We start from the raw sequence: 131,743 nt of genomic DNA on the forward strand, positions 1-131,743 counted from the left end.
TCAGAGCCCCGCTAATATGCACGTCTCTAATTGGTAGAAAGATGCTGCTTTCTACCAATAGGATCTTTGGGTAGGTGTGGACCACTCATTGTGGTGACCCACTTCAATGTATCCATTGGTGTGCCTTACACCAAGGTGAGGAAGTATCTAGAACTTTTAACAGATATTTTATTATGCTTTGCAATGCGTTTGTCGTTTTCACCTACTGTTTTGCCCGAGTTATAATATCTGGCGCCCGATATAAAAACAGATGGCCATTAAATCCTCCAAGTTATAATCGCAAGCCTCGATATCGATATCGATTTACGCTATCTGTGGTCGAATTGCCGATCCAAAAACGAAATTCGGGCCGATTTAATTTAAATCGCGATGTCTGTGTACGGATGATAATGCCGCGCTTTATATATATAAAATATGCAATTGGACACGTACATCTGGACACTTGACGAGTGGTCGGCAGATCGCGCTGCTGATCTGTCGAAGCACCGCAGTTTCCGAAAACCTTCACCTTGCACAAGTGCAGCATGTACTCTCTCAACTACCGTTGGCGAGCCGTTTTTCTTATGCATGTGTATGGAATATGTATGCAGTATGTTAGTGATATATTTGGGCCTAACGTGCGAACACTGCAACGTCGGTACAAGTTGTTTTTGACCGATGGTGTGGTTGATGAAGGAGATCGAACTAACCGCTCGTCGCGTTGGCCGAACGACGTGGTAACCCGTGTTCGAAAGTACGTGAAAACCCACCCTACATTTTATTTAGAGGAGCTACAGCAGTTCATACGAAACGCTTTTCCTAAAGTAAAATGGTAGCGTACTATCAACATGTGGTTTACATGGCGGAGTGCAGCTTGCGCGACAGACAAGCGGAAAGCCCAGCGATACAGGAGCCGCTAGTGCACTCACAAACGAAGCTAACGAGCTATCAAACACGTTCAACAGATTAGTATTAGAGTCGCAAGGGCCGGAGACACACTAAGTTTCACTATGGTAGCGTAGTATCGACATGCGGTCTTACATGGCGGAGTGCAGCTTGCGCGACAGACAAGCGGAAAGCCCAGCGATACAGGAGACGCTAGTGCACTCACAGACGAAGCTAACGAGCCGTTAAACACGTCCAACAGAGCCGTATCGGAGTAGCAGTGGCCGGCGACGTTACCTCGGTGTCCTGAGAACCAACGATGCGCCGGTTATATTTAGTAGGAAGAGGTGGTGCGACTTACCTACACCTGGAGGTCGATTTACTACCATGTCGCATGTTTATGTCTTCGAATTATTTTATCTCAGAGATTGATCTAAGCCCTAAATCAGAGCGACAAAATATCTGCAAACCACAATATCTGTTAAATTCACAAGTGGCTACAAGCCACTTGTCGTGTAACCCCGCGACCCATGGTGGAACTTTAGTTGCAATGCATATGCTGGTACCGAGCGTAACCAGCACAGCGTTCGGCGATTAAATCGCGCTGAATGACGGGCATTAGCTGGTCGTTAGGAATCTTAGAACTAAATGACCTCACTTCAAAACGAACGAAAATCAACATACTCCACGTTTTCTCAGACCAGTGCCAAGGTGTTGGTTGTATTCTGAGGGGAAATATAGCTTTTAAACGTGGACTAAAAGGTCCACGTTTACCTCTACCGGTGGAGCTGCTCTGGCAGTATACGCGAGACACAATGTGTGTGTACCGACTCGTGTAAATTGCGAAATGGTCGAACGCGATGGTAGTATTCCTCAAATAGTAGTATGTTTTAAAGATTTAACTGAATCCATAAAACATATACTTACTTCGAATGTAATTAATGTACTAAGGGAATCTGCCACTTTAGTGCACTAGAAGCATATTAGTGCACTAATAGAAACGACCAATCACGCCAAAACCCTACGAGCTCTGGTATATTACTGGATGAAATATTTGAAACCGTAAAACCTGCCATTATGTATACAGCTCCTGTTGGCTAACTCTCGACCACCCGATTTGTCTCGTCTGCTTTTGCAGTTAGTACTAGTGGCATAAGCTTAACTATTTGACTATCACTACCAAATTGACCTCGCCCCGAGAATCATGACCAAGAAGCGCGGAGACTACACCAAAAGCAAGCTAAACTCTACCGCAAGCTAATTAAGTGGGTAGGCAAGCGCAAGAAAGACGAATCGATGGAGTCTCAGTGACGTGGCCCTCAACCACGCCTGACAGCTGAGGCAGAGCAAAACCTTTGTGAGTGGATAATGGGGCGACAGCTTATCGGGAAGCCGGCCAAACGTGGGGAAATCATTGCCAAGGCCAGCACGATAGCTGAGATGACTACGGGCACTGGCGTTGGTAGCAGCTGGTACAGGCGCTTTATGAAGCGGCGCCGGCGTCGATTAAGCAAGCCGCTTGGCTTCACGTGAAGAAAACCGTCCAACAACAGCTTCTCGTCCTCCCACCACCACGTACGAAAGGCAGGAAGCGGAAGACAGCGAGAGTTGGTGGGCGATTGCTAACCCGTGAACTACTAGAGAACCTACAAGCAAAACCTCGAAAGGCACGGCAAAAAGGTTCCCGACTGACACCGGTTCATACGGAGGTTGAAAATGCTCCAGGCGCACCCGAGCAATCGCTGTTTGAAGTTTAGTCAAGAGATAAGACAGACAGGCAAATCAATGTTAGTTACTGTAAGTCAATTGCACACACAGATGAGCAGATAATCATACCTTTATAACAGTGCGGAGAATTAACGTGTCCGAGGGGACTCGAACCCGCGACAACCATGCTCCCCGTAGGGCCCTCATTAAGCCAGCGGCGTTAACCGACTGAGCTGTCAGCACTGTCGAAATGACAAATTATTTCCAAGATACATATCCTTTCAATACTGATGTGATTGCGTTTTTATCGAGTATTATAGGTTACCTAACCACTGAACGAAAGAAACACTGTCCCAGTTTGAGAAATGCTGGTTCATACAAATACTAAGATAAAAAGGAGCACTAAACTGGCAATCAGCAGGAAATAGGCCATTCACTACAGTCCATCCAAACTACCCAATAAGAGCCTCTCCATACCAGCATTAATCTGTGAAAGAGAGTAAACAAACACCTGTCTGGGCATGCATATTGCACACTGAAACTCACAGTAGACTTTCGGCTATCGCGCCTTGACTGATGCCCTTTGAAAAGTGCACTAAATTGGCAAATTCCCTTATGCTATGTACTTAGCTCTGAAATTTATACAGCAATCGATCGCATGTGAGTAGTAACTACGAAATAGTAATAAAATACTTCGAGTAGTAATTTTGTCTTCAATACATGATATATTATAAAAAATATTCGCTCGACTTCATTTGTGAGACATTAATATTGTAGTAGTTTCATTAGTATCATACTACACGCAGAAGCGTCAGCTTTACACGGCACCGTAATCGTCGTCAAGCCGCTGGCGCAGCAGCAGCCGCTTGGTGAGCTTCTCCCAGCGCTTGAGCACCAGCTTGCGGTTGTGCTGGATCGCCTTCTCGATGGTCTGCTGCTGCCGCTCGGCGTGGGCGTCCAGCAGCGCGGCCTCGCAGCTCTGCGCCACCATGATGCCCGCCACTTTGGGCATGGTGCGGCCGTTGCACACCTCGAAGCCCACGACGGCCGGCGCGAAGTCGATGCCCAAGGCCTCGGCGATCGCGTCGATGCGGGGCAGGCGCAAATGTACCGCTCCGCGAGGGACGTGGGCCGGACTCCAGATCTCGATGTTGCCGTACTGGTTCTTCGGCACGCGGCCGTCCACCAAGGGCGGAGGCTCGAACGAGGTCGTCTGCCACAAGCCGAAGAGCGCCAACGATGCGCCGCCAGGCTTGCCGTCGCCGTTGTTACTGGCATCGCTTGCCCCGGCCTGTATAGATCCCGCATCACTGCCTCGCGACTGCCATTTGGCGGGTTTCTCACGCTCGCTCTCCTTCACTACGCGGCCAAGCCGACGCCACTTAAAGGCGGACTGAAGCGGCTGCACGTGCTCGCGCAGAAATACAGGCTGGCCGTTGAACAACCCCACCACCTTCCGAGGGTGAAGGCACTCGAGCTGGCCGAGATGGCGCTCTAGGCAGTACAGGTGGTGCTTTCGAAACCCTTCCACGCTCGTGGGCATGCCCTCGGCAAGTTTCAGCGTCTCGAGCGACTTCTTTTCATCCTCGAGAGCCTTTTCCAGATCTTCGGGTTTCAGCAGCGAGGCAGACGCTTTCTCTGCGGAGACACCACGCCTCTCCATTGCGTCTTCATTGAACCGCTCGATCACTTGCTTCAGCCACGAATCCGCAAGACGCAGCTCTATGCTTTTGCTCCACTGCATAGTGTATCGGGATGTTACATCAACCAGTAGCTCATCGTCCTGGATACTGACCACGTACGAGAAGCGGGCCGCTTTGCCTCGTAGCAGTTCGACTTCTTGAGGCCGTCCAACAAGCCGACGTACAACATCAACATGGACCCAGCTCTTGGTCTTCTCATCCAGCACCTCGCACCACAGCCAGAACACTCGGTCGGCAGTCGCTGCACCCTCCGGATCCAACTCCTCCTCGACTTCTTGTTTCTCCTCTTCATCACCACCATCCGACCAGGTCTTCTTCTTCAGCAGCGAGTCTGCGACCTTCCGAGTCCGTCGTCGCTTGCTAGGTCTCTGCTTGAACGAGGACTCGAACACCTTCCCTTTCTGAACCAGCAGCGGGTCCAGCGCACAAGTTAAACGATACCGCAGCTGCAGAGCTCCACATAACGCAGCAAACAGCATCACCAACTCATAGTCTCGCCCTTCTCGAGTGAAGAAGACGTCCATGAGACTGGACTCCGTCATCAAATCTGCCTCCGAAGCGTCCGCTTGCACCTCATCTGCCTCTTGAAACTCGCGGTTGAACCACCGGACCAGCAGCTCCAAAGAGTAGGAAAGTGGCTGCTGCTTCATCTCTGCGAAGAAATCCACATCGCTACTGGCGGTCAGAGACAGCAACAGGCCTCGCAGCAGTTGCGAGCGGCTGAGCTCGCTCCATTTGATGCGGGCGGCCAGTAGAACCAGCAGGTGCGTCTGGTGCAGCGCCATCTCTCGCTGTTTCTCGTCCTTCGTGAGGCGGATGGGCGGCCGCCGCCTCTTGCGAGCGACTGAGGCCACGTCCTGCTCGGCCAGCGAGCGGTTCACCTGCTCCCAGTCAATTTGCTGCAGATTCGGCGCCGACTCGAAGGTGTCGGGGGCGTCATCTGCGACGGGATCGTCGGCTGTTGAAGCGGTCTCGTGGGTCTCAGGAGGCGAGTTGGGGGCCTCTGGCTGGGAGGTGGGAGGGTCCGAGGCGGGCTGCGATGTCTGGACGTCCTCCCAGTCCACGTCCTCCTCCTCGTCCAGCTCACCTGCAGAGTAGGCGAATTCCTCGTCGTCCTCGTCCATTTCGCCTATCGATGTATTGAATGCAACTGTACTGAGTCAGTACATTTTTGGTGTCAGAACTACTGAAACCCTGTCAAACTCGGTAGGTACGTCAGCAGCATGCTTGTCATCCTTGAACTTGCTCGGTCTCCACTACGTACGTCATGCACGACTCGACCTCCACTGCTGCCGCCTTTTGCTCGGGTCTGGTGGGCGGTGCTGCTCTGCTGGCCGCTTTCCAGCACCTCGCTCGTCGCCGTGCGCTGGAGTCCACCCGCCCGCTGGACGTGCAGGACCCCGAGGCCATTCGCCACCCGGCGGCGGCGCTCACGGAGCTGCTGGTGCGTTACCACGAGAACCTGCAGCGGCGGGACCCCCAACGCGGCGAGGCCGGCAGCTCCTCGTACCCAGTCCGCTCGCAGGTGAAGCCCGGGCAGCTGGTGGCCCAGCTGCCGTCCGAGTGCCCCGAGGACCCGCAGAGCTACGCCGACATCTTCCGCGACGTCGAGCAGCTCATCTTCCCGGCTCTCACGCACTGGGCGTCGCCCAGCTTCCACGCGTACTTCAAGATCTGCGGCAGTGACCCCAGTGTGCTGGCTGACTACCTGTGCTCGTCGCTGGACGTCGTCGGATTCTCGTGGGTCGCGGCCCCGGCAGCCACGGAACTCGAGCAGGTGGTCTGCGACTGGATGGCCAAGCTGCTCGGATTGCCCGAGAGCTTCCTCACGAGCTCTCCCGGCGGTGGCGTCATTCAAGGCTCAGCAAGTGAAGCAGCGTTGTGTGCGCTCATTGCGGCGCGCAACCAAGCTCTGGCGGGGTTGGAAGGTATCGCCCGAGAGGAGAAGGCGGACAGGCTCGTGCTGTACGTCTCGGACCAGACGCACGCTATCGCCGAGAAGGGCTGCATGGTGCTGGACCTCCCGCACCTGCGAGTGGTGCCCACGGTTCGAGGCAAGGCCGACACGGACAACTACGGACTCGCGCCTGATGATGTTGCTCGTGCCATGGCGGAAGACAGAGCGAAGGGCTTAGTGCCGTTCTGCTTGATGCCCACGCTGGGCACGACGTCCACGACGGCAATTGACCCTTGCGGAAGCTGGTTGCTGTCGCGCGTGAGCAGCCTGAGCATGTGTGGGTGCACCTGGATGGAGCCTACGGAGGTGCCGCCGCTGTGTGCCCTGAATACCAGCACTGGTTGGATGGCGCGGAAGGCTGCGACTCCATTTGCGTCAACACGCACAAGTGGCTGCTCGTGAGCTTCGACGCGAGTTTGCTGTGGGTGAAGGACCGTCGTCCTCTTGTCCAGGCACTAGCCCTCGACCCGGAGTACCTGAAGAACGACTTCATGCAGTCGGCTCCTAACTACAAGGACTGGCAGGTACCGCTCGGCCGCCGCTTCCGAGCGCTCAAGCTCTGGTTCACGTTCCGTCGCTTTGGAGCTACTGGTCTCCGCGAGCACATTCGCCACTCGGTCGCGCTGGCGAAGCAGGCCGAAGAGCTTTTGACGAAGGACAGGCGCTTCAAGCTCTTTGTGAAGGCGCGAATGGGTCTCGTGTGCTTCTACGTGGCGTTCGGAGGCCGTGAAATCAACGAAGCTCTGCTTCGTCGCGTGAACGAGTCGGGCAAGGCGTTCCTCATCCACTCCGTTGTGGACGGAGTGCACTTCTTGCGTCTGGCTATCGGTGGCCTCGAGGTGGATACTTGGCACATTGAGAATGTGGTGAGTTTGCTCTCGAAGGCGCTCACGGAGGTCATCGACGAAAACCCGAAGTGGCATGAACTTCAGCGCGCAACACTGCGGTGAGTTTTTAACGACAGATACTCGTTCAGTACAGCATCCATGTACTATGAAAACTGTAAAAACCAACACGACACGCAGTCTTCTTTTTTCCTCCCCCTCTTTTTGTTGTTGTTGTTATCTGCTGTTTCTGGGTATGATATTTTTCTGCTGTTTCTAGTTTATCGTTTTCTCAATGTAGAAGTGCCCTGGAACGGGTCCTTTGACGTCTTCACCGGCTTTTGTTGTTTGCCAAACCGGCAGAATGTGGTCGGTCAGACCGCTTTATCGAGCTCCGTGCAGCTCCATGTCCACATACATCTGTTGCAGATGCTCGCTGAGCTGTTCCAGCACTGGGGTTTCGCCTTCGTCGCCCAGTTTGCGCTGGCACATCTTCATGGATCTTCCCATACAACGCGTGATCTGGCGGGTGGCATCTCGTCCGAGGGACTCGTTGTCACGCCTCGCGGCGGACAGGTAGTCCGTAAAGGTTTTGCTACGATGGCCCGTAAGCGAGTCGTCAAGAAAATGCCAGACCGCACTGCCCTTGATGCGGTTCGTGTTCGAGCGCGTAAGTGCCAAGTTATCAAGCTCGTGCACAACGTTCTCCCGAAGGACCTCCGTGGCCATAGCCAAATCTTCATCCCCTTGGCGAAGCCCCATCTGGGAAAACATGAACGGGAAGCACTGCTTCTCGACGATATGGTCGAGATGAAGTGCAAATGGCGTTTCCAAATCCAGCCACTCGCGGTTGTAGACGTCTGTACCACCATAGCGAGCAACGACGTCAGCTTGCACTCGGACGCGCAGCCCAGGCGTGATCGGGTCGAGCTCGTGAGATCGAATGAGTCCGATCGCCGGATCATGAGAAGCACAGCAATACGCGTAGCCGGTCTTGGCGTGGTTTTTACACCGTGTCTGGTTGTCGACAGAGAAGCCTTGGCACACGGGGCGGGCCTGCCAGTCGTGATGGAAGCAGTAGCCCTGATCATTAAGCCCCCACTTAATTTTGCAACGGGTTCCGTCAGGCTTATATCCCGCGCAGTTTATTCGAGCCATGGCACCCTCTCTTATCTCTGGGACTCCCAGTGGGAGATCGGAGAATGAGTGCTGGAGAACTCGAGAGAACGAATCCCCAGCCATCGATCTCGTCAACCAAAGGTCGCCCCCCCCCCCAAACTTCAACGTGTACCCCTTCTGTACCCCTTCGAAACCAGTTTGTACCCATTCGGTACAATTCTGAACATCACCACGATGACCTGCCGCGGCGTGACCAAGCGGGGCGAGCCGTGCCGCATCTCGTTCGGCCTCGACGCCGGCGGCTTCTGCAAGTACCACGTGCCCGACGCGGCGCAGTGCCTAGGCACGTGCCGCACCTCTGGCCAGCGCTGCCGCGTCAAGTGGGGCCTCGACGCCTGCGGCTACTGCGAGCATCACCGGTCTCAAGCGCCGCTGCCCCCGGTCTCCGCCGCCCCGGGCGCCTGTCGGGGCGTGACGAAGCGCGGATCGCCGTGCTCCGTCACGTGGGCGCTGGATGCCGACGGCTTCTGCAAGTACCACGCGCCCAACGCCGCCCAGTGCAGGGGCATCGCGCGCGCCTCCGGCCGCCGCTGCAAGATCAAATGGGGACTCGACGCCCGCGGCTACTGCCAGTTCCACCGGCGCGTGGACGCCCCCGCCACGCAGCAGTGTGAAGCTGTGCTGCCTGCGACAGGACGACGCTGTCCGCAGACGGTGGGGATCGATGCCGACGGGTTCTGCACGGCTCATCGCGCCGTCAATACGGAGCTGCCGCGGTGTTTGGGTGTGCTGCCAGGCTCGGACAAGCGCTGCAGGAGCAATGCGAAGACGGGGTACGACTACTGCTGCGCGGCGCACGACCCCAAGTTCGCGGCGACGTTTGTGCCTCCGAGTCTGTTCAACGACCCGGGACTCAGGAGCAGCGTGGAGGCGGAGATTGTCAGGCGCTTCAAGGGGCGAGATCTCTACCATGGCGACAAGCTGGACCTGAACACGGTGGGAGCTGTGGAGCTGGACCACATTTTAGAGAAGCAGTGCTTTGCGTACGCCTTCCAGCGCGTGGAGTTTCGAGACGGAGAGGAGGAGGCGCAGGATGTGGCGTTCATGCTGCGGGAGGAGATCGTCAACGAGCTGCCGAACTTGTGTTTGACGCGCGCGACTACAAACAAGATGAAGGGAGCTGCTGTTTCGAGATTCCTGGACGACTCGTTGACGGGCCACCGAGGGGAGAAGACGTTCACAGACTACATGTTGGCCGAGAAGCGCGACGACACAAGACTAGCACGAGATGTGACTCGAACGATTCGAAGTGAAATGGGAACCGCACTCCGGAGGTGCCAATGGAAACTGGTTGATGCGGGAGAAACGCCTGCATTGGATGCGCTTAGTGCTGAATTGCAGCAGTTGTATGTGGATATGGGTCTCCATACTTCACATAGTGGCAAGACAAAACCAAGGGCGACGGTGACTACGGCGTCCAAGGCTCCTGAGGAAAATAAAGACGATGAGTACGTGCTGGTAGAGCCATCGACGCCAGACACCTGGACGGTTGTAGACGTCAAGCGATCCGTTAAAGTTGAGCCCAAGTTGAGCGCAGATGCAAAGCCATTCGTACCTGGTGCGACTCAATCGGCAACGGACGCAAAAGTGGCTCATGTGGCAGTCGACCGCATCAAACGGGAGCTGGACGAGGTTGAGAACAAAATTAGTGGTTGCAATGCGAATGTTGCCTCGACAGTAGATACAGCGGACTGCGTGAAGAAAGAGGAATCGGCAAGAACGCTGAAAGGTGGACCAGAGGACAAACAGCTAGCATCCGAACCGTCTTTCGAAGGTGAATTGAAGAAAGAAAAACCAACCCCGAAACGTGCATCACGTAGGTGAAGATGTCAAATTAACCGTGCACATTGGTTCTCTGTCACTTTGCAAATTGAAACGACAGTGATACACTTTTTTTTGCCAGCTCTCACGAGCTGATCTTTTTATTTGGTTTTCTTCTTATCTTGTTTTTCTAGGTCTTGCTTTCTTCTCTAATGCAGTGGCCCGCGCGCGGGCCTTGACGATACCGGCTTCTGTTCAATGTCAAGCCGACGGACAAGATCGGTGAGATCTCTGTACGGCGCTTTAACGAGTTCCATGCACTCATAAAAGTTTTCGTGGCTGCCCACATGGCAGCAACATCCAAGACGACCTTGTGGTCGCACATTTCTCCCTACCCGAGGAAATTAGCACGCGTGTGGCACGCTGCAGATGGAAAGTAGTTTGGAGATTTTATCGAAAGTTGGACGATCACCAGGGCGTTGACTCCAGCAACGCTCAATGATCCACTTCAGTTCAGGCGTAACTTTCTTGTCGCGGATCTGCGGCCGGTTCCCCTCCTTCGCGAACAGAACTGCAGCAAACGGACCCTTGCCCACGAACTGGCGAAGGTTTTGTTGGTACGGCTCCTCTTCGTGAAGAACCTCGTTCATCAGCACGCCGAACGAGTACACGTCTGTCTTCTCGTTGGCGATTGTGCTCGAGCTGAGTAACTCTGGTGCCATGTACGCTGCTGTTCCTCCAGCGATGCCCTCGAAGTCGACGTCCTCGTCGCCGTCGACGGTGGAACCGCCAAGCATGTGGGACGACGTGGTGCTTGCCGCCTTGGCACGGAACGTAGCGAGACCGAAGTCCGCGATTTTTGCGTGGAAGTCGTCGGTAATCAGGACATTCTGCGGCTTCAGGTCGCCGTGCGTCACGTTGCACTCGTGCAGCTGTGCCATGCCGTAGGCGATGCCCAGCAGGATGTTCAGTTTGACTCGACCGTCCGTCATCTTGGCCTCGGTTTTAGGGTCCTCGCAGTAGTGCAGCAGGTAGCTGAGACTGCCCTTCGGCACGTACTCCATGACGAGGCTGACGGGGTTGAGCGTGTAGCCGTGCAGCTGCACAATGTTGGGGTGGTCGCCGAGCATACCGAGAATAAGCGTCTCGCGGATGAACATCTTGCGCTCCTTCTTGGTGAGTTTGGCGGCGTGCAGCTTCTTGATGGCCACTTCCTTCCTGTCCCACTTGCCCTTGTACACGGTGCCGAACCCGCCGTGGCCTAGTGGTTCCGCATCCTCATCGATGGCCAAATCGTTGTCAAAGTCGAGCTGCGTAACGCTGCTCTTGGGCATGAAGCTGTCGTCTGCCGCGTCGTCGTCCACGTTGGCAAATGCCTCCCGCAGCTTTGCAGTGGCACGGACTGGTTCCGGCTCCGGTACCATATAGACTGGCATCTCTCGCTGCTGCTGCATAAGGCGCTCGAAGAGTCGATCCTTGAGGCACTTGTTCTTGTAGTAGTCGTCTCGTTTGTCCTCATGAACCAAGGCGGGGGATCCACCGATGAAGTGGCGTGCGACGGCTTTGGTCATGTCCGGAGACCCGTCCTTGAGGCATGGGACCCACGCGGGGAGGTCGTCCGCTGGGTGCCAGCGTCGAGCTTGGCTCTGGACCCAGTCCTTGGCTTTGGTTGTGCGCAGGTCTGGCGTGCCCGCCTTCGTCACCGGCAAGTCATACGGAACCCCCGCGAGTCGTTTCTGGGGCTTCGCAGCCTTCTTGCTGTTGCTCTTCCCCAGGCCGTTGTTGTTCGAGTTCAGGCCCATCTTCTCCATCCTCTGGACAACCTCGCGCGACGATTTGTAGCGCATGTCGAGCGCCCCACTCTTCGTGTAGTGCAGATCACCACTCGATGGCGCCGGGGGAGGCCCCGCCGCCTCCTTGTGGAGCTGCTGAGCGACTACTTGCGAGCTCTTGGATCTCATGTCGAGCGCCCCTGACTTGGTGTAGTGCAAGTTGCTGTCCGACGGCCTCGCGGACGGAGCCGCAGCCGCCTGCGCGACGACCGCGTGCGAGCTGGAGTAGCGCATGTCCAAGTTGCCGCTCTTGGTGTAGTGCAGCTCCGACCTGGGCGAGCGACTGCTGCTCGAAGGGGAGGAGGACGCGCCGCCCGCGTAGTAGCCAGAGGCCACCGCGTCGCGCGAGCTGCTGTAGCGCATGTCTAGGGCGCCGCTCTTGGTGTAGTGGAGGCCTGAGGAGGAGGAGGAGGACGACGACGAGGATCGGCTGCTGCGGCCGCCTCCGCCTCCTCCGTAGCTCGAGTAGCCGCCCCCTCCGCCGCCGGAGTATCCGGAGGAGACGGCGGCGCGGGAGCTGCTGTAGCGCATGTCCAACGCCCCACTCTTGGTGTAGTGGAGGCTCATGCTGGCGCGCGAGTGGCGGCGAGTCGTGGGCTCCACTTCGGCGCAGATAGGAGAATGAATGGGGCTGCAGAGACGAACGGAAATGCAAGGGATTTGTGTAGCCATGTGTCGACCACTTCAACATGCGAATCAGATCTTGCTGATCTGCAAGGCAAGGGCCTTGATCAATTCATCATACAGACACCGCACCCATTTCCGACACATCGGCACACAAACAAATTTCTAAAGTGACATGTAGTATTGGTGGAAATAAGATTAGACGATCCTATACTGCCAATGTTTGACAGGCGAAGGATGACTTTGTCCGTTAGTACGTCATCTCAATAGCTGGTACCCACAGTATCATCTGGTACATCCATGGGACCCGAAAAGCAAACGCCGGAATGGTATGTGCTTGTACCAAACAACCCCGCGTCCGTAGCTACGCAAGCTCCACTGTCTCCTCATTCACTGCATATATCCATTGAGCGCTTGTCAAGTGGTTGCGTAACGCGCTCGGGATCCCAAGCATAGGTCATCCTCCAATACTTGGCGGTACTGCATGCAACACACTCATAGAAGCTCAACTCGGTAGCATTGATTTAAAACTCCAACGTCAACTCCCATGTTCACTATCCGGTTGATAGCGTGCATGGTGAGGTTCCCGATTATGTTATGCAACAACTTCATCGGGTTCTCCGCCATCTTATCATCGGCGACAGCTATGACCTTGTGGTAGTCGGGCTTCTTCACATACAGGGAATAGATCTTGTCAACGCGTTCAAATCGAGGCGTAGTGTCGCCCTTAGTCAGTCAGGCGATTCACCACCGTGGACAAGAGTGTGACAAAGAGAAGCAAAATTCTTGCATGTACCCCTGGCTAAGAATATCGACGGGTGACTTCTCCGAGTAGATCACTTCATCGAGCAGTCTGTCCTCAATGCAACCCGTTCCATGGTTCGTTGAGCGAAAGAGCACCGAACCGTGCACATTCAGTATCTCGCGAGAGCTGTTGGTGAAAAGTAGTTGCGGTCGGTTCGTTGCTTCCAGAAAGTCAACATCAAGCTCTAAGGTCACCCAGACATTTACTTGAGAGTCGGAGGCTAAGATCCATTCGATTTTAGCAGTAGGAACATCACCAGCATTCTACCGGCAAAGGCGCTGCGATAGCCAGGACTACATTTTTCCCGGTGTCGAGTAGGGCGAGAAGCATTCCATTCCCACTCATATTTCCCTCGGCGCTCGTTGTTCTGGGCGCCGCTCGCGTCGGCTATCTGCAAATGCCATTTGATAGCCATACCCATATAGGGTTCCACGAAACTGGTCGCCAGAAAACCGCGGAGGTACATTCCGACCGGTATCGCTATTGCCAAATCCAGGTTCATCTCCATCACGAGTGCCAAGTCTGTTGAATGCGGGCGTTGGTCAGCTACCGAACGGTGCCTCAAAACGTCGGGGTACTTGCCCTGGCACAACCGATAAAGGCGGAGAGATGGGCGACCACGATCCGTCAGCATTCTTCTTATAGGTTCCATTGGCCTCGACAGCCACCTTGACAAACACCTTTTTCACCATCGCAGGACTCATAGTTTCCCAGTCATGGCGACTCACTGAGTACATGTCCACCAGATTTAGACCATCAGCTGACATAACTTCTGCATGTGTTACAGTATCGTCCGGTTGTACTGCGCACACCGACCTTGATGACTGCAGTAGTGTCATCATCGCCGTACTGGAGCACTCAGCAGCTGCAGCAGCACTCGCCTCAGGATGCTTCAACACACTCGTAGCACGTTGGGATTCTTCCACCAGCTCCACTTGTCGTCCGCGTGTAGGTGCCGCTGCCGCAACAGCAGCCAGGCTCCCCTTCTACCACTGGCAACGGATCAATCGCACGAGTAGAAGCGATCGACGCAGTGATAGACCCAACAGTAGGAGTAGCAATATTTTCTTCTGTCGAGTCTGTCGTGGTTAACTCTGGTTGGTCGTTCATCAACACAATCCCCGCAAAAGTGCGCACGTTCTACACAGCACTGTGCTTTTGGTTGCGTTTAGCGAACGACGCAGCTTGCTTAGCGTTCATCGTAATCGGGCACTCTGGGTCATACCAGTGACCCTTTGCCTTGCCGTTCGCACAGGTAGACTCAGCCTTTTGTTGTTTAATTGCCTTGTGCACTTTATCGTTGATCTTTCTCTTCTGGATACTTACTCGCTTGCCCGGACCATTCATGCCTACGCCATGCACTTGGAGTGTAGGTAGACCGCGCGATCCATCACTAGCGCTTGCACTTCCTTGCTGACGAAGCAACTGGTGATTCTGCTCAGCGGTCACCAGGTTTTATGCAGCGGTCGGGAGGCTGCGCTCACGAGGGTGGAGTTCGCCCAGCCACATCGTGTGGTTCATCGCCAACCGCGGGACCACCAGCAGTGCGTTTGAAAGCAAAAGGTCGGTTAGCACCCAGGCTTCCACCACTCCGCCACTGTTCAACAGAACACGACGCCTACGCTCCATATTTTCCTCAAACTTGTTTACAGTCTCAGAGATCTAGTGTCCACGGTTGTACGTCTGTGCCTTTAGATACGTAGAGTAGATCCCTTTTCCCTGCTTAAAATGGGAACGAATCTCAACCCAGAGCTGCGAGGGAGCATCCGTAAACGGCTCGAATCACACTATACCCAAGGTACACCGCAACTGTTTGCTGAGCCACAGTGCCAGCGTCGCGAATGCCTTGCAGCAGTGCTCCACCAACGTCGATAGGAACTGCGAAGGCCACGGTGGCGCGGGCCTTGCTGAAGCACTCCGAGCCGAAAAGGCATCCATTCTACGAAGTTCATCGTGTAATCAAGCGGCACGTCCTTTTCCCTGTCCATATAGCCCCTGCGTTGTGATAGGTTCATCAACAGGATGTCCGTATGCACGCTAGGACACTGACACCCCCCCCCCCCCCCCGCGCGCGCTTGGCTCCAAGTGGTTGACCGAGGGTGGACGCAGGATCGCCGTTTCGACCAATGGTAAGGGAGCAGGCAGCTGATCGGATAACGACCGTGGTATTACGATCACCTTCTCTAGTCGCCTGAGCTTCTAATGAAGACGTTCAGTGTCTAGCTGCGTTGCTCTGACTATGGTAATGACAAATCTACTTGGTGACACAGTACTTGGTGCGTTCGACCCGGTAACGGAATACTCGAGGATGTACCCCGACGAAGACAAGGCCCCCGTCAAATGGGAATGTGTCCGACAAATCTACAAGTGGCTAGATGAAGAGCGAGACCGTCCTGTTGACACTGAGATACCATCACACCAATGAGTCGGGTCTTTAATTTTACAAGGAATGGCATGGTACTGGCGTGAACTTCTGTACGTGATTACAGCCACTACGGAAGGGGCCATCGAAATCTGCCGATACATGAATGAAATTATCTGGCTGATAGCCTGGTAATCCCTCGATGTGTATGAAATTGGGGTTTTGCGCTTAATAGACACACGCAAAGAACAGCACGCGTTACCAAGATTCACAGTGTTGCACCATGGAGGTAAAACAGGTCACTTCAATTGAGTATACCTAGGTTCCACCTTCCACGACTGGACAATGGAAGTAGAGCAGCAAAACTTTAGACCACGATTGGAACGAGCATGTGGAGTAGCGCCCTCACACAAAACCGTAATTCACTGTAAGTTCGTCCTCGCACAAACCCTGCACGTCCAATCTGGATCGTGTCGGGCTATTTCCCGGTCCTTTGAGTAGCGTATCTTCGGGGGGGGAGGCACTTGTAGACCTTGTCGGCAACCACCTGAGTTGGGGGGTTCCGGGTGACACCTTGCTCGGACGCAGGCGTGTCGAGTCCCTTGGGCGTGCGGCGTTATCGGGCCTACGTGTCTTGTGCACGACGGTTATCAGACCAGTGCGGTCCTTCGTCTTGGGCGGCGCGCTATCGGGCGTGCCGTAGACGGTATAGTTTAACGTGTCCTCCTTTTAGGCAAGGGGTTGACGGGGGGTGAGACCCCAGCCAGTGAGCGTCGGGGGACCACGTGTTCCTGGTGACTCGACTTGCCGGCGCTTGGTGGTTCCCCTGAACGTAGAAGATGGGAGGTCTTTGTGGTTCAGAGAATTTTCGGGACTGAGCCTTACCCTATCCTATGTCCTGGCTACTGGCTACAAGCTGTCTAACCCCTCATTCTATACCTAACCCTACTTCTGGCGTGCTTCCCGCAGCTGATCTTCAACCTAATTCGTGGTCCGTAATCAAGGGTCCCGTATGACGGGGTCCGTGTGACGGGGTCCAAGTGACGGGGTCTCGAGTGACGGGTTTTGAGTGACAGGATTTGAGTGACGGGGTCTTGAGTGACGGGATTGTACATAGCCGGGCGCCGAGACCAGCCCTGATACCGTGGGGGAATCATCCTCAGGCGTTACGTCGCATCCCCGCCCCGTCGATCTTCTCGTCGGAGTCGCCCGTGTCACACTCCATCCATCGTGTCGCCTTGCCTCATCGGCGGCAACCTCTGCGTTTCCCCGGGGCACTCTTCCACAACCGTCCCGCTGCCACGCGCGCGCACACCACAGGTGGGTGCGCTGTCGATTTGGCCGCGATATTTCCTACGATTACATACAAAGTGCCATCTACGGTCTACGTTTCACCGACAATCACACATTTTGGCCAAGTCGAGGTCTTAAACCGGGAATAAGATAGGCGAGACTAGGTGTAGGGTAGGATTTGCTATGACCTTTGCTAAAAGTTAAACTCAGATTAGAGGCAAGTTAGTAGTCCTTTGAGGACGAGAACTTCCGAATGCCGCCAATCACCTGGCCATTCGGGGTTTTCTCGCTTGCAATGACTTACTCCGAAGACCTAAGATGGAGGCCTGTTACTTTGCTGTATGCGTACGACACTCCGGTTCATATGGTATATCTCGTGCTTGACATTGCAGAGCGCACTGTTCGGCGGTGGCTACTGCGTTTTGCTTGATTGGAACTTGCAACAGGCTGGTATAGTTTTTGGGGGGCATTGCTGCTTGGTTTCCAAAACACTATCGTAGTTGAAAATCGATCTCGCTCGTGGTGCTCCGACGAATATCACCCAAGGTTGAACGCTTCCTATCCCCGCACCAAAGCGGATTCAGGCCCTGTCGCAGTACTGCGGACGCAGTATGGGCCCACAGATGGATTGCAGCACGCGCAATGAGATACAAAGAGCGATTCCATATCCTTGGAATCGACCTCTCCCGTGCTTTTGACACCGTCAACCGCGACAAACTCCTATCCGTGCTGGAAGACATTGTCGACAACGATGAACTCCGCCTGATCCGACTCCTGCTCCAAGATACAAGCCTCGCTCTACGTTTCGGCAACACACTGCTCTCACCATTTGAGAGCAACACAGGTACTCCCCAAGGCGACTCACTTTCCCCTGTTCTTTTCGTTGTATATCTTGAAGCAGCTCTCCGCGACCTAGCCAGCAAAATCGGCGTCCCCCATGATCTCCTCGCAGACATGATCGTATACGCCGACGACGCCGACTTTATCTGCCAGCACGCTGACATCGCCAAGCTGATCGAAGACCAAGCTCCGGCCGTCCTAGCAAATTGGTCCATCCAGATGAACACCTCCAAGACAGAACACACGATCGTCAATAGAAGCCCGACGGCCTGCTCCACAAGGATCGCTCGCAAGACTCACGAAGACTGGCGCAACACGCGCAAACTCGGAAGTCTCCTCGGAGACGCAGAAGATCTATCACGACGAAAGACCCTCGCCACAGCTGCCCTACATCGCATGTGGAAGGTTTGGCTCCGGCCATCGAAAACCTCCGAAGCAACTCGAGTACGCCTGTACAATTGCTACATCCTCCCGATTCTCCTGTACAACTGCGGCACATGGGCGCTCACCAAAGCAGAGCTCCATGGCCTCGAAAGTTTTCATCGGCAGCAACTCCGCAAAGTGATCGGTATTCGCTACCCCGACTGGATATCCACCGACAAACTCTACCTCCGAACCAAGACTGAACCGCTCCGATACACGTTACTACGCAGCCGCTGGAGGCTTTTTGGCCACATCCTACGCCGCCCCGCCAACATACCGGCGTACCGCTTCATGCACGCATACTTCAGGCTAAGCACAGCCGGCAAATGGCTCGGACGACGATTTCTCACGCTTCCTATGGTACTTGATGCCGACCTCCAAACGCTTTCCATCGGACACAGACTGCAACGAACACCAGACCTCTACCTACTTCGGCTATGCGCGCAAGATCGCAAGGGCTGGAAACACCTCGTCGAGGGACTACTAGCGCACGCTCCGACGGACGGACATTGACTGAGAGAGACGGAGAAGTAGAAGAGAGAGATAACCCGACGCATGCGGAAGTTGAACCACCCCGGTGGCTAGACGGCTCGCGAAACGCGTTTCCAATACAATATCGTAGTTGAGTCATGCGGCTTCCATATAGCTGACTCGAACTTGGTTGCTGCCTTCGCGCGCAAAACATCAAGCACATCACCGACTGTGAAATCAAACCTCGCCTTACGTCCCTTGTCTCGGTATCTACTCAGTGCTTCACCATGGTGATTATACTCAAAGTCCGATTAAGAAGCCCTGCTTGGGTGGCAAAATTAGTGAAAGCGGCAATAATGGATTCATGAAAATGACTGCCTTGACACGACATGAGTTCACTTGACTTGAATGACTAGGCCGGTCACTTGTTTGATGGATGGACAGGTTGATACTAGCTATCAGAGCTGAAACCGGACGGAAGCGTCCTCCATTCCCCCTTCTGCGAGCAGAAGGAAACCATCCAAGTCTAGACACTCGCCCTCGCGATATACTACATCGCCGGAATGAACGTGAGTCGCTGGTTTACCCGCGTATTCAGTGACTGCCTGAAGTGGAGAAAGCGCGAAACCGAACCGTACAAGGAGTGGGTAACCTGCGCGAGCAAGGAAGATTCTAGTGGAGTCATCCTTACACCAGTGCCTTTGGTCGACATTTCGTCCGTTCACCTGCTGCCTTGCGCTTCTGTGATCGACAACACCCTGGACGCAGCGCTTTGGACTGAGTCCAATCGGTTGGTCAACGCAGCGGCAGCCTGGCAGATTCGCCGTGTGATGCCTAATGAGGCTACTGCAATGGATGAGGCCGCATTGGCCAAGATGACCTCACCGGAGCTTGCTCAGCGCTTCAAGGCGCTCCCGATCCTCCTAGTGCTGCGTGGGGACAACGAGATGCTACGGCGGCTGCCACTTGAACTGTTGTCCGCCGAAGCCTTTGCGGGGCTTACGCTTCTTGAAAGACGTGCCATCCACAACGTGCTTGCAGACCGGCCGAAGGGGTGGACCGACGCTCAACTCTCGCTTTACGCTGAGCGAGAATGTGAGCTGGTTGTTGCCGCCCACGAGACCTCAAATGAGAAGGCCCACGATATGCTTTATTCGACGCATCTGTCTTTTACGTACTCGTCGTATGCCCAAGAACCGCGTGGGTGGATTGAGTAGTTCATCGTGAACACTTTCGTAGGCCTCAACGGTGGCACTAACAAAATCCAAAAATCATATTCTTCGTCCTCCTAACTGTGGAGTGTTTGTTATCCCGTCCTCCGCGTCAAGATGTGGACATTCGAGATAAGATGGTGGGGGACGTAAGCATGTACATGTATGCCCATGACGAAGCGGCATGACCGGACAAGACGCGAAGATGTATAACCGAGCAACGAATCTCATGAACTGGGTCACTTCTCACTTTCCTACCCAACCAACAACTAAAGTTAACAACTAAAAGCGCGGGTGCTTGAGCCTCTCCAAGGCCCCCCGCGAAAATGAGCGATCTACACTACACCAAGAGTGGCGCACTTGATATGAGGTACAGCAGTTCACGTGCCGCCGTGGCCTCGGGATATTCATCCTCCTACTCAACTCCGAGCTACGGCAGCTCATCGTCGTCGGGCCTGCACTACACGAAAAGCGGCGCGTTGGACATGCGCTACAACAGTTCACGTGCCGCCGTGGCCGCCGGCTACTACGTGGATAGTGCGTCCTCACCAACTTCCTACACGAAACCTACGAGAAGCAGTCGTTCGACCGCTTCAGATCTGCACTATACGAAGTCGGGGGCGCTGGACATGAGGTACAATTCCTCACGCGAAGTCGTCGCTCAAGCAGCTGCAGCCCTGTACGCGAAAACATCGGACAGCAACTTGCACTACACGAAGTCGGGCGCGTTGGACATGAGGTACAATTCCTCACGCGAAGTCGTCGCGATAATGGAGAATCTTGCGTTGAACACGAAACGCGGAGTCAAAGCCAACAACGCAGCAAAAGCTCCAGCACGTATGCAGGGTGTCCCCAGCAATGTCCCCGTCACGAAAGCTGGCGCACCCGACTTGCGCACAACCAAAGCCAAGGACTGGGTCCAGAGCCAAGCTCGACGCTGGCACCCAGCGGACGACCTCCCCGCGTGGATCCCATGCCTCAAGGACGGGTCTCCGGACATGACCAAAGCCGTCGCACGCCACTTCATCGGTGGATCCCCCGCCTTGGCCCACGAGGACAAGCGGGACGACTACTACAAGAACAAGTGCCTCGAGGATCGACTCTTCGAGCGCCTTATGCAGCAGCAGCGAGAGATGCCGGTCGAAATGATCTCCGAGCCGGAACCAGTCCGTGCCACTGCAAAGCTGCGGGAGGCATTTGCCACCGTGAACGACGACGCGGCAGACGACAGCTTCATGCCCAAGAGCAGCGTTACGCAGCTCGACTTTGACAACGATTTGGCCATCGATGAGGATGCGGAACCACTAGGCCACGGCGGGTTCGGCACCGTGTACAAGGGCAAGTGGGACAGCAAGGAAGTGGCCATCAAGAAGCTGCACGCCGCCAAACTCACCAAGAAGGAGCGCAAGATGTTCATCCGCGAGACGCTCATTCTCGGCATGCTCGGCGACCACCCCAACATTGTGCAGCTGCACGGCTACACGCTCAACCCCGTCAGCCTCGTCATGGAGTACGTGCCGAAGGGCAGTCTCAGCTACCTGCTGCACTACTGCGAGGACCCCAAAACCGAGGCCAAGATGACGGACGGTCGAGTCAAACTCAACATCCTGCTGGGCATCGCCTACGGCATGGCACAGCTGCACGAGTGCAACGTGACGCACGGCGACCTGAAGCCGCAGAATGTCCTGATTACCGACGACTTCCACGCAAAAATCGCGGACTTCGGTCTCGCTACGTTCCGTGCCAAGGCGGCAAGCACCACGTCGTCCCACATGCTTGGCGGTTCCACCGTCGACGGCGACGAGGACGTCGACTTCGAGGGCATCGCTGGAGGAACAGCAGCGTACATGGCACCAGAGTTACTCAGCTCGAGCACAATCGCCAACGAGAAGACAGACGTGTACTCGTTCGGCGTGCTGATGAACGAGGTTCTTCACGAAGAGGAGCCGTACCAACAAAACCTTCGCCAGTTCGTGGGCAAGGGTCCGTTTGCTGCAGTTCTGTTCGCGAAGGAGGGGAACCGGCCGCAGATCCGCGACAAGAAGGTCACGCCTGAATTGAAGGGAATCATTGAGCAGTGCTGGAGCCAGCGAGCTGGTGATCGACCAACTTTCACCAAGGTCGCCAAGTTACTCAGTGAGTGCCAGGTCCTGCACGCTTGTTAAGAACCGAGGAAGCCGCCAGGAATGTTGTGCACGACCTCTGCCTTCGTCATTGCGACATGCCTTCGCTGTCTTGAGAGTAACTTGGCGTGAAATGCCGAACGAAATGTCATAACTTCTTTAGATTTGAGCAGTGATCCATTCTCCATGGTACTCGGATCCAAATGGCGACTTTGCTGTCTTTAGTGCCGGACTCGCGATACTTTTGTCCGTCATGATGATGGGGAAACTAGTACCTTTCGAAGACGGAAGGTTGTGGGGGCCACGCGCAAGGCGGCTCAATGTCCAAGTCCCTTCGCTTATCGGCCACATCCGCGCTGGGCTCATATGCAGCTCTGCTTGCTCGTGTTGAATTCGATTCAGCTAGTGCACTGTGCCCCTCGATGGTCGCCTGAATGTCGTGCATCTGACTTTCTAGGCGACCGAGGCGGGTTTCCACGCTTGACATCTTGGCCATCAGCGCGCTGGACATCTCGCTGATCTGGCGCGTAAGTTCACCAACTGCCTTCGCGAACTTCTCATTATCTTGCTGGCAACTGCACGTCTTCACTTGTCTGCCATCAGCCTGCACCTCGACATTTCCAGGGTCGTTCTCTCCGTTCAAGCTCCGTCCCTTATCGCTTGCAAACCTCACGCCGACCTGCACAGCACAGCAGAGAAGAAGAGTCCGTCAGATCAGATCAGCCCCTTTATCCTCCTTCACACCGTCATCAACGTACATGAGGAGCGCTGTCCTCGTCTTTTTGAACTGCAAAGGTCGGCGGCGGCGGTGGCACCACCGCCTCCAGACCACGAGCAGCCTCATCCACCTGTGTCGGCGTATCACTTGACGCCCGTCGAGCTGGTCGACGAGCCTGTCCGCCCTCGGGCTGCTGCAGCTTCAGGTGCTGCAGTATGCTGGCCGCGTGGTTGGCCACTGCGCTGGGCAGCACGTGGTTCTCCACCGTCGGCTTGAGCTCGCGTCGGGCCCTGCTGCTGCCCTGCTGGGGCTGGGACCACACCGCCTCCTGCGCGCGCTTCTGGCGCTGCAGCTCCTGCCGCTTGAGCGCCACGGCCGCCGCCGCGTCCGCCACGATGGCGAGTCGGCGCGCCACGAACTGCTTGGACAGGAACTGCGGCGCGCTCAGCGACGGGAAGCAGCGGAACTCGTCGCGCAGCAGGCGGAAGGCGCTCTCCACGAAGCGCGCGTCGGTCTTGCCATACAGATCGTAGCCCCGGTCCGCCAGGAACTGCGCCACGACGCGCGACGAGTCCAGCAGCACGAAGTGCAGCACGCGCAGCAGGTCCGACACGTCGCCGTCCTCGAGCCGCAGCGCGCTCAGCTGCGGGTACTGGGCGGCGCGCAGCAGCTTGCGCAGACGCTCGGCGGCGTTGCGCACCTCCTCGCCCATGTTGATATACTGTACTGACGGTTGGGCTGCGTTGGGCAGCGATACACTGAGATAAGTGAGGTGGACGGACAGCTGATGTGGACGACTGAGGACATAACATGGATACTGGTATTGAAGTTGGAAAGGGAATCAATCGACAGTCTATCGCCTTCGGCGTCCTTCGCTACGTGTATTGTGCTGCTGGGGGCGTTGTCTTTAGCCGAGCTTGGTCGCCGCGCCGCCGGTGGTGGACACGCGACGGCGAACGTGCAGCGAGTTGTACATGAACGAGTCCACGAAGCCCGCGATCTGTGCGCATGACGCAGAATATAGTGGTGAGTGGGGGTGTAAGCTGGAGCGAGTGGTAGGAGGTCTGGACGAACCGAGATGACGCCGCCCACGATGGCGCAGATCTTGGTCAGGAAGTGGGTGAACGGCATGCGATCGTTCTCCACCTTCACCATGAACGGGGACAGATCGAACACGAAGAAGGTGCCTACAGAGCGTGCAAAGAGAGAAGCGTGTGGGTCAGATGCGGAATGAGAGAGAGAGAGAGAGAGAGAGAGAAGTACTCGTTCGTACCAGGGAGCGAAGTCATCTGACCGCGGGGGTTCAAGTAGTTGCTCTGCTGGGTGACCGAAAACTGAAACAAAACGCGAAAAGTTAGCCTCACACGTTTCTAGCAAGCCGTGATCATAGCAGGCACGTCGACACACCTGATACGAGTGAATCGCGTTCTCGTCGATGTCGCTGTAAATCGTAGGCACGATCTTGATGTAGTACTGGAACACGCCGCCAGCTGACATACGAAACACGCACATAACGTTAGCTCATCGTAAACACAACCAACCTGCCACCGCCACGCCAGGTTCACTCACACTGCACCGCGACCTTGGAGACGCCGTCGAGCGGCCCAGTAACGCCGGGCATGGGCTCGCCGAACGACAAGTTGTGGATGACGTGGCTCGAGTTGTACGTGTGCTCCTGTCCGGGGCGGAACTGGTGCACGAGTCTGCCCTGGCGGTGGAAGGTGCGTCCGAGCGCGACGTGGAAGTTGCCGGCCACGCGGTTGACGAACATCTTGCCCGTGAAGCGGCAGCCCTCTCCGTCCTGCGCGAGCTTCTCAGCGTCCATGACCTCGCGCACGCACTGGTCCTTCTGCTCGGCATCCTCGAGCGTTAGGTCGCTGTGGATGAAGGCCTCCTTCACCTCCTCGCACGTGTTGCAGCAGCTCTTGCCCGCCGGGTGCTGCGCGCCGTAGCAGCTGCCGCAGTAGCCGTCGGGCAGCGCCGTCCGAGCCTGCTCCTCGGCGTCCTCGTCCGTGACCATGGACGTGGGGCGGCCGATGGCGTCGCCGGCCGCGTCCAGACGCGTCTTGACCACCGTCTGGTGCATGTTGACCTGCAGCTCGCCGGCCACGTCCATGGCGTTGATGTGCGCGTCGCGGCAGTTGACGGCCAGGAAGCTCACGTCCAGGTTTACCTGCAGCTTCTCGCCCAGCGACGAGTCCACCACCATGTGCTCGTGCGTGTTGAGGCTCCAGTACGCGCTCAGCTCGGACAGGAACAGCACGGCCATGACGAGGCCGGCCACCACGGACACCGTGGCGCCGAACTCCGTCTGCACCTTGAACTCGCGGTGCATCTTCGGGTACACGTCCACCTTCTTCAGCACGCGACGGGCCGAGCGGGTCACGGCGCTCTCGTCGCCCAGGCCGCCGTCGTCCACGTCGCTCTTGACCGCGCGCTGCCGCATCATCTTGCCACCTGCAACGACAATGACAGTAATGAATGACCCTTTGCGGCCGCGTGGCTCGGATTTTGTATGGGATCCGCTGGCGCGACACTCGCGCGACACGCCACGAGTCAGAGGTGCGGCGTGGTGTGCGCCACACCGCCATTGCGCGTTCGTGCAACACGCACGGTGTTTCACGGCAGCTCACTATGCATGGGGCGCAATTGCCAAGCGGCCGCCGACGACGGAAGTGACGGAAGTGGCGACGAGAGCGACTCGGGGAACTGACCGACATGGCGTCGTGCATGGCGTCGAGAGACGAAGAGGAAGACGACGACGCGTGGGCGCTCGAGCTCGAGGAGGAACTGGACCTCGCAGGTATTACTTAACACAGTATCGATGTCATGTCCAGCTCTTCGGGACGATGTCCGCTGATCAACGGGTGCTGCTGCCTGTGTGTCTGTGTATTGCAGGCACCAAGAGTCCTAGTCCTGCAGCAGCGGTGGGTGGGTCGCAGCTGCAGCTGGAGGAGAAGCAAAGTGCTTCGTCCTCACCAGAGCAGAAGACGGAGGAGGAGGAGAAGACGTTGGCTCGGCCGTCGGTGGCGGCCTCGCTGCCGCAGGAGGTGCTGGCTCTGATCATCAGCTTCGGCCAGGTGGGGCGCGTGTGCAAGTCGTGGAGTCTCGCGAGTGTCTCGGTCGCTCGCCGCCGCTTCTCGTCCAGACTCTCGGAGATCCTGCGCCCCTTGGACCCGAACGCCGTGGCGGTGGCGCTGGACGTGGAGGCGGAGCTGTATGACGCCTATGGGCAGAGGTGCGTAGAGTGTAATTGCAGCTAATAGCTTGGAGTTGTGGGGGGAAAAAATGCTGATGGAGTATTGTGACGCCGTGGTCAACTGCAGCTACTCGCTGACGAAAGCCTACGCCCACAAGGCGAGGACGCTACTATTTAATCTCAAAGACTCGCGCAACGTTAACCTGCGCACCCGACTCGTGTCGGGCGAGCTGCCGTCGCACAGCCTGGTGCGCATGAGCGGCCCCGACATGGCCAACCCGCAGCTGGTGCGCCAGCGCAAGGAGTGGATCCGGAAGCGCACGCACGAGGTGATGCGGGACGGCCGCGAGGCCGAGGGCTTCGAGTCGGACCTGTTCGAGTGCCGCAACTGCGGCAGCTCGCGCACGCGCTACCGCCAGTGGCGCCGCAAGGCCGTGGTGGACCGCACGCGGATCATCGTCATATGCTTGAGCTGCCCGAACCAGTGGGAGCTCTAACTGTAAGGCTACTTGTAGAATAAATGCACAGTGACCGAGGAGCGGAGAGAGGGTGGAGTTGAGTGGCAGCGCTGCAGCTCGAGGAGAGCGTCCGATGTTGAAGTCGTTGAAGGCGCTGACTCGTGAGCTGGCACTAAACCGACGTTGCACAGTACGGACAGATGGCTACATCCCAGCCCCCACTTGTCAAACCTGATGGCCATGAGCAGCTCCGATGAGGACTACGAGGACTTCTTCAGCACGGACCTGTTCGTGAACCGCGAGTGCGTACTGTATCGGTTGTCTGTGTTGCTCTGCAAGCCTCGTTCTCCCAGCTGACCCCGTACCGCGCAGCTACGAGACGCAGGAGTTCGACTTCGGCGTGGTGAAGCAGCAGCTCCTGTGCTCGCACGCGGCGTCGACAGACCACGACCTCACGGGCCAAGTGGTGTGGCCGGTCTCGGCCTTCCTGGCCTGGTACCTCGTGGCTCACCGCGAGGAGATCGCCGGCAAGACGGTGGTGGAGCTCGGCGCCGGCGCGGGGCTCAGCGGACTTGTGGCCTCTCAGTTCGCGTGCGTCTGTGCTCTTGTCCAATGCGTTGGGGTGGATGCCCTGCTCGTGGGGGGTAGTTGACGTGTTTTGCGGCAATTTGTAGGGCCCACACCGCACTGACGGACGGCAACGACATCGTGCTGGAGCTGCTGGAGGAGAACGCTGAAGCCAACGCCGACTCCAGCAAGGTGCAGGCGCTGCCGCTGCTCTGGGGAGACCACGAGAGTGTGGAGGCCTTTGAGCAAGTGTTCCCGCACCCCGTGGACGTGCTCATCGGCGCCGACGTTGTCTGCTGGCCCATGCTCGTCAAACCCATCCTTCAGACCATCAAGTACCTGCTGCTGCGCTCGCGGAACCCGCTGGAGACCAAGTTCTGCTGCGGATTCGTGTGTCGCGCGCAGTCCACCGAGGACCTGTTCTTCAAGGAGGCTGTGGCATTTGGCTTCCGTCTCGAACGCGTCCAAGGCGACGAGTTCCTCCCCACGCCTCGGCCTGCAGACGTAACCTCAGACCGCGAGCTGCAACTGATCGTGCTAACGCTCGACCCGCAGTCGCCCAACTGGAACGAATCCGTGCGCTTTGCCGACGCGGAGCTCGCGAACCTGCAGACTGCATGCTAGTACATGTACGGTAGAGCTAGTTAGCTAGATATGGATATGATGCTCATACACTTTCAATGCGCAGATGGAAGCTTGGTGGATAAATTATAGGGCTGGCTCAGTAGCTCCCGTTAAATAGTGGCAGCAGGCAGCACGAGTGATCTAGCTGAGTTGTGCCACATGCGCCGCCTGCCACCGCTCACATCTACAAACGCTCACTTTCGCGTCTTCAAACCACCTCTTCGTCCGACAACTGCTCGTCGCAAGAGCTCTCGTCTTCGCTCACGTTGCCATCACGGATTCGCTGCTGCCGCTTCGCCTGCCACACACGCTCCTGGTACACGGCGGTGGCGATCAAGCGCTTCGCTGACTCGTTGTCCACGCTGTTGTCACTGTACGAGATCTGGGAGAGAACGGGGCACACCAGCTTGCCGACGGTGCGGCCCAACATCTCCATACTGGTCGCCGTGAGGTAGTTCATCTCGATACCCAGGAAGCGCAGGTTCCGCAACTGTCCGCTCTCCATCGCGTACAGCACGTGGTGGAAACTCGAGTCGGTGATCGTATTTCCGCCCAAGCAAAGCTCCGTGAGGTTGGGCGCGCAGCCGTCAGCTAGAGCGTGGCACAAACTGCGAATGCCGTCCTCGCCAATGAAGTTGCGGCGCAGATCCAACCTTGTGAGCTTGGGGCACACCTGCGACCGCAGCATCTGTGCCACCTTCGTGGCTCCGTAGTCGCCGAAGCTGTTTCCAGGAAGACACAGCTCCTCTATCCGCGGGCAGCAGCCTAGCAACAAGGTGTTGACCAGGACGTCAGCCTCTCCGTCCGCCTCCTCGTTGGTGAACAAGCACGTGATACTCAAGCGGGTGAGCCCCGGGAACGTGTTCAAGCGCATCTGCTCCGCCATGGACAGCACGATCTGCTCGTGGTCGTCGTGCGTCACGACGAACCGCTGCGGGCAGTTCATCGCGCGCATGGACAGCTTCCCGAACGTCATCCCGGCGGACAGCGACACGATCTCTAAGTGGCGCAGGTGGATACACTCGCGAAGAATCGACGGCTCGCCTCCAGCGCGCGCGGCGAGCGCCTTCTGAACGGCGTTGCAGCTCAGCTGCAGCGACGTCACAAAGAGCGGCGCCAGCGCGCAGGCGACGCGGCACACGCCGCGCGAGCGCATGATCTGCACGCCGTCCACGTAGCTCCAGATGATCTTGCTGAGCTCCTCGTAGCCTCGGAAGAGCAGGACGCCGAGTTCGCTCGGTCTGCGCTTCTCCTCCAGCTCAGCCTCGGGCTCCTGCTCGGGCATGAGCGAGATGCGCATGCGTTTCCGTGCAGCAGCGTCGTCCACGCGGCGCTCGCTCTCCGCCTCGTCCAGGCTGCGCTTGTGGATCAAGTGCGAGATGCGCGGCAGCGACTGCCCGCTCTCGTCTCTGGCTGACGAGCTGAACGCTCGCCCAGCCACCTGCGCCGTCTGCGTCGGGTGCACGGCCGGCGACACCGTCGGGGGGCAGCGCACGCGGGCGCCAGCGTTCGCCTCCGCCGCGTTGTCGGCTCCGGACTCGCTGGCGGGCGGCGTGGAGGCCGTCGTGGCCCTGCGGATCTTCTTGTTCACGATGCCGGCGGTCAGCGCCTGCACGCGACGCGCCAGGCTGTCCATGTTGGCGTACTCGAGCAGCGAGGCCGAGTGGATGAACATGAGCACCTCGAGCTTGCGCGCGAGCACCCACGTCTTGCTCAGGTCGGTCTGCTGCTGCTGCTGCTGCTGCTGCTGGGCGAGCACGAGCTGCGCGTTGCGCGCCAGCAGCTGCCCGATGCGCGTGAGGATCGTGCGGCGGTGCATCAGGTGCTCGCGGCGCTGCCACGTGAGCGGCCGCGGCAGGCTGCGCGCCGCGAAGACGGCGTTGTTGGGCTGGATGTCCTGCGGCGGCAGGAAGGCGGGGGCGACGTCCGCCATGCTGCTGCGTGTCTGTGCTGTGCTGTGCCGTGTGCTGAGAGGCCGAAGGGACTGACGAACTGCCTGCGCGCCGGGTCGGCGAGGCGGGAGGAAGGCGCTGCGCTGCGCTCGATGGCCCCGGTCAAGATGTGGGCGACGGCGCGAGACTGGCTTGTGGCTCGGCCCATAGTCAAACCAAGTGCGGAGGTGTTTAGACACGCGCACCGCCTGGTCTCACCCGCTCGTGACATCCGTCCCCGGCGCTGATCACCGGCATGCTGACTCGAGGCTTACATGCATTATACCAGTACAGTAGTATGTATTACCGAATGCTTACGCAGGTAGGACTGCCTACCGACTGCGTCTCCATGCTGCCACCACGGCCGGGCCTGCTCGAAAGCTACAGGTCGGTGGTGGCCGAGAGCAAGTGCTCGAGCAGCTCTCCTAGCTCATGAGAAAAGTTAAAAAAGCGGCCGTTACTGGCGCGACGAAATCGTTTTGGCCCGCGCTGTATGCTGCTCGACCTTCCGAGCTATCATACTGATCGCTGCTGCCTGAAGAGATGCAAGCGGCGAGGTGCTCGGGTCAGGCAGAGCAGAGCAGCCTTTGCAGCCTCAGGCAAGGCCCGCAGCATTTCGGCCGGCGGTTTGGTTCAACGGACCCACCACGGCAACATGCGCGACACGTCCGTGAGGCGACTGTAGGCCTTTTCCAAATCCAGCACCACCGCGACTATTTCCACTGGCCCCTTCCCTTAAATTAATCTGTGTTCTCCTCCTCTCCCAGCAATACCCTTGAACTTTACCTATCATGCGTAAAGTTACCGCGTGGGGCACACTTGAATCTGCCGCTTCAAGCCCGAGAAGAATGACACACGCGCGCATGAGCATGCGGGTCCGTGTCCGTCTCCTGCGTCTGCTGCTGCTGCTGCAGTCGCTCGCCGTTGCCGCCGCCAGCGTGTGGGAGTTCTCGTTCCCAGCAGACCAGCTGCCGTCCAGCTACAACGAGAGCACGGCCGAGTACCTGGCGCACGTGACGTCCGTCTCGTACTGCCAGGAGCAGCACATCGTGCACTGGAACTGCCAGCCGTGCGCGCTCGTGCCGCCGCTGGAGGGCGTCACGGTAGTGGAGGACGCCAAGGACAACTTCCAGGGCCTCGTGGGCTACTCGCGGCTCTACGACGCGCTGGTCGTGGCCTTCCGGGGCAGCATGGACGTCACCAACTGGCTGGACAACCTCACCTTCCTCAAGAGACGCGCCTACGCGCAGTTCCCCGGCGTCATGGTGCACGAAGGTTTCTACTGGGCCTACCGCTCCGTGGCGCCGCAGGTGCTGTCCACGCTCCACGAGCTGCGCCAGAAGCACCCAAAGGCGGCGCTGATGGTGGCGGGCCACTCGCTCGGGGGCGCGGTCGCAGCCATCTGCGCCTTCGAGCTCGAGTACATTGAGAAGATGCCGGTCAAGGCGCTCTACACCTTCGGGAAGCCCCGCGTGGGCAACACCAACTTCAGCGCAAGGCTGCGCAACGCCAGCATGGATGTGTACCGCGTCACGCACTTCCAGGACGCGGTGCCGCACCTCCCGCCGACGTGGACCGGGTTCGAGCACACGACGGAAGAGGTGCGTACGCTGCTTCGGTAGCGAGTTGATAACACCTCTGAAGCTGCTAAGTTGTTGTGCTTGTTGTGTGTTGTGTCTGTAGATCTTCTACGACGAGTTCTCCGCCAACTACCGCAGCTGCAGCCAGACGGACGGCGAGGACCCGACCTGCTCCAACACGTGCTCGCCCTTCAGCTGTACCAGCATCGTCGACCACCTCACCTACTTGAACATTACGATGAGCCATCTTATCTGCTAAAATCAACGAAACCCGCACTGGTTGACTGCTCTCAATAGCCATGTGCATGGTTCATGCTGTAAGTTCCGCCGCACGGTCCTGAGGAACCATATTCCTGGAAGCGGTAAGTGCGGCGTCTATTTTTTGATCCTGGAAAATGCTGGTTCCATTCGCCGGCGAGGCTTACAACGAGACCTGCCACGGCAGACACACACAGCCAACTTTCATCCCGTACTTCTCTCGAACAGCGAAAGCCAATCCAGCACTTTCTGCCGGACCACAATGTCGATGAGAAAGTCTCCAGGGCTTCGGCTGCAGACCTCAATTGTGCAAGACAATATTCCCGTGGAAATCGCTGCGGGTTTGTTCGTGGGGTCTATTCACGCCGCCTTCAACGTCGAAGCGCTCAAGTCCAACAAGATATCGCACGTGCTCAATCTCGCGGGCAGCTACGCGACGTTCCCGGAGGACTTCACGTACCTGAGCCTCAGTATTCGTGACAAGGAATACGCTAGTCTACTGAGCTGCCTCCCCATCGCTGCCGTGTTTATCGACGCTGGACTGAAGCAAGGTGGTGTTCTCGTTCATTGTGCCGGAGGACGCTCAAGATCTCCTGCGGTCGCGATGGCATTTCTGATGATGAAGCAACAAATGTCGTACTCGGCAATTTCAGCCCACGTGAAAGCGTTGCGGCCTGTTGTCAGCCTGAACGTTGGTTTTGATGCTCAGCTGAAGTGCCTAGAGACCGCGTGCGGAGATGTTTTTATTGCAAACCAGCATCTTCTCAAGGCACGCTTAGCACGTCTAGCCCAGCAACACCAGGACGGCGAGCTTAATAGTGAGGTAGCTCGAAAGCGCCGCCAGTCTCAGCAAGCGTCGGACCCACCCCCGCTGTTGAAAAAGCAGTCTTCAATTGAGATGCTGGCCTCTGGATGTGATAATCGCGGAATGCTTGGCGAACGAGTGCCCTGTGGATTCTGTCTTTCACTGCCTCCGGGCATGAATTGTGCCAAAACGGCCCCAGAAAAGCCTTCCTCATCGTTTATTCCAGCGTTACGCTCAATGGGAACCATGTTTGGCTGCCAGTGTTGTGGAGAAAGTCTGTTTTGTGCGGGTGCCATTGTTCACCACCACGACATATCAAAAATCACCGCCCAGGTAGGAATTTCTCGTTCGGATAGTGGTGGGTCGTGCTTTTTGGGTGCTTTACGGGGCCAAGTAGATGGCAATGGTAAGGGTGATGCACCAAGAAGTACCTCGATAGAGGAGGGGCACATTGTCGTCACTACGCGAGAAGCCGTCACGAAGAAGCCATTGCTTGCCAAGTTGCGATTAAGGCCTCACAGCCCCAACGTAACGGTGGGGAACGGTACTTGTGCTGGAGTCTCCACTGATACGTCTTCCAGCAGGAGAAAGAGTGCATCCCCCGTGCTCACGAAGCCAAACCTTGATCCCGAGCGTGAAGGAGAGGGAAATTTATCTCAGCCGCTGCAAATTCTACAACCTGCACGACGTCCAGCTACTGAAGAAAGTAAGCGTACAGGTTCAGCTACTTTGTCTCCCAACAAATCGAATGGGGAACCCAAAAAGAAGCCGGGGGCTGGTTTGTGGCGCTCTCTTACTTCTTTCAAGCCCTCCAAACGCACTGCTAAGGATCCGCACGACGAAAAGAGTCGCCAAAATCACACCGGAATACCCGAGCTGCAAAAGCCTAGTTTACCCTCTTTTGTATCCGACGACACGGGATCATCGGGGGTTCAAACCCCTGCTCATTTGGTATTTCTGAAGCGCAACGCCGCGGACTGGCATAGGAATATCCAGCAACTTGTGGACATCAATCATAGCACAGTATCACATTCTACTGGTGCGCCAACTGTGGAACAAATGGCAAGATTGGTTCATGAAGATTCGACAGTGATAGTGGCCTTGAATGACTGCAAGCAGTGGTTTGTGGATCCTCAGTCATGGACGATTGATCAAGCGGCAGCGCATCCAGAGGGGGCAATTCGTTGTCCGAGAGAAGCATGCGGGGCTATTGTTGGGGAGTGGCGATGGGAAGGTTTAAGGTACAAGACGGCATTATTTGTTGCGAGTGAGAAGTTCCCAAGCTAACATTAACTGCCATTTATGATACCGCAGATTTGCGTGTGGTGGCAGCGTTGCTCCAGCTTTTGTGATGAAGCGAGATGCTGTCTGCGTTTTGGGAAACATGACGTCACAATCGTCGGAGCTCATGGCCATAGCCAGTAGCGCGGTTCATCGAGAAGCCTAATACTGCCACTACAGCTAAAACAATACTCCTACGACGATTCGCTTTTCGTTAACCTTGAATTTGATTGAGAATTGATCACATGTATCACGCAGGCTTTCAGTCAGAATCCTGGGTCTGTAAAGCGCATCATCTCACTGTGATTCTCTAAAACTTCTTCATCTTCCACTGTGGAACCAGTGTCAAACACTTGCATTGGCGAGTTGGCTTGTAGCTTCAAGATATTCTTGGACTGGTTGAATTTTGTCGATGGGATTGTCGTCTCAATTGGTAGCAACACGCTCTCACCTTGCAACCCGTCAACACTTGACCTGTACAAACCATCATTGGTCCATTGATAAGTGTGGGTGGATGGTGGTTTAGGCACTGCGCTGCACATACTTCATCTTTTTTTGGGACACTGCAGCATTCTCAACCTGGTTGTCTTCGTGTGGTGCCTGATAGCATTTGCAAACATCTGTGAGAACAGTTACTCCACTCTTTTTGCCCCAAAACTAACCTTGTCTGGGCTGAGCTTTACTGGTGAGCGTAACGAGGTAGACGAAAAAGCAGGCGGTGGTGAAATCTCCTCCGGATGAACGAAATCTGGTTTATTGTAGCTGTTCTGCTTTGACAGCAGCACATTAAATAACAATACCAACAAACAGAGTGTTTAGGAATACCAACCTGGCCTGTGCCGTGCCTTTGCTTCGCCACTGAGTCCAGCTGCTCAATAGATTCGTAGATTCACACACAGACATCATCGTTGTTATGATGCGATTTGCAGCTGAAAGGTGGTATGCATCCGCAAACCTCGGCTGTAAGTTGATGCAGTGTTGCCAAGTCCTCGTAAAAAGCGATGGACCGCGCACCAATCCCGGGCTCCCGGAGCAGAGTCTCGAAAATGGATGGCGACGAGCTGAAAGTGGACACACAGGATTCGGATCCACCGGAGTAACTTGCAGGAGAGAACGCAGGGATGTCTTGCACTGGTTCCGTTGCAGCTACACTAACTCCCGCAGAGATTGTTTTCGACGGTGACGTGAGGTGGTGCATTCCCTGATGAGGGGGATCCGCCACCGACACAAATCCAGTACGTTGATGAGATTGGTCGAGTGGCGGGGGCTCTGGTGTTACTTGCTCTGGCTGTGGATGGTGATTCCTGTTCGCTGCTGCTTGTTGGCGCTCCTTGAAGTGAAGATTGTAATCAGTTGTAATAGGTAAGTATTAGCTACGGAGTGATCGACTTCCTCACCAGCATTTCCAGCTCCTCTCGCTGCTCCTGCTGTTTGCGTGCTTTCTCCTGCTCCTGCTTAGCTTGTTTCTGCAGAACCTGTAGACGGAGGGTTATTACCCGCTCTGTATCCTCGCATCCCTTGCAGTATCACACCTGCTGCTGGAGCTGCGCTGCATAGTCCCTTTGCTGATTCGCCTTTTCCTCGCGCTCCCACGCCGAAGCTCCGTGAAGTACATTGCGACGCGCCATCACCGCCGATGTGAGGCGGCTCCCTAAACTGGATCCAATATAGGAATATGTCTTCGTGTACGTGAAGGAAGTCACGATTTTTTGGACTGGTTGCTACTTGCACCCCTTCCACCGCCCGTCAAGACGGGCAGCTTCGATAGCACCACCGGCCGAGGGGCTCGAATACCTGACGGGGCAACGGGTTGACGAGGGACTGTCGACTTAACGCAAATTCTCGGAAGGAAGGAGCTACTCCCTGCGTCGTTGCTCCGTGGTGGCAAAGGGAATCTTGCGTTCGTTTTGGCCCATTCGCAAGCTTACTAGCTGGTCAGTGGAGTCCTCCAGCATGGCAGTCTGCTTGCGCACAACCGTTTGAAGCCGCGCGACCATGCGTTGAAGTTCCTCCATTTTGGCGTCGTGATCACGTAGCGTCTCGCCAAGCTGCTGCTGAACCAGCGACTTGATCAACTCAACGGCCTCCTTTTTCATCACCTTGCGGCGGGGTTTGTCTGGCGAACGGACTTGTGGGCTCGGAGACGGTACTGCAGGATCAATGTCACGCTGATCACCCTCGTACTCTTGTTCTGCCACCTCAGCAAAACGACGCTGCACTTCTTCCTCCGCTGCTTTCAGTTGCAGTTGCTGCCGTTGCTCTCTCTCGTCTTCCACATCACGCTGTTGCGATATCCTACCTTGTTCTTGTTGCTCTTCAGCTTCCGCGCTATCCTGAACAGCTTCTTCCTCAACCCGCTGACTGTGGTTTTCGTCTTCGTCTACCTGTCGTTGCTTGTCATTTTCTTGCTGCTCGCGCTGTGGGTTTTGCTGCACTCCCATTGCAGTTCTCTTCTCGCGCTCAATTTGTACGCGTCTCCGCCAAAAGCACGCCCACCGCAAGCGAATCCACTTCTGAATATCAATCGCCGCTTGGTTTTCTCGTTCCCAACGCCGGCGTGCAGTGCTTTGCTCGAGCTCGCGTTGTCGACGCTTCCGTTGTCTAGAATACGCGTGTGTCGCCCACCGCTGGATGCAAACGGCAGCGATCTCGCTCAATTTTTGCTGTTCATCTCTCCTCTCCCTGGCATACTTCTCCTGAATGACGACATTGTGACGACGATAATTCCTCGCAATTAATGTAGCAGCGGCGTTCTCTGCTTCGAACGTAGTGTTAGGTTGCTCCACTTCAGCGTCTGTGTGCGTGTTATTTTCCTCCTCTTCCCGGGCCTCCTCGTCCTCAGTAGTTTTCTCAAGGTCAACTTCTTCGGCTCCCTCTTCTGCACGTTCATGCATGTGGCCTTGTTGCTGCGGATACGCAGACTCGTCGTCATCGTCCTCGGTATCTTCTTCATTTTCAAGATATTTGACTTCTTCTTGTTGGCGTCGTCTGCTGTAGTATTGATCACCTTGTCCTTCCTCGTCCATTTCATCATCGTCCCGTTCCCTCCAGCTTTTTGAGTGTCGTAACCTATCTCGCTCTGCCTGCACACATAAACATTAATTATTGAGCACTACTTCGTCGAACTCCTATCTGCCACAACGAACCTGCCGTCGAGCGTCTCGAACTGCGTGGGTTGCTCGCTCCGCTTCCTCTAGATTTTTCCTCAGCTGGAGAACAGTTCCGATGTGTCCACGAAATTCACTACGGAGCTCTGGCACCATGTCATCGTCTTCATCCTCGAGTTCAGGTGTGTCGGGTGTTTGCCGAGGCTGCTGCTGAATCCGTTGCCTTGCACTCGCAGGGGGCCTAGGCGTCGTGACTGCATCCACAAGCATTTTGGTGCTTTGTTGTCGCACGACACCCCGCTGTGCCTGAACGTAGTTGGACGGGAAGACACCGACAACACCGGGGATTTCCACGTTGTACCCGGACCACCACCCGTCATCTTGTACTCGCAGCACTCTCAGTACGTCACCTTCACGAAAGCCCAACTCATCCGATTCTGTAAGTCCACGGTTCCACCACATTCGTCGTCAGTCAAGAGTATGCGCAGTCAGCTACATTTAATTATTCGCCCTGCTATAGCATTTCCTACGTTCAGGCTCGTAGTCGTAAAGAGCGATGACCTGCATGCTCCAGTTGCGCTCTCGAGATCGACGCTCCTCCATGGAGACAATGTCGCCACGTGATCGAGAATAACTATGCAGACTCGGATTTCTGACTGAAATAGCCTGATCCGCCTGTAGTTGAAGGTCAAGAGTCTACTCTACACGGTCACGCTGCCGACGCAAAACTCTCACGCTGAAGCTGCTGCCACTTCGGGTTTTCGTCGATGACCTCCGTGAGCACCTTCGAGAGCAAACTCACCACATTCTCAATGTGCCAAGTGTCCACCTCGAGGCCACCGATGGCCAGACGCAAGAAGTGCACTCCGTCCACAACGGAGTGGATGAGGAACGCTTTGCCCGACTCGTTCACGCGACGGAGAAGAGCTTCGTTGATTTCACGTCCTCCGAACGCCACGTAGAAGCACACGAGACCCATTCGCGCCTTCACAAAGAGCTTGAAGCGCCTGTCCTTCGTCAAAAGCTCTTCGGCCTGCTTCGCCAGCGCGACCGAGTGGCGAATGTGCTCGCGGAGACCAGTAGCTCCAAAGCGACGGAACGTGAACCAGAGCTTGAGCGCTCGGAAGCGGCGGCCGAGCGGTACCTGCCAGTCCTTGTAGTTAGGAGCCGACTGCATGAAGTCGTTCTTCAGGTACTCCGGGTCGAGGGCTAGTGCCTGGACAAGAGGACGACGGTCCTTCACCCACAGCAAACTCGCGTCGAAGCTCACGAGCAGCCACTTGTGCGTGTTGACGCAAATGGAGTCGCAGCCTTCCGCGCCATCCAACCAGTGCTGGTATTCAGGGCACACAGCAGCGGCACCTCCGTAGGCTCCATCCAGGTGCACCCACACGTGCTCAGGCTGCTCGCGCGCGACAGCAACCAGCTTCCGCAAGGGGTCAATTGCCGTCGTGGACGTCGTGCCCAGCGTGGGCATCAAGCAGAACGGCACCAAGCCCTTCGCCCGGTCTTCCGCCATAGCACGAGCAACATCATCAGGCGCCAGCCCGTAGTTGTCCGTGTCAGCCTTGCCTCGAACCGTGGGCACCACTCGCAGGTGCGGGAGGTCCAGCACCATGCAGCCCTTCTCGGCGATAGCGTGCGTCTGGTCCGAGACGTACAGCACGAGTTTGGCCGCCTTCTCCTCGCGAGCTGCACCCTCCAACCCCTCCAGAGCTGCGTTGCGCGCCGCAATGAGCGCGCACAATGCTGCTTCACTCGCTGAGCCTTGAATGACGCCACCGCCGGGAGAGCTCGTGAGGAAGCACTCGGGCAGTCCGAGCAGCTTGGCCATCCAGTCGCAGACCACCTGCTCGAGTTCCGTGGCTGCCGGGGCCGCGACCCACGAGAACCCGACGACGTCCAGCGACGAGCACAGGTAGTCAGCCAGCACGCTGGGGTCACTGCCGCAGATCTTGAAGTACGCGTGGAAGCTGGGCGACGCCCAGTGCGTGAGAGCCGGGAAGATGAGCTGCTCGACGTCGCGGAAGATGTCGGCGTAGCTCTGCGGGTCCTCGGGGCACTCGGACGGCAGCTGGGCCACCAGCTGCCCGGGCTTCACCTGCGAGCGGACTGGGTACGAGGAGCTGCCGGCCTCGCCGCGTTGGGGGTCCCGCCGCTGCAGGTTCTCGTGGTAACGCACCAGCAGCTCCGTGAGCGCCGCCGCCGGGTGGCGAATGGCCTCGGGGTCCTGCACGTCCAGCGGGCGGGTGGACTCCAGCGCGCGGCGACGGGCGAGGTGCTGGAAAGCGGCCAGCAGAGCAGCACCGCCCACCAGACCCGAGCAAAAGGCGGCAGCAGTGGAGGTTGAGTCGTGCATGACGTAGCGGAGACCGAGCAAGTTCAAGAATGAAGGGAGAGTGGTTGATTTGACAAGCAAACGAGTTTGAAAGGGATTGTGCCATCTCATCGATTGTGCCATCTCATCGGGTGTACAGTATGTTGAAGTGGTTACTGCGAGCTGGAGCTTATGTGCAGTTGGCGCTCGGCCTCGTAGGCGGCCACGAGTTCTATGAATTCACGCCACTCTGAGCCCGTTCATGCAGCAAACCCGTCAGCCACTGCACGAATGAGGCGGAGCAGATCGCGCAGACAGACAACACGCACCTGGTTCCTCCGGGCTTTCGAGCGCCAACGCCTTGACCTCGTTCTGCCAAGAAACAGGTACACATAGAGTCAAGACGCCGTTAGGCACTTGTCGACGCGAGCAGACGTACGTTTTCCTCCATGGAGTTGGGCTCTGCTGGCTGCACTTGAGCGGCCTTACCGCTGCCAGTCGAGGTCTTCTTCGCGAACTTCTCCATCTCGCACGCGTGGACTTTTTGCATGGCCTGAATCTGCTGCTGGGCGTGCTTCAGCTTGACATCTGTCTTGCCTTTGGCCAGAGTGAGCCTCGCCACCTCGCGCTCCAGCTCGGAAACCTGCTTCCTCTTTGTCTGCAGGTCCGTCGTGAGCCCCTGCCGCACGGCCAGTGTGATCTCCAAATGCTCCTTCTGTTCCTGAAACTTGGCTTTCAGCGTCGCGTGCTTCTTCTCCAGCACGCGCGTTGACTTGGCGAGCGTCGACTCAAGTTGGTTGATAGTCTGCCGGTCATTCTTCAGTTGGGTTTCGAGCTGGAGGATGCGGCCCTTCCTCGACATCAGCGCCACGTCGCGGTCGCTTTGGTGGACAGCGAACTCACTCGCTTGCTGCTGAATGCTCTCCAGCGAGTCCTTCGTCTTCTTAAACTCGTTATTAAGACGTTCGCGCGCGTCGGTAACTGATGCTTGGAGCACGTGATGAAGCCCGCGAACTTCCTTGACAAACCGAAGGAGCTTGGCCTTCTCTGCTTCATGTTGCTGGTGGCAAGACTGACGTTCACGCTCCCATCGGGCGGCCTGGCCGTCTCGTTCCAAGAGTAGACTGTCCGCCCGGTTTTCCAGTTGCTGGCGTTGGAGCTCATACTGACAAAGGTCACTGTGCATTTTCGCGCGGAGCTCCAGTATCTCGATTTGAGCTCGTTCGAAGCGCTCCTGTTCTTGCCCAAGCATTTGCAGCTCTTCAGAAGTGCGATCGAGCTCGGCTTTGAGCGTACGGTTCTTCGCCTCTGCAAAGCCCCGCTGCAGGACCTCGTTGTTCAGCTCTCCGTTGAGTCGGTCATTCTCATTCTCCAGCTCGAGTTTCACCTTGGTCAGAGCCGCAATCTCGTGCTTCCACAGCTCTGCCTCTGTATTGAACCGAGCCTGTTGGTGCTGCAATTGCGTCTCCTTATCCTTCGCTAGTGTCATTTTCTCCAGCGATATCTCTTCCTCGCGAGCCATAACCTTTGCCTGGAAGCTCTCCTTCACGTTATCGAGTTGCTGAGCAAACAGATCACTGGACTGTTCCGAAGCAGCCAGCTTTTGCTCCAGGTTTTGGATCGTTGCGCGCGTCGTGACAGCTTCAGTTTCCATTTGTGCCTTCTCGCTCGTGAGTAGCTCAACCTGAGCCTGCAAGGATGCGAGGGCAGCGACAAGAGCATTGGAGTTTCCAAGAGGAGCTACGCCGCCGCTTCCTGTTCGGCTTCCGCTGCTCTCAACCACTTTCGACTTCAGCGTTTTAGTGCTCGATACGACGGGGATTTCCGCAGTTTGCTCAGAGCCAAAACTTTTGGCACGTCCTTCGCTTGTGTCGGCGATTGTTGCCGCCGTTGTCGCCAGCTCGAAGAGCGAATCACTATCCGAGTCCTTTGAAGAAGCTGAAGTTTGAAGCATATTTTCCGCCGAGTCCGCTCGTTTTTGAGAGAAGAGCTTCGACGCCGGTGAGCTAATCGCCAATGAGGACGGCCGCTTCGCTATTCGCTTTCTGCTCCGTCACACCACCAGGTTAATTCACGCACAAGCCAAAAGACCAACCAACAGAAGGACGTACTTTGACGCAAAAGAAGGCGAACGGGGCTTGGTAGTGGCAACGCTTTTACGAGCAACCTGCACACACACAACAACAACGGCGGCTGGATCAATAGTTGGTACCTCGCCTTCGTAACCTTGGTCGATGTCACGAACGGGTTTGTTCGGGGCTACTGCTGGCATCGGAGGAGGTGGTGCTCGCGACGCACTGATCCTCGACGAAAAGTCGAGACGAAAGTCTGCACTCGGACTACCAGGACAGAAGCGCAACAAGAGTTAGAGCGATTATCCCGACGCCAACCAAGACACACACCAATCTACCTTCTGGACCGGCTGCTGGAGGAGGCCGAGCGCGATTCATCGTCATCTTCGAGAAAGCCGAACACCTGCTGATCGTCCAGGTCGTCGAAGTTCACGTCGCTGCTGCTCGAGAACGACGACCCGGATCCTCGGCGGCTCATTGCTTCCTGCTCCCTCGACAAGCGAACGAAAACTGCCGCCGTTTCAAGCCTGATCACTATCGGCTAGCTTTGAATGCACTTTATTACGATTTTTTTTTCTTTCACTTTCTGGAGCGCTTCAGTGACGTGGACGGCTGACTCGACCTCTTCGCCCGGTGGCGACGGAACTTTTGCGGACCGTCACCAACCATGTCGCTGACAAGAGTCTTCCGTTCGATCGCTGAGTCATCCCAAGACGAGCCGAATTGGGCCTTCCGATTCACTCGCAGCGCGCCTGCAGCCATGTCCACGCTCGGTGTGTTTTTGGCTGTGCCATCGGTACTGCTTTCATGGTTTTCCATGCGCCAGAACCACTCCCGAAGATCAGCGCGCTCCTTGCACTTCAATACGCAGCGAAACAACAGCCGAAGCAGGTAGAAGAGGATGATGAATCCCGACAGGACAATGGCACAAAGGATGCCTGCCTTCATAGTTGTGATTACTTCGCGCACGATGAGAATTTCATTCTGTAAAACAACAACCATCGACAGAAGGCGCGATGAGCACGAAGACTATATGCCCAAATGGTCATATAAAATACTGTACCCACCCAGAGAGCAATGTTATCTCGCCGGACATCATCCAGCAGTCGACCATAGCTTAGCAGCGTCTGCTCGTTTGCAGCCAACTCTTTGGCTACGTGCTCCTTCTGCAAAAGAACAACGAACCATCAATACACTCCCACAGAGCCCAAAGTAAATATCAGGGCTTTCCGGCGTACCAGATCAACGATCATAGAGCGGATTTCCTTGAGTTGTTCATTCAACGTCTCTTGGTTCGCCTGCGATAGGAATCCCACGAGTGAATGAGCAATTTGGCCCAGCACATCGCATCTCCTCAAAGACCTACCTGTAGCATTTTAATGGCGGCCCACTGGTGTGTGTGAAATTCCTCGAGTTGTCGTCCCATGACGCTTTGGTTTGCTTCTAATGCTTGGACTGCACCCACAATAAAGTCAGACACTCGAACGTCAATCGATAAGCCAAGCTCTTTTGGTGGTGCTTACTCTTCTTGGTAATCCGCACGAAAATGCTCTCCAGTCGCCCAAGACCTTGTGTTGAAGTCGCTGCAACGTTATGAGCTGCTGACAGCAATGAGGCTGGGGTTGCTGCAGCACTGCTCGGTGCAGTTGCGTTAGCACTGGAGCCGTTAGTTGATGCACTAGCATTAGTGCTCGATGCGCCATTGGGCACCGCGCCGGGCGTTAGCACTGCGTTGTCAACAACGTCCACATCAATCGGATCGGTCGCTGCCATAGCTGTGTGCTCATTTACGATCGAGTTTGCAGCGACCTCTGCCTCGATCTTCTCCGGCGTATAGTCGACCAGACAGCACATTCCATGGCTCCGATAATGCTCGACTCGTTGAGACTCATTGTAAAACACAGCCACGACCGTGTTATTTTTCTCCATCAGGCATTGACTCATGAGCTCCGTCGGGTCTGGGATGCGGGGCACAGAGACCTCGGCACTGTCGGGCAAAGCGGACAGCTGCGGGGCTGGGATCGCAACCTGCGCATCGAGGGCCTCCACTTCTGCGTCGATGCTTTTCTCCAGCTGCGAAATGACTTGCGTGAACGTCCGACCAAACACCCTGCAGCAGAACGCAACACACGAATGAGATCACGATATCGCAACAGCAGCGTCGACGTCAAAAACAACCCACCGCAGTTGACTCAGCGTGCAGTAGTACTCCGATCCATAGTGCGACAGGAACCGGAACTTGATGTAGCGCACGTGCTGCTGCGCGTCCAGCTGGAACGTCTGCTCGCCGTTGGCGTGCGCGGCCGTGAAGTTGCCCAGCACGAGCCACGTGTCGGTGGGATAGTTGACGCTGCCCAGCACGATGAAGTCCTTGACGGGCGACGAGAACTTCTCGTAGTTGGCGATGGCGATGGCGTCCGCGTGCACCTGGCAGAGCAGCAACCACGTCAGGCGCGTCAGTGCAGACCTTCTCCTCTCTATCTCTCTGGCACACCACTCACGTCTTCCGAGAGGCTGATGACGACCCACTTGCGCGGGTTGGAGCACGGCGTGAGCATGTACCGGTCCTTGTCGGGCACCAGCAGGTTCGTGGGGCTCTTGGTGTCCGGCGCGGCGTCCAGGATCGTGGCGCCGGCGTCCAGCGACGCGTAGTTCTGGCGCTTGCGGTTGTCCACGCTGTCGGCGTCCACCACCTCGAAGAGGCCGCTGGGCACGTCCAGCAGCGGGTCCACGTCCTCGTCCGCCAGCTCCGTGTCGGCGCTGGGCTCGTCCGGCTCGGAGATGCGCCGCGGACTGGAGGCGGCGTCGGAGTCGCCCGTTGGCGGCTCGTCCTGCGTCGGTTCTGCGTCCTGGGAGACGCCCGAGTCGCCGCTAGGAGCGTCCGCAGTTGAGCTGGGCGAGGGGTCGGACGGCGCGTCGGGAGTGACGATGGCGCGCGCGCTGCTGAGCGCCAGAAGCAGCAGCAGCAGCAGCGCCGCCATGCGCAGCTTGGGGCGCATGGTCGCAGCAAGGAGGAGTTATGGGATGAGCGGTGATTGGGTGAAATAGAGGGGTTGTTTTGATCAATCAGATGGAAGCTGCAGACATTAAATGAGGACAAATTTTGTCCTCGAGGACATCGGCGGTCTCACCGCGACTAACTCTGAAACAGCCTTTTCCGCAGCTGGAAAAGGCAGTTGCCGAGTGTTAAAAGCGCGGTTGCCCCCATCTCACAGGTCGTGCCGCGTGCTGCGCGTCTGTGTTGCTGCTGCAGCTTGGTGTGCGATGACGACCCATTCGCCCCGGTCTGCTGCTGACTGCGGCCAGGTCAGGCCGGAATGAGTGGGCGCCGTCAGCGCTTCATCCGCATCTCGGTGAGGCAGGAGGAGGGATGCGCGACAGCTCTCGGGAAAGTCTCCACCGCCCCGCACAGCGATCTTTTTGGGCTGCAACCGGTGAGGGCGACTCGGCGCGGGTCTCGGTGAGGCCGGGCGGCACTGGTGAAACGCAAGCGAGTGCGGGGATAAACGGCTTGTTTAGATGCCGGCCTTGCCCGTCTTGGCGCCTGAGAAATTGCGCTGGAACCCAGCAAGCCTCGATGCAAGCGCCGACGGCCTCGCCTGATCGCGCTGCAGCAGATCGTGCTGCCGCCGCTGCAGGCAGCTTGCAGCTGCGGGCGGCACCGCGCCGCGGTCCACGCGGCAAGACGTTGACGTTGCGCCGCGTAGCAATCCTCGTGAAGGGCCCGTCAAATCGGCAAGATTAACACGCGCTGTACACACTTTAATACGTGTACAGTTGCAGACCAGTACATGTACGACAGCGAGTTTCTGTTGCTGCTGTCACGGCGGAAGTGCCGGCCGTCTCCACCGCCTGAGCCCAGCCTGTTGCAGCACAGAGCGCAGGCAAGCAAGGAGCCAGGCGCATATCCCGAGAGGGTTTCTCGCATCAGTCGATTCGTCTCCCTGTCAGAGAGTCCCTGACTCATTTTGATGGTGTACGCTCCGCGGTGACGACGGCGAAAGAGGCGGTGTCCCCCTGTGACACATGCTCCGCTGCGTTGAGCGCGCCCGATTTGCTGCTGTTAACGAACGGTTGGTGAGCAGCACGGCTGCCCGCGGCGCGCACCGCAAAGACAAGAGCTCTTTGTTTACACGGCTGCCCGAGAAGCTCGCCATCGCCGCGAGCACCACGCAGGCACCCAAGGCCCGCGCAATTCAGCGCCAGGCCAAGCGGGGCTCGCGACATTCACCTTCGTCCCACTTTTTCCTGCCTTGAACACGAGCTGCAGCTTGCGGGCTTGGCTGATGCCGACTACATACAGTACGTACTGTACTGTAGCGCCTGATTGTCGCCTCAAGAAGCAAACGCCCAGTTTGCTCCGGAAGGAATCCTTGAACGCAACATTGGGTGGTGATGTTAGACGGGAATCTCTTGTGGGGGTGTACAGTACACGTGTACACCGTGTACACGTGAACATCCGACCACGGTGCCGACCAGCGGGGCGATCCGCTTGCGCGAGCTTGAAGCAGACCAACTGCAACAACTGCTGCAACTTGCAGCCTGCAAGTCGTGCTCCTGCTGTGGACGGCTAACGCTCGCGGGGGATGCTCCGTCTCGACAATGCGCGCAACTTCGACTTGCGGACCAATCGCAGCGACTCGTCCAGCGAGACGCCGTCCGGCTCGATGCGGACGCGCATTGTACTCGGGGCGGAGGATCGGGCCCGGGATTGGCAGCCCGCGCTCACGGCAATCGCTCGCTGAGTCTTCGGTGTGCCTTAGGCTGTATCGCCACCCGAAGGTGGCGCCTTCCGTGCGTGAACACGTACACTGTACCTCTTGGACCTCGAGCCACAAGGAGGATGCTTGAACAGCGGTGGCGACGGAGATGATGCCACCGGCTGCGGCTGGAGCGCGTAGCGAACGGAGACTTTGCCCGCTGCGACACCGAAAGCACCGCTGCTCATCAAGGCTCTGCTGCGCGGCGGCGCGCCGCTGGGCCACGGCCGATTGGAGCTCGGCGCCGGCAGGGAGAAGGCAGCCGGAACCTGTTATTTGCATAGCTCCGGCCAACACGCCGCGTTCGTCTCGCTGGCGGCATGACGTGACTGCGCGCAGGGGCTCTTGCCGCGCGCCTAGTGCTGTCCAACAGACACTCGCGTGTCAACAAACGGCGGTGTTGGCGCCCAAACGGGGCGCTGCTGGCGCAATGCGGAGAGACTCGGCGCTCGCTGACGAGGAGGGCGAGGCTACGCGTACAAAAGCACTGTGCCAACTCAAACCGAACATGTACAGACTGCTGGGGTGCACCGATATGCTCAAAAGGAACAAGGGGCTGAACAGCGACGAAGGTCGTTGTGTGTGGGCAGGCGTCTTTGGTATGTCGAATGTGTCTGGCGTTTTGATACATGTAGATGAAAAGCAATGCATGTTCTCCAGACAATTGCGTCGAGTCGAGTGTGTAAGTTACAACTCGCCCATAGTCAAACTAGTATGTACTTACCGTGTTGGGTTCCTTACAGCAGTACAACTGGTACATGCGTTCGGTGCGTCTAGTCCACATATGTCGGCGAGGACGCCCCCTGGAGGACACTCGTCTCGTCTGGGCCGATCGAGGTCGTCGTGCAAAGGTGCGTGAGTAACCCGCGGCGTCGCCCCGCCCAGCGAGCCTGCGCCTTCGCTCCGTCTTGGGGCGGGTCCGCTCTCTGTGGCGCCCCGTTTGGATTGCAGAGACGTCCTGATGCCTTATGCGGGCCTGCGCCTGCATTGCGAGCCTCGCAGCAAGTTGAAAAGAGATCCGGAGCAGGCGCGCGAGCACTCATCCGTTGTCGCTGTCAACCTCTTTCAGCATGTCGGCGCGGCGCCGAGCGCCTGGCAGTTGGGCTTTTGCCAAGTGTAGCACAAGCGTCGACCTCCGTAGAGAGAAGAGAACCAAGGAAGAGAATGCTGACCGCCTCTAGCCCGCGTCCGTCCTCCTCCCAGTGGGTGGCGCCGCCCGTCGCGTCCTGGACGAGCGAGGAGATCGACATGATCCAGGAGATGTTCCTCTCGGACGAGAAGGCCATCCAGATCCGAGATATCTCCATCAGCGGCGGCAAGCTGCCCGTGGCCGAGGACCCGCTCGCCGTCTCCGTGGAGCAGGGCGCCGACGCCACCAGCATGCTGCTGTCCCCCATCGGCGCCGACGACGACTTCCTGCAGCAGTTCATGGTGGACGAGAAGGACGCCATGGCCGCCTTCTTCCTCGAGGCCATCGACCCCTTCCAGAACGTGCCCGCGGCCAACGTCGTCGACGCCAACGCCGTCAACGCCCAGCAGCCTGTCGCTGCCAGTGCCGCCGTGCCTGGCCCCAGCGACGGCCGCCCGGTCGAGCACGTGCTGGCCAAGCTTCGGGCCAAGGTGGACGGACTCAGCCGCCTCTACTACTCGCGCTGCATGAACATGTCCGGCGCCGACGACTCGAGCATCAACAAGGTCAAGCTCGTGCTCGCCATCGAGCGGCTGCAGCGCGTCATCCAGGGCCTGTCCCACGAGAACGCTCAGCTCAAGAAGGACACGACGAGCAGCTCGCAGCGTGGTGAGCTGCTGCTTCAGGGCAGCAGCGACTGCACGGCAGAGCTGGAGCGACTGAGCCAGACAATCGGCGAGTCGGAGTGTGCTGCGGCCGTCGAGGAAGGCATGCACCTGGCGATGAACTGCTCCATGGACGGCGAGGTGCTCAAGGACCACCAGGACGAGCACGGCTGGGGCTACAAGAGCGTGGTGTCCCAGGACGGCGTGTTCACCTACAGCCTCAAGAAGGAGTTCCCGAAGGGGGTGAACATGCACGACGTGATGCAGAAGACCTGGGAAAGCGTGAGCAGCTCCGACAGCTTCTCGTGCATCTACTACGGGTCCGTCAAGGCGCAGCTCGTGAAGCAGGTCGGCAAGGAGACTGTTATCATGTACGATATGACCAACCACGACGCCACGCGCGTGGACCGCGTGCTCGCCGTGCTGTTCCGGAAGAAGCTGCCCAACGGATACATCCTGGGCGCGCGCTCGATCAACGTGAACCCGGCTGGCATGTCCGAGCAGACCAACCTGCGCTGGATGGACTGCACGACGTGGCAGCGGTACGAGTGCAACGAGAGCGGCGGGTTCTCCGTCACCTCCGGCGGCCAGCTGTCGTACCCATCGCGTGCTGACGTCGACTTCATGGCGGTGGAGATCCTGTGTCTTCACTTGAGGTGGGAGAACCGCGCGGTGGGGGCGCAGTTGACGATGTGAATACCCAGCGGCACTTCACCGGCCGCCAGCCCTCGCCAGCAAGAGGCGGCGAGGAACATGTGTGTGTGCAATAAGTGTGTGCGATGTGAAGATGGAGGCGAACGGAAGGCGTTCGACGTGTGCAGCCACTGCAAAACCTAGCAGCAACAGAAACAACACCCACCCCGACGAAAACTTGCGGTGCGGTACAGCTAATTTATTAACGACAAATACACAAACGAGCACTTTGTCCTGCACTTAGGTACTTACTTCTTGCTTCCTGCCTACATACATGTGCATCACGAACGCGCTGCCGGGCAACTTGCAAAATTGGCTGGTCCCTGCGCCGTCATGCTACGCAGCCTGCCTGGGCTATGGCGGTCATGGTGGGTGGCTATCGATTGCGCAAAGGAGACAAGTTACAGCGAGGCGAGACGGTGGCCTCGTGGAGAAATGGAAAGCGGAGAGAGAGCTTGCCTGATCGAGCCTTGACAAACGAGGATCCGAATTGAACCAGATCCCTTCCAGGCTGGAAGTTCCAGCGACGACGTTGCTTGGCAATCAGTCGTCCCAGCGCTGCTGAATGTGCGTTGGCCGTGTGCATGCACATACTTGGAGCTACAGACTGTAGCCTACAGTACACTTACAACAAACAAGAGCTGCAACTGGGCAATGCACCACGCACGTCAGAAGCCAGGACCGTTGCATGTTCCAAGAGCGCTTGCCGCGAGTCCGCATGCTCCGCTCTATACTGTTTTCGGCCCCCTTTCTCGAGTGGTCCCCTCTGTCCCCAAGCTCTGCAAACACGTACATGTCCTCGTATATCAAACGACGTCCATCGACCTTGGCCTGTGTCACTGAGGCACCAGCTGTAGCGGCGGTCGTACCCAGGCCAGTACTACGAAGTTGTTCGTGATCCTTCACAACGTGTACTGCCAACCACGACTATTCATAGCCTTCGGGGCGCTCAACGTATACACACATCTTGCAATATAACTGAGCACTAGCTCGAGCAGCTTGCGGTCCAGGCTGTTTCAGCACATCGACCTGTAGCCACAGAGGTCTTGCACCTGAATATCCATGTGACAGTCGCAAATGTGCTTTCGGCCATGATATTTGGTGGTCGTCATCTCCTCTCTCTAGTTGCAATCTTTCACGCACGCTACACAGCCGCTCCAGTATCGGTGGAACTGAATCCCACGCGCAAAGAAGAACACGGCATAATGGAGCTCCTCGACCTGACGGGCGACGACCTGGAGGAGGTGCTGGCGGCCGCCGACCAGCGCACCAAGAGCCGCCTGCGCGCCAAGCGCCTCTACTACAAGAAGCGGGTGCGTCGCGCGCCATCCACCGCCGCTGCAACCGCCGCTCGCTGACGCCTGTGTCCCCTGTTACAGAACCTGCTGGACGATCTCCAGCGCGACGTGGACGCGCTCGAGGCCGAGTACGAGCGTCTCATGGCCGCGCACCACCAGCGAGACGCGTGCCCCACGCCCGACGGCCCCACGCCCGACGGCCCCGCGCCGGCCGATGACGCCGGTGCCGGCGCTGTCCACCGCGCGTACGTGCAGCTGGCGCAGGTGAAGCGCGCGCTGGCCAAGGAGAACGCGGAGCTCAAGCGCCTGCACGCCGGCTACGTGGAGATGGAGCGGCAGGTGAAGCAGCTGGCCGCGGCGCAGAAGAAGGCGCTGCTGCAGGCCGAGCAGGAGCAGGAGCACAAGAGGCGCAACCCCGTGCTCAAGGTGAACCCGCTGACCCAGGACCAGTGCGCCGAGATCGCGCGGACGTCGTACCGGGAGATCAAGGCCTTCCGCGAGAGCGACACGGGCTTCTCCACGGGCACGAGCGTGCTCGGCTGGCGAGACCGCCACGTGCTGCGCCAGAACAAGCTCATGTTCTCCCTGGAGAAGACGTTCCACGGCCGCGCGACGGACATGATGGCGCGGAATATATGGGAGATCCTCTCGCTGCCGGAGCCCATTGTGATCATGCGTCCGCGCGACGCGAAGGTGCACTTCCACGTCGTGCAGCGGCTGAATGAGGACGCCGTCGTGTACTACTACACGCTGGAGCGCGAGCACACGGACGTGCGGGTCCGTGCGTTCATCTTGGCCATGCGAGTCGACCTCGGGCCGGACGGATGCATGGTGATCCTCCGCAACCTCGACCCCAAGACGTACCTCCAGCACGACGGAGACTGCACAGCGCCTGTTCGACGTGGACGACGGAAGGTCGAGCCGCACAAAGAGAACTTCTGGCTGGACGTGTTCGTTTGGAGCTTCTACGAGTATGCGGGCGACCACCTTGACGACTGTAAGCAGACTTTCGGTGGAGAAATTGAAGGCACAACGCTCGCAAGCACAGGGTGGTGGTCGATTGAGATACTCGAGATGGCGCTGCGCATGGAGAGCCGGGGGATTGGCTCGCGAGGGCTGCTGCGGTGGTAGCGCTGGCAGACAGCGAGCATTTCAAAGCAAGGCGCCCCGTCAAAAGCATAGCACCTGTCAACGTCGTGCTGGACGGGGAGAACCTTCGTGTGTGGAGCCAAGGGCATTTGTGATGTATTTCAAGAAGACTATCGGGGGAAGTGAGTGTGCGAAGCGGGCCGAAGTGTACGATGCGAGCCCGAGCGGCCGAGCAGCGCTGTGTTTCTCGACTAACTATCTGCTCAATGGAACACTGTCATATTACCGGAGACGACCTTGTCGTTGTGGTTTTTGTTTGCCGGCAGGTCGAGGACACTAGAGGCATGGCAAGCAGCGATGGGTGTGCGGCCAACCACCACGGCGATCCGCCCGCGTCTGCCTTCCCAGGGGCAATTGCATCAAGAGGAGGAAGCAGGCACATCCTGGTGACGTCGACTGCAATCCCTTCGAGGCCAGTTTCAAGCGTGCGCCGACAGTAGCCCGCGGTGTTCATATGGATGGGTGAGTCAGCGCCAACTTCGAGTGCAGCGTGATCATGACTCTTGATTCAAGAGGGGCTCCTTTTCACAGGCCGGCACGCACGTGCTCGAGGGCGTGCTCGGTAGCGTTGACAACGGCAGCGGAAGGCGTGGAAAGCTCTTCCTGGAGCATCGACATTGTGAATGACAGCCCTGGCCGGAGGCATTGCTCGCTGTGTACATTTACACGATCACGAACGACGGCAACTAGGTGTATATCATCATTGATGATCAAGCTGAGCCCCATCTACCGCGGTCCTGCATGACCGAGGCCGGCCTGAAACTGCTTGACAGCCGGACTAAACGCGTTGAAGCTGGATGTCACGACGTGCATAGGTGCTCGTCACGCCTGCAACTCGACTCGCACCGACCGCACCTCTGCTTTCCACACGAGATTCTCGCATCTAGCAATGCCAATTCGCATGCATTTTTCCCGCTTACGCCGCTGCCGGCCTTACTTGCGAGCGCCTCATGACGCCCCGCTCCAAAACTACTACTAACTAGGCTAGACTACTTACTACTAACGCGCGTTAGTCGCGACTGTATCCGCTGCCCACTCCAGGCCCGCGGATGAACTACTTACTACTACCTTGTCGTTAAATATGCTCGAGCGCTCGAGCGTTCAGAGCAGCCAGTGCTTGCTCTGGCCGACGGCCTCCTGCCAGCGCACAACACCGGCGACGAAGTCCGTGGCCAACCGCTGCAGCACACGCTCCGACTTGTGCTGCGTCGAGGCGCCCACTATGACCTCGCACACGGGCTGGGCGTACTCGTCGTACTTGTCGAGCAGCATGAACCACGCCAGCACGGGCAGGTAGTTATCCTCGCCGGCGGCGAAGGCCTTCTGGCCCGCCGACAGCGGAACGGAGCGCATGCTCACGAGGTACCCGCCGTCGATCTGGCCGCGGGCCAGCACCACGATGCTGTGCACCACGGGGGCGTCACAGCTCGGGGCGATGCCCACGCGGACGACCACGCAGTCGTCGTTGATGGTCTGCAGCACGGCCAGGTCCTTGGCGAGCGGGAAGAGCTTCTGGAAAGCCTCCAGTACGGTCAGGAGGTTCCACGTGTTGAACACGATCTCGCCCGACACGATGCCCGGGAAGTCCTGGGTCATCATGAGCTCGATCGAGCTCTCGTCGTCACACTTGGTCACCTCGCGCTTGTCCTCGCGCCAGCCCAGCACCGAGGCAGCGGCGGAGTCCCCGGGCTTCTGCTGGGCCTTGAGAGCCATGATGTCGCCGTAGCTGTCCTTGACCCAGTTGAAGGCCGCGTCGCTGGTCATGGGCTCGGGGAAGAGCACCTTGAGGTACGACGGCACGGCCTCCGTCTCGAGGCAGTAGCCGCCGGCGGGGGTGTCCATCGCCTCCAGGGCCGCGCGTTTGCTGTCCGAGGATGCGTCCAGCGCCTCGTCGCTCTCCGCGCGCTTGCGCTTGAGGCTCTTCTTGGACCCCGCGGCGGCCAGGGACGCCGCGGCATCGATGACCAGCTCCGCCTGCACGGCCTGCAGGGCGCTGTTCTGCGAGTCCAGCTGGTCGAGCTGCTCCTCAAGATACCGTTTCTCGTCGCGCAGTTCGTCCACAGACTTGACCAGGTCCAGGTACGAGGAACTGCCCGGGATGCTATAGCCCAGCTCGTCGTTGACACGCTCGCGGGGCACCACGTCCGCCACGGGTCTCCGGTGCGGCAGCACCTCGTTGGCGGCGGCGTTGGCGTCGCGCTGGGCGCTGAGCTCACCACGCTGGCGCTCCAGAGCCGCGACCATGTCGCGCATGTCGCGCACACGGTCCTTGGCGGCGTTCGTCCGTCGTCGCTCGTTGGCGTTGTGGCGCTCGCGGCGCTGCTTGGCCGAGAACTGAGACGTGCGCCCGCCGCGCTGCGCGACTAGAGAAGGCGTGACGCTGCTCAGTGGGACGGCGGCGGTCGAGCGCGAGGCCGAGATGGTGGTGTTGGTGAAGACGGCGGCGGGGAAGGCCGCCACCTCCTCGAGCACCTCCGGGTCTTGGCTCTGCTTCATCTTGGCCACATCTTGGTCCAGCAGGTCGTCCCGGCCATTGGGCAGCGGGAAGATCTGCTGCTGCGCGCCTGCGGGGGTGTCGTGGCCATTGCTCACGTCCAGCACGCTCTCGAGCTCGCACTTGAGCAGCGCGTCCGGGCTGGGGTCGCCCGACGCGAGCGGGAACTCGAGCAGGTCCAGGAACAGCGAGTTGGCTCGGCTGGGGCGCGGCTCGGCCGAAGCGCCCGACTGCAGCGCCGTCGTGTAGCTGGCGGGCGAGCAGGGCTGCTGCGGAGCCACGTCCTTGTCTTTGGAGGGCGTGGCCGGCATGTTCAGGTCCACATAGATGGGCGGGATGTAGCGGTGCGGGTAGCTCATTCGGCCGGCCTGTCAGTCAAAACCTGTGTCCGCGCAGTGGTGGGAGTGTGGGGAAGTAAGCGGCTGTGGCTGGGCCTCCGTTTGATCCACTTGCGCGCCGCGAGGAAAAGTTTCAAGTGGCGCGGTCGAGTGGACTGCAAGAAGCAGCGAGCTGGTCCCGTGGCCCCATCTCTGGCCGAAGAAAAGGAGCTCGCGCGTCAAAGCCGGAGCGCGCCGCTGACAGCGATCTGAGCCCTTGGATACACCTCGCCGTCGCGGCAACCAGTTGGCGCAACCGGCTGGCACTCGCGCAGCGCGTGGATCCGATCGGGCCCAGTTGAGTTCGGTGCGAGCGCGAACCAGAGGATACCCTCGCGGCCAAGAGGCCGGCGACGGCGGTGGCGCCGCAATGGCAGTGCTGGCAGCGCTGGGAGCAATTGATGGGCGTCGCGGTTTCTCTGCCGGGCCAGCGCCGGCGCCGCCCAGCTGCGCTGATCGGCCGGATCTGCCAGGCCCCGGCGAGGGAGCGAGGTCCCACGTGACGCCGCGGGTGCGGCACGGGCGCTCGCCAGCCAGCAAAGCCGTCCTTGCTCGTCTCGCCTCGGTGGAGCTGCGCCGGTGGGCCGTGCGTGCAAGCCAAGCAAGTCGCGCAAGTCACGACGCAGCAGCGGCAGCCGAGGGTTCAAAGTGGGACGGTGCCATCAAGATGTGGCGCTCTACATCCCACTGTTCGTGACAGTTTCTGGGCGGACCGTGATGGATTCCGGCCTCATCTCCATACAAACTCCAAGTTATCCGTTTTACCATACAAAAACCAAGTCGCCGGTTACAACAGCTGCTGGGTTATGTCAGTTGCGAATCCTGTCTCACTTGGAGTCTCGTTCGCGCCGGTGATTGGTCAGTCGGCGGACACTGCAACAACTGGTTGCCCCCAGCAAAGGTGCATCTTTGCTGCAGTTGGTTAGCTAATTGCAGTGAATCCGCGCACTCCACACTTGGGGGCGCCTCGAGGCTCGTCTCGATGGGGACGTGCGCCGACGGACAGGCAGGCAGTGTCAAGTCTGAAGCAGCTCACGCGGATGCGGCTTGCAGTCACACGGCAGGCAGTTCGCACAACCTGCCTATTGGCACGCGTAGTAGACTAGATGTCGCCGGTCGACACAGTGTCAATGACACTCTCTTCTTTGTCAGTGAGTGGGGATTCACCTCTGGCTGAATGGTTCGCCGCTCACTGGAGATCGGTGACAGCCGGCCTCGTCACTGCAGGGACACCGCTGGCAATGAAACGACAGTTTTGCTCGTTAGACTAGTGTAGAACAACCCCGCCGCTCGGCCAGCAAAGCGCAATGGTTTGGATGAAGTCTAGATAGCTGGAGATTCCGGTCTGCCGACCACGACTTGCGCAACGAACATCGAGAGCACGGAAGGCATGCACATTACAGACCTCCCCCTCGTTAGTCGTGGTGGGGTCTTGTTTACAACCATAAAGGGAATTGATTTGTAGATGTAATTAGGCCTATAATGTGTACCGGTACAGTCCTCCATATTTATAAGGTATGAGAAAATAGAGGATTATACGACACGACTAAAGAGGGGAAGTTCTGTACTGCACTCCATCTGCCAAAATACATTTCGATGTGGCTGTTACCTAATTGCTGTGAATCCGCTCGTAATGATCATTTTGGGGAGCTTGTAGCTGTCCGATGCCACTACACGCGCTCTTGCTGAGCAATGGAGACGCCGACGCGCCACTGGAGCTGGCGCTGCTGCAACTGTGGGCGGCCGACGATCCTGAGCGCCTTGCGCTGGAGCTGCTGGCACTGGACGCTAAGCGCTGGAGGCGTCTAGGGCTGCTGCTTTTTGCGTCCACCGAGTCGCTTGTGCTCGCGCTCGTGGCAGTGCTGGAGCAGGTGGTGATGGCTCGGCAATCCAGCACCAACGCCGCGGATCGGCTGCTCCGGCGCGTGTGGCGGTCGCAATGGCGAGACCATTTGCGCGAGAAGGTGGTGGACTGTCACGCGCGACTCGATCGGGAAGACTTGGGGCGGACCGACTCGCTCGCTGAAGAAGATCTGGTCGCACCCCGGCTAGTGCAAATCCTGGTCACAAGTCTCCGGGTGACGTTGACTCCGGCTCAGGACGACCAGCTCAAGGATCAGCTCGAGGAGGACGGCGGTATTGATGCCCCCAAGGTCATGGAGGTGGTGGACCTCCTGCTCTCTCTGTCCACATGCGCAGAGCGGACACCCTCGATCGCCAGGGCTGCGGCGCTGGGGCTGCAGGCGCTGCTCTCGCTGGAGACCCATGAGCTGAGCGGGCTCATAACGACCCACATCTGCCGGTCGGCGGCCATGCAGCACTACGCCACTTGGCTGCTTGGCGACGAGGAGGTGGAGCCACCAGCTTCAAACCCTCATAACCATCCAGTAGCTCTGAAGCTGGGTAGACCAACTAGCGAAAAGCACGGTGGCTCTCACGAGTGCGACCACGTTTACATTGAGCTGCTGGTTGCAGCGGCGGCGGTGGCGCGGCCTGACACCGCATCCAAGCGCAGAGGCGCTCGGTCATCTGTATTTGTCGACACGGCTGCAATGCTTCAGGTCTGCACTCGAGGGATCGCAAGCACCGACTCGAGCGTCCAGGACGCAGCTCTGCGCTTGCTTTGCTGTCTACTTGTCCTCGATGACGCTTCCTCGAGCTCACTCAGCAGCGGTGTTCGCCTGTCAGGCATCCTCATCTCGATTTCGTGGCTGCTGGACCATGACGACCCCCGCATTGCAGCGACGGCAGCCACGACTCTGGAGCTGATCATTCGGCATTCACCGCCTAGTGATATCCTGCGCGCAGTTATTGAGCAGGGCTGTGTCATAATTTACCGGGCTCTCTTGGTGGCGTGCAGCGGGGCCAAGAAGACCCCAGCGCAGGCCGCTGTTGCTGCAAGCTGCCGCAGTCTCTTGAACTGGGTCACGGAGGAGGTGGCGTGGCAGTCGGGCGTCGTGGCCGCAAGTGTGCAGTCTATCCTGAGCTCGACCAACATCCTCCTGCAGAAGAATATTGTCCTCACCTTGCAGATCCTGGCGCAGCGCAACGTAGCTATCCGCGAAGCACTGGAAGAGCAAGACTTCCGAACCGATGCGTTGGTGACAGCAATTCAGGCCGACGACGAAGCGGGTCTGGCGGTCTCTTTGCTATCCATTTGCCTTAACTGCAGTGATAAGTGTTCTACCCTCAAGATTGAAAGCTGCACGAAGGACAGCAGTGTGTTCTGTCAGGATAATAACGACGAACAGCAAGAAGAAGAGCAGACTCCAAATGGTGAAGAGCACGACCGAACGGTTCGACTTCGTTGCACAGATGGAGAATTCGTCGAGGCAAGAGAACTTCTACTTCGACAGCATAGTAACCTGCTCCGCGGATTAAAAGTTGACCAACTTCAAGGCCAAGAGAATGGTATCGGTAGCCCCATTGTGATTGACAAGCTCGCTAAGTTCAAGGCTTCAAGCGTTCAGCTGTATTTAAACCTCCTCCCGATGGCTCAGCAGGATGCAGTGGCCACGCTTACAGAGCGTCAGAGTTTCCCAATTATGCATGAGCTTCTGCGCCTCGCTAATACCATAGGATCCGCCAAGTGCTGGCACGTGACCACTGCAGCGATGTGTCGGATGATGGCAGCTTCGAATTGGCTCGACATCTTGCAGTTTGCTTCGACTGAGTTCCGCCACCCTACACTCGTACTGCGCTGCATTCGCTTTGCCCTCCAGCTCCACAGTGCGTTGGGTCCACGCGAGCTCGTAGAACCAATCTCACACCCGGAAAAACAACACTCGCACATTGAACCTGCAGAACAGGAGCGCACCGACTTGGCCTCGGCTCTTAAGACGGCAGCTATCCAGCTGAGCCAGGAGCTCTTCTTAGGTTGAAAGCATTGACATAACGATAACATTTTTCCACCGGCTTGGTGAATCGTGGATTGTTAGACTACATCATGTAGCCTACATGGTCATCACTCGGGGAAAATATGCCACATAACCATCAAGGAATTTGTAGATTCTCCCGCATCACCAAGCCGTGTGGTACAGCGCTGTCACGATATATCTCCGTCAATACACAGCATGACGTGTGCACACATGCTTGCGCCATGACCGAGAGAGTATCAAACAAAACACCGCGGCGATCTTGCTATCCTGCCAGCAAAGCTGCCGCCACCCCAGGTCTCTGTGACCTAGCACTTACACCCTTGTCAGCAGCACTGCAGAGACTCAAACCTCCAGGACAAACCAAACCGGACGGTCGCAAGCACAACACAAGAATCGCAGACAGAGGGCAACACTCCCGTTTACTTGAACAGCCCTGCCACTGCGTCATACGTCGAGCTCCATAGCTTCGTCACTGACGACGAGGCTTCCGCCGCTGCTTTCTCGTCGATGTCCACGCCCAGGCGCGCGCTCTGGCTCTGCCGTCTCCTCCGCGCGAGCCTCGCGGCGCCGGGGGACGCGTCGACTCCCTCCTCGCCCTTCACTAGCAGCTCCGCGCGCGCGCCCATGTCGGCCTCCAGCACGGCCGAGAGCTGCGCCACGCGGTCCTCGAGCCACACGACCTGGCTCTCCAGGTACTCGAAGCGCGCCTCCACCTCGCGCTCCTCCTGCAGCTGCAGCTCGCGCTGCTTGGCCTCCTTGACGCGCGCGCTGGCCGCCGAGCGCGAGTACTCGAGCGACGCCACGCCCAGCGCCACGGAGAAGATGAGCAGCTCGCCCACCAAGTCCGCGCCCTGCTCCACCGCCTGGTCGGCCGGCAGCGGCTTGATGGTGTAGTTGGAGATGCCGCGGAAGCCCATGTGCAGCTGCATGCTCAGGCGGTGCTGCTGCTGGCCCAGCCGCCCGCACACGGCGTTCAGCAGCGGGTGCACCTTGGAGCGAGACTTGACCACGCGCGCCAGGGGCTTCGTCAGCGTGCGCGCCACCAGGCCGCCCAGCTTGATCATCGGCAGCATGATGGCCGCAGGTGTCGGTACAACAATGGGGACACGTACGCTTACACCAAGCAGACGTAATATGATGTGGCGTACATGAGATTATAGGTAAATCGCGCGCTCGCCTACAGATACAGGATGCTTTCAATATGTATACTGTCAAGAAACAACTACGTTTACCGCCGAGAGTATTATTTGCTACAGAAAACTTAAATCTGATTGGTGTGATTTTGAAAGGCATGTTAGCCGTGCTTCACACAGAACGTTATTAAAACAAGGTCGACAACTTTCTGAGTCGGTGGTAACATCTTGTTCAATTAAAAAAACTAGGTTTACCTACCGAAAGTCGCACAAAACGAGCAGAAACAGATTTCCATAACATAACTTCAAGAATCTGGGGTCTGAAGAACATGTACATAAAGTACTGTTCTGGCCGAAATAGTTGAAGCCGAGAATTAAGGGGACGCTAAAAAAAAAACCTTCAATGTTGGCACTTTGTCTATCATACAAGCAGTGTGAATTGCTTCTCTTGTGTATCATTAGCATTGGTGTACACGTATTATGTCCTGGCGGATTGAACCCAAACATTGTTGGGTTCGCCTCGGCAAAGACCAGGCTTCCTGTGGGTCACCATACAGAACATGCAAGCAAGCCTTTCCCGAGGTGCACTCGGTGAGAGGGAATTTATTGAGACCGACCTTGTACCTCGAAATACACAACACGTGCTTTTACTGAGACCTTGCGTTGCTAGTTGCAACTTGCAACTACGCAATGACTCGCCCGGGGCGATCACTTTCACTTTCGTGCCACAGTGCTTAAGTATGCGATTCGTTGCTGCTGCGATCGCAGTAGCCGCGCTTGCTGCCGTCGCCGCCTCCAAGAGCTGCAATACGACAACCGTTGAGTCGGTCATGACGTCGACCGAGGCGGACACGTGCGAGTCGGCGTCTGGCTACTCGGTGTCGTCGATGACCACCCCCACAGATTCCGAGTTGGCCAAAATGTGCAAGAGCAGCGCCTGCGAGTGGTTGCTGGAGCAACTCGAAAAGCTTGGCCCCTCCGAGTGCTACCTGGCCCTCACGTTCCCGTTGTTCTCCGGTCTAGTCACACCCTGGGAGGAATATTGCGGGAGCTCAACGTCAGGAAGCTCGTCCAGTAAATCAAGTACCAGCGCAAGCAAATCCAGCTCGTCCGCAGGGTCGTCATCAAAGACGGCGACTACAACTACTCCTACTCCTACCACAGAAGCCCCTACCACAAGTTCCGCTACCTCCTCCTCCACGTCAATCTCCGGTTCCAGTAGCACATCGACGTTATCAACGAAGTCTACTACAACGATAGCGGGCTCAAGCGGCAGTGTTGAGGATGATAGCACGGTCACTGAACCAAGTAGCTCGGTGAACTCCGACAGCGCATCGAACAGTTCTGGTGGATTGGGCATTGGGGCGATAATTGGAATCATCGTGGGGGTCGTCGTGCTTTTGCTGGCGTTGATCACTGCATGGCGTTGGCGTAAGAACCGCCAAGCCAGCAGCGCACCCCCAAGGAACGCACTGGATTCGCCAGTCCTCGGAAAGAAGGTTCCACTACTCGAGGACGATCGTGTACCTGTAAGCGTGCAGTACCAAGAAGTCCCCGGCTCGTCCAGAACCTATTCGACAGAGGGCTCAATGCCCGATAGTAGGTATGCCAAAAGCAGTCTCTGGGAAGACCCCGTCATTATAGCAGCGAGGATTTCCATTGATCGCATACAACTTGGAGCTCTGGTCGGCCGCGGAGGCTTTGGCGAGGTATATCGCGGACGCTATCGAGGTCAGGACGTTGCTATCAAGATGCTGCACCCAGAGAAGCGCAAGGAGTTGGGCCAGATCCGGGCATTCCTGTCGGAGATCCGGCTTATGGCAACGATGGAGCACCCTTACATCGTGCAATTTATTGGTGTAGCCTGGGAGTCTCTTAGTGACCTCTACTGCGTGACCGAGTTCATGACTGGCGGCGACTTGCGCACGCTGTTAAATGACTACCAAGCAAACGGAGCCCCACAGGGAATGGATGCCAGCAAAGTGGAGATCGCGTACCAAGTGGCGTACGCACTCACGTACCTGCACTCTCTGGAGCCCGTGGTGCTGCACCGCGACCTCAAGTCGCGCAACATTCTGCTCACGGAATCGCTTGTCGCCAAAATCACGGACTTCGGGACGTCACGAACTCGCTCGGACGAGACGATGACTGCCGGTGTGGGTAGCTGGATGTGGATGGCGCCCGAGGTGATGCTAGGAGAGCACTATGATGAGAAAGCGGATATCTTCTCGTTGGGAGTGGTGTTGTCGGAGCTGGACACCCACGAGCTGCCGTACTCGCACGCGAAAGAAGGTGGTTCGTCGGAAGCAGCAATGATGCAGATGCTGTCGATGGGCAAACTGCACGTACGCTTCTCTCGGTTTACGGACCCGGACACGGTTCGGTTCGCTGAGAACTGCGTCAGCTTGGACCCGCGTGAGCGACCCACAGCCGCCGAGGTCCTCTACTACTTTCAAAAGGCTAGAAGCGCGAAGTAAGATATATTTGATGGGTATAGCGCTTTCCTCGTATGACGTCGACAGTCTCCTCAAGCAATTGTACAGCCGACAAGATGACGCGGCTGGTCGAAGATGATCACTCCCCGACCGCCTTGGCCATTGACCATCGCTAATGATGCGCAAACGCCCCAACATACCCCACTACCGACGAGGTTGGCACCATACCAGAAGTATTTGTGTATTAACTACAGAATAATTGTAGTTTGTATATCTGCTAATTACGGGAGACTTCCCATTGATCGGGTAAAGCTCCTTTGCCGATCCGTGCGATGGCACGCAGTTTGACGAACCCGACGAACATTTGACGGAAGACCTTCCACGTCTCGTGTACCATGATGTCCTGGGCGATCACTTCGTCCACCAACTGCAGAGATCCGTCACGCTTGATGTTGATGCTGCTTCGTCGTCTACCGGTAGAAGTGCTTCCAGCAGAGCTACGTTCTTTCTCACGAGTGCTGTTGTCAAACATCTCTGTCAGACGCTGAAGCTTGTCCAGGAACAGCGCATGCACAGCCTCCAGCTGTGCCACGTCTTGGCTCGACACTGTGTTTGCTGAAGACGACGAGCTCAAGTACAGGACATCGCCGCCACTGTTCTTACCCGCACTATGCGTTCCCGGCCAACGAGACAGTGCCTTGGCCTGAATGTCGTTGTTCTTGCCAGTCTCCCGCAGCTCCTCCAGTAAATTACGGCACGGTTCTTGGTAGTCATCCCAGGTGCTAACCAGGATCTCATAGCTCTGCAACGGACTTGGGCTAATCTCGAAAGGCTTAGGAGAGGCATGCTCCAACGCCTGGAGCTCATTCAGCGCCTCCTTAGCCACCAGCGGGAAGCAAGCCGCTGCAATTCGGTCACTCATAGGGTCGGTAGTTGGTGCTGCACTCGACGTATCACCGCCTTCATTGCACTTTGTCGGTGCCTTCTCAGTGATGTACAGCCGCCGGGAAATAATGCACAGGTCTTCCGATGTGTACGCGATTCCTGTCTTCTGCAAGATCCCTGCGAGCGTCTCCAGAGGGAGCAGCTCCTCGAACTGGGTCAGTTCTTCCTCCACGGCACAGCAAGTCACGCGGATCTCGTTGAGGCGGTGAAGAATGTAGCGGCGCCACTCGTGCAATGCAAGTACCAGGAAGGCGTTAGCCTCAATCTCTGACGGGGGCCCGACGCTCTTCTCACTGCTTGCAGCCTCGATAATACGAAGCCTCAAACGCATTTTCTGGTCGGCGCTCAGCTTAGCAAACGCCGTCTGCAAAATGGTTTCTGCTACATCAATTGGCACGAAGTCCGTTTGTCCAGCAACGGAGGACGCAATCTGCGCTGTGGACTCCGCATTTTCTTGAGGAGAATCTGGCGCGGCGCTGTCTACATCGGTAGGGTAGGTCGGCACCGGGTTGATAAGGCGGAAGCTGTGAAGCCCGCAGCGGAAGACAGCGTGAAAGAAGGCCACCGCCTCGTTTTGGCCAAGCAACCTGTCTTCCGGACACGAATTGCTCATGCAGCAGAGGTAGCTGAACAGCAACGCCAACGAGTCCGTTCGTACTAGCGATCGACAGTTGGAGAACATGTCATGGATAACGCGCTCGGTCTCACAACGCGTGCCGAATTTCTCCAAGAAGTAGTCGTAGATGAGCTCCACGAAAATCGGCTTGGGAGTTGGCCCGATACCGCCATTGAGAGAGCTGGAGACGGACAATTGCAGTGGTGACAATCGACCGGCGTGGAATGCGCTGCTGACGCTACTAAGCTCCATGAGAAGAGATGACATCCGCATCGATTGCATTGAGTGACGCAGAATGGAGGAGATTATCAGGCGCAGCCATATCACGGGCCGTTCTGCTCTCCGACGATTGTAGTCCAGGTGATCACTACCGTATCGGCGGTGCATCAACGATCGCAAAACCAAAGGCGCCCCGTTGTCTTGCTCCAGGCGCTTTCTGAACGTCATTTGAACGCGCCTGACACACAGCTTCTGCTTTACAGCGTCGATCAAAAGCTCCACGCTGAAATATATGCACGAGGGTTAGAAGATACAACCACAATATCATCAACACACCAACATCGCAGGAGCACTTACGTTGACTTGTCTCTATGTCGAGCGAAATCTAGTAGTCCTTGCAAAGCCTTCTCGATGCTGAATAGGTCCTTGGAGGTCAGCATACATCCGGTGGTTTCGCGTCGAACCAACTTGACCACGCCCAGACTGTCTATGAGTCGTTGGAAGGACGTCAGCATCCGCACTCCATCACTGAAGCTCCCCTCCTGCATCGATGACGAAATGTCGTACTCGAGCGCGTCAGTCATGTTGCGCGTCCAGATGGGCAGAGCTTTAATCGTAGTGCGAAGTTCGTCCCCGACGAAGGTGAAAAGTCTATCCACTACAAACGCTGCCTGAGAGCTTGGAGATAATACTGCCGGTGTGCGTGACAGCGGGTTGGCTAGTAGTCTCGCAATGACTGAGCTGGGGCTCTCCAAGCGCATGCACGTCGAGAAAAACTGCCAGGTCTCGGCGGCATCCATGAATGAGTCGAAGTTGACGGTGCCATTTCCACGCATGTATGCATTCCGAAAGAGCGTGGCAACCCAGAAGGACGGAATCTCGTCATTTAACGTACGCACCATGACGCGGAACTGCTCCATGTCCATCGAGGTATAGTTGATCCCCAGCATTGCTGACAGCGACATATTCGCTGCCGATTCGGAGGCCGAAGCTGCCGCTGATGTAGTTGCAGTTTGAAACATGAGTCGAATAGCAGCACGGCGATGGGCCTGTTCCTCCTTGTACTCAAGCATCATGAGTTCAACCCACAGGTTCGCGTCTACAAACTGAGGCGCCGACGGTGTATCGCCATCGACCATATCATCACCGATTTTGCTTTTGTTGCGCCGATCCAGCTTCGGTCTTTTCTTCTTATGTACTGGCTCAGGTTCATCAGACAACTTCGGTTCCAGGCAGATATCTGGTCGCTCCTCCTCTGGAACATTCGTGACCACGTACTCTAGGATCTTCTTGTCGAGTGCAGCTCGCTCTGCTTCAGTAGCCTTGGAAAGTATTACACTGGTGGCAAGTGAAGCATGGTACGGGGATATCCAAATAGTCTTCGGAACCCGCGGGGTTGATACGGGAGGGGCGACGTGTTGGACCGGTGGTGATAATGGATGGTCTGGGTTCATCGGACTTCGCCCAAACAGAGTATCATACTCCCTAGCAAACATCTCGTACGATACTTTCTCGCGAAGTGGGCCCCAATTCAGCCTCCCTGCCAGCAATACATCCAGAACACGGTAGCAATGAAGCATGAACACCTGCTCGTCCTCGCCGAACTTCTCGTCCAGGAGTGATAGGAAAAGCTTGGCCTCCAAATACCCTTGCTGAACCAGGGAGCGCACTCCATAGTACAGGCACCAACGGTCCTCATCTGCTTGCATTTGGCGGTGCTCCGCGGTGGTCACTGAATTGGGATCGCTCGGGTCGGTGCCAGATTCAGCGTCAGCACCTGTGTCGATCTCTCCTTCTTCGGCGATAGCTTTCTCCTCTTTCATGGAGCGCCACGGCGAAAACCACGCATACACGTACTCCGGCATACGGATGCGTAGAGGGAAGACACCACCCGTGCGCTTGCACATGGAGTCGTCCATTTGCTTGGCGAACATGATTGACCGCATGCAGCTAAACGTCCACGCTGCTTCCCGTTGAGGCCGACGCCCACCAAGATTCGGCAACAAGATGCGGAAGTAGAGGCATTGGATTCGCTTCTTCCTCGCTGGGAGCTTGAAACCTTCTTCCTCGGTTACGATGATGGAGTTATTGCGTTCACCACTAGATCTTTTGTCTCCCTCCGTGAGACCTCCGTTCGCAGACATCACACGCAGATCTTGCTTACAGCGGACACACACAGCAGTAGAGGACACTGAAGTTCGACGACGGCCATTACTGGGTGAAGATGACTCCCCTTTCGCGTATGGACTATCTTCTCGCTCGTCTTCTTCTTCCTGCTGCGCCTGCCTGCGCAGCTCCTCGTCTCTAGCAGCTCGCAGTTCTTGTTCGGCAATCAAATCGCTGTGCTGCTCCATCAACGATGCAATCATGTTGTCCTTCGAGCTCACCAGGTTGTTCAGACCAGCGATCTGATCGTTGCACGCGTCGCGCTCGCGATTCAGCTCCTCGATCTTGTGCAAAAGCTGCTGCTTTTCGTGCACTAGTGGGCGCAGTTGTTCCACCTCCTCGCGGCACTGCTCATACTTTTGTTCGAGCTTGATGTAGTTCTCTCGGAGCTCCACGGCTTTCACCTTTTCAGTGTCATCCCGCATCTGCCGGAAGATCGCGTTGAGCGCCTTCATCGTGTCCCCCATCTTCGTCATTTGCTCCTTCGAGTCCGTTACGCGGCGCTCCATATCGCCCTTGACGCTCTCGAAGCTTGCTGTTAGCTTCTCTATCTCCGCTTCGTAGTGCTCCTTCATACCCTGTGCGTCTTGTTTGTGGAGCTCGCTCATTCGCTTGACCTCTTCTCGAAGCTGCTCCAGATCCTCCTTTTCCTGCATGAGCTCCCGCCACTGGTTCCTGTACAGATGCTCCAACTGGAAGAACGCCTTGGCATACAGAATCCGCGACTTGCGGAGCATAACACCTTGCTCAAGGAAGGACACTGTGAGCATGGACTCGAGCTCTCCAATGACGACATCCGACCATTTCTGCTCGAAGAGCAGTTTCGTAAGGAGGTTGTGAGCTTCCGTCGACTTCTCGCTCGCCGAGCTGTATCGTTGAAGGATTCGAGCGTGAATGGCCATGAAATCTCGATCAATCATGGACAGCTTCTCGTCGCAGGCGACATCCAAGTGCTTCTTCTTGGTCGCGAACTGGATGGCTGTGTCGAAGCACCGGTCCAAGTCTAGCACGTCAACCCGACGTGATGGCCGCTCAACGCCTGTGATGCTGTTGCCACGAATGGAACTTGTGCCGTCACTGCCTTTCGAGCGCTCGTCGGATCCAGGAAGGAACAACCAGGTCTTGTTCTTGTTCTGCGTGGCGTGAAAACAGCTTTCGGCCATCTTCTCTATCGAGTAGAAGTGGGAGATCGCGGGGTTGTCTTCCTCGTCGGACTGCTGGTTGTGCTCTCCAGTCCCGGATGCACGACGAGATTTATGCGAGCTTCCTAGCGAATTCAAAGCTCCCGGTAACACTCCCGTTGACTTGGACACTCCCAGCTCCATCCGCGGGAGCACGCCCGCCTTCTTGACTTTGGCGTGCTTGCTATGCTGGAAGCTGTCTACTTCCGGCAGCTCCATCGACGCCACCTGCTTCGCGAAGTTGGACGCGCGGAACAGCGAGCTCTTGTGGAATGGCTGCGTGCCCTTCTGGTTGAGCAGGAACTTCTTCACATCAAACTCTCCTTCCGCTGCTTCGAATTGGCGCTTGAGGACAGCACCTGCTGTCGCTGGAGGCTGGCGATTTCGACGACGGTGAGGCGACTCGGGCGTCGGCAGTCCAGGAGTTGTCGAGTTTAGATGCAGCATCGCGCCTCCCATTGTCGTGAACGGACGACCCTGCGCGGACTCCCCGAGCTTCGGCTTGAGTCCATCTTGGTTCGCTCTCCTTGTACCCCGGGCGTCCTCCATGCCATCTCCTCGCTGCGGTCACCAGGTTACTCCGTCCGCTTGAAACAACCTGCATTGAACAGCCACCAGCAAAACCGTCGACACCTGACTAGTCAAAACAGCGTGTATTTCCCATATCTAGCGGCGAAGGCGCTGTCGTCGTCGCGGGTCTACTTCCCTGCTACCTGGTGCGTACCGACCGACGGCAGCTTTCGTGACGACGCAGCTTGCAAACGCTTCGCCTTTGTTTTTGTGTATTTCTAGGAGCTGCTCGGTTGCGCCGGCTCGTCTCGATTCGCATGAATTCGCATCCCCTGACTCGGGGTTCTCGCGGTGCATGCTGGGAGACGGCCGACACACCATTGTCGCCCTTTTCGTTTCCTGGTTCGGCTGCTCGCGCAGCACAAGCGCTGTCAAGGTTAAAAGAAAGCGGAGTACTCTCTTGCTCACCTGCTTCTTGTCGTTCTCGGCCGCTTACACCTCCGAATCGATCAGGATCCACTTGATACGGCGGAAACACTTACGCACGATCTCCTCCAGCTCACCGTAGCGTCCGCTGTACATGAGCAGGTTGTGCATCAAGCGAAGGCGGTCACCCACGCGACGCAGGCGCTTCTTGATCTGGTTCAGCTGCGACGTGCCAAGGCCCTGCGGGATCAGGTTCTCCACGACGGTGCGGAAAACGTAGCCGTCAAGCGGGTCGGTCAAGGCCACCCGCAAGCGCAGCTCCTCCGGAGCGTTCTCTCCCAGCTCGTTCAGCTTGCCTTCGTACGTCTGCAACAAGGCCGAGATCTTCTCCCAAGCCTCCTCCTGTCCAGGAAGAGGAGCCAACTCGGATCCGTGAGCGTACTCCGGGTGGAACTTCTCGCGGCCAACAACACGCAGAAGCATATTGAACAGAGCAAGCTGCAGCGCAATGTTGTCACCAGGCTTGTGGTGGAACTCCTTCAGCAGCGCCTCCAGGATCCAGAAAATGCCCAGCGCCTCCGACGGGTCGTCGCGGCACTCCCACACGAGCTTGGCAACAGACACGTCCACCGCAAGCTGGTATTCCGGCTTGGTCAAGCCGAAGTGCGTCATCCACTCCACCGACTTGGTCAAGTACGACTCCTGCTTCTTCGGGGACGACGGGGTGGCCTCCTGGATCATGTACTCGTGCAGCGGGTGCGCAACAATGCGCTGCATGATGTCGCCCGTCACATTGTTGGAGAGCAACTTCTGCAGGGCGATCGTCGGATACAGCGACTTGCGGCCCGTGACATCCGGCAGCAGACCACGCATCAAGAACTGAATGCGAGACCACGACAGACCAGCGAACAGAATGTTACCCTGTCTGTCCAGACCACGACGGCCGGCGCGACCAGCCATTTGCTGCACCATCAGCGAGGTCAAGACATCATCCGCCGTGTCCTCGCAGAAGCAGCACGTGCGGAACGGCATGTTCACACCGTAAGCCAGCGAATCATCCGAAAAGACAACTGCGAGGCGACCAGCCTGGGCGAGGGCCTGCACGATACGCAAGTAGGCCGCGGGCAGGTTCTGGTTGTAGATAGCAATACCGCGTCGAAGCGAACGCACCAGCGCGTGTCCGTCATCCGAATCCTCCGAAAGTTCACGACGGAGCTGCCACTTGATCTCCTTGAACTCCGTGGCAGTAAGACGCGAGCCAGCGGGGGTTAGGACGAAGTCGGGGTGCGGGGCGTAAATATCCGGAGGCGGCTTCTCCTCGAATGCCTGAGCCTCACGGTCGTCCTCCTCCTTACCCTTGGCCTTCACCTTGTCAGCCCGCTTCTTCATGGTCGCCTGGTTCTTCTCCCACTCGGCATACTCAAGCTGGACCTTCTCGCGGAAGTTCGGGTACTTGGTCGTCTCGGCAGCCTCAATAGACGCGAGAAGCTGGTTGAAGAGCTGGCGACACCGGACGGAGTCGAGCTGGAATGCAATGGCAGGAACAAGGTTCTTGGTGCAGAGCTGGTTCACAAGCGCGTAGACATCCACCGAGCTGGTGGGGTTGGTGTCACGCGGGTCGTGGAGCTCCACAGTAATGTCCTGAAGGCTGGCCGGGGGCGCGAAAAAGTCGAGGAGCGACTGCGTGATCTTCGGCTCCTTGGAAGCAAGGTCTTCCAGGCGCTTTTTGATCTTGTCTTCGTACTTCTTGGACTCCATCAGCGTGATGCGGTGGGTGCGCTTGCCCAGGTCCACAACGTACTCCTCATCGTCATCGTCGTCCTTCTTCGACTTTTTGTCCTTCTTGGATTTCTTCTCCTTCTTGGCCTTCTTGTCCTTCTTGCTCGAAGCGGCGGGGGCTGCGGCGTCGCCCTCGGTCTCGTCCTCCAGCTCAAAGAACTTGTGCGGGTCAACATCTTCGACCAGCTCCTTAGGGTAGAACTTCTCCATGGCCTCCCACAAGGCGAAAGCATCACGAGGGGTGAAGGCCAGGTCGCCTGCGTCGAAACCGATGGTCGTCAGGTAGTCCAGCGTCACGCCGGCGCACGGGTGCAGGTACACCATCTCCTGCTTCTTCTTGGCGCCCTCCTCCTTGGCCTCCTCCTCGAACCAAATGATACGCTGCAGGTTGATGAAGCGGCCCTTGTACTCGAGCAGGTGCACGTCGCGCGACAGGTGCGACTCCCACCAGCTCTTGAGCTTCTCGGCGTTGCCAATGGTGGCGGACAGAGCCAAGAAGGGGCAAGTCACGGCCTTGACGATACGCTCCAGGGCGTCGCCCTCGGGGCCGTTAAGGTCGTGCACCTCATCGTACACTGCGTACTGGAAGTCGTAGCCGATCTCGACCAGCGTCGACTCGACGGCGCGCGGCGTGCCGACAGCGATGCGGAAGCCGGGCGGCAGGAAGACGGTGCCCTCCGTGATGAGCGCGACCGATCCCTTGACCATGGCCTGAAAGAGCGCGGCCACCTGCCAGGCCAGCGGGTCCGTGGGGACGATGAACAGCACCTTGCCGCCCACGACCGACACGTACGAGGACAGCACCGTCTTGCCGGAGCTGGTGGGCGCGCACACGATGACCGAGTGGTTCTGGTCGATGTGCGAGAGCACGGTGCGCTGCCAGTCGTCGAGGATGAACTTGTTCATGTGGTGCATGTTGAGCGGCGGCAGGCGGTCCGACATCTCGGTGAGCTGCCACTCGATGAGGTCCTTGCCGCTGAGGTACTCGTTGACCGTCTTGACGTACTTGCGGTACTTCTTGTGCACGGCGTTGAGCTCGGCCAGCAGCTTGGCGTCCTCCTCCTCGTCCATCTTGCGCTGCTTGTCGTGCTTCTTGCGGCCGTCGGGGCCCAGCGCCGAGCGCTCGGGCAGCAGCTTGGTGCGCTGGATCTCCCACAGCGTGTCCACGGCGTCCGTGAACTCCTTCTTCTTGCAGCAGTCGCGCAGGATCTCGTACAGCTGCTTGAGGCGGCCCGTGGGGGTCACCATCTTCATGTCCAGCAGGTTCTTGGACTTCTTGACGTTCGCCAGCTTCTCCTCGTCCACCTTGCTCTGCTTCTGGGCCTTGTCCTTGGCCAGCTGCATGCGGATCAGGTCCGCCTTCTTCAGCTTGCCGCCGCCGGCCGCGGCGCCGCCCTTCTTGTCCTTGGCGGGGGCGGCCTGCGTCGTCTGGGCCGCAGCGGCAGCGGCAGCGGCTTCCTCCTCCTCCTGCTCCTCCGGCCACAGGTTGCGCGGGTTGAACGGGTTCGTGGGCGCCAGGTCGCGCAGGATCACGGGCATGCGGTCGGGCCAGACCTTCTGCCAGTTCACGTCGTACATGTCCGACTTCTTGTCCCCCATGGCTGCCTGCACTGCTCGGTGTGCTAGTGTGCTACAGGTAGGATGTCGCCTTGCCTTGCCTCGGAGCTGCTGCCTCCTCTGGGTCGCGAGGGAATTGAGGCGGTCAGTCGGTCGTTTCGTTTCGGGGCACCAACCGTTCGAGCGGCCCCCCACATACAAAGCGCTAGTCAGCACATGTCGCAGTAGTATCTTGAGGTGGCCCACACGAGTTCGTGCGCGCTCCGTAACCTGCAGGATCGCATATACTATCCATTGTACGTTAGAGTGTATCGACTGAACTATGGAGGGAAACCTTTATAATGTAGTTATGACGCGAAACGAGACTGTTTTGTATTGGGAGCATGCACGGAACGCGGTCGATGGTGTGCCGCACACCACGCAACAATTGGCTCGGCGGGTATTCCACTTGCGGATTATCAGCCGAGCGCAATGGTGGGGAAGGAGGCGCTGTGTGTGTGTGTCTCTCTCTGTGTGTTGATATCTGCAGCTGCTAACGCTGACGATCGTGCTGCAGAACCGCCTCCGAGTGCTGCGCAGCTCCACGCCGCTGGCGCTGGCCGCGGCGGGCGCGCTGGGCCTGGTGAGCGGCGGGCTCACGTCCCGCTCGGCGCTGGCGGACGCGGGCCCCGCCGTGTCCAGGGGCGCGAAGGGCGAGTGGTACCCGAACACGACCACCAAGCACTGGCACTTCTACAAGGGCAAGATGAACCCCAGCGCCGCCAAGTCCATGAAGCTCTTCAAGGTCGCGGACACGCCCATCGCCGACGAGATCGCCAACTACCTGGGCGTCCAGCTCAACGACATGGAGGTCAAGAACTTCAACGACGGAGAGACCAGCGTCGTCGTCAGGGAGAACGTGCGTGGCAAGCGCGTCTACATCGTGAGCTCCACCACCACGGTGGACAGGTGAGTCGGCGGAGACGGAGACCGAGACTTTGCGCTGGAGCTGACGCTGCTGATGCTGTTGTTGATATCAGGCTGATGGAGCTGCTGCTGTCCATCTCGGCCATGCGCCGCGCCTCGGCCAAGAGCATCACGGCCGTGATCCCGTTCTACGGCTACGCGCGCATGGATCTGATGCACAAGGGGCGCGAGCCGATTGCTGCCGCGGTACGGCTGCAGATTCGGTCATGGCGGCGGAAATGCAGTGCTGACTGTTGCTGTCGTTGCGTTTGTTGTTTTGGCCATGCAGGACATTGCCCGCATGCTCGAGACTATGGGCGTGGACCATGTTGTGTCCGTGGACCTGCACAGTGCGCAGATCGAGGGCTTTTTCAAGCCGCAGATCCCGGTACGGTGGCGTGATTGGTGCTTGTTGATCAACTGCCGCTTCAATGCGTGCTCACAAGCACTCTCCTTTTTGCCATGTCGAATAGGTTGACAACCTCCAGGCCTTCCCAGTGGGCGCTGTGTACTTCTCGGAGCAGAACCTGGGTGACCCGATCGTGGTGGCGCCTCACTCTGCCGCTGTGAACCGTGCCGCCATGTTCCGTGACACGCTCTCGCGAACGATTGACGAGTTCGTTCCGCTTGCGTTTGTGATCCGCAAGCATCGGCTTGACGAAGACGAGCCTGGCGAGCTAGTCGGCGACGTGAAGGGCAAGGACTGCATCGTCGTGGACACTCTGGTGGACACTGGCTCCACGCTGGTGAAGACCGCGAAGGTGCTGAAGGCCAACGGCGCCAAGACCGTGTCGGCCTTCGCAGTGCACGCTCGTTACTCCGCTCGCGTACGTTGGGATATAGCTGGGCTTGTTAGTGTACGATGCAGTGACGGCTAACGTCTGTAAATTGTGACTCGGTTGTGCGATTCCCCGCAGGCCATGGAAACGCTGCAGAACTGCAAGGAGCTGGACAAGCTGGTGACCACCAACACGATCCCCGTGCACCTGGACTCGGACGAGGTCTCGCCCAAGATCGTGACGCTGTCGGTGGCCCCTTTCATCGCCGAGGTCATCTCGTGCATCCACACGAAGAGCTCCATCATCCAGGTGTCCAAGACCAAGTAGGGCAATAGCAGCGGGACAGAGCGCGTCGTACCGGTCCTTTCTATTGACCAAAACTAGTTTCCTCCAATGAACGTCCACTATCGTCCATTTTCTGTCCCGTCAAGTTCCCATTTCGCAACACCGACCGACACGCAGAGAGAGAGAGAGAGAGCTCTTCGACTGCTGCGCTGGCACCATGATGGCCGAGGACAAGAAGCCGCAGGAGGAGCTGGAGTTCATCAGCGTGGAGCCCGAGGCGCGGGCGGCCGGCACTTCGGCCGCGAAAGAAGCGGAGGCCAAGGCGGCCGCCAGCCCCAAAGCCAGCGACAAGGAGGCGCTGTACGTGGCAGCAGGGGGGCGCTCCCTCGTTCTGCTCGGTGTCTGACTAGATTTCGGTGTGCTGCGCAGCCTCACGTCCATGCGGAAGGTGGTGACGGGTGCCAAGCACCCAGTGGCGGCCTTCTTCCACCTGCTCTTCAAGGTGCGGCCGAGCAATGGGCGCCTCCACCGACTGGCTAGCTGCTGACCTGTAGGGACGTTGCTACTGTAGGGTCTGGCGCTGTTCCTGTACATGTTCGGCAGCATCTTCATCAGCAACTTCGTCTTCATCTTCGTGGTGTGCATCCTGTTGCTGGCCTTCGACTTCTGGACGGTCAAGGTGCGTGTCAACCAGGAGGAGGAGCATCTTTCGCCGTGTCTCCTTGGCTGACTCTTGTTCTTGTTGTTCTTGTTGTTGCTCTTGCTGTGCCGCTGTTGCTGCGCTGTGCAGAACGTGACGGGTCGGTTGCTCGTGGGTCTGCGCTGGTGGAACAAGATCAATGAGGACGGGACGAGCGAGTGGGTCTTCGAGTCGCACGAGGACATGACGGAGATCGACCCGCTGGACTCGCGCGTCTTCTGGACGGGCCTCTACGGCGCGCCGGCGCTCTGGGTCATGCTGCTCATTGTTGCCGTACTCAAGTTCAACGTCGAGTGGGCGCTGATCGTGGTGGTCGCCGTGGCGCTGAGCGGCGCCAACATCATCGGCTACACACGGTGCAAGAAGGACGCCAAGCAAAAGATGCAGTCGCTGATGTCCCAGGGAGCCCTGGGCGCCTTCAGCTCGTCCGCTGGCTCGTCCATCATGTCCACTATTGGCGGTCTGGCCCTTGGCGGAGGTCTCGGTAGCGCACTTGGCGGTGGAGCTGCACAGAAGCCCACCAAGTCCGAAGTCGTCGTCTAAATTGCATTGTACACACGTCGTTGCCACGTCAAGAGGAAAGCAGACGCGATGTCTGTCACCACTAAGATCAACATGGCGAATTGAGCAATAGTCAATAGCGATTCGTATGTGTATTCTCCCCGTAGAACATGAAAGATGAAAAGAGAAATCCTAGAGATCCCTGCACTGGTCTCTCTCGTGCTGCCAACGCGTCAGCACTACGAATACTTGCTACCATTTCGAGCAACGCCACACTTAGCTGCTGCCAGCCGCAATCAGATCCTTCATCTGCTCGTTCAACTGCGTGTAGAACTTGTGGTACTCGAAGATATCGCCCTTGCCACGACGCACCTCCACCAAATGGAGGCTGTCTGCGAGCATGAAGATCTGGATCACAACGCCGACGGCACCCTTGGGTGTCTGCAACACAGCCTTCACCTTGGACGAGTTCTCCACGTTGATCTCGCAGTGGAGGCTCTCCAAGTGGCCCGTTAGGCGAGTCATGATGCTCGCCGCCGGGATAGTTGACGTGAACTGCGTCGACCGCTTCACCCGCTTCTCGTCATTGCTCTGGAACATGCGGTTCAGAGCCATGCCGCCACACATGTTGATCAGGTCGAATGCGTTCATCACCTTCAGGCCGCCGTCCGGCTTCTCCTTCTTGCCCGAGTTAATCTCGTCCTGGTGCTCCAGGATAGCCGCGTCCAGGTCGGCCTGGCTGGGCTTGATAGTCATGTGATCGAGGGGGCTCGGCACCGGAGCAGCCGCCAACTCCGCGCTAATCGTGCCCGGCCCAGCAGCCGGGGCAACCTGCTCGTCCGAGCCGTTCGCGTTCACAAACCACTCATCACGCAGGATCTCCTTGATGGTAATTCGCGTCTCCGGATCAGGCACGAGAATGCGGTTCAGCAGCGCTTTGACGCGCGGGGTGAACCAGCTCGGGTACGAGAACTCGGCCTTCTGAATCTTGCGGAACAGCGCCGACATCGTCGGCTCATCGAACGGCAAGAATCCAGCCAGCAGCACATACAGGATAACGCCCATGGACCACACATCGGCGGCGCGACCGTCGTAGCCCTTGTCGGCCAGGACTTCAGGAGCCACGTAGTTGGGCGTTCCGCACGTCGTGTGCAGCAGCGATGCGCGCGAGCTCTCGGGGCCGTCCGGGCCGCCGCCCTCGTACAGCGCCGAGAGACCAAAGTCCGAGATCTTCAGGTCTCCATTCTCGTCCAGCAGCAAGTTCTCTGCGTTGACAAGTCACGGTCAATCAATCAATCTGCTGTGCACTCACACAATTAAGTAAGAGACAACGCACCAGGCTTGAGGTCGCGATGGCAGACGCCGTTCTCGTGGCAGTACTGCACGCCGTCCACGAGCTGGCGGAAGTAGAAGCGCGCAGTCTCCTCGCTGAACCTGCAGCACCGCAACAGATCGCCCAAATGAGTCAGCACAAAGGGGGATCCTGCACCATCTCGTGCACCGCCGAAAGATTAATGCACGCGCCTTCCTTCGCTCACGATCTTGTCGAAGAGCTCGCCGCCCGTGATGAGCTCCAGCACGATGAAGATCTTGGTGCGGCTGGCCAGCACCTCCTTGAGCACCACCACGTGCTTGTGGCGCACCATCTTCATGATGGAGATCTCCTTCTTGATCTGCGCGCCCATGTTCTGCTTCTGGATCTTCTCCTTGTCCAGCACCTTGATGGCCACGCGCTCGTCCGTCTCCGTGTTCACCGCATACTTGACTCTGCGCGCAGCAACTCCATTAGAACCTGCGCCCTCCACACGGCGATACTCGCTTCCAGAGGGCGGACCACGACTCACTTTCCGAAGGTTCCTTCGCCCAGCGTCTTGCCGATCTCGTACTTCCCTGTGAGGCCACACAGCGCGCGCGTCAGAGCCCGCAAACAGCGCGCAGAGCACGCAATACACGCAGAGAGCGAGAGAGAGACGCGCTTGGCACTGCAGCGCCAGCCACGTACCGACTTTCTTGACCATCGTGGGCCGCTCCCTCTTATCAGATCCGCTCGCTTCTCCCTCTTTGGCGTTTGCGGAGCTTTTCGGGATTTTCGTTTCGTGGTGTGGCGCACACGAGTGCCACACCAACGTTTACGCTCCCTTCCACCCCTGCTAAGTGCGACATGCCCACCCAGAGGACCATCACTCCGAATTCCGCACTCGAGCGCATCAAGAGCTCACGATGGAGGACGCGCCGCCCGCGCTCGAAGCAGCTTCTGCTTCTGCCGCTGCCGCTGCGTCTGCGCCGCTGATCCCCGTGACGATCCTGTCGGGCTTCCTGGGCGCGGGCAAGACGACGCTGCTCAAGTACATCCTGCAGGCGCAGCACGGCAAGCGCATCGCCGTGATCGAGAACGAGTTCGGCGAGGAGGTGGGCGTCGAGAGCCTCGTGGCCAAGGACGGCGCCGGCGACGTGATGGACGGCTTCTACGAGCTCAGCAACGGCTGCGTGTGCTGCTCCGTGCGCAGCGACCTGGTGAACACGCTGGAGAAGCTGCTGGAGCGCCGCGACCGCTTCGACTACATCCTCGTGGAGACCACGGGCATGGCCGACCCGGGCAAGGTGGCCAGCATCTTCTGGGTGGACGACGAGCTGGAGGGCCGCATCTTCCTGGACGGCATCGTCACGCTCGTGGACGCGCCAAGGCTCGACTTCCACCTCGACCACCCGGACACGCAGCGCGAGGCGGCGGCCCAGCTGGCCTACGCGGACCGCGTGCTGCTCAACAAGGGCGACCTGGTGCAGGACCCGGACAGGAGGCGGCAGATCGAGCACAGAGCCAGGCAGGTCAACGGCGTGGCCAGCGTGCGCTGGACCGAGCGCTCCATCGTCGACCTGGACGACATCCTCAACATCAAGAGCTTCACCACGAGCAGGGCCGAGCAGGTGGAGCAGGAGCTGCACGCGCTGCTGGTTGCCAGAGAGCAGCAGCAGAGGGACCACGACCACGAGAACTGTGGCGACGAGCGGCACGACCACGCCACGCACACCGGTGGCATGCAGACCACGTGCGTGCGCGTTCGAGACGGCCCGCTGGACCAGGACAAACTGGAGAGGTGGCTCGGAGAGCTGCTCTGGGGACAGGACGAAGAGGAGATCACAACGGGATCAGATGCTGCGAAGCATCAGAAGCTTTTCCGTGTGAAAGGTGTTGTGGCAGTATCAGGCGAGCCTAACAAGTTTATTCTGCAGGCTGTGCACGAGCTGTTCGAGGTGTACGCGTCAGAAGAACGCTGGAAGGAAGGCGAACTCAGTGAGAAAGGAGGTCGCGTCACGCAGGTGGTCTTCATCGGCCTCCACTTGCGTAAGGACGAGTTGGAGGCAGGCCTGCGCGGGTGCGTCGTCGACGATAACTAGATACTGGTCGGAGTTGCACGGGTGCATTGAAGTAGATTCGTTTTATCAATGTGCACGCGTGTGCTACTCCTGCTTGTGATGATTAGATGTAGGGTTTTCTATGACTGCTCCGCTTGCTGCTGTCTGACTTCTCCGTCATTGACAAGTTGCTGCGGTGGGTGTTGAGGTCGGCAGCCATGATAGGCAACGTCTCCTGGAACTGCGTCGCCGATTGCAAGTGTTTCATGTCCAGCGTCCCTCGTGTGGCAATAAGTCGAATCAGCTTCTCAAACACCTTCATACACGAGGACGGCGTTGAGATCGTCACGAGCCCCATTTCCTGGCCTGGCTTGAAGCAGGAGACTGTCCATGGTTCGTTCACTGGTCCATCACTGTCGCTGTCCGCTGCCTTGAACGCCAGAGCTTCGTCAAGCCAAAGCTTCCGTCGAGCGTCCAGGATCCGGAACAGCTCTACACCCCAGTCGTTTTCGGCGCTCGCTGTGTCCTCTTTGGTCGACGTTGCATCCATCAACCGCGTGCGCTTGTAGAGCTCTCGATACCCTTCAACAGCAATGCTCAACGCAGCCTGGAAAATTGGCCGTGAAAGAATCACTTCCAACAACGATTCAGAGCTGAGCGACAGCAAGTCACATGCACATACAGTCTTGACTGTGCACACTCCGACAGAATATCCCAGCAGACCGTGCTCCCCGAAGAAGTCTCCCTTCTTGTAGTGCTGGTCGGATCGAATCGAGTGTTCTGGGCGATCAGCGCTGGTGGTAGCAATTAAGTGGCCTTTGACGACGAAGTACATCTCGTTCGAGACTCTTCCTTCCACTAGTACGCATTCGTCGCGAGGGTAGCCTTCGTACTTGAGATGCTGGGCGATTGAACGTGTAAGTGCTTCCACGTCTCGGTCGTGAGGGTGAGCAGTGGCAAAAGGCCGGAAAACGCTATTGATGAAAGCACGCAATGGTAAGTTGGCGATGTGCAGGATCGACTCCGTCCGAATGACTAGCGGAATCTCATCGAAGATAGCCTGGTAGTTCACGCCTCGGTGAGAGCTCCATAACGACGACAAAAATGCGTGACACCGAGCACGCAGCTTCCCTGTAATGTGCCAGCGCTCCAGGTATAACTCCACTGCAATATGATTCTTTCGGAATTCCACTTCATTACTAATGTACGAGATGTAGAGGTTTGCCATTTCCCCGATCATGAATGCCATCGTCACGAGGCCGACAAAGTCTACGAAAAGGGTGAATAGGTAGTCGGTGTGGTCACTTGGTTCGAAGACTTTTCCTTTCTTGATGAAAGCGGTGGAAGCGAAGAATAACCCACGCAGGAATCGAAGCATGAGTAAGTCCAAGGATGGGTCCGTCCAGGAAATGCTCAGTGCGCTACGTGGCGGAGACCAATTGTCCCAGCAACTCTCACTTCCTGCCGTATCCGAGCTGACTGTAGCTGATGCTAAGGAAAAATAGGCGCACGCACACCAGTGCAAGAGAACGAAGAACAAGACCCAGAGTGTCCAAAAGCGGTACTTCTCGTACGCCACGCTGCGCCGGTTGATCTCCTTCATGTAATGCGGGAAGTTGAAAAGCTTCAGGCATCGATTCATGCACAGCAGTGGCGATTGATAAAAGTCCGACAAAAAGTGATCGATCGGGATAGCTGCCACAATATCGATCCACAGACGCTCCTTCTGATACGCATCGCGCTGTTTGCTTTCGTAGAGCTCCATAGACTCGAGGCCATCCTTCAGGTTCCAGTGCACCCAGATATCCCAGCCGAACAGAACTTCACATGTCAACTCGATGACTCGTGCGGCGATAGGGAACGGACCCAAACGCTCCAGCGCGTCAAATGAGTTTCGGTACGGAATGGCGAGTGCCATGTAGATCGTGCTCGCGGCAATTATCTTGAGCCATTGGATATGAAATGCGCTCTGCGCATCGGTACACTGCAAAAGCATGTCGACCCAAAGCACAGACTTCTTCCTTGAACTTATCTGCAAGACCGCCATGTTGGTTGACGCTGAACGCTGTGCCTTGTAGGACGAGAAAAAGGAGCCTGCGCTCTTCAGTGCGGTTATGCCTACAGGTCTCGTGCTCGTGTTACGTTGTCGTAGTGGTCCAGAGGTAGTTCGTTCCGAGAAACTGCCTACCGAACTCCTCATTGACCTGTTGCGATCGTTATTAGCTTGACCTATGTTCGCACTGTCACCAAGAACGTCGACATGGTTCAGCATGTTTTTCGTGGTATTCGCAGCGATATCAAGCTGCTCCTCCATGTAGAGATTTCTCAAAAGCTGCTGTTCCTGCTGGATGTTGACAATTTTGAGTACCTTGCGCTTCCAGTCTGGATACCTTTCAAATACGAGCTCGAGCGACCGCCTTGAAAGTTTGTAGAGGACACAGGATGTTTTCGAACGAGCATGAGCACTGCGAGGCTTACTCGTGAACAAAGAGACCTCGCCAAAATACGAGCCGCTAGTAAGCTCGTTCACTTTTTTCAGCTGGCCCTTGGCCTGCAGCTTTGACGGGTCCAGGGTGGGGAAGACTGTACGGAACGAAGACCGAGAAGGAGAACCCAGCGAAAACAGTTTCATGTCATTTGACTGGCGGCGTTGCAGCGTTTCGAGCGGCACCAAGACTTCCACAATTCCGGTGAATACGAAAAACATATCGCTTCCTTCTTCACCCAACCGGAAAACGTACTGGTCTTTGACAGTGAGAGCCTGAACGAACTGAGCGACTAACATCCGCGTCACAGATCCCTCCATACCGGCAAGGAAACCAACTTTCACGATCATGGGCTGTAGGTGAACAAGTCGAATTTCGGTGAGAAGGGATGGTGGCAAGCAGCGCTCCAAGAGATACTCCTGAGTGATCGTATGATATCGCTGGAAGAAGAAATAAGTCTTGAGTTGCTCTTCTATTGCGAGCGGGAGGTGGAAGTGTCCGAGCAACAACCTCAGACAGCTGAGCTTGGCATTGAACTCGCGCGAGTCAGCATCTACAAGCTCCACCACATCCGATATATTTCCTATCACGAAAGCAAAAAGGAAGGCGCCTCCAAGTAGTACTACGACGGTGAAGAAACACTGTTCCACTGATTTCGGCAGTTCTCCGGAATTCGAGTGCGACATTATGCCGAAGGACCAGAACAACAATGCCGAGTATTGTGTTCCTGGATCTGCTTTTGTGAGAGATGGCGATGGCATCCACGCGTTTTGAAAGCCCGGGTCTTTGAAGTTAAGCCAGATGCAGCCAAACAAGTGGGACATAACGAGTGACACGATAACCAGCTTCGCCAACCGCAACTGCACGGTGCGGTTGAGATACTTACTTTCAAGCTTCGCGAATATAATAGGAGCACGAAATAAGCGCAGCAACTTATTGACACTAAAAAGTTCATATCGATGCGCGGAACCCAGCATCCAATTCACGACATATAGCGGGAAAAGTGCGAGAGCTGCACAGTAACAACGATGCGAACGAAAGAAACGCTTCCGAATCGCCACGAGATCCATGATTTTGTTGCCATACTCATAGTAGCCCAGACGCGACTGGAAGTAAAAGTCAAGCGCGAAGAAAATCTCAATAATCACAGCAACGACCTCCGAATTGATCACGTGGCTGCTCTCGACTCCCGTTGTAATGTCTTCAACGACTTTCAAATACAATGCAATGATCAGACAAAAAGTCCAAAGTTCCCACACTGCTGCGATGTTTTCATCCGGGTCGAATATGACATCATCGAGGTCCAGATACCGCAGCACTTTCATCTCATATGTCAATGGTTTAGATACAGGCATTGGACGCAGGGCTCCACTAGAAGAACGTTCACGCGTACTGTTGTAGTCATGCTGTGCACGGGGCAGCTTCGCCCCTTCCAACCGCTTCTCCAGTGCTCGAAGCGCCATCGAAAAGGAGGGGAAAACCTTGTGCATCCCATTCAAATTCTCTCTCGATATGAAAATGAGGATACAACCACTTGCTGCTGTCACGCGCTCAGCGTAGCTCACAGACGTCTCACTGAGATTTAGCGCGGCAGTGCCAATAAACCCTCCCTTTACAAGTGTTCGAGGCATGCCGCCATTAACGATGACGATGAGCTCGCCCTCAAGCAGGAAAAATAGACCACTGGCGTAGTCCCCCTGCCGGTAGATAATTTCACCTTGCCCGTAAAGGATGAAGCGAATATTGTCGATGAACACCTGCTCCAGTGCATCCAGACACGGTCGTACATCGGCAAGCAACGATAGCGTCCGTAGTGCGGGCTGGCACATGCTACGCACCACCGGTCGTTTGATAGCCTCGGGTAGCTCACTTAGCAGCTCGCTTGCAATGGCACCACGGTGGCAAGACCACCAAAACTCCAAGAAAGATTTCGCACGCTGGTGAACTGCGGTAGGTGCAGTTTGTGAATTGATAAACTGCTGAACCCGCGTACGTGTCACCAGAAACTCCTTTTGCTCAAAGGCTGACGCGGTGAGTCTCTTCTGAACGCTATCAATCATCAATGCCAACGAAAAAAAGCCGCACAGCATCAAAACCAGCGTGGCCGAGTACTGCAACGCAGACGAAGGTTCGACCGTCTTGCCCAGCGTCGTGAGCATCGTGGCTCCAAAGTAAAGCGAGCGCATATACTGCATACTGGCTATGTTTCGCACTTCCGCGTCGGTGAGTGATACGTTGGTCGAACCCCCTGTGTAGTACGGTACTCCGTTAGGGTCAACGTAGCGGCGCAACTCCAGTTCACTTGATGGTAGCCACGGGTGCTCGTTGTCGCTCGTACTGCCAAAGCCTTCAACGTACGTGAAGCTGAAATATAGACACGTCACAATGTGCAACAGCAGCAAATACGCGATTCCAGCACATACCAACCACCAAGTGTTGCTGAGCCGAAAGGCGTTTTCCCATTCCCTCAAGTGGCCTCGAATATGCCAGACCCGTAGCAGCCGTGGAAGTCGCAGCAACGCCGGGTGTGTTGTCAATATCGGTGCAGCGCTGAGAGGTACCATTAGGCGGTATGGTAGTAGGCAAAGTAAGTCTGGAATGAATGAACCACTCAAGTAGTGCTTCGCCGTGAGCGAATTCAGCACAATCTTCTTACGGCCCGCGGTGTAGGTCAAGTGGAAGTTCAAGTATATATCAAATACTAACAGGATATCCAGCATGGCAAACGTAGTGTTTACGCTGGCCTGAGTGCTAGGACGATCCAATACAGGGAATGCAAGCAAGAGCGGTGCGACGAACCAGTTCGCTGCCAAGTGAACCTGCAGCGCAATCAGCCAGTACATCCGCCACATTGCGGTGTGATCGATCACCCTCTGCATCAGAAGCCGTGATAGCAGTTTAGACAATATGTCGCCCGCTTGGAACTGTGTTGCACGTCGCCGTGCCAGATTGTCATAAAACCCTTGCATGCTATCTCCATGGTTACCATTTGTACTCTTCACACTCAAAGCACGGTGAGGCCACAAGTTCACCCCCGACGATAATCGGCGAGCGTATGCTGACTGACTGCGTATCATCTTCCCGGTGGGGCTCTTCTTCGGGGCGACCTTGGGCGGTAGCAAAATAGGTGTGGGCTGGAAATTGATAGCTCGCTTCTCGCTCACGGAGATGGTACCCCCATCGTACTCGGCGTGCCGTGAAGCAGACACGACTCGTGTAGATTTGCTTCGCCGTAAACTTACCGCCCTCTTAGCTCGATCGCGTAGTGATCGACGCTGTATTTTCACCGGCGATGAAGTAGACAGTTGATACAACGTAGTGAGCATGAACTCTTCGGCTTCTTGTCCTTGTGCGGCTCTTGCATCTCTCTCGTTGACCATCTCGTCGATCGCTGCAGCTATCTGGGCAGCGTAGTGTGGGTAGCCTTCGAGCACACGCTCAATGTGGAAGCGGGACAGACGATAAAGAGTACAATACGAAGTGGTCACGACCGCCGCAGATCTCGGTCGCTTCGAGAACACCGATATTTCTCCGAAGAAGGCTCCTACACGAAGCTCGCGAACTTTCACACCGTTCACCAGAATGTGCAGCACACCGGAGTTCACAACGTACATGTAGTCCCCTCGGTCGCCAGCCTCAAAGAGCGTGACATGCGCTGGGAAGCTGGTCATCTCTAGCAGACTTGTGAGCGCGACAATGAATTGCTGGTTGCAATCGCGGAACAGCGGGATCCGACCGACCATGTCCTTCAGAAGCTCCACCTGGATATCCTTCGTGATAGACGGACACAGCAGTTTGACGACCTCGCGGTCGTTCGACTCGGCGTCCGTGTAGTGGCGCTTGAGGTACTCGACAGCCTGCACCTGCAGCGACTCGGGTACGTGGTGGAAGGTAAGAAGGTGGCGCAATTGGTTGATTCGTGCCTGTGCCAGAACAGTTTGATTGCTTTCCGACTTTGACAGCATGAACAAGGTTGCGCTGGAGTAAATGAACAGCATAAACCCCAGCAATACAGCAGCGAGCGTGAACGCGAACTCCGTGTTGCCGCGGGGCAAGGCCCCCTCAAAGGACCCGGTAAGCAGCCCCACACTCCAGAACAACGCGCCAACGTACTGGGTAGCCAAGGGCTTACTCCCCAGCGCTGCTGAGGGCAACCAAGGGTTTGAGGCGTCTGCAACACCACTCTTCCAGCCCATAGCAAATCGACAGCACGCTATGAAGTGAGCCACGAATGCCGTAGCGACTAGCACCTTGAACAGCTTGAGAGCGCGGAAGTACTTCGCGTACACGTCGTCCAGGTTGGAGAAGTAGCCAGGCAAGCGCCAAACGCGCAGGACTTTGTGGAACTCGTACCATCCAGGCCAGCAAGCTGTCTCGGAAGTAGTCGAAGGAACAGGGACCATAGGCGTAGGCAGGATTATCGACAGCGGTATGATGGCCACGACGTCGAGCAAGAAGCCGAATGACTTGAGGTACTTGGCTCGCACCTTGCGCGTGTCTCGGTGGATGTTGCCGGCCTCATAAAACCCCGTGTTCAGCTTGACGTAAAAGTCCGCGAGGAAGAGCACTTCCGCCGCGTAGAAGGCACGGAACGCCACCGTCGACGTCGGCAGAGCAAACTTGACTGCGAACGTCGAAGCGAAAGGCAGCAAGAAAGCCTCGTACAGCAGACAGCCAAATAGAATCTGGTGCCAGCTCTTGAGCAGCCCGGAGTGGGGGTCGAAAGCGTTGCGTAGTTCGTTCACATACCCGTAGAAGCTTGCACCCCCACTCCCATCCCGTTGCAACTGTAACGAGTCGCGGCGAATGCGTTGGTGGCTTGGTCGGCGTGCCATCACGGGAGCAGGTACGGGGCTGCACTTGCTGAGGCTCAAGGAGGCGCGGGGTCTACTACGAATGGACGGCCAGAGTCTAACAGGGAAACCGCCATATCCAGCAGCACAGCAATCAACACGAATGGAGACACCAAACACAGCGAGTTACAGGACGGGAAGATCTTCATAATAATCCACCCCAGCGTTGTGGTCATAACGACGGCGTCTGCTGTGTTGATGCGGACCTCGATCGTGGAGGCGCGACGACGACAACCGAGATGTCGTTCCCCCCGCTTTGCACCTTCTTCTGCTGTTGCTGTTGCTTCTTCATCTGCAGCATGCGCTCGCGGATTCCCGACTTGGCGTGCCCAGGCTTGGGGGTCTTGCGGATCTCCGACGCCTTCAGCACGTCCAGTTGGGCGGTGCCGCTCAGCTTCTCCTTGACCAGCGCGACGAACGCCTCGTTCTGTCACAAGAAACGATCAGTTAACATGGACAGCTCAGTACACACGAGTGCCACCAACTAGCGTTGCATTACCCCGAGGACCCGCCGCGTGTGCTGGCAACTGCGGCGCGTGGCTGCCTTGCACTCCACCACTTTGCAGTTGAGGAAGGCGGCCATCTCGTCGAAGAACGAGCCGCGCGTCTCCAGCACGAACGTGCGCAGCAGCTCGCGGTCCATCCGGATGACGCACTTGGTCACGTACAAGCCCGCCTGCGTGTACTCCCGAGCGTCAGATCAAAAACACGCAGCACCGTGCGCCGCCACGTACCACGCTGACAACCTGCGCGTTCTTCTCCGCCGTGCTGGTGGCCAGCAGCGGCCGCAGGAACTGCTCGTCCTTGCCCGCCGCGAGCGCCGTGTCCAGCACGTGCCTGGCCAGGTCCCGGAGGAACTGCTTCTCGGAGCACGCGCGGTTCAGCAGCACGGGGACCACGTCGTCGAAGCGCGCGGCCGTCTCGGCCTTGAGCCCGAGCACCAGGTCCTGCACGCACAGCAGCGCGTTCCTGGCCACGGCCGAGCGCAGACTCGACGCCGCCGGCAGCACCAGCGTCAGCAGCGCGCCGTCCTCCCTGTCCACAACAGCAACAGACTCGTCAGCAGCTCTGACAGCAAGACAGACAGACAGAGGAGCCTCCGTCGACTCACAGCAGCTGCCGGGCCTGGTCCTGGTGGTGCTGGGCGAGGCGGCGCAGCGAGTCCAGCGCCGCGAACTCGCGGCCCCACGCCACGTCCGCGTCCTCGGCAGCATGTTGCTGCTGTTGCAGGTGCTGGGCCTTAAGTTGCAGCAGCTCGCGGAGCGTCTGGGCCTCGGCGGCGGCGTCCGCGCTCGCCAGCAGCTCGTCGCGCGTCTTGACCTCCACGAGGAAGAGCTCGCCCTCGGGGGCGCCGTCCAGCTGCTGCTCTTCAAGTGTAGGCTGCTCCTGCTCCTGCTCCTGCTCTTGCTGCTGCTCCTGCTCCTCAGCCGTGGCGCGCCGCTTCTTGACGACGGGCGCCACGCCCAGACACGGCGCCGCGTGCTGCTGGATGGTCTCCTCGCGCGGCTGGCTGCGCTTGCGCGTGGGCGGCGGCGGCGGGGACACGGGCGCCATCACGCAGCGCCGCAGAGCCGCGCGCAGCAGAGTCACCCACGTCGCCAGTCTGGCCGGCGAGTCTCCCGCAGCCGCAGCGTCCGACGCGCTCGTGGCGCGCAGGACGGTGGGGATGGCGGAGTGCTGCGCCCAATGCTGACTACCTGGCGTCGAGCCAACTTTTGTGTCGGCCGTCAAAACGGGCGTGGTGGACGGTCTCTGGCGCGGGTATGGACTTTCTGTCCGGGCGTATATTGCGTCTGCGGTTCATTCGGTCGAACGGTCGAACGCTATGATGCCAGTTTGCTGCTTATGCTGTCCACTGACGCATTCAGCGTGGACGTTTACCAGAGCTGCCCTATGCTGGGCTGCGAAGGCTGTTGCCAGCACTGCAAGTTAGAAGATAAAGTGGTTAGTATTCGCATTCCCTACGCATGCTAGTCGTTGTTTTAAGGTAGTCCTCACCAGCGTAGTTGAATCCGTTCTTGACGAGGTCACGCCAGCAATCCAGGACATTGTCAGCCGAACCATACTTTTCTCCGAAGGCCGCCGCACCATACCATACGCACGACGGCCCGCGAACACACCAGCCTTTCCGGGAATCAACAATCTCAAGCGTTGTCATCATTAAACATGTTTTGCCCAGCAACGTGGACGCCTTGTTACAGTTCGCAATGACGCCAAACATGTAGCTTACAAAGTACTGCTATCCTCAAGATTGGTCAGTCTCATCGTGGCGCAATTGAAGTGAACGGTTGTGCGTGTCGGGCACTAGCGTACAGTCGCCGCTGAAGTCGTGGCCCGCTTTGATTGAGTGGCGCCGCATGCCAATCACCGCCGCGCTGGGTGTCGCCGTGTTTTGCATGTGCTTCCGCGTCCTCCGCTCATTTCTGAATCGGAGGTGGTTTACGCCGCCATGCTCCAGCTCTCCGCGCTCGGGCTCGCGTCTGCCTTCGGCGAAGAGGCCTCCGAGATCGAGCGCTATCGAGCGCGGCAGCGTTTGCTGTCGCGCGCGTTGCCGCCGCAGAGCTCGGCCCCATCCGCCTGGACCGAGGACTCGGACGAGCGCAGACGGAAAACGTCGGCCAAGCGGCAGCAGCAGCGGCTGACGGTGCTGAGCTGCCAGCACGAAGACGGTCGCTGGCCTGAACCGGCGGGCACCGAGATGCGCGTGGGCTTCAACGCCTTCGACTCGTCGGCGTCGCCCGAAGTCTTCGACCACGTCCAGAAGCCGGAGACGCAGGCAGCTCCCACAACTGCTAGACCCTGCAGCGTCCAACGAGAGTGCCACCGACCCACGTCGTCGGTGGAGAAGGCGGTGGCCGCCATGGGCTTCCCAGTGCTCCAGTGGGCGCCGGGGCTGCAGCACCCGTCGACGCTGTGCGAGTACGCGCCGCTGCAGCTCGAGGAGGACTCGCACCAACGCTACGGGCTCTACTGCCACCGACCACGCTACTACTAAAGCTCTGTTCTACCCATAAGTCCACATACCAGTACTACTTGTCCCGCGTTGCACTAGCCTACGCCTCCCATACTACCGTACTACCGTACTACCGTCCACCTGGCCCATGACGCTGGAGTCGCACTTGTTCGCGGCGGCGCTGGGCGCGCTCGTGCCGTCGTTCCTGCTGCTGCTGCAGCTGGAGAAGCAGTGGATCCGCGAGCTGCCGCCGCAGTGCAGCGGCGTGCTGGACAGCGTGCTGTGGCTGGCGGCCGACGCCATCTTCCCGCACCTGGAGTGCCTCGGGGCGCCCGGTAGAGCGCTCTACCGGGACTTCTACGCGTTCGACCTGCTGCTCTTCCCGCTCATCTACTCGACGGCGCTGCTGGGATTGCTGCGGCGCCTGTGGCCGCGTCGCCGCCTGGTGTGGATGCTGCCGGTGCTCGCGGCGCTGTGCGACGTGGTTGAGAACGTCTCCATCCTGCAGCTGCTGAGGCTCTTCCCGCAGCGCTGGCAGGCGCTCGAGGGCGTCGTGAGCGCCCTCACCCGGACCAAGTGGGTCGCCGTCTTCTCGGCGCTCGCGTTCGTGCTGGTCGGCGGACTCAAGTGGCTGCTGCAGAGAGGAGAGACCAAGTCGAAGGAGCCGAAGCTGAAGACGAAGATGAAGCGCAGCAGCAAGGAAGAGTGAAGCGGCTCGAGAGAGGAGAGAGAGGAGAGTCTATAGCAGGCAACAACGCGTTCCTCTTTGACCCTAACAGCTCGTGTCACGCCGAGAGCGAAACCCCTCTCGACCGGTAGACTGTTTCCATTTCCAACTGCCACTGCTCAACAGGACGCTTCCTATCGACTGCAGGCATGAAGAAGCTGACCCCGGGCGGCATGGCGCCGAGTGGCAGCTTGCAGGCCAAGCTGGACGCTAGCGCCGATGCCTCTCGCCCACTGGAAGTGCCGATCCGGGCTGCGTACGACTCGCTGTGCCACGACCGCAAGATCGCTGCCGCCGTGAGGCGCATTCCCGTGCCTGTGCTCTACTTCAGCGCCTTCGTGGGGATGTTGTTCGCACACATCCCAGCCACCGTCATGTACGACCAGGGCTACGCCGTGTCATCGTCGCTGGCGACGACGGGCAGCGACACGATCACGGACGACTCGACCATGAAGTTCTACAACATCGGCGGCATTTCTGACGTCTTCACCTGGCTGACGGACACGTTCGTGCCGGCCGTCTTCATCACCGAGGACTACAACGGCAATGAGCTATCGAAAGACCGGTGGGGGCGCGTCGCCATGTTCAACAAGGTGCTGGGCGCGGTGAACTTCCAGGTCACGCGAAAGGCAGCCCACCCGTGTGTGACGCAGCCGTTCCTCGCCAACTTGTATCCGGTCTGCTACGACACATCCAACACCTCGACAGTTCAAAGGCTAATCAGCTTCGACACGAACGCGACTGAGGCAGCGGATATGATCACTGCGCTGAAAAACGAGGGAAGCTGGCTCGACTTCTCGACCGAAGAACTTCTGATCACCATCGTCACATACAACGGCGAACTGCAGGGTTATGCAGTCACGGAGATGCAGCTCTCCTTCTCGGAAGGCGGGTCTGTCGAGACTAGTTCATCAACCACGCCCGCGCTGTCCAACCCGTACAGCGCGTCGATCTCTTTCGCCGCTGACATTGTCGTGTTGGTGTTCTTCTTGCTCGCAGTCGGCATGCAGCTGAGAAAAATATATCGGAATCGTCGATTGGGGCTACGGAAGGTGATCTGCGGAAATGTTTGGGTCTTCATCGAGCACGCTTCCACCTTGGTGGTTATCGGCTTCTACTTCGTTTGGTACTCGATCGTTCTGCTCATGTTTCAGAAGAACTTCCGGAACAACTTGGCGTCGCTTGTTGTTGAAGGGAAGGACTGGGATCCCGACGCTGAGGCTCCAGTGCGACTGTATGCTGTCATCGATATGCTTAAGTCTGTGACGAAGCTCACAGTGGCGCTGCGCTTGATCGCCACCCTCGCTGTTTTCCTGCTAAGTTTGCGGATCCTGAAAAGGTTCCGCTTCCACCCGCGACTGAGTATTCTTACTCGAACAGTGGCGAATGCATTGCACCAATTCGGCGCCTTCTTCGTGATCTTCATCGTGATCTTCGTAACTTTCGCCGTCTCCGGCACAATTCTCTTCGGTGACCGCGTTGAGGATTTCTCATCCCTCCAGACTGCGATGGAAACCTGCGTCAATATGCTATTCGGGAATTTCGATTATAGTACGATTCAGGGGCTTTACCCTCCAGTGTGTATGTTTTACTACTGGGGCTATATGATCGTTGTGAGCCTTGTGTTGTTAAATATGATGCTTGCCATCGTCTTGGATGCGTACGCGGAAGTGAGCAGCGAGAGTTACAAGACATCCAACAATTTGTCACTATTTCGGATCGTGGATATAATGCTGTGGGACCTACTACGCTGGCTGGAAAATGTTGTAAAAGGCAGAACCCATCGAAACAAGAAAGAAATATCAGCAAAGACTGCGCCCCGCGTTGATCAGACAACAGGGCCACTCGTTATATTGGAGATCGGGGAGCTAGGGCGCGCCGATGTCGTTTTCCGCGGACGGATCCGACCCAACCTTCTCGAGCGCGGGCTGAATGCTATGCTGGAGCAAGCCATAAAACCAACCGCTATGCTCACGCCTCGAATGTTGATGGACATGTTCCCGTCAGCAAGGTTGCAAGAAAATGAAGCTCGCGCTACACTCCAGCACATCCTAGACGGGTTAGTCCCTCCTAGTTCCAACGAAGCAGATACTCAAGACGGTGAGCAGCCCACAGTTCGTGAAAACTGTGCAACAAATGCGAACGCATTTAACCATCCGATCGATGACGGTGAAAACGAGACCGTTGTTCATCCAGCTTCAGTGGACCCGACACCACAAGTTGTCCCCAGCTCAGACGATGCCGCGCTCTATCCGACCCTCAATTCTGCCTCGGTCAACTCTACTGAGAGCGCTGAGATTCAACGACTGTCCGCCCAGCTGGCTGCACTTGAGCGCAAGCTCGATCTCTTACTCCAGCGTTCGAGCTGAAACTCGCCCACTTGAATACCATTCGCCTATTAAGATTAGTTAGTACTTCCGCTGATCTCTTCATCTTTTTCCTCTTCTGGCGCTACATACTTCGCACGCGCGTCAAGCAGGCTCTTAAACCGAGTATATAACCTCGAAATACGCCTCTTCTCGGCGCGTTGGGGATCGAAAAATAATGCTGATACTGGCTGAGAATCATTTTCGGTCTTAGTCAGTGCTACTTGGCTGCCACGACGTTGTGAAGTGCGAGCCCCCAGCGTTGTCATTTTTCGTTTTGGCGTCGGTTCTGCAGCTACAGCAATTTTGTTCGACCCGGATGATGTTGTTGCAGTGGTGGCGATCACCGATGCGCGGAAGGCGGTTCGCCGCAGCACTTGCCGAACATGTTGTTGCATCACTAAAGGGTCATTTACAGCTTTTACTGGTGTTTTAGCCACGTACACGTGCACACGTTCAATGTGCAGGATGGCTCGACCTTCACACTGGATGCGGACGAATCTTCCCCGAGACTTGTGCGGGGCCACCCACTCGATCGGCGGACTCATTTGGTCCGTGACACATAGCGAGCTCACACAGCTAGCGATGATATCGTCACAATCGCGGCCAACTCCAGTTTTCATTGAGACGCTGATGTGCAGTGGATACACCCCTGTCGTACGTCTAGCAGGGTTTGCAGCCAGCCCTCTAGCAGCAGCGTACAGGTGGCTTACTTCGTCAATGAGATACACTTTGACAGAGTGCACCTCAACGTAGTTAGCTAGATCAATTTCCCACCACGGCTGAAATTCTTCTTTCGTGTGAGCGGAGCGGTTCGGATCGGGGTCCAAAGCGTTTTGCGCTTTCATGCTGCAGACAACAGACGATTGACGCACGCGCTTGTTGACGGCTATATCCTGCAGGTTGTTGTCCTCCATGCGATTTGAAAGCTGCTGATGCCACCGGCACAAGATAGAATCGTGAATCATTCGTGCAATCTCGGTGTCTTGGTCTGTGCCGACAGATGCGGGCGGTTCTACATCAAGTTGCTGGTCGGTCAAAGCTTTGGGGTCTGTAGGATCCGACGGCTGCTTACTTTCCTCGTAAGCCAAAATCTCCTGACAAAATGCACATACATTAGCTGTCCCGTACAGTGCTGATGCGGCACCATATTTCCTTGAGTCTTGAATGACGCCCCATTTGCGGCGGAGATCGTATATCCGCTTCATGAGAACCACCCCGGGAAGACTGGAGCGCATGAACCTCCGCTCGCATAACGCACAGGTTGCTCGTGTTGGTGCCCACATCTTGACGTTCTCGGGCTGTCTTTTAGCATTAACTGTTTCAGGATTTGACAGCCTCTTTGACGACAAATAGCAAGGCGACGACGATGGCCGAGGCTTTGCCTGCCTAGGAATCAAACTGTTGTCGTTTAGATGTTCGGCCTTAGTTGAGTCCATTCCAGCTATCAATGGATTAGAATTGGTGTGAGGGTCCGTCGATTTTTCAAAGTGCAGCAGTTTACCCTCGTAGCTCATGGTTACCCATCCGGAACTTTGCTGCTTCGCACTGGACGGACGTTGTATTAGTTGTCCTGAGCTCAAGGCTTTCGGCTTCACATTATGGCTCGGATGCAAACTTTCTGGATGGATGTTAGCATTTGCTGCTGGGGTGACTACACGACACTCCGATAAGCCTTTGTTGGGGCATCCTACGCTCCTTTTTGCCGGCTGCAGAGTCTTGGTTAGAACGATCTCAGTATCTTTGTTTGCGTCGGTTGCCTGTGGGTCATCAAGCTTCGAGTGCAAACGCGCTGCCTCTACGTTTGCAGCGATTACTTCCACTAGGAACGGAGAGGCGTAGTTTGCTTCGTCTTCCTCGACAGCAGCATCACCCACCCGCTCCTCATCACCAAACACCGGCCCCATTTCTCGAATGGTAAGAAGGTCTACACCCACACACTTGTCAAGTGCTTGGAAGGCCCACGTAGTTCCGAATCGATCACGGCAAGCGCCTAGTAGAGCCTTCTTTTGGGCGATTGCTTCCGTCAAGTGCGTGTGATGGAGTAACTGAACTTCGTGCGCGCACTGCGCAAAAATTGAATTCTGATTCTGGGACGATCCTGGCGGCAATTGCGGCGTCCGAAGCCTGAGTAAAGCTTCACAAAAGTAAATAGCGATTTCTATCAACCAATTCGAACGATAGCTTAGTACATACATCTATTAGGTTCCAACATGCGCGGTAGAAAAAACTAGCTTACCGGGATTTGCATCGAGCTTGTAAATATTCAGTTCGCACTGATAGTAGATGGCAATCCAACGAGTCTCGTAGGCGCCAATGCACCATCTAAGTTGCTCAGAAAAACTTGAAAGCATAAAAGCGGGTAAGGATTGATTTACTAAAAGTACAAAGACGTTGCTGAAGAAACGTACCTGGTTTTTGAGCGATCGGACAGCAGGGAACTTGCCTCTCGAACCAATGTAAGCGCTCGCCTCGCGCACACGGATCCAAATCGCGATAAACGCTCCGGTTTAATTTCTGTAAGGCTCAACTGCTCAAGCAAAATCAACGCATAATTACTAAGTTGTAACTCACCGCAAGTGGCACTTTGTGTCACGTACGCCAGAGAAATGGGTCGACAGTCGATGAGTTGAGCACATACGTGATAAAACAGCAGTGCTCTCCGCTATGGCGTCAAAGAACTTCCAGATTGGCCGCGTTGACGTTTCGTTCGGATCAATATCGTTCGTGACCTCACGCGAATACGATGCAGCCCAACGAAAAAAACTTTCGGCACTCTGCCAAGAGATCTCGGCGTACTGCATACTGGGCCACGCAGCCAACGTTAAAGGTTCACCCCTTTGTCTGATCTGACTTTCGGCTTGTAGTGCGTGCAAGTGCCCCATGGAACACAACACGAGCACCAGCTCGACTGGGATGCAATACTGAAGACGCTGCTGCTTCCCCACTAACCGATCCGTAAGTAAATCCAGGCCGCCAAATCCGTAAAATAAAGGTGGGAAAATGGTGAGGAAATATGGAGGTATCAGCTCGTCAGAAAAGTGTCTTTCCGCGTGATATCGTTGGATAGAAAGTAGCAGCGGTAGGTATTCATCAAAAAGCTCCAGTGTGTCCCAGAACACACCCGGAGACTGAGTGTCAGGTGGAAATTCCTTCAACTTGAGACGTATCTGTTCGCTCCAGAACCAAGTAAGCACCTCATGTCCCTCTATCGATTCTCTGTACTCACCTGCATCCGAAGGTCTGCGAACCTGCAAGAATCAAAGTAAAGTTCGCTGATTTGTTTCTGGGCGCGTTCAAGTGTCGGTTAGATAGATGGATTCATAGGTATAGCAGGGCTTCTGACAAACCTCTAGTGCTGCTTCTTCCCGAGTTATGAGGTGGTAGATTGGCAGCCGGCCACACCATAGCCTCGTATGCATCCATTTGGCTGACGCCATGACAACATGCCACACCATCAAACGGCCGAACCAATTTGTCGGCACACAGAAGACAACAACCAGTGTGACGAAGTGTATAGCCGACAAAAATACTTGGCCAAGATCAGACCAAAGGCAGGTAGAAAGTATTTTGGAGCCGAGAGATGATATTCAACTCTTACGCTAGTAGGTCGCTGGCATTTGGCGAGAGCGCCCTCGCACCACGCTATCGACGATCCTGGACCAAGACCTCAGCAGGACGCTGGTTCGTGCCAAAATCAATCTTCTCAACCTTCGTATCCAAGCACAAGACGCGACCGAGTGGAGGAAACACGTGGGAGACCTGAATGCCATGTGAGGATGACTTGACGTGGCAGACACTACCCTATGTCGGAGACTAGCTAGTTTATATCTAGATTACTGACGCGAAGACGTAATACAACAACGACAATAGCGCTAGTAGGTTTGGGCTAATTGTGTAGGATATGCATTTGCTGTGGTATTTCATAGTGCGTCGCGGTTTACGAGAACCGCTTCCAGAAGCTTGTGAGTTTCTGTTCGAGTCCTGTGACTCGTTCAGGCGAAGCTATGATTGATCTGTGTATCGAGAGTCATCAGGATCGCCAGCATCATCAGCACGAGAGTCCTGGTCGTCCTTCTCCTACCCCGGTGGTTCGCTTGTGCTATCCGGAGTGAGAACTGATTTCAGCTTGCTCACGAATTCGCTGCTAGCCCCCTCGCGCTTCCTGACAAACTGACACAGCATTAGACCTTCTCCACAGAACTGAAAGTTGCATGGTCTTCATTGTCACCATTTCACAGGCTAGAAATATGTTCCGGAGACTCGATGGCGTGAGCGTCGTTGCTCGAAACGAGGAGTTTGGCGCAACGAGAGCCGGCTGTCCCTTTGGCAGCTTCACAACGATGCCTTGCTTTCTTCCTAGTAGTAGTAAGAGCAGACTTTCCACAACTGATTGATCCGCTCGACGACAAGTTTGCTGAGAATCCCTTCGTCAACCTCTTTATTCATCGTTTCGTTGGCACGATCGCTAGCATCATGTTGAGGAGGACAATTTGTCCTCACCACAGGCTTGATGCCGAAATGTCCCGAATGCTGTCATAATTGAATTCACTGAAGAACATGTTAGCGCAGGATTCCATCGACTTCACTGGTATCGAAAACTACAGAAGTTGTTGACCGAACAGGCTATCGCCGATAAACGAGAACAATGATCATGAACACGAAGAAGAACCCGAAAAACCGGCAAAGGGGTATTCCACGATGCGAGCGAACACGCTTAGTTGCGGATGAAAGCGCATCTGCCGGATGACGAAGAAGGCCAGCTGAACCCCTGTGGTCGCATCAGCACAGCCCAAAGCATCCAGCATGATCACTGCCCGGTTGAACGACTCGAACAGCTTCTTCAGAGCTTGGGGTTTATCCTGCGAGTTAGATGCGTGTGCTACCCACTGCAGATCAGAATCGAAATTCATCGTAAGAGCTTGGATCAGGAAAGCAAAGAAACAGGAATTGCTCCGATTCGATGGCTAACATGGAATATGCAACAGACCTGGCGTGTTGGCGTAAGCTTGGTGTTGTTTTACTGCCTTGTCGAGCGAGAACTGTCGCTGGCAGCTCCAAGTAAAGCAGACAGACAGTGCCAAACAAGGAAAAGAAACCCAGTAAGTACACCTTTGTCACGCTTTGCTCTCGGTAGTCTGGAATCTACTCTGTAGCTCGTAAACTCGATGGGCGAGTCTTGCTTGAACTGGGTGTCCAGTCCAGGGGCCAGCAGACTCGCCACATCATCCGACTGGGTGAATATTTGCATTGTGAGCTTCTCGGAGCCGATAAAAAACCATGCACCCGCTGATGTAAATGGTAAGGAAGAGCCGGAATGTAGCAGTAGCACAAATGACGGTCGAATACTAAAGCAGGAAACACGCCCCGGAGCGGTAGCGCAACCTCTACTTCCTTAATCGCTTGACGCGAGTCTGGTGTAGCGGTGCCGCAACCCTTGGTTTCTTCGGTTGATGGACGTGGCTTGTGCTCGACCAAACTCCGCAGTCACGGTATTGTCGATCTCACAGACATCCTCGGTTCGATCGACGTTCACGCCACATAAAGGTATCTCGGGCTCTCACCTTCCGCAATTTCCTAGGATACAGGCAGCTCCTGCATTACGAACCACACACTTCAAATACCTACCTACATACCTGCTTTCTTGTTGAGAAGTGAAAACAGGTTCACAACAGGTTTCGCAGCCACTCACGTCAAAAGAAGCGGAAGAGAACTGTCAATTAACTCCGCCATGGCAATCATGGTGGGGGGTGAATTGACAGAACTATGCTTAGCAGTTTGTCAAGCTTCTGTTCAATTCCACCGACGCGTGCAGTTAGTGCGGTGACTTCATCTTGGAGATTTAGAATCGATAGCTGTGCTCTGCTGTCGATACTAACAGTTTGTTTGGCGTGGTGTTTGAGCTCCTCGCGCTTGTAGGTTGATGTATTGCGCGCCGATACAGCGCGATCAAGAGCAAGGCCCTCGTGGAGATACATGAACGTTGCCTGGATTTCCTCGCTTGTGCAGCTGGAAACAGATCCACCAACGCGGTTGGAGTAAGCTTGAATAAGTGTCTGCATTGCTCAGCTTCCATTTGATACAAGCACCGCTGTCTTGCCTTGAGCACCGGAAGCAAGAGTGGCGGGTATATTTTTCCTTCCCAAATGACATTTTCGCGAGCGAGTTTTCGGATGTCGTACTTCAATTCCTTAAAGCACTCAGTGGCTTCCGAGTCCGTATTGATCGGCTCCGTCCGTGAGGGGTGATCACTCGTAGGTACCAGGCGCTCCACTTCTTTATTACGCCAGAATACAAATGATTTCAGCAGCTCCTTGAACGAGTAACTTTTTCGGATCCTGGCCATCTGCTGCCTATTGACGTCCCCGTTATAGCCCTCTTGAATGATATCTCGGTAGACGCCCATCACAATCGCTAGCATCATATTTAGAAGTACGATGTTCACCACTACCATGTAGCTCCAGTAGAATACCCCCGCTCAATGGAAATCTCTGACGCTGTTGTAATCAAAAGTCTGGAACAACATGTTGACGCAGGACACCATCGAATTTGACGCCGTGGAGAATTGAAGCAATTTTCTTGCTGAAGAGGCTGTTTCCAGCGCAGGAGAAGGTCAGAAAAATGATGATGAAAATCACGAAGAAGTCGCGAAATTGGTGAAGCGAATGCTCGATTGTTCGAGCAAAAACATTCAATCGCGGGTGGAATCGCAGCTGACGGATGACAAACAAACCCAATTGAATTATAGTAACAGCACCAACAACGCTAAGCGCGTCCACCCAAACCACAGCAGCATCCAGTGCCGTTATTACGCCCCGGAGGGCGTGAAAAGAATCATGATTCGTTTTGCTATCCACAAGTTTAAGGACGCTTTCGTCGATATCCATAGTGAGAACTTTGAGTAGCACCACAAAAAAGACAGGAATCGCTCCGAATGATGCAAAGAGAAGCAGTAAGGTGCGTAGACCTTGCCAAAGTTTTGCCCGAAAGTTACCATATCGTTTTTGGTGCGGATTTGAGGGAGCTTTCACCAATTCGATGTAGATCAAAAGAGCTGCGTAATACACGACGCCAACCCCCACAACAACGATCGACTGCACCATGTGCTGTTCACGATAGTCGGAAACCGATTTGGTAAATACTCTGGGCTCAATGACGCCATCCTTGCGGAAGTTCACATCCAGCCGCGTGACTGAGAAAGTATCAATGTCGCAGTTGTAGGTGGCGACGGTCACGTGTAATTGCTTACTCTGATAATTTAACCACGAGTCCTTTCGTTTTAGTTTGCTGATGGCAGCTACAGCCTCAGTCGCATTCATCTTGATATTCAGGAAAATAGTATTGTTGGTATTTGCTCGTAGCATACAGTAAGGCTGAAGTTGAATAATAGCCTCGGAGGCGTTGCATTTGCTGACTCGAATCGAGGTTCATTCCAAGATCACGCCGCCCAAAACCTGGTTACGCAAATCGAGATACCCGCGGTGGTCTTGCTCATTATCACTCGTAGCAAATACTGAGGGGACGAATGTTTTAGTGAACCAGTCGAAAACGTCCTCGACGTCGCCTATGTCGAGAAACTGGACAGACTTCAAGGGACCACCTCCATGTTCGGGTGCAAGTGCAGCAGACACTGCACTGGACTGGTTGAACAGTTGGTGTGTTAGCACCGGGCTTCCTTGTCGATTTTAGCTGATATCATGTACTCCTCCTCCACAGGTAGAACATCGAGACAGTCACCATGTCTCTTTTTACAGTTGTTCAGTTCTTTCACAGGCACACGAAATGAATTCACCTCGACACTTTCTACGCTCGCAGTCAGTTCCTTGCAGGTCTTTGACGCGAACGAAGGAACTCGTCGCACACTCATTAGGACCTTCGCAGGTTCTGTTGCGCAGTCTGACGATTGGGGGATGATAGAGATGACCCATCAGGTCGACTCAAGATGCTAACCCAATGGGTGTGATGCCAGACATTTTTTTCAGCCGTTTCTGCACGGAAGCTCAGCTTGGTGGGGCGAGTATCGACTCGATACTCGATCTTATGTTTTAGCTTCAGTTCGGATCGAGCATTATCTGGGTAACATAATATGTTATGCTGCGAACACCCGAAGGGGGGGGGGTTCGTCGACGGCGGGCAAGTGCACCAACCTCACCTACTATGATATCAGGCTGGCTGTGACAGTCAATGCTACAGCTGCAGACAACTCGGAACGTGAAGGAAATAAAGGTTTGTCACTGCGGAGTTCTGGTGCTTTGTTTTATCTAACGTGGTGTTGTTGACAACCACCGCCGTGACAGGCTCGTTCAGCGCTACACAGTGAAGCGAATACACCGAGTTGATTGACTCTGTGATATGTTTGTTGTCTTGGTAACAATAACTTCCCTACGACATTGCAAGAGGTTTAGAGAATACATGGCCACGATGATTCGCGCGGTCACCTTTGTCACGGCAAAACAGAAAAAAAGAGACTGTACCAGCAGCAACCCTTTACAACACTGGTGTTCCCAGCCAAGTCACAGACGACCTAGTACCTCAACATATATGGTGATGTATATTGAAAAAAAAATAGCGTCTGTCTTTAAAGGAAGAGAAGGGCGGCTGATCTGATGAACTCAAACTAGTTAGGCGGAGTTTTACCTGCAGTTAGAGCTCGGATCTCTTTGTGAGTCGCATTTACCTCTTCCATCAGCTTCTCGAGCTTATGATGAAGTTCTGTGAGTTGAGATGCCTTCGACACGCCAGTCATAACCTTTTTCTTCTGCACTTGCTTCGTTACCGCTTCATTGAGCTCGAGCCCTTCCTTGAGGAATTTGAACGCCTCGATCATCTCCTTTGCTGTAATTTTGGCCTTTGGGAAGAGATCCCGCAGTATCGCCGGTGTCAGCATCGTTGTTCGCATGAGCGACGAGTTCTGCTGCAGTTTTGTCTGGAGTACGAGCAGCAAAAGCGGCGGGCGGAATTTGCCATACGCAATGACGTCGTCGTGCAGGAGTTGGTAGCTGTCCATCTTCATTGCGTCAAAGTCTTGCACAGCCTGTTTATTGTCTTCGCTTGGTCTGGTTCGAGCCGGGTGCTTAAGTGGTAATCCTTTCCGTTTGAGCACGAATTGAACTAGATAGTGATGAATTGTGGAGATTCGAGAGGCAAGCATCACGTTGATTTCTCCCTGGTATCCGTCTTTGCTCATGCCTTTGTAAGTCCCCATCACAATCGCTAACATCATATTAAGCTTACGATAATCATGTAGCCCCAGTAGAACCAACCAGACCCGCGAATGTTGTAAATGGTACCAAATTCAAGCGTTCCGAATATCATATTCATGCACGACTCTCTTGACAACGCGGCCGTTGAGAACTCGCGCACGCGGTCACCAAATAGGAGATTCCCCATAAAAGAGAATGTGATGAAAATAATTATGAAGACCAGAAAGAAGTCGCGGAATTGACGTAGCGAGTTCCCAACAGTGCGAGCAAACACGTTGAGCTGTGGGTGGAAGCTCAACTGGCGAATAGTGTAAAGTCCAAGCTGGAGGACGGCGATTGCTCCGACAATGCTGAGTGCATTTGTCCAGGCTGCTACTTGATCAAGTGCGTAGATTACAGCGACTGTATCGCCTTCCTTCTGCAGAAGCGTCTTCCCGTTGGTATCAGGAAGCCTCAGCAGCTTTTTATCGAAATCCAACGAAATTGTTACCGTCCACAGAGCGGCAAAGGCAGGAAGGGCTCCAAACTTGATGCAAAATTCACCGATGAGGTTTAGAATCTAGCGGGTCTTGGACATTGATGAAGTTTTCCTTTCAAATCCAGGCTGTTCGGTCTGCTCTGTCTCACTATCAGCAGAGGAATTGTCGTTCACAGGGGGCTTGGCATTCTCTAAGCAACGTAGAACCCATCCAAACACGATGTAGGCAGCCACAACTGGGATAATGGTTGTCCATGTACGACCTCTGTAGTCTGGAATCGCATCGGTACTCGATTCTACTTCGATCAGCCCTGTATGGAGAAATTTTATCTGTAGGCGCGTGACTGTGAACACACTTACTTCACCGCTGTACGTAGCAACAGTAACAGCTAGTTGCTTAGAGTGGTAGTTAACCCAAGTACCGCTCTTCTTTAAACGAGCCATGGCTACGTTTGCCTACACCGCGTCCAAGTTAACCTCCAAAAACGTGGTTTGCTTCGCTGAGTAGTCGACGTACGTTCACATCGGGTACAGCGCGAGCAGAACGAATTCGGAGTCGCAAGACTTGTACTCTCTCGGCGTCATTTCCAGAATTACTCCACCCAGGACGCGGTTTGCCATGTCTAAATGCCCACGTTGATAACTTGGTAAGCTTTTCCCGTTGTGATCTGTCGTGATGAACACCGTTGGAATAAATGTATCAGCGAGCCAGTCGTAGACGTCTTCAACGCTGCTAATTTCGCTGAATTGGACCGTCGTGTCGATGAGGGAAATGGCACTACTTCCAGGCGCTAGAATTGTAGACACGGTGTTGGATGGATGTACATCTTCTCGTTCGGCGTTCCAGAGTTGAGCAACACTGCGAAGATGACGCAAAACCCAACGGTAGTGAACAGCCGAAAAAGCGCTGCAACGTGTTCGCCCCACACGCTTGGGGTTGGTCGTGACTGTGCTGATGCAGTCCGAAGTCCGTCAGGCCGACGATGTCACAACGTATGACACCGCGCCGGTGCGTGCCCGACTGGCAGCGACACCTATTTTATTTACAACACAAAGTCGAGGTAGCTAGGCTACCAACCGAGTTACCAACTAACCTCAATACACGCCCGCCCGACACAAACAACTTGAGTTCCGCCCTGGTCGCCTCCCTAGCCACTCGGGCGTACGCCCACGCGCGCCTGCCCTAATCGTTGCAGCCGTCGAAAGACTTGGAAGCCGAGTGCTTCCTGGACGTCCCTCCGGAGTCGTCCACGTCGTACAGTCGTCCACCGAGCCGTCGCTGGTTACACGCCCCGTTCTACTCGCCGTTTCGTCCCTAGCACTCGTTCCGGGAGCGCGTCGTTCCGTTGGTCGGCCTACTCGTCAGCCGTCTCGTCCTCAACCACTCCCCGGCTTGCACGTTAGCCAGCGGATTCCAAACTGCTCGCCCGGCTTGCTCGTTAGCCGGCAGATTCTGTTGCAGGGTACTGAACCTTGGTACACTGTACCAGTTCCGAGGTACCCGAACCGGTTAACCGAACCGGTCCAATACGACCACACGTTGATTAGACGAGTAGGTTGATTGGACGAGCAGTGTAGAATGATGGTTGATTAGACGCACTAGTTGATAGGACGCACGGCCGCGTGTCTTTAGCACTAGCCTAGGGTGTAAGCTCCAACAATCCAATCACTTCTGAATTTCGATTCAACCCCCCCAAGTGACCTTCCTCGCCTCGCCCCAAGCCTCGGCGGTGTCTACGACCAAGTCTCCAAGTGCAAGATCCCAGTACGACCTTCTTCAGGTTATGAGCCCAAGCACCATGTCCTCTGTCCAAGACACCAAGATCTCCATCGACAAGTTCAACGGCGACAACTACGCCACGTGGAACCGCTACATGCGTGGCGTGTTCCTGACCAAGTCGGTGTGGAGCGTCGTGAACCGCGAGACGAAACCAAGCTTCGCGGACACGAGGGCCAAGGACGACTACGTCAAGTCGAGCAACATCGCGTTCGGCCTGATGTTGCTCCACATGGATGCTGACTACCATCATGTGGTCGACGACTGCGAGGAAGCGTGGGTGGCCTGGACGCGACTGCGTTCGCTCTACGGGAGGTCGCAGAAGGCTGGACGCATCTACCTGAAGCGCCAGCTCTTCAGCATGGAGATGGCAGAAGGCGGCAATGTGCTTCATCATTGCAATGAAGTCCTCAACATCAGCTCCAAGCTCAGCAACATCGGCGCCAAGATGGAGGATGAAGACGTGGCGATCTGCTTGCTCAGGAGTCTGCCCAAGAGTTTCGAGAACGTCGTTCTCAACTTGGAGATGAGCAACGCAGAGCTGCGCACTCAAGATGTTATCAAGGTGCTCACGAATGAGCACATCAAGCGGCAGGGCGAGAAGACGGCTCAGGTGAAGATTGAAGACGCTGCGAGGGCCTTCAATGCCGAGCGTGAAAGTCGCCACTGCACGTACTGCGGAAAATCGGGGCACGTCATGGAAAAGTGCTGGACCAAGCAGAAGGAAGAGAATCGAGGTGCACGACGTGGCCGGTCTGGTCGCGGTGCGAACAACGTCCAGTGGCGTGACGACAGCGATGACGACTGCGTCGCGTTCGCGGTCTCTATGGAGTGTGGAGTCTCCAGGACCAACAAGTTTCAAGGCTCCTGGGCGATCGACAGTGGTGCCACGCACCACATCTGCAACGACAAGGCCAAGTTTGTCGACATCAAGGTGTGCGACGAAGGTGAACTCACGGTCACCAACGGCAACACGGCCAAGATCATGGGAGTCGGGACGGTCATGCAGCGGGTCACTTTGCCCAACGGCAAGGAGCGCGACATCAGCATTCAAGATGCACTTTACGTGCCAAGCATGAACAAGAACCTGCTTTCGGTGCCGCAGATCAACCGAAGCGGACTGCTCAAGGTGGTGTTTGATGGTGCTGAAATGCACATCGCACAGAAGAAGTCGAAGAAAATCGTGGCTTCCGCGGACCTGATCGACGGCCTCTACTGGCTCCGAGTCCCAAGCTGCGCTGCGAATTCGGTGTCCAAGGCGTCGGTCAACGCGGTGGATCTTCATGCGCGTTTGGGTCACGCGCCGAATGACGTTCTTCGGAAGATGGTCTCAAGTGGCATGGTGACGGGTGGGAAAATGCCGACATCGTCGAAGAAGTCAAGCCAATGTCGTGGGTGCCAACAAGGGAAAATGGTGCAAAAGCCCTTCCCAAGCAACCCGAACAAGCGCAAGTACAAGCCGTTCGAGTTCCTCCACTTCGACATTTGCGGGCCCATGGAAGAAGAGTCGCTGGGTGGCAGCCGCTACCTGCTGCTCATCACGGACGAAGCCAGCGGCTGCATGTCGGGATTCTGTCTGCGAGCCAGGTCGGAGAGTGAAGGCTGCTTGCGCCGATTCATCACCAAGGTGGAGAAGCAATTCGATGCCAGGGTGAAGTTCGTGCGCCATGACGGAGCCAAGGAGTTCGCGACCAATTCGCTCTTGGCGTACTACGAAGACCACGGCATCGAAGTGCAGCCCACGGTTCGGTATGCGCACCAAACGAACGCGACGGCTGAACGCGCCAACCGAACCATCGTGACCATCGGCCGCAGCATGCTGCACTACGCCGGATTGGACAAGACGTTCTGGGCGGAAGCAGCGATGACGGCGATCTACATCAAGAATCGTCTGCCGTCCCCCAAGTCGCCCGACAAAACTCCGTTCGAGATCGTCTACAAGTCCAAGCCCAACGTCAAGCACATGCGGATCTTCGGGTGCAAGGCCTACGTTTTGACGCCGAAGGAGAAGCGACTCAAGTGGGACCCGAAAGCTCGTGAAGGAATTTTCATGGGTTACGAGGAGCGTTCCAAGGCGTATCGAGTTTATGACATCGAGGCGGGGCAGGTGGTCATCTCTCGCGATGTCACATTCGATGAGTCAAGCTTCGACGACTCCACGGCTGCTGATGGTGATGAAGTCAACCGACTTACCGACGTTTTCGACGACATGCAAGTCTCCGACGACTCCGGCACAAGGGTGTTCACGCAGGCGGGGAAGCGCAAATCGCGTCCGGACAACCAAGATCGCGACAATGTTCGGCGTCCTCGTCGCAGTGCTGGACTCGAAGAAGCAAGTGCGCCTGGACCCTCGGTTGACCAAGACCAACGTGAATCTACGGCGGCACAAGAAGAAAAATCGGAAGAAGACGATCAAGACGGCTCGACCCCACCCATGTTCTGGCGTGCAAGTGCGAATGCTGTGGAAGCAAGCGACAGCGCGGAGCCGAAGACGTTTCAAGAAGCTGTGAACGGACCAGACCAAGTCCAGTGGCGCAAGGCAATTCGTGCCGAACTCAAGTCAATGCGGCTGCGAGGTGTTTTCCGCGCCGCCAAACTGCCCAACAACCAGCGCGCAGTCGGAACCAAGTGGGTGTTCAAGATCAAGCGCAACGCGGACGGATCGATCGAGAAGTTCAAGGCTCGGCTCGTCGCGAAAGGCTTCGTGCAGAAGTATGGCATCGACTACACCGAGACGTTTTCGCCCGTGGTCAAGTACGTCACGCTGCGAATGATCATTGCGGTTGCCAAGTACTTCGGATGGCCGATGGACCAGCTCGACGTGGTGACTGCGTTCCTGTACGGCTTGATGAAGGAGAAGGTGTTCTGCAGCGTGCCTGAAGGCGTGGAACTGGACGACGGTTTCGACTGCGTGGAATTGCTCAAGGCGATTTACGGACTCAAGCAAGCTTCGCGCGTATGGAACGAGACCTTCGACGAGTATGTGCGCTCCATCGGTTTTCGCGTGTCAAGCTACGACCCATGCCTCTACATCAAGGTCGTCGACGGCGAATGCGTTCTGCTGCTGGTCTACGTGGACGACGTCTTGGTGACCGGAAGTTCGGCTGATCTGATCGCGGAAGTCAAGCGCCAACTCAAGTCGCGGTTCGAGATGACCGACAGTGGCAAGTGTTCCTTCATCCTCGGGATCGAGGTGGTCGACAACGCGGATGGCAGTGTTACGCTGAGCCAAGCTCGCTACATCAACGACATCCTGGAGCACTTCGGCAGGCAAGACTGCAAACCCGCTGCAAGTCCAGTCGACATCAGCATGAAGCTAGTTTCAAGCGACGCCATGACCAAGTTGGACGCGCCATTTCGCGAGGCTGTCGGTGCACTCATGCACTTGATGACATCGACTCGCCCGGACATTGCGTTCGCTGTCGGCTACGTGTCACGCTTCATGGAGAACCCGCAAGTCGAGCACTGGATTGCGGTCAAGCGCATCTTCCGCTACCTTCAAGGGACCAAGTCGTACGGAATCCGCTTCTCGCCGGGCAAGGACATCGACTTTCAAGGTTACTCGGATGCCGACTGGGCTGGTGATCTTAGTGATCGCAAGTCTACGTCGGGCTACCTGTTCCAAGTCGCCGGTGGACCGATCTCATGGGGTTCCAAGAAGCAGTCAAGTGTGTCGCTGTCGACAAGTGAGGCCGAGTACATCGCACTGAGTTTGGCGATTCAAGAAGGCAAGTGGGTACACAAGCTGCTGTGCGAGATCCTGGTTGCTGCAAGAGGAGTCACGCCCGAGTTGAAGATTTTCGAAGACAACCAGTCGTGCATCAAGATAACCAAGAACCCCGTGAACCATGGCCGCGCCAAGCACATCGACATCAAGTACCATCACATTCGCGACGAAGTCAAGCGCGGCGAAGTGATCGTCGAGTACTGCGAGACTGCCACTGTAACGGGGTTACACGTACAAGTGGCTGCAAGCCACTTGTGAATTTAACAGATAGGTTATCTGTTAAACGTTTTGGATACTTCCTCACATTGGTGTAAGACACACCGATGGATACATTGAAGTGGACCACCACAGTGAGTGGTCCACACATACCCAAAAGATCCTATTGGTAGAAAGCAGCATCTTTCTACCAATCAGAGACATGCATATTAGCGGGGCTCTGACAGCCAGCCGCTGCCAACCCTTTCATAGATGATAAACAGTTTTTAGCAGATTTTAGAGGAAGATCAATTTACAAACAATACAGTTCTCATTTTACCTAATCTAAGTCACTTGGAATCCTTTTGTTACTTAACTTATATTTGTGTATTCAAATATAATTAACCTAAGTAATTACTAAGTACTTACGCTTCCTCATACACGTTGCGCAACGTGTAAGCTAAAGTAGTGAGTCAAGTTAGACCCACTACACCTGGTAGCACTTTGTAGTCCGTCCAACGACCGACTGCTTGACGTTCGTACGCGGCGTACGAACGCGGAGCCGAGAACCACATGAGCACGGAGGTGCCCATGGAGAGCTCCAACACGCCTGCAACGCATGTTGCACGCGCTGACTGCCCCACCTGTCTGACCCAGAGTGGGAGGCCCTCCAACGGCTGTCAACAGTCATTGGAGAAGCGGCGATAGCTACAATGCTGCGTACGCTATCGCCGACGGAGCAACATGGTGTTGCTCTGGGATTCATCATGAAGGAGCAGCGTGACGCTGCTTCTCAGTGACGGCGTCGTCAGGGACGACACCGCGTGCTCAACCATTAAAGTTGAGCGTAAGCAATTACGTGGGAAGAGAGGGCGAGCCTCTCCTCCGATGGCTTGTCGAACTCGACACAGCCATAGCGGCTCGACGCATCGTCGACCCGCTGTCGAAGGTCGCGTTCGCCATGTCCTGCCTTGGCGGACGCGCAAGGAGTTGGGCGTTTGGACGCCGACTCTCCGATCCTACGTGCTTCAGCACGTACGAAGTGTTTAAAGAGGAGCTCAAACAAGCGTTTGAGCCCCCGCAAAACGAGTTCCGGTCGAGGGCGGAGTTCCTCGACCTTCAGCAAGGTAAGCATGACGTCCATGCTTACGCGCAGCGCGCACGATATTTGGTATCAAATATCGTGACTAACCCGATTGACGAGGCGACCAAGGTCGTCACGTTCATGAAGGGGCTTAGAGATGGGCCTGTGAAGACCTATCTCTTCCGAGAGTACCCGAGTACTCTCGAAGCTGCAATCACTCTTGCCATGCAAGAAGAGTTTAGCCTGCGGCAGGCTAAACTCCATGTAAACGTACCGAGGCCGCAACCGCGCCCGGTAGCGAGGACGGGAGGTCCGGAGCCAATGGACCTCTCGAGCGCAACAACTGCTGGCTACCAGCAGCAGGGAGGTAACGTGCGATGCTTCCGCTGCGGAAGGATCGGTCACTTTGCACGGGAGTGTACAGCTCCCATGCCCCTGGAGGTGGCCGTCGTGGCGATGCTAGGCATCGATGCGGACCAACAAAAACGCGAACATCCAGTAGGCGCGGGGCGCCCTACTGGTAATGCAGTCGCGCGTGCCGACATCGGGCACGCGACACTGAGGACTGCAGCCCCAGTGAGACCAGCTCTCACTGCAGAAACAAGATGACAGGCCAAACCTAGTCATCTTGAAGGTTTACTCGAAGAGAGCGAGTGACTCTCTTCGAGCATTGGTAGACTCAGGCGCGTCGAGCAACTTTGTTCGACTACGAAGCCTGTTAAGACTTGACTTCGAGGAGGTAGATACACCTCGAAGTCTTCTGAGGTACGACTGGCAACAGGTGCCATCGTGAAGACCGAGAAGCGCGTCGTGAACGTGCGCTTCTCGTACAAACAACGAGTGTTTGTCGAACACTTTATCGTCCTGGACCTGGACGATAAATTCGACGTAGTAATGGGCATGCCGTGGCTTGCACGGCATGATCCGGTAATAGACTGGAAGAAGCGCACGCTCGTGCGCTTCGGACGCAATAGCGGAACAGAGAGCGATGGCCCTGTTACCGCAGCGCGCGCACCAGCAGGTGCGCGCGGCTCACCAGTCGAGACAGCGCTTCATGCTGCTGTCCCGGAGTGCTTCAGGAAGTGCGCGAGGGCGCGCACAAGTGAGACCCACGTCGGCAATGCTGCCGACGTCGGAAGACAAAAGATATGTTGGTTCCGGGAACCAACACCCACGTTCAAGCGTGTAAGGGACAGTCCCTGACCCGAAGAGGTCAGGTCGACAGCGACGCATCGGCTCCGGGAGCCGACGCACCCTCGGTCATGAGGGGCTCCGCCAATGAATGGCGTCGAGGTGACGAAGGCGTGTCAACTCCGGAGTTGACGCTGCAAACAGTGCGGACGGTTGCAAACGTACCGCACTGACGCAATTTGCATGCTGTCGTGCAGCCGGGCTGCATGACGAAGCGCCATGCGATCAAGCCGGGCTTGATATCGCGCGCCCGCAGACAGGGTCTGCCGGCGAAGGACACATTACCGTGCAGCCGGGCTGCACGAAGGAAAATGCGGTCAAGCCGGGCTTGATACCGCGCGCCCGCGGACAGGGTCCGCCGGCGAACGACTGTCCACGGCCGGGCCTGGACAAGAAGAACAACTGTGCGGAGCCGGGCTCCGCACAACAAGAAGACGGCGCAAGCGGAAAACGCTGCGCAAGTCTCGGTCCGGGACCGAGACGCAACAAGAGCAGTCTGCTGGGCAGACTGCGGCGGTGACGCCGAATGTCAAGACGCTAAGCGTCTTGACGCGCACCGATACTGGATTCCAGTATCGTGACGTGAACTCGCTAGTCCTCCGACGACGGCGTCGGAGTTGACTTCGCTTCCAGCCATGAGCTGGAAGCGCTTCACGCGCGACTTGCACGATGGACGCATCGAACAAGTCTGCGTTCTTTCGGACAGCGAAAGAACGGCGAGCGAGAGCGAAGAGCTGAGGCAGCTCTTCATGGGAAGTACCACTGAGAGTGAAGACACTCTCAGTGCGAAGACGAAGCGAGAGCGCTTCGAGGAATAAGGTTGGGACTCGCTGAAGTCGAGTCCCTATTACGAATTGTTGAGGAGTACAAAGACGTACTCCCGGAAGACATTCCTGCGGAGCTTCCGCAGGATAAGGGCATTCAGCACGAGATTGATCTCGTGCCGGGCACGAAGTACTGTGTCACGCGGCAGTGGCCACTGCCGCGAGAGCAAGTGAAAGCGATCGACTACTTCTTTGAAAGTCGTCGTAAAGCAGGACAAGTGCGGGAATCAAAGTCCCGCACAGTGCTCCGACGTTCTGTGTCAAGAAGCCACAGGGCGGATGGCGCATCGTTCATGCCTACAACAAGCTGAACGATGCGACGGTACCGGCGCAGACGCCGATACCACGAAAAGATGTTATCATCGATTCGATGGCCGGGAGCACCGTTTACAGTGCTCTCGACTTGCGAGATGGATTTTATCAAATCCTAATGCGTGAGAGCGATATCCCTCTCACGGCAGTGAGCACGCCAAGCGGCATGCTCTGGGAATGGCTAGTAATGCCACAGGGGCTTAAGAATGCCCCTGCGACTTTCAACAGGTGCGTGACGCACTTGTTGCGCTCGGTGCGCGACTTCGCACCGAGCTACTTCGATGATGTATTCATCCACAGCCGGGCTGTGGACGGGAAGACTCGACGTAGAGATGCACAGGGTGCATCTCCGGCAGCTACTTGAGCTTATGCGAAAGCATAAGCTCTACGCGAACCTGAAGAAGTGTATCTTCGGGGCGAGCGAGATACCCGTCCTCGGGTGTCTCGTAGGGAAGAATGGTGTTCGCCCTGACCCGGAAAAGGTCAGAGTGATAAATGAATGGCCAACGCCTTCAAGTGTCAAGGAACTGAGGCAGTTCCTTGGCCACGTACTTGTGCAAGTACGTGGAGGATTACGCGGGCAAGATCCGCCCGCTGTCACAGCTTCTTAAGAAAGAAGCTGTGTGGAATTGGACACCCGATTGCCAAAAGGCATTCGATGCAGTCAAGCGGGGCTTGACTGAGGCGCCGATCTTGGCAGTGGCTGACCAAGATCGCCCATTTCACGTAGTGTGTGACGCATCCGATTTCGCGATCGGATGCGCGTTAATGCAGCACGATCACGAGGGCCGTGATCGTGTCGTCTACTACCAATCGCGTCAGCTGAAGCCAGCTGAGCGCAACTATCCGGTGCATGACAAGGAACTCCTTGCCATGAAGTATGCACTCGCAAAGTTCCGAGTGTATTTGCTTGGGAGTAGACCATTTGTGGTCTACACCGACCATGCTTCACTGCGTACCGCAGTGAAGTCGCCACACATATCACAAAGAATGGCGAGATGGCTCTCATTCTTTGCGGAGTATATCTTCCGGGTCGAATACAAACCCGGAAGACTGAACGTGGTGGCCGACGCGTTGTCACGTCGGCCGGACTATGCAGAAGCTGTTGACGTCAATGCCATTGACGCCATGCCATCGAGCAAAGCCACATCATCTCTGTTGGATGATGTGAAGGCCGCGTACGCGCACGACGCGGACGCGAAGCTCTTGCTGGCCTATGGCACAGCTCCTTCTGACAAGTCCCGTCAGAAACTGCCCAAGCACCTTCGAGCGCGTGCACACCGCTTTCGTGTGCACGACGGACTACTGCTTTACAATGCAGTCGACGACAACGCAGATCGCGTTGTCGTGCCAAATGACCATGACCTGCGACTCAGGATCATGTACGAGTATCATGATGCCCCGACTGCGGGACATCTCGGACGTGAGAAGACTTACGTCCTTCTCACGCGCGACTTCTACTGGCACCACCAGTATAGTGGGTGCGCAAGTACATCCGTGCTTGCGAGGTATGCCAACGCGTAAAGCCTGCGCCATTCGCGCAGGCTCCACTGCAATCACTACCGACTCCGTCGGAGTGTTGGAAGTCCATGTCTTTGGACTTCATCTTTGGTCTTCCCCCGGATAGCGGAGGGAACACCGGTGTTGTGGTCTTTGTAGACCGTTTCAGCAAGATGGTACATCTTGCTGCGGTGCCAGCAGAGGTGACCGCGAAGCAGACAGCCCGTCTGCTCGTCGACATGGTGTTCAAACACCATGGGATGCCGACCGACATTGTGTCGGACAGAGACCCGCGCTTCACAGCGCATCTGTGGCAAGAAGTGTTTACACTTCTTGGGAGCCAGCTTTCCATGTCGACTGCGGATCATCCGCAGACGGACGGTCAAACCGAGCGCGTGAATCGCGTGCTCGTCGATATGTTGAAGAGCTACGCTCACTCGTTCCAATACTGGAGCGAGTGTTTATCGATGGCAGAGTTTGCCATCAACAACTCAGTGCATGCCTCGACCGGGCATACACCGTTCTACGTGAATGCCATGCGGCATCCACGCCTACCGAGTTTACTCGGAGTGATGGCTCCCACTTTAAGTGGGGGAGGATCTACGACTGCAATACAGCAGCCGTAGAAAACCGCTGACACTTGCACAGTGTCAGCTGCAACAATGGACAAACCACATGAGTCTGCGCAGGGCGCAGACTCCCCCTAACAACATGGTTAACGACCACGGGTTCGCGCAGGGCGCAGACACCGCAAAGAACCACGCAGAGGCCGGGCCTCTAGCGGAGAGCGAGCTGAATGACTTCAGCTCGGATGCAATCAGTTTCATCACCAAAAGACAAGCCGTGATTCGGTTTGTCCAAGACACAATAGCAGCTTCTGTTGATCAACAGAAGCTGAACCCAGACAATGCGGGCAGAGGCAACACAAATGAATTTAAAGTTGGTTCATTAGTTTTGTTAGCTACACAAAACCTGCCTAGACATGCAGTTTGGATTTCGGAGCAAGCAAGCTTGCTCCGCGCTTCATCGGGCCGTTCACTGTGTTGGCACGGCACGGCAACGCATACACGCTAGACATACCGTCTAGCATGCGCCTCCATCCGACCTTTTACGTCGGACGGCTGAAGCCATACCGGCAGCACGAGTCATCTAGCTCGGCTGACCCGAAGCCTCGGCAGGAGCCGAGGCAGAAGCGGAGGACTTGGCCTCGGCGACGAGCAACCTCTCCTCCAGCGCGCGGACGCGCTGGAGCAACCCCTTCATCTGGGTCCCCAACTCGACCTGGATATTCGAGGCGGTCTGCGAGACCGCCGCGACTTGGGCCTTCTGGTTCGCCAGCTCCTGCTTCAGGGCGGCGAACTCAGCGCCCTGAAGACGCTCCACGACGGTCACCCGGTCGTGGAGAGGCGCATACTGATCAGCCCGGGGCTGATCATACCCGGGCGTGTTCCCACCCCGCCACCGCCGATCCGTGACGCCCACGGCTCAACCCGCTGGATTGTTGAGCGGATTGTTGACCATAGTATCCCGAAAACGAACCCTCAAGGGGCTCGTTTTCGTATTCGTTGGAGAGGATTTCCTCCCCATCGAGATACATGGGAGCCGCGGAACGTTTTGCTGGAAGACGTTCCGGAAATGGTGAGGGCGTACGAGGAGCAGTACGCACTGGCACAGCGGAGAGTAGAGCGAGCGCTGCGATCATCGCCAGCGCCCGAACCCTCACGTGCTAAGAACTTAGCACGGAGCTCTTGAGACTTTCGGGCACACGGAACGACGTGTACCCGTTCAGGTCGCGGTCGCTCAAGCGGACCGCGCCTGAAGCACTTCGTGCACTGAAAGCCCTCGGGCACAGCGCACGGCACATTTGCCTCCTCAGCAGCAACATGAAGTTGCTCCAGCTTTCCACGCTTCGAGTACGTCTCGAAGCGATCACGCGCTTGCTTAATCCGATCACGGTAAGCACTCGGCCTCTTGTTGAAGTTCTCAACAAAGGCGTTCCAGCTTGACAAAGTGCCTGCCATTCGGGCACTTTGCTGCGAGAAGAGGTCTTCTTGCTTTGAAACCATCGGAGCTCGTGAAAGAGTCCGATGTAGTATCGCGCCTTTGATGCGTTTCCGCATCAAAGTGCAGCTCGGCAGCCACAGCGTCATCTTTGATGGCGCTGCATACGTACAGCGGTACCTCATTCGGAGGTACCGAGTTCCCAAACCGGTCCGCAATCTCGGATGCGGACGGCATCCCCGGATCGCGCGCTGCAGGCGCAGCGCGCGGAGAGCCTTGAGCTTTAACATCACGCGCTGCAGCAGCAGCGCGCGGAGTACTGAGAGCCCCAGCTGAAGCGAGTGGGGTATCACTCTCAGTACGCGAACGCTTCGAACTCGAAGCGTCCGATTCGTCCCCTTCACGCGGGCGAACGTTCTTGGCGTGAGGGTCGAGCGATTCGCTCGACACTGAGTCTTTACGCTTTGAGGGCGAGTCCTCCTCGCCCTCCATGTCTTCATCGTCGTCGTCGAAGTCGACGACGTCACCGTACTTCGCCTTCTGGCGTTCGAGTAGTCGTCGATGGAGAGATGACTCCCCATCGACTTTGCGGACTTCTTCTGAGGCGCGCTCATCGTTGAATGAGCGCGGATTTCTTCTCCAAACGCGGAGAATTGACGAATGGTCAATTCCAAAGATTGACGTGCGGGGACCCCGCGCGTCTAACCTTATAAGGGGGGATGGTGTAACGGGGTTACACGTACAAGTGGCTGCAAGCCACTTGTGAATTTAACAGATAGGTTATCTGTTAAACGTTTTGGATACTTCCTCACATTGGTGTAAGACACACCGATGGATACATTGAAGTGGACCACCACAGTGAGTGGTCCACACATACCCAAAGATCCTATTGGTAGAAAGCAGCATCTTTCTACCAATCAGAGACATGCATATTAGCGGGGCTCTGACAGCCAGCCGCTGCCAACCCTTTCATAGATGATAAACAGTTTTTAGCAGATTTTAGAGGAAGATCAATTTACAAACAATACAGTTCTCATTTTACCTAATCTAAGTCACTTGGAATCCTTTTGTTACTTAACTTATATTTGTGTATTCAAATATAATTAACCTAAGTAATTACTAAGTACTTACGCTTCCTCATACACGTTGCGCAACGTGTAAGCTAAAGTAGTGAGTCAAGTTAGACCCACTACACCTGGTAGCACTTTGTAGTCCGTCCAACGACCGACTGCTTGACGTTCGTACGCGGTGTACGAACGCGGAGCCGAGAACCACATGAGCACGGAGGTGCCCATGGAGAGCTCCAACACGCCTGCAACGCATGTTGCACGCGCTGACTGCCCCCACCTGTCTGACCCAGAGTGGGAGGCCCTCCAACGACTGTCAACAGTCATTGGAGAAGCGGCGATAGCTACAATGCTGCGTACGCTATCGCCGACGGAGCAACATGGTGTTGCTCTGGGATTCATCATGAAGGAGCAGCGTGACGCTGCTTCCTCAGTGACGGCGTCGTCAGGGACGACACCGCGTGCTCAACCATTAAAGTTGAGCGTAAGCAATTACGTGGGAAGAGAGGGCGAGCCTCTCCTCCGATGGCTTGTCGAACTCGACACAGCCATAGCGGCTCGACGCATCGTCGACCCGCTGTCGAAGGTCGCGTTCGCCATGTCCTGCCTTGGCGGACGCGCAAGGAGTTGGGCGTTTGGACGCCGACTCTCCGATCCTACGTGCTTCAGCACGTACGAAGTGTTTAAAGAGGAGCTCAAACAAGCGTTTGAGCCCCCGCAAAACGAGTTCCGGTCGAGGGCGGAGTTCCTCGACCTTCAGCAAGGTAAGCATGACGTCCATGCTTACGCGCAGCGCGCACGATATTTGGTATCAAATATCGTGACTAACCCGATTGACGAGGCGACCAAGGTCGTCACGTTCATGAAGGGGCTTAGAGATGGGCCTGTGAAGACCTATCTCTTCCGAGAGTACCCGAGTACTCTCGAAGCTGCAATCACTCTTGCCATGCAAGAAGAGTTTAGCCTGCGGCAGGCTAAACTCCATGTAAACGTACCGAGGCCGCAACCGCGCCCGGTAGCGAGGACGGGAGGTCCGGAGCCAATGGACCTCTCGAGCGCAACAACTGCTGGCTACCAGCAGCAGGGAGGTAACGTGCGATGCTTCCGCTGCGGAAGGATCGGTCACTTTGCACGGGAGTGTACAGCTCCCATGCCCCCTGGAGGTGGCCGTCGTGGCGATGCTAGGCATCGATGCGGACCAACAAAAAACGCGAACATCCAGTAGGCGCGGGGCGCCCTACTGGTAATGCAGTCGCGCGTGCCGACATCGGGCACGCGACACTGAGGACTGCAGCCCCCAGTGAGACCAGCTCTCACTGCAAGAAACAAGATGACAGGCCAAACCTAGTCATCTTGAAGGTTTACTCGAAGAGAGCGAGTGACTCTCTTCGAGCATTGGTAGACTCAGGCGCGTCGAGCAACTTTGTTCGACTACGAAGCCTGTTAAGACTTGACTTCGAGGAGGTAGATACACCTCGAAGTCTTCTGGAGGTACGACTGGCAACAGGTGCCATCGTGAAGACCGAGAAGCGCGTCGTGAACGTGCGCTTCTCGTACAAACAACGAGTGTTTGTCGAACACTTTATCGTCCTGGACCTGGACGATAAATTCGACGTAGTAATGGGCATGCCGTGGCTTGCACGGCATGATCCGGTAATAGACTGGAAGAAGCGCACGCTCGTGCGCTTCGGACGCAATAGCGGAACAGAGAGCGATGGCCCTGTTACCGCAGCGCGCGCACCAGCAGGTGCGCGCGGCTCACCAGTCGAGACAGCGCTTTATGCTGCTGTCCCGGAGTGCCCAAGAAGTGCGCGAGGGCGCGCACAAGTGAGACCAACGTCGGCAATGCTGCCGACGTCGGAAGAAAAAGATGTGTTGGTTCCGGGAACCAACACCCACGTTCAAGCGTGTAAGGGACAGTCCCTGACCCGAAGAGGTCAGGTCGACAGCGACGCATCGGCTCCGGGAGCCGACGCACCCTCGGTCATGAGGGGCTCCGCCAATGAATGGCGTCGAGGTGACGAAGGCGTGTCAACTCCGGGAGTTGACGCTGCAAACAGTGCGGACGGTTGCAAACGTACCGCACTGACGCAATTTGCATGCTGTCGTGCAGCCGGGCTGCACGACGAAGCGCCATGCGATCAAGCCGGGCTTGATATCGCGCGCCCGCAGACAGGGTCTGCCGGCGAAGGGACACATTACCGTGCAGCCGGGCTGCACGAAGGAAAATGCGGTCAAGCCGGGCTTGATACCGCGCGCCCGCGGACAGGGTCCGCCGGCGAACGACTGTCCACGGCCGGGCCTGGACAAGAAGAACAACTGTGCGGAGCCGGGCTCCGCACAACAAGAAGACGGCGCAAGCGGAAAACGCTGCGCAAGTCTCGGTCCGGGACCGAGACGCAACAAGAGCAGTCTGCTGGGCAGACTGCGGCGGTGACGCCGAATGTCAAGACGCTAAGCGTCTTGACGCGCACCGATACTGGATTCCAGTATCGTGACACGGAACTCGCTAGTCCTCCGACGACGGCGTCGGAGTTGACTTCGCTTCCAGCCATGAGCTGGAAGCGCTTCACGCGCGACTTGCACGATGGACGCATCGAGCAAGTCTGCGTTCTTTCGGACAGCGAAAGAACGGCGAGCGAGAGCGAAGAGCTGAGGCAGCTCTTCATGGGAAGTGCCACTGAGAGTGAAGACACTCTCAGTGCGAAGACGAAGCGAGAGCGCTTCGAGGAATAAGGTTGGGACTCGCTGAAGTCGAGTCCCTATTACGAATTGTTGAGGGAGTACAAAGACGTACTCCCGGAAGACATTCCTGCGGAGCTTCCGCAGGATAAGGGCATTCAGCACGAGATTGATCTCGTGCCGGGCACGAAGTACTGTGTCACGCGGCAGTGGCCACTGCCGCGAGAGCAAGTGAAAGCGATCGACTACTTCTTTGAAAGTCGTCGTAAAGCAGGACAAGTGCGGGAATCAAAGTCCCCGCACAGTGCTCCGACGTTCTGTGTCAAGAAGCCACAGGGCGGATGGCGCATCGTTCATGCCTACAACAAGCTGAACGATGCGACGGTACCGGCGCAGACGCCGATACCACGAAAAGATGTTATCATCGATTCGATGGCCGGGAGCACCGTTTACAGTGCTCTCGACTTGCGAGATGGATTTTATCAAATCCTAATGCGTGAGAGCGATATCCCTCTCACGGCAGTGAGCACGCCAAGCGGCATGCTCTGGGAATGGCTAGTGATGCCACAGGGGCTTAAGAATGCCCCTGCGACTTTCAACAGGTGCGTGACGCACTTGTTGCGCTCGGTGCGCGACTTCGCACCGAGCTACTTCGATGATGTATTCATCCACAGCCGGGCTGTGGACGGGAAGACCGACGTAGAGATGCACAGGGTGCATCTCCGGCAGCGCTACTTGAGCTTATGCGAAAGCATAAGCTCTACGCGAACCTGAAGAAGTGTATCTTCGGGGCGAGCGAGATACCCGTCCTCGGGTGTCTCGTAGGGAAGAATGGTGTTCGCCCTGACCCGGAAAAGGTCAGAGTGATAAATGAATGGCCAACGCCTTCAAGTGTCAAGGAACTGAGGCAGTTCCTTGGTTTGGCCACGTACTTGTGCAAGTACGTGGAGGATTACGCGGGCAAGATCCGCCCGCTGTCACAGCTTCTTAAGAAAGAAGCTGTGTGGAATTGGACACCCGATTGCCAAAAGGCATTCGATACAGTCAAGCGGGGCTTGACTGAGGCGCCGATCTTGGCAGTGGCTGACCAAGATCGCCCATTTCACGTAGTGTGTGACGCATCCGATTTCGCGATCGGATGCGCGTTATGCAGCACGATCACGAGGGCCGTGATCGTGTCGTCTACCAATCGCGTCAGCTGAAGCCAGCTGAGCGCAACTATCCGGTGCATGACAAGGAACTCCTTGCCATGAAGTATGCACTCGCAAAGTTCCGAGTGTATTTGCTTGGGAGTAGACCATTTGTGGTCTACACCGACCATGCTTCACTGCGTACCGCAGTGAAGTCGCCACATTTCACAAAGAATGGCGAGATGGCTCTCATTCTTTGCGGAGTATAACTTCCGGGTCGAATACAAACCCGGAAGACTGAACGTGGTGGCCGACGCGTTGTCACGTCGGCCGGACTATGCAGAAGCTGTTGACGTCAATGCCATTGACGCCATGCGATCGAGCAAAGCCACATCATCTCTGTTGGATGATGTAAAGGCCGCGTACGCGCACGACGCGGACGCGAAGCTCTTGCTGGCCTATGGCACAGCTCCTTCTGACAAGTCCCGTCAGAAACTGCCCAAGCACCTTCGAGCGCGTGCACACCGCTTTCGTGTGCACGACGGACTACTGCTTTACAATGCAGTCGACGACAACGCAGATCGCGTTGTCGTGCCAAATGACCATGACCTGCGACTCAGGATCATGTACGAGTATCATGATGCCCCGACTGCGGGACATCTCGGACGTGAGAAGACTTACGTCCTTCTCACGCGCGACTTCTACTGGCACCACCAGTATAAGTGGGTGCGCAAGTACATCCGTGCTTGCGAGGTATGCCAACGCGTAAAGCCTGCGCCATTCGCTCAGGCTCCACTGCAATCACTACCGACTCCGTCGGAGTGTTGGAAGTCCATGTCTTTGGACTTCATCTTTGGTCTTCCCCCCGGATAGCGGAGGGAACACCGGTGTTGTGGTCTTTGTAGACCGTTTCAGCAAGATGGTACATCTTGCTGCGGTGCCAGCAGAGGTGACCGCGAAGCAGACAGCCCGTCTGCTCGTCGACATGGTGTTCAAACACCATGGGATGCCGACCGACATTGTGTCGGACAGAGACCCGCGCTTCACAGCGCATCTGTGGCAAGAAGTGTTTACACTTCTTGGGAGCCAGCTTTCCATGTCGACTGCGGATCATCCGCAGACGGACGGTCAAACCGAGCGCGTGAATCGCGTGCTCGTCGATATGTTGAAGAGCTACGCTCACTCGTTCCAATACTGGAGCGAGTGTTTATCGATGGCAGAGTTTGCCATCAACAACTCAGTGCATGCCTCGACCGGGCATACACCGTTCTACGTGAATGCCATGCGGCATCCACGCCTACTGAGTTTACTCGGAGTGATGGCTCCCACTTTAAGTGGGGGAGGATCTACGACTGCAATACAGCAGCCGCAGAAAACCGCTGACACTTGCACAGTGTCAGCTGCAACAATGGACAAACCACATGAGTCTGCGCAGGGCGCAGACTCCCCCAACAACATGGCCAACGACCACGGGTCTGCGCAGGGCGCAGACACCGCAAAGAACCACGCAGAGGCCGGGCCTCTAGCGGAGAGCGAGCTGAATGACTTCAGCTCGGATGCAATCAGTTTCATCACCAAAAGACAAGCCGTGATTCGGTTTGTCCAAGACACAATAGCAGCTTCTGTTGATCAACAGAAGCTGAACGCAGACAATGCGGGCAGAGGCAACACAAATGAATTCAAAGTTAGTTCATTAGTTTTGTTAGCTACACAAAACCTGCCTAGACATGCAGTTTCGGATTTCGGAGCAAGCAAGCTTGCTCCGCGCTTCATCGGGCCGTTCACTGTGTTGGCACGGCACGGCAACGCATACACGCTAGACATACCGTCTAGCATGCGCCTCCATCCGACCTTTTACGTCGGACGGCTGAAGCCATACCGGCAGCACGAGTCATCTAGCTCGGCTGACCCGAAGCCTCGGCAGGAGCCGAGGCAGAAGCGGAGGACTTGGCCTCGGCGACGAGCAACCTCTCCTCCAGCGCGCGGACGCGCTGGAGCAACCCCTTCATCTGGGTCCCCAACTCGACCTGGATATTCGAGGCGGTCTGCGAGACCGCCGCGACTTGGGCCTTCTGGTTCGCCAGCTCCTGCTTCAGGGCGGCGAACTCAGCGCCCTGAAGACGCTCCACGACGGTCACCCGGTCGTGGAGAGGCGCATACTGATCAGCCCGGGGCTGATCATACCCGGGGCGTGTTCCCACCCCCGCCACCGCCGATCCGTGACGCCCACGGCTCAACCCGCTGGATTGTTGAGCGGATTGTTGACCATAGTATCCCGAAAACGAACCCTCAAGGGGCTCGTTTTCGTATTCGTTGGAGAGGATTTCCTCCCCATCGAGATACATGGGAGCCGCGGAACGTCTTGCTGGAGGACGTTCCGGAAATGGTGAGGGCGTACGAAGAGCAGTACGCGCTGGCGCAGCGGAAGTAACACGAGCGCTGCGATCATCGCTAGCGCCCGAACCCTCACGTGCTAAGAACTTAGCACGGAGCTCTTTGAGACTTTCGGGCACACGGAACGACGTGTACCCGTTCAGGTCGCGGTCGCTCAAGCGGACCGCGCCTGGGAAGCACTTCGTGCACTGAAAGCCCTCGGGCACAGCGCACGGCACATTTGCCTCCTCAGCAGCAACATGAAGTTGCTCCAGCTTTCCACGCTTCGAGTACGTCTCGAAGCGATCACGCGCTTGCTTAATCCGATCACGGTAAGCACTCGGCCTCTTGTTGAAGTTCTCAACAAAGGCGTTCCAGCTTGACAAAGTGCCTGCCATTCGGGCACTTTGCTGCGAGAAGAGGTCTTCTTGCTTTGAAACCATCGGAGCTCGTGAAAGAGTCCGATGTAGTATCGCGCCTTTGATGCGTTTCCGCATCAAAGTGCAGCTCGGCAGCCACAGCGTCATCTTTGATGGCGCTGCATACGTACAGCGGTACCTCATTCGGAGGTACCGAGTTCCCAAACCGGTCCGCAATCTCGGATGCGGACGGCATCCACGGATCGCGCGCTGCAGGCGCAGCGCGCGGAGAGCCTTGAGCTTTAACATCACGCGCTGCAGCAGCAGCGCGGAGTACTGAGAGCCCCAGCTGAAGCGAGTGGGGTATCACTCTCAGTACGCGAACGCTTCGAACTCGAAGCGTCCGATTCGTCCCCCTTCACGCGGGCGAACGTTCTTGGCGTGAGGGTCGAGCGATTCGCTCGACACTGAGTCTTTACGCTTTGAGGGCGAGTCCTCCTCGCCCTCCATGTCTTCATCGTCGTCGTCGAAGTCGACGACGTCACCGTACTTCGCCTTCTGGCGTTCGAGTAGTCGTCGATGGAGAGATGACTCCCCATCGACTTTGCGGACTTCTTCTGAGGCGCGCTCATCGTTGAATGAGCGCGGATTTCTTCTCCAAACGCGGAGAATTGACGAATGGTCAATTCCAAAGATTGACGTGCGGGGACCCCGCGCGTCTAACCTTATAGGGGGGATGGTGTAACGGGGTTACACGTACAAGTGGCTGCAAGCCACTTGTGAATTTAACAGATAGGTTATCTGTTAAACGTTTTGGATACTTCCTCACATTGGTGTAAGACACACCGATGGATACATTGAAGTGGACCACCACAGTGAGTGGTCCACACATACCCAAAAGATCCTATTGGTAGAAAGCAGCATCTTTCTACCAATCAGAGACATGCATATTAGCGGGGCTCTGACAGCCAGCCGCTGCCAACCCTTTCATAGATGATAAACAGTTTTTAGCAGATTTTAGAGGAAGATCAATTTACAAACAATACAGTTCTCATTTTACCTAATCTAAGTCACTTGGAATCCTTTTGTTACTTAACTTATATTTGTGTATTCAAATATAATTAACCTAAGTAATTACTAAGTACTTACGCTTCCTCATACACGTTGCGCAACGTGTAAGCTAAAGTAGTGAGTCAAGTTAAACCCACTACATAGCTCGTGCAGCAAATCCTGTCGCACACGAAGTCCATTGGGTTCACGTACTACACTGACGGCTACTTCAACACCGTCACCCGTCGCCTCATTCGCACCTAACGTCTCACTCGTTGCCATGACGCTGTCCTCCTTACAGCGCAACCCCCAGCACATAGTAATCGAATTCGAGCGCTGCGATAACATCCTCAATGATCATCTTGAGCTTGCTGTCATCTGCTTCGGCGCCTTTATCTGTCACACTCACCAAGCAGTTGGAATCACGCTTGGCTTTCTGATCCATGATATCACGCAAACGACGGAGTCTCATTGCTTTAGCACTGAGTGTGCCAACTGCCACTTCGACAATGGCATTGATGGCGTTAGATCCAACATCATGTTCACCAATGCCGCCTGCTTCGTCATTCACAGTGGTAGTGTTTGATCCTGCGTTCTGTGCATTAATCTCGTCGGCTTCGACAACTACGTTGGTAGTGTTGGATCCAGTCTCCTGTTCGCCGATACCGTCTGCAATCGTCACACTACATGCATCCGCTATGGGTGGTTCCTCCATTGGTATACGGTCGAACTTGTATCAGGAGAGATAACTTGCTGCTCGGACGCTTGTGCTTCAACCAAAATAGAGAAATGAACCTTGTTGACAACCTCCTATCTCGGCAACACAATCACATCACCCTTTCAAAACGGACAGTATGAATTACATCTATGTTGTTCTCAAGAAAATATGAGAAGTACCGTTCGGCACTGGTCAACTTCATAAGGTGAATTTCTGATCGACGGTTGAAACATTATTGTGGGAAAACTATAGATGTGGCGATGATTTTGATTGGTTTCGATAGCCAGCGAAGGCAAGCCTTACAAACCAAACCAACCAACCAAAGTGCAAACTATTGGTTCGAAGTTATATTTCACGACCGTTGAACCAATTCTAGCCGTTACTTTGATTTGAACGTTACCAGACCAACGCTCTTGAACCCTTCCTGAGGTTTGGAGTTTCGTGGTTTGGAGTTGGAGCTTCAGCTGCAACGGATGGTTTGCTTGTTCTTTGACAGCGACTCTTGTCTTCAATGGCGCTCATCGAAAAAAAGTAAACATGGCAGGGTTGAGAGTTCAGTAAAGCTTTTCATTTTGGTAGCTTCGATCATAATTTTTAACCCGCAGACCACGAGTTCTCGAAGACTTTCGACCATCTACTTCAACTCGTTGAAGCCCATCATTAAATTTTGTACGAGTTGGTAGGCATGCATTGCTTCCAACAATGACTGGCCAAAACGCTTGTCAGTGTTGTGGTGTCTACCATCGGTTTACTACCTATTGTTCGCGCAACTTGGCAAATTTGGCGCGGTTAACGTTCTTTCCGGGAGGAACACGCATATTTCGCAGTGAGTTTTGTCGTGACTCCATTCATGCTTGCTGACAGCGAGTGGTTTCAACCCTAGCTGGCGCTGTGTCATAATTAAGCTCGTAGAGGCGTGCAAACGAGAGCAAACGCTGGTACTAGTTATAGTACTACAATAGTTGCGATATTTTGTATTAGTACTACGTCGCCGGTGCTTAAGTAATATAAACATAATATGTTTATTTATTGCGAGAAAATAGTAGTACAAATACTAACACTCCCACAGCGCCAGTACTACCGAACCCAGCCCACATCACTTCGAGCGCGCCGCCACCATGAACGCCATGGTACTCCTCTCTCTCTGTCGCTGCAGCCCCCACACCCGCGCTCGCTCACTCGTTTCTCTGCCTCTTATGTGCGTTTTGTTTCTGCCGGCAGAGAATCTTCCGGCGGTTCCCGTCGCAGCACTCGGACTTCATCCACGACATGAGCTTCGACTTCTACGGCAAGCGGCTGGCCACGTGCAGCTCGGACCGCAAGATCAAGATCTGGGAGGAGCACGGCCAGGAGTGGCGCCTCGAGTACGAGTGGAACGCGCACCAGGCCAGCGTCTGGAAGGTGGAGTGGGCGCACCCGGAGTTCGGCCAGATCCTGGCCTCCTGCTCCTTCGACCGCACCGTGTCCGTCTGGGAGGACCAGGGCATGTACCTCAACGGCAGCAGCGTGGCCGGAGACGCAGCCGGTGGAGCTGCAGCCAACGGGGCCTCGGCAGTCGCCCCGGGCGCCGGTACCAAGGAGGGCTGGCGCAACCAGGCGCAGCTCGTGGACGCGCGCGACTCGGTGCACGACGTCAAGTTCGCTCCTCGTCACTTGGGACTGCGGCTCGTACGTGCGGCAATTGGTGGGCTCGAGGCTGGGTGGACGGCTGACTTGTGGGTGTGTTTTGTTTTGTTTTATGTTGCTGCAGGCGACGGCGTCGGAGGACGGCTTCGTGCGCATGTACGAGGCCATCGACGTGATGAACCTGTCGCACTGGCCGCTGCAGGAGGAGTTCCTGGCCGACAAGGACGGTGCCACGTGCGTGTCGTGGAACAAGTCGCGCTTCGACGTGCCCATGATCGTGGTGGGCGGCAACAGCGACGTGGCCAAGGTCTGGGGCTACAACAACTCGTACCGCCGCTGGCAGGTCGTGGCGGAGCTGGTGGGCCACACCGACGCCGTCCACGACGTGTGCTGGGCGCCCAACATGGGCCGCTCGTCGCATCTGCTGGCCACGGCGAGCAAGGACCGCACCGTGCGCATTTGGAGACTGACCATCCAGGAGGATGACCACTTGCAGGCTGACGTGGAGGAGGTGGCGCGCAAGCACCACCACGACTCGGAAGTCTGGCGCGTCGAGTGGAACGTCACCGGCACGATGCTGGCGTCCTCGGGTGACGACGGCACTGTGCGCATGTGGAAAAGCGATTTTGAAGGCAACTGGGCTTGCGTGAATACTATCTGCGGAGACTTGGGCCCTGTGGCGGCACCGCCCCCGATGGACTTGCGAACAAGTTGATGCAAGGGGAATTGTTTTTGGCCAAAGGATGGTGATCAACTCGAGCACAGGTACCGAATAATGGAAGTGAGTATTTTTGATAGTATCGGGACCACGTTATGCATGTTCTACATGGCCTGCACGCGACTCTGCCATTGCTGCACCGCTGCTGGGCCTCTCTCCTGCGCCCCAAGAAAATCGTTGAGAGCGTCGCGGTAGTCAGCGATGCTAGCTTGTCCTACTCGTGTGTACCTCACGCTCTGTGTTGCTTGCTTCCAGATAAGCTCGAAGTCTTCATCGGGAACCATGTGGCCGATCTGCTGGAACAAACTCCTCAAGTACTTCTGGTCTCTGGGTTCTGCAAACTCGGCGTTTGTTACACCACTTGAAGCAAATTCCTCTGGGTACAGGAGTGCCTGTGCGTTGACATCATCTCCATAGTTTTGTCCATCTGCGATCGACCGTCGTGCTGGTGCTGGAATATCGCTGCGGATAGTTGGCACGCCGAAAGATCGTGTGTCGGCAGTGGCATTTCGCCACCCGTGATTGACTGCGCGACCCAGGTCCGGATCGGGTTGCTGTTCTTCGGGCGAGTATTCGCCTTGGATGCACTGCCACGCTGAGTCACTATCCTGCGTCGTTACACCAAAGACGTGGTTGCTGGGCAAGTTGTCGGTATCAGCTGCACCTAAATGTCTGGGTTTGCCTAGATGATCGTAGAGTGTTCTCCGATCCTCGAGGTGCTGGGGTGCGACAGCAGGTGGAATAATGCTCTCGTTCATTTCCGGGTTCAGGATGACAGCCACCTCGCCTCCTTCTCGGCCGGTACTTCCAACGGGTTTCACTCCGAATCGATGCTTCGCCGGATTAATGTTTGCTGCCTCCCACCGATAGTTGCGATTCTTTTGCTCTCCGGGCGCGACAGACCCGTGTGATCGTTTGTAGAGCGCTTCATCCTCGCGACTGTTTAGCAGGCGAGCCGACGTTGATGGATAGAGCAGCTCCTTGGCCGATTCGCAAAATGTTCCACTCATGCCGAATGCAAACTCAGGTCGTTGCATGTGTGCCGGTAGCTTGTGTCCTCGCGAGTACGTCTTGCCCAGTGGCTCTCGCTTGTGGCTCGCGTAGTTGGCCTCGAGCTTGGCGAGGTTGATTCGCTGGTACTCCGTCGTAGGCCCGCTAATAAGCATCTCGGGCACGTGCTCGCTGCCAGTGGTAACTACGCCGTACTTGGTCGTGGGGTCCATCTTTTTGAGGTCATTGATCAGTCCGGGGTGCGCGATGCGAGAGCCTGGCTCGGAGAAGTACGACTTGCGGAAGCGCCGAACCTCTTCGGGTGTGCGCGGGCGCTGCTGGAACGTCAGACAATGCGCTGCCGTGTCTCGCTGGGGCTCCGGCTCTGTGCCAGCTGCCTGAACAGTGCACGAAAATGAAGATAACTATGTCAGTGCGGACAAGGTCACGGCCATGGTATCGACTCCAGGACAGCAGCGTACCCGCGGCGTGTTGTAGCGGTTCATCCTGCTGGCCTCGAGGGTGGAACTCCACGCTTCACGTTCTTCCGGCTGGGTGCTGCGTGTCTGTCGGTTGATTGAGTCGGAAATACACCCGCCCACAATAGCGTTGGCTTGCTCCAGTCAAGTCCACTGCAAGGTGCAATTACCCATCAGCGCCACGCACTTGGTGTCCGTCCTTTCGTCGCATCTATTTCCATCGTTTCACCTTTCTTACTTCATAATTTCGCGTGCACCCCACCAATTACCCACCCACCAGCATATACCGATCTTGAAGGGACGCCAAGGTCTCCAGTCCGACATGGCACGTCGAGCAGCTTCAACTACTGACGAAGACCGGCGCTTCCGCCGCCTTGCAGCGCAGCTGGGAGTCTCCAGACACGTGCTGGGACCGGATGATGCTGCAGAGGGTGCTGCGGATGAAAACCGCGACGATCCGACCCCAGGGCATCCATTGGCAGCTCCACAAGAGGCTGCAGACGACGACGAGCACCAGGTGCACGAGGACATCGAGATAGAGGAGACGCACGGCGACGAAGACGAGGAGGACGAAGAGGAGGAAGATGCGGGCGAACTGTCGCTCACTCTGCCGTCGGATTCGGCCAGCGAGGGCCTGTCCAGCGACCTGTCGCTGCCTCACTCGTTCGGCCACTACGACCAGATCCCGACGGGGCGGGGCATCTCGCACTTCGACGACCACTTGACGCGGCTGTCGCCGGGTCAATTGCCGTCGGGAAGGACGAACAGATTGCAGCAAACGCCACAGCGAGCGGCTCCTGCTGGGGCAACCAGCGCGTCGCCTGCGGACGGCAGCGAGGCGGTGATGAAGAAGTTCTACGAGATCCAGGTCGGCAAGATCCGCGCGCAGTTGGCGCTGAGCGTGCAAGCGCAGAGGGAGCTGGAGAAGACGCTGCAAGAGGAACGGATGACCTGGCGGGAGAAGACAGCTGAAATGCAGGTAGGCTCGGACGATGGTGGATAACCCGGGATGTTGGTTCTGAATGGCGTGAACTATTGCAGAACAAGCTCGCTGATGAGCGAAGCCGGTTGGACAAGGAGCTTGAACAAGCTCGAGCGGACCTCCAGGCTGCACAAACACGGCTGAAAATGGAAAAGACACACTTTGCTGCTCTCCAGATTTCGGACGCCTTGGCAGAGCAGGTTTGGTCCTACCACTTTCGTGAATAGGAAAGTGTCGTTGTTCTTGAAGCTAACTTAACTTGTTCATTGTGCTATCAGCTATCGCGGCAAAACGAGGATGATCTGTCCATTCGTGAATATATCCAGTTGTCTATTCACTCGAAAGTGCGAAAGCTTGAGACGGAGCTGGAGGAATGCCGACAAGAGCTGGAAATTTTGCGTAAAAGCAGTAGCGCAGACAAAGCTGCAGCCGCTGGAGCTTCAGATGAAGTTGCGCAGGTGCAACGTGTTGCTGAGGCAAAGGAAAGACGGCTTCAACACGAACTCGAGCTGTCTGAAGCAACCCGGCAGGAACTCGAGAATCAAATCAAGACACTGACCAACCAAGTAGATGCAATGAAGGAGGAGCAGCGGCGTAACGAAGAGAAATTCAGCGACCAAAGGGGTTTGCAGAGGGAATCGGAGCGCCTGAAGAGAGACTTGCAAGTTCTCCAGCGCGAGCACGACGAACTCAAGTCCCGATTTGAAGAGACCTCAGTCAGCAGCAGTGACCTTCACCAAAAGATTGCATTGTTGACAGCAGATAAGACGTTTCTGCAGGACGCCAAAACACTACTCGAGGAGCAAGTTGCCAAGTTTCAGCTGTCGCAGCAGGAGATGCAAGCAAAGCTAAACTCGCTACAGGAAAAACACGACGGAAATCTCAGCCAGAATGTGCAGCTACAAAATGAGACGCGACTGCATTTCGAGAAGAAGCTAGACGACGAAATGACCAAGTTCATGGAACTGTCGAAACGCGAGATCGAAAGGATCCGCAACGATGGACAAGTCGTGTATGAGCGTGAGAATCGATTGCTGAAAGAAGCGCGCGATGACGCCCTGAAGCACGTTGAAGTGCTGCAGGCAAGACTGGATAGCGTTCAGTCTGCCCTTGACGAGAAGGCAAGTGCTTTCAACCTAACAACCAACACTTTCGAAGGGTGCTAACTTTATTATCGTGCTGTGGTCAGGTCCTTGAATCGACTCGAATGGAAAGCGCACATACGACAGCACTTGCTACAACACGCAATGAACTCAAAATGAGGCATTTTGAGGTAGCCAGCCCTGCTCGACGCCTCGTTCGTTATCGATATGTTCGAACTAACTACTCTCTCGTTTTGAATCTCTTGTACTGACAATACCAGATAAGCCAACTCAAGTTGACGCTGGAGGAGAAGGCTACAAGCGCTCGGAATGCGAAACTAGAACTTGGCATGCTCACTCAAAAAGTAAATGCATTCAACGCTGCTCTGTCAACCTTCGATTTTAAACTGATAGTTTTGCCATCTAGGTGGAAGCGCACAAGGAGGAATTCGCGAGGCTGGAAACGACATCAACGACACGTATCACCCAGCTAGAAGCTTCCCTGGAAGTAGAGGTAAGTCGGCCTCAGCAACTGCAACAGAAGATCACATTTTTCACCGCAAAATTCTGGTGTGACAGAGGAACAAGCTGAAGGAGTACGAGTTGCTCGAAGTAGACTTGGACGGAGCTGTAGTTCAAACTGGTGAGATTGCAGCTGGCACCGCAGATCCTGCGAACGGTAGTGCAACTGCAAATTCGAAACTGCAAGAAGTGATGACCACGTTTGGAGCGATTCCCACGACAACTAAAAGACGGGTAAGACATGAGCTGATGCATTTCGAAACGCAGACCATGGACTTATCGTCTCCCATGATATCTCCGGTACTGTGCTCGTTCAGTTTCAGCAGAGCGTGCTGCTCGCCCAGAGAGTTGTTAAGTCACAGCGAGAAGCAATCGCGTTCGAACAAAAGCTCTCCGAGGTGTCTAATGAACGCACGAAGTTGCAGCAAGAGGTCGCTGAGCTCAAAGCTAAGCTAGCAACCTTCCACCAGCCACAGTCGTATTTGGTGCGTGCAGCATGCAGCACAAAGCCGCTAATATCGACGTAGACATCGTTTCTAACAGTGTTGCTACCACAGATCGACAAGCTCACACGGCGAGAAGGAGAGCTGCAGGGGGCCGTCCGGAGGTACCAGGAGGCGCAATCACAACTGCAGCAGCTGAGGGCTCAGTACCAACAAGTCCAGGACGCCAACTCATCGCTTCAGAGCCAATTGCAGCAACTTCTGTCACGTCGTGGGGATCTCGACGCACTGAAAGCCACGGTGCAGCTGCTGAGAAGCAGAATCCACGCCACCAACCACCAGAAGCAGTCCCCACCAAGGAGTTACCAGACCCCAATGGCACAAACCAACGAGGTCTCGAACGCCGGGGCAACGACGGACCTCAACACTGCTGATCCCATTGCGTCGTCACCGATCATCTCGTCGTTCGCTAAAGTCTCTCCTCCGCCGTCGATCGCGTCCAAGATGACACAACCGCCGACGCCACTACGCCAGAAAGACGAGTCGGGAGCTGGGCGACCGCCGTCTGAAGTTTCGAGCTCGTCGTCGAGCATCTCGAGCGCCCCTAGGTGGTACACCAAGCTCCGGGGGCCCACACAACCGCAACAAGCCTAATAAAAGTGTCAATAACTTCAACATCACACCAAAGCAGTTCGTGGAAGCTATGCCCCGCCCCACGTAGCGGCACGGGCCGGCACTTCTCCTGCGCACACATCGAGTCCTTATTGGCCAAAACCACCATCTAACCATCCGAGACCACGATGGCCTCACGTTTGTCGCGTCCGTTGGTGAACCGCATCAGCGCCTCCAGCGCTGCAGCTGTGAGGATTCCAGGGGGTTCCAGCGGCCTCTTCGCGTCTCGAGGCTTTGCAAATGCAGCGCGCAATCCCGATGAGGCTCTGAAGGCCGACTTCAAGCGCTGGTTCAAAAAGGAGGTCGTGCTGCTCGCGTGCATGGTGGCGGCCGGAGCCACCGGCGTCCACTTCTACCAGGTAAGCTATGCTAATGACAATGGAGAAGAGAGCAGCGGTATTGACTGATGCAACGCCTTGTCTTGATGGTGTGAAGAATCGTGAGAGCGCACCGGTGAAGCAGGTCGAGCGGTTGATCCAGCAAGCCGAGCAGAGTGTGCAGGAGGTGAGAAGTGGCATACCACGCGGTGTGTGCTTCAGTCTCCGACGGCTGTCTGGTTGATGCTATGGATACTTTGTCGTTGCAGGGCGATCGGAAGCAGGCACTTAAGCATTGTCTGCACGCCTACGACGTCATTAAGAGCACCAACCCGCACGGTGCGTCCACCCTAGTACCGGTAACTGCTGCGCAGCCAGCCTCTCGAGACGACTAAACGCAATGTTAATGCCTGCAACCGCAGACCGCCACTTGTTCGAGCTGGCGTTCTCCATCGCCGCGCAGTACGAGACGCTGAGCAAGGGGACGCCTGCCACCAACTACTACCTCGACGCACTGGAGCACAATTCACGAGAGCTGAAACCCGCCAAGCGGGAGCGCAACCGTGTGGTCACGCTCGACCGGATCGCGCAGTCCTACGAGGACAGGTACGTCGTGATCGTCCGGGTTGCCAAGCATCGAGGCGGTACATGATAGTAACCGCGTCCTCGTGGGCTTTGCAGGGGCCACCGCAAGACAGCCGAGAGGTATTTCAAGCAGGCCATCAGTGCGTACGATCAGAACCGCGGCCGGCGAGAGCTCTCCAGGGCGTCCGGGGCCGAGGCCGCGGACCTCGCTGCGCTGGACCGAGAGATCCCCGCCGTGCTGTTCAACTACTCGCAGCTGCTCATGGCGAACAAGCGGTGGGGCGAGGCAGCCGCGGTGTTGGAGCGCGCCAGGACCCTCGCGCGCGTGTCCGCGCTGTCCAGCGAGCACGTGGGGCTCATCGAAGATGCGATCGACCGCGTTGGAGCGGCCAAGGCGGCAGAAAAAGCAGCGGCGGAACAGGAGCAAGACTGAAAGTGCAGCTACACGTACATGCGGCTGCTGAGTCGGTACACTCGGTGACCAGCACCGCAGTGAATCACCAAAGGGCAACGACAGGAAGTGGTAATTGATTGCGGATACCTTGTGGCGGGACCCGTGGAATGCTTGAGCCCCGGCGACACAATGTAGCGCAGCGAGTGAAGTCTGAAGTTGGTAACGCGAAGTTCATGATTTAAGGACGCGCCGGTTGTTTGCCTGCTCTCTTGTTGTCCTCTTTTCGACTACCGGTATGCGATACGGTCGAAATGGGCAATAGAAGTGCCCGGTCTTGAGGCACTGGTGCACTCTGCAGAGGCGGCAGGACGTCACGTCTTCGCCGTCAAAGCCAACCGCTTCGTCGGTCCGATAGAAAATGAAGGTGCTGAGACCTCGTCTGATGCCGTGACCTTAATGCAGCAGTGCCCGTAGGCAGTGGCGTTGGCCAGCGCAGTCCGCATACTTTCTGTTTTCCAGCGCGATGTCAAACCGAACGTCGGTCGCGCGGAATCACCCGACGCGCAAGCTCACATCGACGACAGATGCCGGGGGGGCAGGCGGCGTAACTCGCACGCATGTTAGACACCTGGGGCACTCGCAGTGCTGTTCATTACCGTGTTACAGGCAGGTAGCTCACCACGACTGCACGGAACTCGGAGCTGTATTGCGGCGGCGAGGAAAGGATCGTCGCCCTTGCCTTGCGGACGCAGCCGTCCGAGGTGCGCCATCGACTATCCCAGTGCACTTCAACCTGAAGTTGCGTCGGCTATGATCATGAATTAAGCCACCTGTCGCGTGTCTATTAAATCCATAAAATAATAACTGGCAGGTAATTGGAAGCATGCTTTACTAGAAATTTCAGAAACGCCGGTCGATCCGATACATCAAGGTATCGTCGATAAAAGGTCGATTACCCTAATTACGTGCCAAGTTGAAGCGGTCGCACTCGAGTGTCGAGGCACTGC

At 56.4% G+C, this 131,743-nt stretch overlaps 44 protein-coding genes across 46 annotated transcripts; 22 read left to right on the plus strand and 22 right to left on the minus strand.

Moving 5' to 3' along the window:
* Positions 1-916: 916 nt before the first annotated feature.
* Positions 917-5,398, minus strand: IUM83_04920 (DNA repair protein; the record flags this gene model as incomplete). Its single annotated transcript, XM_067929024.1, has 6 exons — positions 917-924; positions 1,021-1,098; positions 1,162-1,170; positions 3,400-4,309; positions 4,374-4,407; positions 4,488-5,398. The coding sequence occupies 6 exons, from the start codon at positions 5,396-5,398 to the stop codon at positions 917-919; spliced, it is 1,950 nt and encodes a 649-aa protein (XP_067794799.1).
* A 143-nt stretch (positions 5,399-5,541) lies between these two features.
* On the plus strand, positions 5,542-7,181 carry IUM83_04921 (Tyrosine decarboxylase 1; the record flags this gene model as incomplete). Its single annotated transcript, XM_067929025.1, has 2 exons — positions 5,542-6,408; positions 6,498-7,181. The coding sequence occupies 2 exons, from the start codon at positions 5,542-5,544 to the stop codon at positions 7,179-7,181; spliced, it is 1,551 nt and encodes a 516-aa protein (XP_067794899.1).
* A 258-nt stretch (positions 7,182-7,439) lies between these two features.
* On the minus strand, positions 7,440-8,213 carry IUM83_04922 (uncharacterized protein; the record flags this gene model as incomplete). The annotated part of the gene is made up of 1 exon (XM_067929026.1): positions 7,440-8,213. One exon carries the CDS (start codon positions 8,211-8,213, stop codon positions 7,440-7,442), a length of 774 nt encoding a protein of 257 aa, XP_067794681.1.
* A 195-nt stretch (positions 8,214-8,408) lies between these two features.
* IUM83_04923 (Myosin protein) lies at positions 8,409-9,664 on the plus strand (the record flags this gene model as incomplete). Its single annotated transcript, XM_067929027.1, has 2 exons — positions 8,409-9,524; positions 9,614-9,664. 2 exons carry the CDS (start codon positions 8,409-8,411, stop codon positions 9,662-9,664), a joined length of 1,167 nt encoding a protein of 388 aa, XP_067794680.1.
* Positions 9,665-10,399: 735 nt separating this feature from the next.
* On the minus strand, positions 10,400-12,394 carry IUM83_04924 (TKL protein kinase; the record flags this gene model as incomplete). Its single annotated transcript, XM_067929028.1, has 2 exons — positions 10,400-10,697; positions 10,800-12,394. The coding sequence occupies 2 exons, from the start codon at positions 12,392-12,394 to the stop codon at positions 10,400-10,402; spliced, it is 1,893 nt and encodes a 630-aa protein (XP_067794605.1).
* A 6,814-nt stretch (positions 12,395-19,208) lies between these two features.
* IUM83_04925 (V-type proton ATPase subunit G 1) lies at positions 19,209-19,862 on the plus strand (the record flags this gene model as incomplete). Its single annotated transcript, XM_067929029.1, has 1 exon — positions 19,209-19,862. One exon carries the CDS (start codon positions 19,209-19,211, stop codon positions 19,860-19,862), a length of 654 nt encoding a protein of 217 aa, XP_067794800.1.
* Positions 19,863-20,182: 320 nt separating this feature from the next.
* Positions 20,183-22,021, plus strand: IUM83_04926 (TKL protein kinase; the record flags this gene model as incomplete). The annotated part of the gene is made up of 2 exons (XM_067929030.1): positions 20,183-21,621; positions 21,724-22,021. 2 exons carry the CDS (start codon positions 20,183-20,185, stop codon positions 22,019-22,021), a joined length of 1,737 nt encoding a protein of 578 aa, XP_067794912.1.
* A 226-nt stretch (positions 22,022-22,247) lies between these two features.
* Positions 22,248-23,409, minus strand: IUM83_04927 (endoplasmic reticulum-golgi intermediate compartment; the record flags this gene model as incomplete). The annotated part of the gene is made up of 2 exons (XM_067929031.1): positions 22,248-22,658; positions 22,738-23,409. 2 exons carry the CDS (start codon positions 23,407-23,409, stop codon positions 22,248-22,250), a joined length of 1,083 nt encoding a protein of 360 aa, XP_067794911.1.
* Positions 23,410-23,604: 195 nt separating this feature from the next.
* IUM83_04928 (Endoplasmic reticulum-Golgi intermediate compartment protein) lies at positions 23,605-25,146 on the minus strand (the record flags this gene model as incomplete). Its single annotated transcript, XM_067929032.1, has 5 exons — positions 23,605-23,697; positions 23,772-23,884; positions 23,971-24,031; positions 24,105-24,187; positions 24,267-25,146. The coding sequence occupies 5 exons, from the start codon at positions 25,144-25,146 to the stop codon at positions 23,605-23,607; spliced, it is 1,230 nt and encodes a 409-aa protein (XP_067794606.1).
* A 269-nt stretch (positions 25,147-25,415) lies between these two features.
* IUM83_04929 (Transcription elongation factor A protein 1) lies at positions 25,416-26,393 on the plus strand (the record flags this gene model as incomplete). The annotated part of the gene is made up of 3 exons (XM_067929033.1): positions 25,416-25,500; positions 25,596-25,935; positions 26,024-26,393. 3 exons carry the CDS (start codon positions 25,416-25,418, stop codon positions 26,391-26,393), a joined length of 795 nt encoding a protein of 264 aa, XP_067794913.1.
* Positions 26,394-26,594: 201 nt separating this feature from the next.
* On the plus strand, positions 26,595-27,545 carry IUM83_04930 (putative methyltransferase; the record flags this gene model as incomplete). Its single annotated transcript, XM_067929034.1, has 3 exons — positions 26,595-26,656; positions 26,727-26,945; positions 27,029-27,545. The coding sequence occupies 3 exons, from the start codon at positions 26,595-26,597 to the stop codon at positions 27,543-27,545; spliced, it is 798 nt and encodes a 265-aa protein (XP_067794793.1).
* A 208-nt stretch (positions 27,546-27,753) lies between these two features.
* Positions 27,754-29,478, minus strand: IUM83_04931 (Leucine-rich repeat, ribonuclease inhibitor subtype; the record flags this gene model as incomplete). The annotated part of the gene is made up of 1 exon (XM_067929035.1): positions 27,754-29,478. The coding sequence occupies one exon, from the start codon at positions 29,476-29,478 to the stop codon at positions 27,754-27,756; it is 1,725 nt and encodes a 574-aa protein (XP_067794920.1).
* An 861-nt stretch (positions 29,479-30,339) lies between these two features.
* IUM83_04932 (putative lipase) lies at positions 30,340-31,315 on the plus strand (the record flags this gene model as incomplete). Its single annotated transcript, XM_067929036.1, has 2 exons — positions 30,340-31,077; positions 31,160-31,315. The coding sequence occupies 2 exons, from the start codon at positions 30,340-30,342 to the stop codon at positions 31,313-31,315; spliced, it is 894 nt and encodes a 297-aa protein (XP_067794874.1).
* A 261-nt stretch (positions 31,316-31,576) lies between these two features.
* On the plus strand, positions 31,577-33,566 carry IUM83_04933 (Dual specificity protein phosphatase 1; the record flags this gene model as incomplete). The annotated part of the gene is made up of 3 exons (XM_067929037.1): positions 31,577-31,865; positions 33,318-33,360; positions 33,434-33,566. 3 exons carry the CDS (start codon positions 31,577-31,579, stop codon positions 33,564-33,566), a joined length of 465 nt encoding a protein of 154 aa, XP_067794792.1.
* Positions 33,567-33,922: 356 nt separating this feature from the next.
* Positions 33,923-35,028, minus strand: IUM83_04934 (uncharacterized protein; the record flags this gene model as incomplete). The annotated part of the gene is made up of 7 exons (XM_067929038.1): positions 33,923-34,000; positions 34,063-34,167; positions 34,230-34,268; positions 34,356-34,601; positions 34,680-34,730; positions 34,798-34,875; positions 34,933-35,028. 7 exons carry the CDS (start codon positions 35,026-35,028, stop codon positions 33,923-33,925), a joined length of 693 nt encoding a protein of 230 aa, XP_067794790.1.
* Positions 35,029-35,256: 228 nt separating this feature from the next.
* Positions 35,257-37,110, minus strand: IUM83_04935 (uncharacterized protein; the record flags this gene model as incomplete). The annotated part of the gene is made up of 3 exons (XM_067929039.1): positions 35,257-36,483; positions 36,547-36,944; positions 37,038-37,110. The coding sequence occupies 3 exons, from the start codon at positions 37,108-37,110 to the stop codon at positions 35,257-35,259; spliced, it is 1,698 nt and encodes a 565-aa protein (XP_067794882.1).
* Positions 37,111-37,216: 106 nt separating this feature from the next.
* On the minus strand, positions 37,217-38,866 carry IUM83_04936 (Tyrosine decarboxylase 1; the record flags this gene model as incomplete). Its single annotated transcript, XM_067929040.1, has 1 exon — positions 37,217-38,866. The coding sequence occupies one exon, from the start codon at positions 38,864-38,866 to the stop codon at positions 37,217-37,219; it is 1,650 nt and encodes a 549-aa protein (XP_067794872.1).
* A 131-nt stretch (positions 38,867-38,997) lies between these two features.
* IUM83_04937 (Vacuolar protein 8) lies at positions 38,998-41,374 on the minus strand (the record flags this gene model as incomplete). Its single annotated transcript, XM_067929041.1, has 6 exons — positions 38,998-39,074; positions 39,154-39,196; positions 39,264-40,869; positions 40,936-40,991; positions 41,070-41,163; positions 41,235-41,374. The coding sequence occupies 6 exons, from the start codon at positions 41,372-41,374 to the stop codon at positions 38,998-39,000; spliced, it is 2,016 nt and encodes a 671-aa protein (XP_067794873.1).
* Positions 41,375-41,475: 101 nt separating this feature from the next.
* On the minus strand, positions 41,476-43,895 carry IUM83_04938 (uncharacterized protein; the record flags this gene model as incomplete). The annotated part of the gene is made up of 7 exons (XM_067929042.1): positions 41,476-41,880; positions 41,964-42,062; positions 42,135-42,194; positions 42,263-42,351; positions 42,420-43,006; positions 43,079-43,323; positions 43,398-43,895. 7 exons carry the CDS (start codon positions 43,893-43,895, stop codon positions 41,476-41,478), a joined length of 1,983 nt encoding a protein of 660 aa, XP_067794875.1.
* Positions 43,896-46,820: 2,925 nt separating this feature from the next.
* Positions 46,821-48,146, plus strand: IUM83_04939 (Abnormal spindle microcephaly-associated protein; the record flags this gene model as incomplete). The annotated part of the gene is made up of 1 exon (XM_067929043.1): positions 46,821-48,146. One exon carries the CDS (start codon positions 46,821-46,823, stop codon positions 48,144-48,146), a length of 1,326 nt encoding a protein of 441 aa, XP_067794798.1.
* Positions 48,147-49,348: 1,202 nt separating this feature from the next.
* IUM83_04940 (uncharacterized protein) lies at positions 49,349-50,572 on the plus strand (the record flags this gene model as incomplete). Its single annotated transcript, XM_067929044.1, has 2 exons — positions 49,349-49,456; positions 49,523-50,572. The coding sequence occupies 2 exons, from the start codon at positions 49,349-49,351 to the stop codon at positions 50,570-50,572; spliced, it is 1,158 nt and encodes a 385-aa protein (XP_067794931.1).
* A 1,119-nt stretch (positions 50,573-51,691) lies between these two features.
* Positions 51,692-53,443, minus strand: IUM83_04941 (UV excision repair protein; the record flags this gene model as incomplete). Its single annotated transcript, XM_067929045.1, has 1 exon — positions 51,692-53,443. One exon carries the CDS (start codon positions 53,441-53,443, stop codon positions 51,692-51,694), a length of 1,752 nt encoding a protein of 583 aa, XP_067794643.1.
* Positions 53,444-55,125: 1,682 nt separating this feature from the next.
* IUM83_04942 (uncharacterized protein) lies at positions 55,126-57,342 on the plus strand (the record flags this gene model as incomplete). Its single annotated transcript, XM_067929046.1, has 1 exon — positions 55,126-57,342. The coding sequence occupies one exon, from the start codon at positions 55,126-55,128 to the stop codon at positions 57,340-57,342; it is 2,217 nt and encodes a 738-aa protein (XP_067794930.1).
* A 416-nt stretch (positions 57,343-57,758) lies between these two features.
* Positions 57,759-58,412, minus strand: IUM83_04943 (putative coiled-coil protein; the record flags this gene model as incomplete). The annotated part of the gene is made up of 1 exon (XM_067929047.1): positions 57,759-58,412. One exon carries the CDS (start codon positions 58,410-58,412, stop codon positions 57,759-57,761), a length of 654 nt encoding a protein of 217 aa, XP_067794642.1.
* Positions 58,413-59,457: 1,045 nt separating this feature from the next.
* IUM83_04944 (uncharacterized protein) lies at positions 59,458-59,853 on the minus strand (the record flags this gene model as incomplete). Its single annotated transcript, XM_067929048.1, has 1 exon — positions 59,458-59,853. The coding sequence occupies one exon, from the start codon at positions 59,851-59,853 to the stop codon at positions 59,458-59,460; it is 396 nt and encodes a 131-aa protein (XP_067794932.1).
* Positions 59,854-61,184: 1,331 nt separating this feature from the next.
* Positions 61,185-66,583, minus strand: IUM83_04945 (uncharacterized protein; the record flags this gene model as incomplete). Its single annotated transcript, XM_067929049.1, has 3 exons — positions 61,185-62,970; positions 63,045-64,025; positions 64,170-66,583. The coding sequence occupies 3 exons, from the start codon at positions 66,581-66,583 to the stop codon at positions 61,185-61,187; spliced, it is 5,181 nt and encodes a 1,726-aa protein (XP_067794644.1).
* Positions 66,584-67,036: 453 nt separating this feature from the next.
* IUM83_04946 (DEAD/DEAH box RNA helicase) lies at positions 67,037-70,348 on the minus strand (the record flags this gene model as incomplete). Its single annotated transcript, XM_067929050.1, has 1 exon — positions 67,037-70,348. The coding sequence occupies one exon, from the start codon at positions 70,346-70,348 to the stop codon at positions 67,037-67,039; it is 3,312 nt and encodes a 1,103-aa protein (XP_067794660.1).
* A 429-nt stretch (positions 70,349-70,777) lies between these two features.
* Positions 70,778-72,357, plus strand: IUM83_04947 (Ribose-phosphate pyrophosphoKinase; the record flags this gene model as incomplete). The annotated part of the gene is made up of 6 exons (XM_067929051.1): positions 70,778-70,780; positions 70,863-71,254; positions 71,326-71,458; positions 71,541-71,639; positions 71,725-72,078; positions 72,169-72,357. 6 exons carry the CDS (start codon positions 70,778-70,780, stop codon positions 72,355-72,357), a joined length of 1,170 nt encoding a protein of 389 aa, XP_067794696.1.
* Positions 72,358-72,532: 175 nt separating this feature from the next.
* IUM83_04948 (ribosephosphate pyrophosphokinase) lies at positions 72,533-73,558 on the plus strand (the record flags this gene model as incomplete). Of its 2 annotated transcripts, none has more annotated exons than XM_067929053.1 (4): positions 72,533-72,675; positions 72,745-72,817; positions 72,887-72,994; positions 73,106-73,558. In XM_067929053.1, 4 exons carry the CDS (start codon positions 72,533-72,535, stop codon positions 73,556-73,558), a joined length of 777 nt encoding a protein of 258 aa, XP_067794665.1. The 2 variants fall into 2 exon arrangements, with proteins under 2 accessions (XP_067794665.1, XP_067794666.1); XM_067929052.1 differs by having other exon boundaries at positions 72,533-72,585.
* A 234-nt stretch (positions 73,559-73,792) lies between these two features.
* IUM83_04949 (CAMK/CAMKL/AMPK protein kinase) lies at positions 73,793-75,534 on the minus strand (the record flags this gene model as incomplete). The annotated part of the gene is made up of 5 exons (XM_067929054.1): positions 73,793-74,781; positions 74,853-74,950; positions 75,041-75,283; positions 75,361-75,406; positions 75,519-75,534. The coding sequence occupies 5 exons, from the start codon at positions 75,532-75,534 to the stop codon at positions 73,793-73,795; spliced, it is 1,392 nt and encodes a 463-aa protein (XP_067794706.1).
* Positions 75,535-75,736: 202 nt separating this feature from the next.
* Positions 75,737-76,912, plus strand: IUM83_04950 (Cobalamin synthesis protein; the record flags this gene model as incomplete). The annotated part of the gene is made up of 1 exon (XM_067929055.1): positions 75,737-76,912. One exon carries the CDS (start codon positions 75,737-75,739, stop codon positions 76,910-76,912), a length of 1,176 nt encoding a protein of 391 aa, XP_067794838.1.
* An 82-nt stretch (positions 76,913-76,994) lies between these two features.
* IUM83_04951 (Voltage-gated Ion Channel (VIC) Superfamily) lies at positions 76,995-85,865 on the minus strand (the record flags this gene model as incomplete). Of its 2 annotated transcripts, none has more annotated exons than XM_067929057.1 (6): positions 76,995-81,720; positions 82,969-84,267; positions 84,416-84,636; positions 84,709-84,885; positions 84,956-85,244; positions 85,321-85,865. In XM_067929057.1, 6 exons carry the CDS (start codon positions 85,863-85,865, stop codon positions 76,995-76,997), a joined length of 7,257 nt encoding a protein of 2,418 aa, XP_067794839.1. The 2 variants fall into 2 exon arrangements, with proteins under 2 accessions (XP_067794839.1, XP_067794840.1); XM_067929056.1 differs by having other exon boundaries at positions 84,944-85,244.
* A 793-nt stretch (positions 85,866-86,658) lies between these two features.
* On the plus strand, positions 86,659-87,204 carry IUM83_04952 (uncharacterized protein; the record flags this gene model as incomplete). The annotated part of the gene is made up of 1 exon (XM_067929058.1): positions 86,659-87,204. The coding sequence occupies one exon, from the start codon at positions 86,659-86,661 to the stop codon at positions 87,202-87,204; it is 546 nt and encodes a 181-aa protein (XP_067794594.1).
* A 106-nt stretch (positions 87,205-87,310) lies between these two features.
* On the plus strand, positions 87,311-87,871 carry IUM83_04953 (uncharacterized protein; the record flags this gene model as incomplete). The annotated part of the gene is made up of 1 exon (XM_067929059.1): positions 87,311-87,871. The coding sequence occupies one exon, from the start codon at positions 87,311-87,313 to the stop codon at positions 87,869-87,871; it is 561 nt and encodes a 186-aa protein (XP_067794843.1).
* A 167-nt stretch (positions 87,872-88,038) lies between these two features.
* On the plus strand, positions 88,039-90,258 carry IUM83_04954 (Polycystic kidney disease 2 1 protein; the record flags this gene model as incomplete). The annotated part of the gene is made up of 1 exon (XM_067929060.1): positions 88,039-90,258. One exon carries the CDS (start codon positions 88,039-88,041, stop codon positions 90,256-90,258), a length of 2,220 nt encoding a protein of 739 aa, XP_067794595.1.
* A 568-nt stretch (positions 90,259-90,826) lies between these two features.
* On the minus strand, positions 90,827-99,268 carry IUM83_04955 (uncharacterized protein; the record flags this gene model as incomplete). The annotated part of the gene is made up of 6 exons (XM_067929061.1): positions 90,827-90,834; positions 90,917-91,352; positions 92,133-92,416; positions 92,495-92,598; positions 92,667-92,785; positions 98,933-99,268. The coding sequence occupies 6 exons, from the start codon at positions 99,266-99,268 to the stop codon at positions 90,827-90,829; spliced, it is 1,287 nt and encodes a 428-aa protein (XP_067794844.1).
* A 2,467-nt stretch (positions 99,269-101,735) lies between these two features.
* On the plus strand, positions 101,736-105,698 carry IUM83_04956 (Integrase catalytic core protein; the record flags this gene model as incomplete). Its single annotated transcript, XM_067929062.1, has 1 exon — positions 101,736-105,698. The coding sequence occupies one exon, from the start codon at positions 101,736-101,738 to the stop codon at positions 105,696-105,698; it is 3,963 nt and encodes a 1,320-aa protein (XP_067794841.1).
* A 4,401-nt stretch (positions 105,699-110,099) lies between these two features.
* Positions 110,100-110,570, plus strand: IUM83_04957 (reverse transcriptase; the record flags this gene model as incomplete). Its single annotated transcript, XM_067929063.1, has 1 exon — positions 110,100-110,570. One exon carries the CDS (start codon positions 110,100-110,102, stop codon positions 110,568-110,570), a length of 471 nt encoding a protein of 156 aa, XP_067794596.1.
* Positions 110,571-111,695: 1,125 nt separating this feature from the next.
* IUM83_04958 (uncharacterized protein) lies at positions 111,696-112,143 on the minus strand (the record flags this gene model as incomplete). The annotated part of the gene is made up of 2 exons (XM_067929064.1): positions 111,696-111,914; positions 111,985-112,143. The coding sequence occupies 2 exons, from the start codon at positions 112,141-112,143 to the stop codon at positions 111,696-111,698; spliced, it is 378 nt and encodes a 125-aa protein (XP_067794842.1).
* A 9,360-nt stretch (positions 112,144-121,503) lies between these two features.
* IUM83_04959 (uncharacterized protein) lies at positions 121,504-121,923 on the minus strand (the record flags this gene model as incomplete). Its single annotated transcript, XM_067929065.1, has 1 exon — positions 121,504-121,923. One exon carries the CDS (start codon positions 121,921-121,923, stop codon positions 121,504-121,506), a length of 420 nt encoding a protein of 139 aa, XP_067794597.1.
* Positions 121,924-123,044: 1,121 nt separating this feature from the next.
* On the plus strand, positions 123,045-124,267 carry IUM83_04960 (nucleoporin-like protein; the record flags this gene model as incomplete). Its single annotated transcript, XM_067929066.1, has 3 exons — positions 123,045-123,056; positions 123,148-123,594; positions 123,677-124,267. The coding sequence occupies 3 exons, from the start codon at positions 123,045-123,047 to the stop codon at positions 124,265-124,267; spliced, it is 1,050 nt and encodes a 349-aa protein (XP_067794705.1).
* A 107-nt stretch (positions 124,268-124,374) lies between these two features.
* IUM83_04961 (EF-hand domain-containing family member B) lies at positions 124,375-125,766 on the minus strand (the record flags this gene model as incomplete). The annotated part of the gene is made up of 2 exons (XM_067929067.1): positions 124,375-125,658; positions 125,743-125,766. 2 exons carry the CDS (start codon positions 125,764-125,766, stop codon positions 124,375-124,377), a joined length of 1,308 nt encoding a protein of 435 aa, XP_067794653.1.
* A 295-nt stretch (positions 125,767-126,061) lies between these two features.
* IUM83_04962 (Progesterone-induced-blocking factor 1) lies at positions 126,062-129,422 on the plus strand (the record flags this gene model as incomplete). The annotated part of the gene is made up of 9 exons (XM_067929068.1): positions 126,062-126,718; positions 126,781-126,921; positions 127,000-127,842; positions 127,911-127,994; positions 128,085-128,168; positions 128,231-128,317; positions 128,383-128,559; positions 128,643-128,810; positions 128,883-129,422. The coding sequence occupies 9 exons, from the start codon at positions 126,062-126,064 to the stop codon at positions 129,420-129,422; spliced, it is 2,781 nt and encodes a 926-aa protein (XP_067794651.1).
* Positions 129,423-129,568: 146 nt separating this feature from the next.
* Positions 129,569-130,775, plus strand: IUM83_04963 (Tetratricopeptide-like helical; the record flags this gene model as incomplete). Its single annotated transcript, XM_067929069.1, has 5 exons — positions 129,569-129,799; positions 129,876-129,944; positions 130,027-130,096; positions 130,180-130,363; positions 130,439-130,775. 5 exons carry the CDS (start codon positions 129,569-129,571, stop codon positions 130,773-130,775), a joined length of 891 nt encoding a protein of 296 aa, XP_067794654.1.
* Positions 130,776-131,743: the final 968 nt, after the last annotated feature.

The sequence above is a fragment of the Phytophthora cinnamomi genome (genome assembly GCF_018691715.1).
Source record: "Phytophthora cinnamomi strain GKB4 chromosome Unknown Contig23, whole genome shotgun sequence".
In the NCBI taxonomy this organism is placed as follows: Eukaryota; Oomycota; class Peronosporomycetes; order Peronosporales; family Peronosporaceae; genus Phytophthora; species Phytophthora cinnamomi.